This window comes from Haliotis asinina, chromosome 4 (assembly GCF_037392515.1).
Source record: "Haliotis asinina isolate JCU_RB_2024 chromosome 4, JCU_Hal_asi_v2, whole genome shotgun sequence".
In the NCBI taxonomy this organism is placed as follows: Eukaryota; Metazoa; Mollusca; class Gastropoda; order Lepetellida; family Haliotidae; genus Haliotis; species Haliotis asinina.
Genome location: NC_090283.1, coordinates 10,422,065 through 10,565,467, shown reverse-complemented (window position 1 = coordinate 10,565,467; position 143,403 = coordinate 10,422,065). Strand labels below are relative to the sequence as shown.

The 143,403-nt window shown below is 40.1% G+C and overlaps 6 protein-coding genes and 1 pseudogene across 7 annotated transcripts; 3 read left to right on the top strand and 4 right to left on the bottom strand.

The window, feature by feature from the left end:
• Positions 1-787: 787 nt before the first annotated feature.
• On the bottom strand, positions 788-3,293 carry LOC137280762 (uncharacterized; annotated as a pseudogene).
• Positions 3,294-13,233: 9,940 nt separating this feature from the next.
• On the top strand, positions 13,234-36,052 carry LOC137281272 (cullin-3-A-like). 2 transcript variants are annotated; one of them, XM_067812431.1, is made up of 21 exons: positions 13,254-13,342; positions 13,434-13,521; positions 14,599-14,796; positions 18,037-18,150; positions 19,042-19,202; positions 19,377-19,491; positions 19,722-19,853; positions 20,037-20,084; positions 20,951-20,999; positions 21,791-21,939; positions 23,740-23,916; positions 25,194-25,364; positions 25,937-26,044; positions 27,039-27,163; positions 27,291-27,510; positions 27,974-28,091; positions 28,820-28,888; positions 29,076-29,152; positions 30,869-30,937; positions 31,175-31,281; positions 32,099-36,052. In XM_067812431.1, exons 2-21 carry the CDS (start codon positions 13,456-13,458, stop codon positions 32,121-32,123), a joined length of 2,298 nt encoding a protein of 765 aa, XP_067668532.1. In that variant the 5' UTR covers positions 13,254-13,342; positions 13,434-13,455; the 3' UTR covers positions 32,124-36,052. The 2 variants fall into 2 exon arrangements, with proteins under 2 accessions (XP_067668531.1, XP_067668532.1); XM_067812430.1 differs by having other exon boundaries at positions 13,234-13,521; positions 29,076-29,151; positions 30,868-30,937.
• A 5,017-nt stretch (positions 36,053-41,069) lies between these two features.
• LOC137280761 (uncharacterized protein SPEM3-like) lies at positions 41,070-41,480 on the bottom strand. The gene has a single exon (XM_067811976.1). The coding sequence runs from the start codon at positions 41,478-41,480 to the stop codon at positions 41,070-41,072; it is 411 nt and encodes a 136-aa protein (XP_067668077.1).
• Positions 41,481-47,510: 6,030 nt separating this feature from the next.
• LOC137281257 (protein phosphatase 1L-like) lies at positions 47,511-50,937 on the bottom strand. Its single transcript, XM_067812404.1, has 4 exons — positions 50,456-50,937; positions 49,474-49,642; positions 48,551-48,681; positions 47,511-47,943 (listed from the first exon to the last, which is right to left on the bottom strand). Exons 1-4 carry the CDS (start codon positions 50,828-50,830, stop codon positions 47,557-47,559), a joined length of 1,062 nt encoding a protein of 353 aa, XP_067668505.1. The 5' UTR covers positions 50,831-50,937; the 3' UTR covers positions 47,511-47,556.
• A 614-nt stretch (positions 50,938-51,551) lies between these two features.
• LOC137282255 (inactive ubiquitin carboxyl-terminal hydrolase MINDY-4B-like) lies at positions 51,552-84,579 on the top strand. Its single transcript, XM_067813986.1, has 14 exons — positions 51,552-51,945; positions 63,223-63,358; positions 67,860-67,950; positions 68,137-68,240; positions 69,989-70,108; positions 71,166-71,260; positions 71,834-71,999; positions 72,919-72,984; positions 73,512-73,582; positions 75,138-75,297; positions 76,719-76,805; positions 78,500-78,680; positions 79,262-79,355; positions 80,546-84,579. Exons 2-14 carry the CDS (start codon positions 63,263-63,265, stop codon positions 80,592-80,594), a joined length of 1,380 nt encoding a protein of 459 aa, XP_067670087.1. The 5' UTR covers positions 51,552-51,945; positions 63,223-63,262; the 3' UTR covers positions 80,595-84,579.
• Positions 84,580-96,556: 11,977 nt separating this feature from the next.
• LOC137280760 (tropomyosin-like) lies at positions 96,557-122,892 on the top strand. Its single transcript, XM_067811975.1, has 16 exons — positions 96,557-96,608; positions 96,897-96,998; positions 100,840-100,912; positions 101,664-101,694; positions 102,732-102,836; positions 103,387-103,491; positions 104,907-105,014; positions 105,148-105,192; positions 105,840-105,896; positions 106,134-106,243; positions 106,565-106,646; positions 107,877-108,035; positions 119,994-120,071; positions 120,288-120,368; positions 121,529-121,657; positions 122,776-122,892. The coding sequence occupies exons 1-16, from the start codon at positions 96,557-96,559 to the stop codon at positions 122,890-122,892; spliced, it is 1,434 nt and encodes a 477-aa protein (XP_067668076.1).
• Positions 122,893-129,046: 6,154 nt separating this feature from the next.
• Positions 129,047-132,678, bottom strand: LOC137282251 (uncharacterized). Its single transcript, XM_067813982.1, has one exon. The coding sequence runs from the start codon at positions 132,486-132,488 to the stop codon at positions 131,250-131,252; it is 1,239 nt and encodes a 412-aa protein (XP_067670083.1). The 5' UTR covers positions 132,489-132,678; the 3' UTR covers positions 129,047-131,249.
• Positions 132,679-143,403: the final 10,725 nt, after the last annotated feature.

Here is a 143,403-nt window from a genome sequence, read left to right as displayed (position 1 = left end):
TTGATTGCAGCCTCGAAGTATCACAATTATAATCATGATCGAAAATACATAAATCTCCACACGTTTGTGGCAATAATATATATGAAATACAAACGCATTACATATGGCGAAATGAAGGCTTTGTGAAAGAGTTATCTCCCCTGAATTTACGAAGGTCACATATCCCTATTGAAAATTTGCCCGATTTTCATGAATATTATTAAGAAATAATCTCAATCCTCCAGTCAGTTACTTATCACATTCAACAACATAAGTGTTAATATGTCACTTGGAAACTGCTTAAGAATTTTTGTCGATGTCTTTGTACGTAATTAGGACTTTGAAATTAAGTCTGTAGCTTTTTCATAACTTTCCAATGCACTCATAGTCACTACCGCTTGTCACATAACATCATGCAAAACGCTTTCTAATGCAGACAATCATAGACACAAAGAGAAAATGATTCTCTGATAAAGTGTGAAGGGTAATATGTTTTGTTGGTGCAAATGTTTTTACAAAAAACTACGTAATTTGCCATGTGAAAATAATGTTTTGGTACCGGTGTTGAGTGAAAGAATTACCCCATGATAAACCATCCATGCTTTGGAACATATAAAACAATGACTCCACATTTTACAAAAAATATGTTTGATGACAATCGATGTCAACACAAAACAAAATTCTCAGCCTCCATGTAATGCATTTGAAAAAACTTTGGCGTGAATTACTTTTACGTTATGATAATATGACCTTTTAACATAACATTCACCATAAGAGTTTTTGAAGAAGTCTGGTTCTGTCAATATTATCATAAGAGTCGCTTTTTGTACGCTTGTTTCGTTCTCTGCTGATTATCTAGCTGAACAAGTCTATTCTGCTTTTCCATCACCTGTTGCCATGACCATAATCCTTTATGATTTGTTCCTGTGAAGAAGTGCTTTGTGACAGCGTCATTGAACTTTTCCAAGCCCTGCAGGGTAAACTTGATAATATTGCCATGAAGTTTTACCAGTTCGGATACATGGTATCTAAGACTGTGAATATACGGTGTTATATCTCGACACTGGTATACTTCGACAAAGTCCTGACACCATTTCTGAGCCTTGTCAGCAATCTCATCCGGCGAAGGTGATTCGCTTCTCAACATTTTGTCAAGGTCCTTAAACCCGTCCCAAACACTCTGTATTTGAGATGCACGATCAGTATCATATAACAATAAATGCGCTCGGAACTTGTCAAGGAATGTAAGTTTCTCTGGACCTTGTAAGTCTCTGAATTCAAGTCGTTTTGAGTCTCTGTTAACGGTAAGTTCAAATGGAATCCCGCACTGCTGCAAAGCATGCTCTAACCGGGCAATATGCTTCAACTGTTTTGTCTAGGTAATTAAAGGTGCTATGCTGTGCAATATTGTCAAGCGTTCTAAGTTCTGCAATCAAGAGATTAAAAAGCTTATCTGTGACTCTAAGGAAAAGGTGCAAATGATCTATTACTACATAAGATGGTGGAATGCACGGGAACAAAGATGGGTTAGTTACTGAGTAACTTTTTTGCTTTTCCTTGCGTCCATTACTTGTAGAAGTTGCATACTCAAGTCGTGCTCGACACGTTTCATCATGCAAAGACCAGTATTGTTTCAAGTCCACCATATCCTTCTTGTTGCATCTACAATACACACAAAACATGCATAGCTGCAATCGACGAGATTCCCAGAGCTGTCAATAGAAACGTATAATCTCCTCCCAGAAATATTTCAGTTTGGATGATACGCCCCTCAACATCTAATGTACTGTCATGCAGTTCGTGTATTTCTGCTATAAGATCGACCAACGTAGCTTTCATTTTGCTGTAGTTTTCCTTTATCCTAGAAATGCTCAACGGATAAGTAATACGGTTTGAAAACCCCTCGCTCACAAAATTGAAAGCAAAATTAAAAACAGTTGTACGCTTTCCTTCTCTTGTTCCATCCCCTGAAACTTTGATTTTCGCCGTGTTTTCGGGCAACAGTGTTGGGTATTTGGACAAATTCTGAGCTAAGACACGCTTTAATGTTTCTCTAAGTGACTGCTGCACACCCTTCCCGTCAGGAGTGACCGGGATATTGTAAGCGGAGTTCATCTTAGAAATCACATCTGTGACAGTGTAACTGCGGGGCAGGGCTGGGAAGAGCATCGACAACTCATGGTACGCCCTCTGAGATATTTTGAAGGAGTCCAAGATGTATATTAATGTTTTTATTACATCAATTTCACTCTCTGTCATGCTACTGGAATCCCCAGTTTGATCTTGTTCGAGGGAAGAATTACTTCTTTCTTCCGTTTCTTTCTACAGTAACAGCTACAATCCTGCATCCCTGAACCTTTAAATCACTGATTCCTGATTTTATGACATCTTCGTCACATTTCCGCTTCTTTCTGTTGTACGAATTAGAACAGTCTTTTAGAGCTTTCCTCTTTTTTGTTGAATGATACTTATCAATAACTCATTGACAGTGTTCTAGTTTCTTCTCGCTGGTTTCCAATTTCTTTTTAACGATCAATTCATCTTTGTCCCTTTTCTTAACATAATCAACAAAGTTCTCCTCAACAGTCTTTAACTGATTTTCCTTTTCTGCGATAGCAGACTTCAGGTCTTCAACATTCTGTAAAGACTGGTGTTTTTCTATCATAACAAACCAGGAATACTCTGATGATGACGATTTTTCCTTATACCTCTGAAACTGAGACCCAGAAAGTCCACCTTTCCTTAATCTAAACAATTCATTCCGTAAACTGTTTAAATCTTTGTCAGAGGCTCTGAAGATCAAACCAGGCTTGTCTTCAAGGACTATTTTGAACTCTTTATCAGTATCTATGGTCAAAGACACTGACCAAAATTTCTCTGTAAGAAGAATTTGAAACAGTGCTAACTTAGATATAACCACCATTCTGAGATTTGTGTCCCAAGAGAAAACAGTGTAAACAACTTTCATATAAAACGGAGGAAACACACTTTTCTAACAAAAACTACCAAGGTATGTCATCTATGAATAAAATCTCCTCCTCAGGACGGAGCCAATAATGTTATCTCAAGACCAACTTCTAGCCTAAATATGAACACAGCATGAAACACATGATTTAACCTGACCTGTATCTAAGATCCTTCACAAACAAAAACTACCAAAGTATGTCATCTATGAATAAACTCTCCTCAAGAGAGAACTAATAATGTTATCTCAAGACAGTAGCCAATTTAACCTCTCGCCTAAATATGAACATAGCATGAAACGCATGCTTAAAACTGACCTGTATCTCTGATACTTCATCTATGAATAACATCTCCTCTCAAGACAGATCCATTAATGTTATCTCAAGACAGGTGCCAAACTCAGTAAGACAGGTGCCAAACTCAATATGAACAGCATGAAACGCATGCTTAAAACAGACACATGTCACAGATACCGGTACAAACAACTGCAGAACTGTCTCTAGTTTAAAAGACATCATCATTCAGCAGATTCTGGAAGATGCCTATCTTCCCGGCATCTTTTACAAATGTAAACACCAGGACTTGTGGTTTGGTTATGAAATTTGGTTCCACGTGATCTGGAAACAATATGTAATCCTTTATGGGTTTTGGTGTTTTCTTGTGAAACCGCACAGTTTGCGACTTAATGTTGTCACCGGCATCGTTAAGAATCCGATAGTCCCAGCCTACGCCTAGTATGCGATCAAAGTCTGATCTACGCCTGATTGTGTACAGTTTTTGACTTTGTTATTTTGTGGGTTTCACCGTTGCCAGCCAACACCTCGAATTCAGCTTCATCTATTTGAAGCCTGATTGATATTTTGGATACTTCTCACTGTCGGCAAGAGCTGCTCCTTAAGCTGTACTTTCAAGCTTGTAAGAAAGCTGCTTTCCAGAGGATACATACGACTTTGAATCGTTTTACCTTATCAAACTTCCTCGGCCACCCGACATATTGTACCTTACAGGAATAGGAGGTAACAGGAGTGACATGTACCGGGTAAAATCCCTTCTCCCAGTAGTGAGTCTCCGACGAACATATTGAGTAGCGCGGGATTGGGAAACTGGCAAGATCACTGAAACTGTATGAAGTTAAATGATTTGAAGTCCTGTCATAAACGAAAGGATATTTTGGTTTAAATTCATTACACAGGTTATGACTGAATAACAGTATTGTAGAGTTACCTTCTAGAATCCAGCCAATATAAACAGCATTTCACCCAAGTAGGCGCCCCTCTAACAGATTGAAGTTCGTAGATCTGGGGCGTACAATGTTACAAAATGCCGAAAGGGTACAAATGTCAGCTTACACCGGTTTGCAAAGCGGTATCGTTACCTACATATTGAACGTCCAAACTTTTCTTTCCGATAGCCCAAATTTATAAATTATATTATGGCATCGTACACTGTGGACCAAAGGTATCAAAATCTGAAATGAAAATATTCTGACTCTGTATTGAACAGAAGAGTTTTTATTTTCACACATTTCAGCCTGATGCCTTCCAGCCATGTGCTTCGAAAAATTCATACTTAGATTTCTGGCTTGTTTAGGCCCAGATCGACAAACTATAAAACCTATGATTATTTGTAATTTCGGTAATACGTTGTAGGGAGAAAAAATCACTCCACACACTCACTAGTAAGAACTCACTTCCTCGCCGTTTGGGCGGGTAATTCGTCTACGTGCCGTAGTACGCCGTCAACGTCACAAGAAAGCGAAGGAGACCAATGGACATAACTCTAAATGCTTGTGCCTTAAAATTCTGTAAAATGTCGCCATATGAAGGATAAAATACCCACCAAATATACGGTACTCGGATGGCAGTGAGCAGCATCGACATCACTTATACAACAGGTCTATCTATATAACACACCAGTGGGTGGTAAGAGTGCCGCTCGTACCCCCACCCCAGTCAAAAGCAAAAATTACAAACTGACATGCACACCTCACCCTAAATATACATTCAATAAGCTGGGACAGGTATTAAAAAATCAATGGACTTAATTCAGTGTTGGAATATTACATCGGGGAAGGTGGAAATATTCTATGTAAAAAGACGGGTAGTCGTTCCATATAAAGGGGTGTTGTGAATACTATGGGAGATTTTGATGCAAGAATTGGCACAAGAATGGATCATGTTTCTGAGGATTTCTACAAGGAAACAGGCGACATAGGATATACAGCTGATATGCAGAACTGCAGGCTATCGGCAGAGAAGAAAAGAAACTCCTTTGGTATTCAATTTTCTGACCTCTCTTGTGCAACTGGGCTATGTATCGCAAACGGGCGTATCCATAGTAACTCAACAAACAAATTTACCTTTCAAAATGAAAATGGAATGTCTTCCATTGACTACTCGCTTTTTGAAGATGGGAGAGAAATCAATATTTCGGATTTCAGATTGATGGATTTTAACACGTTTAGTAACCATGGCCCTTTATTGGTGACTCTGAAACATCAAGACGAGTTTCATAAAACGAACAAGGAAGAATATGTCACAGTTTATAAGTGGAAAGAGGAACATGCAGACTCTTTTACAGCTGATTTAGTTAAGCAAATGGAAATACTCAATCACCGAGGCTGTAAACACATGTGCCGGGAACAATATATATTGTTGCATGTATGTAGTAGCGGACGAGGTTCCAGTTGGAGAAATAGCACAGAACAGCTACTGGAGGGTGAGCTGACAGCAAACACTTTATTAAGCAAACCCAGTTATATACAAATAATATTACCACACATGAGATAAATTGATTGTACCAGCCATATCACATAATATCTTTGAATTATGCCTGAATAATATAGAAAGGGAATCTTCACTACAGTTAAACTGAAAAGATTATTTTCCTCAGAATAAACTGTATGCCTACAAGGCTGACACATTACAACCAAATTTCAAGATCTACAGCCAATATATACAATATGTACAGCTAACCTACCACTGTGTGGGAATGAGCGGGCAGTTCATAAAGTTGCCAGTGTCCAATCAGGATATCCTACAAATGTTACACAACTATGAACCATGAGGAAATATGGCAATAAATCTATAGGACATAAGTTCATAGATTAAAAGAGAAACTATGACCTTAAAAGCCGTTCTAATATCTGCACATTTAAATATACTTATACACTAATTATGAACTTCAATAACACACCATAAATTGCAAGTTAATTTGTTGGTTCAGCAGAGAGATATATCTTATCAATGCATTAACTTAACTTACTTTTTATACAACTATATACCAGCATATCTATATATACATAAATATGAGGACAAAACACAAACTGACTTTATATACGTAAACAGAGGTGAAGTCCTCAGCCACTCGGTCCACAAAAAGCCAAACTGAGCAATGTATTGGCCCTCTGACTTGTAAAACTATCCTCTGACCACTGCTTGATCAAAGAAAGTTTAACTGTGGGCAACATGACTTACATAATGGAGAGATAGGGAAAAAGGCAGATAACATCTAACGAACGTGAGAAACCCAGTTAATTGTACCATGTTCGTCATGTAATTTATGCATTTCATAACAACGGAAAGGCAGACAATGCAGTGCGCTTGACATTAGATTGAAACTGGCTGTTGAGGATTTAATAGTTATGTAAGTGCTGGGTTGAACCTATTGTAAACTATTCTAACTCTGCTGCTTGTGTTATCTAGCTTGTACATGTAGCTGATGAAAGAGAAACAAAATAGATTAAAACATGTTTCTTAAACATGTATACAGAAGTAATAAAATCATCTCGGCCACATGTAGATGAAACTGTTGAGAAGGTGACATCCATACTCTCTCAGGTATCCAAGAAGTAATGGTGTTCCGTGTCAAAAACAAGCGTACAGGATTCGCTAGTGTTGCGGACCACGACCACGTGTGTTTCGACTCTGAATGTATGGCAAAGAAAAAACAATACCATTAGATAGTTTTAACGAAAACATGACCGAATGTAACAGAAATAAATTAAGTGAACTAAAACAAAAGTACAAGAAAGTTATCCAAAGGAAAAGAAGGCAATATCGAAGAAATACATAGCGAGTTAGGACAATTCAGTAGCACAGACACAGAAGAAGAATCAGTGCGCATTGCAATGGAAAATAAAGAAACTCTAAACCCACGTGAATTAGACAGAGAAATAAGTCAGGAAGAAGTCCAACAAGCTATTCAAAATCATAAAGTCTGGTAAATCAGTAGGACTAAATGACATTCTAAATGAAATGTTCAAGTGTGCGATGTGATTGTAGACCAAATAACCAATTCAAGATAATATTCAGTAGCTGGACTTTTCCAAGATGTTGTACTCAAGCCGTGATAATCTCGATCCACAAGAAAGGACCTACAGATGATGTCAGCAACTGTAGAAGAGTTACACTGAACAGATGCTTCTCCGAATTGTTCACGTCCGTCCCGGAGCCATGAAAGGTCATTCTGCTGTGGATGCGATCTTCGTCTTACATGCTATAATACAAAGAAATAATGAATAAGAAAGAGACATTGTTTTGTTCATTTGTCTATTTATCCAAAGCCTTTAACAGTGTTTACTGAGTAAATTATTTAAACACGGAATACAAGGCAAAATGTGGGCTATAATTAAATTCATGTGTTCTGGAGTAAACGCATGTGTAAAAGTAAACTCAACCTTTTCCGAATTTTTCTGTATCGGAGCAGGAATAAAACAAGGAGACGTTATGTCACCCTTTCTGTTCTCATATTTCATAGAGAATCTAGAACAGGAACTACAGAACTGTGATAATGATGGAATAATATTAGACTGCATCAGTGTATTCCTGATTCTCTTGCAGACGGTATGATACTTTTGTCTCCGACACCAAAAAGATTACAGAACCCATCAACTTCACTGCACGAATAGTGCGACACATGGGGGCTGTCTAGGATAAGGGCGGCCCTTCAGACAAACCTGTTACACTCGACGTCCAGTGTTCGCCTGCATAGTCAGTAGGTGATCTTAGTTTTACGTCGCCTTTGAAAATATTCCAGCAATATCACGACATGGACACCAGAAATAGGCTTTATGCATATTATATGTGGGAAATCGAATACGAGTCTGTTCGGGACGAGCGAACGTTTCAACCATATGTCTACCCCACCACCTCGGGTTGTTCTGATAACCGTACCGTCAAGGAATGCGTGCCTAAACACTGTCTGCTACTGTCTGATCATTCAGCTCCTCGTCTATTATTTAGATCACGACCAAGGAAAGAAATTAGGTTATAGGTTTACTTACTTACTCGGGGCAGTTATGAGGAGATCGTCAATAACAGTTCTTGAGTAAATATGGTTTAGCGCCGCTTTCAGCAATATCACAGGGTGGGACACCAGAAATGGGAATTGCTCGTTGTGAGTGAGTATTGTGTTACGCCGCTGTAAGCAACATTCCAGCAACATCATGGCGTTAGACACCAGTTATGGTTTTCACATGCACGTTGTATACCTATATCGTGAATCGACCGCAGGTCATAAGTGTGACGAGTGGACGCTTTAACCACAGGGCTACCCACCGCTCATTGCACACATTGTGATTATTCGAGCGAATGCTTTAAAAATGTGTGCTATGCCTCCCTATTGCCCTGCCAAACGCGTGTCCCCCTAGGAAGGTACATAGGTCCCATTTCATTCAACGTATGTTTATATCTACCATTGTGTTAATAGTACAATATTTGTTCGTTTAAATTTATGAAATATCGCCAAAATCTGAGGAAATGGTGTAAATACAACTGGGGTTCATGCAAGAAGCAAGAGCATAGTAGTTAAGTCCCCATGGTCCCTGGTGATCTATCTTCAATTGCTGGCCATCGGTAGCCTGCTTCTATTTTGTATTGTTTTCTGTAGTAATATCATCACGTTAATTCCATATTTTAAGCCATATGGCCCTTAGTACAACTGTATTGAAAGGTGCACGATCATAGTCACATGACCAAAATTGTACTAAGAAGATCTTAAAATTACTATTTTGAGCAGATATCTAGATGTTAGACTTAATACAATTACATCAGGTGTGTTTAATATTTGTTGCAATGTTAATCTAGCCCTGCAATATTTTTGGTGGACAAGAAGTATTCATTACGGAGCAGAGCATATCTATCACAGATAAAGAAGATGTGGTATTCGTTTACCACAACATTCAAATCCACAGTGCAAACAAACTGATTCTATGTCGGAGTTGTCCTTGACTTTCATTTTACATTGCTGGGAAACCCTGAAATCGTGAAGAGATATGCGATATTTACAAATCGGTCTAAGTTTCTGTAACGTGAAACATTCATTCTTAATAGCTTAATCCAATATTTTATAACTTTTATCTGTGTTGTTATGAATATACAGTATCGTCCGGTTTCTCCAAGAATAGCTTTGTTTGCTGCATATTTACCCACTCCTAGGAATCTTCTGAAGAAGCTGGTTTGTGTTTTTTCTATAATCTCGTGGTATTTTATCCCCCAAATCAATGAGGAATACTCTGGGCGAGTCCCAGCTTGAGATTCTGTAATTAGTTCAGTCGTAAGTGGCGACTAACGGGATCGGGTGGTCAGACTAGCTGACTTGGTTGACACATGTCATCGGTTCCCCATTGCGCAGATCGATGCTCATGTTGTTGATCACTGGATTGTCTGGTCCAGACTCGATTATTTACAGACCGTCGCCATATAGCTGGAATATTGCTAAGTGCGACGTAAAACTAAACTCACTCACTCACTCTTAAACGTTTTTCTTTAACTGGTGTAAAAATCTTACCAAAACAGTACACGAAAGTTATGCCTCTGTAGTCGTTTGGGTTATTTCTTGGCCCTGATTAAAATAACATGATTATCATACTGGTGTTCCAGCTATCGGGAAATACGCCACTACCCAGAACTTTATTGAACAACAAGACTAGAACAGGGACGAAATATGAGCTACTCAGCTTTAGTGATGCAGGAGGTATGCCACCAACACCAGGGGCTTTACCTATTCTCTTTACCTATGATTACACATTCATCCTGATGGGAGATGATCACAAAATTTACAGGTATGGTTATCAGCAAAACTATACACTTCATTATGGAAACAGTTGTTTGGGTTGTTTTTAGGATTCAATAGATCGGAAAAGTAGGAAAACCATATTGGTGTGATGTTACTCGTTCCTTTATCTGATGACAATCGGAGTTTCACTGTTCTCCAGAAAAGTCTACAATCACCTTGAGAGGAGGCATTTGAGATCTCATCTGCAAGTACTCTCCCAAGCGTGCAGCAACGTTTAAAGTTTGCTTTAGCTTGGTAAATAATATGTTACGTCATTTTCCCAATGACACTTTCTAAGTTTAGTGAGATATTTATAGTTCTCTGACGTCAGCATATTGCACTCATCATCACACCATGGTGGTTGGTTATTACTTTATATTTTTACAATTGTTTGCATTATAGCCTATATTAGACAGAATAGTTGGAAAATATTCAGCTCATATTCGCAGTTATAGATATTATTACAACATACAGGTTTTAACCAGATTTGTGATATTCTTGTATTTTTACTGTATTTCGGTAATATTTTTAATGTGGTTTAATTTATAGATTGTTCTCGTCTCGATATGGCTGAAATACAGCCGATGTGACGTTAAATATTAATCCACTCGCTCACTTTTAAGCGCGTTACAACATATATACATTTCTATTAAAATGCCTCGGTTTGTACTCTCAAGCTCATGGACGGATCCAGGAAGTTTGAAACGGTGGGGTGGGGTGTGGGCCGTGGGTCAGGGGTTGGAAGCCTCTGGACCCTCTTTGGCCCCGCCTACGCCGAAATAAAATCTTCAGTGTGGTCATAAGTCATGTTCAAAAGGTGAAAATACGCACGCACACAGAGGATCCGCCCATGCATGAATCTGTCCTAAAGGGGCGGTAGGGTGGTCGTGCGGTTTCCCCAATGTGGAATGTCCATTTCTGGTGTCCCCCGCCTTGACATTGCGGAATATTGCTAAAAGGGGCCTAAACCAACTCCTCGGCGTTTGAGACCCGTGAAGGTCCCGGGGTAAAATAGGCCTTCAGCAACCCATGCTTGCCAGAAAAGGCGACTATGCTTGTCGTAAGAGGCGACTAACGGGATCGGGTGGTCTCTGACTTGGCTGACACATGTCATCGGTTCCCAGTTGCTCATGCTCTTGGTCACTGGCTTGTCTGGTCCAGACTCGATTATTTACAGACCACCGGAATATTGCTGAGTGCGGCGTAAGACTAAACTCACTCATTCACTCAGCGATGGAACATAGAATGATGTCACAAGGCCAGAGACTGGCCTAACTGGCGAACGAAAGAATCTTGTAAAACATGTCAAATTTAGTCGCCTCTTACGAGCAAACGTTTAGATCTCACCAAGAATATCGGATGGAGGCCGTTAGGGTTGTGTTCGTAGTCACAATCACCAAAGGACAGAAGTGCCAAAACTGAAAAAGTCCAAGGGGCCAAAGGAAAGTTATAAGGACCACAGATTTAAGTCACAATGGCCATAGAATATGATCAAATAAGTACATACAAACCAGTGTGTATTTTATGTGTTATATCTTATAATGTATCAGTGGGTTGTAACATTTAATATGTAGTGTGTCGCCAGTGACTCTGATAACCTCTTGTAATCATTAAATACACAGTTGTATGGTTGACTATATGCTTAAAATAAACAGGGCGGTGGGGTAGCCTAGTGGTTGAAGCGTTCGCTCGTCACGCTGAAGACCTGAGCTTGATTCCCCACATTTGTGAAGCCCATTCCTAGTGTCCCCCGCCGTGATATTGCTGGAATATTGCTATAAGGGGCGTAAAACCAAACTCATTCACTCACTTACAATAAACAGTTGTCCTTAATAAACAAAGGGAAATGTTTAGGATTAGAACTACTGAAACAACACGTAACGAATATCATCTAAACTTACTATTTTCGGAAATTTTACCCTTTGTGGAGAGATCTATGGCCATTTTGACGTTTCCGGTTTGGGCCGTTTTGTCCTACTGACCTGTTCCTTGTCTTTAGACATAGTAGTGATCACATGTGATACTTATGATCACACTAAAGGGTTCGAACCCCCTCCTTTCAAAATTCCTGGATCTGCCAGGTATTCTGCCCATGCTGTACATATGAAGAAAGAAAAAAAACCATAAAAAGATGAGCAAGATTACGTCATCGGAACAGGACCGAAGGCAGGAGACAAGTGTGCAGCGATTTGTCCATTTGGGATGAAAAAGGTTCTAATCTGGCTTATGGTGGTCTGATTAATTAAAACAATAGAAGATTGAAGTGAAAGCCTTAAGGACGAAACAATCCAGTTGAGTTTACTACAAGCTTGAGATTTTCCCAAAAGTCTGAAATGGTTTGGTCTCCAGGGCAAGTGCTTTCTTCAACCACGTACTATATATAGCTCTTGGGTACATTGGGTTTAAATTTACTGGCCCTGGGTACCGATTCCTCCAGTCATATTTTCAGCCTATCTGACCGTTTAGTCTGATCGTACAAAAAGAACACATGAACCAAAACAAGTTAAAACAGTTGCCACACATTTGTATGAAAAATGTGTATGGGAAATATATTTACATTAAAAACCTGTGTGTGGTCAGTATTAACATTTGAAAACTGTAGTATACTGAACTGAGTTGATGTATTTCAGGCTTTCTGATATCGTGCTAAATAATTGACTGCTTAGAAACAAACTGAGACAGAAAAAGGAGAGGCGACGGTTTTATTTACTAAGATCTAAAAATAAAACAGGCTATTTCGGGCGCTGTCTTAGTTCGGTATAAAACATACAGTATTTCTTAAACAGCACAGTTGAGAATTCACATGTGCCCTGTCAGCGAGAGTCCATCTTTCTCTTGTGATAAAATGTATTGATAGAAGAAACTATTTACATCGATAAATGTGTGTTTGGTTCAATGAATTATTTACACGAGTACAAAAGCTGAAACGTCCATTCTCAATGATCGATTTCCCTATAGGAAGTGACGTCAACGAGGATATTATGGGATAGAATGTCTCACTGCACTAGCTTCATGATGAACTTGTCGTGACCTGAGTGTAACAATACTCAGATGTCAACGCGATACGAAATTCGTTTTTGTGACGCATATCATAAATTGTGTTTGATTTAGCATACCAAGTGATTGGTTGCTACCAGTGTGTCATTCGACAAGGATTGGCACAAAAGAGAAATGTTTACGTGAGGCCATTCTAGGAAACTATTTTCCTGTGCGCACGTTTTTTCATTATTTGTGATCAGACTGTGGAAACAGATTTCATGGCTGACAATGTGAACTCGACGATTCTAAGAGATGAAAATGTGGCACCATAGCTCGGCCCAAGGATATTTGTGCTTAAATATTTGTAAATAGAAAACACTGTAGCTTTATTTATAAATCTACCTAGCATTGGACGGGGAGGATTTTAATTGTCTGATATTTGATCTAATTTCAAGAAGCTGAATCACTGGAGCCAAAATGTCGAGTGGTATGGTCAGATCTCAAGCCAGGAAAGATACCAAAATGCGTATCAGGGCTTTTCCTGTAAGTATTGATTTCTTGTTTATTCTCATATTTTAACGACCTTATTTTACATGGCAGTGGGCCTCGATTATGACATCATACTTGTTTCTTTTCGTCGAAATGCAATGGCGGAAATGACAACTAAAATTCAGTTTCAGTGCAGTCACGCATAAAATTGTAAACATTGCACGTGTATGTCTGTGGAAAGCACTCACATTCCCTTGAATACTACAAGTGATATGTCACTTATCGTGAGCGTTTCTCAGAAACTCCACTCCATCATTTTCTCGATGTTCAATAATTTGTGCGGAGCATCAGTGTGAGTGTCACATAAATGATATGCCAAATATATAATTCTCATCAGACTCAGTTCATATACATATGTTCCAACATTTATTATGATTGGGTTTTTTAAAAGATAGTGACAAGTGTAAGGGTTATATCTGTGCATTGCCCTCTGGAATATTTGTTTACATTTACCATCCATAGCAGTGATGACATTGGTCTCGTGCTGCAATGTTTACATTCCATTTTTGTTGTGATCAGCTTTCACCTAAAAGCGTTAGTGAGCAAAATCATGTTATTTCATTCTGAATTTGTTGCACCATCAGATTTTGATAGATTGACCATAGATCCATGGCCTTTACTGATTTTCCCATGCTGAAGTAAACACAGGAATAATGTCAGGCTCATTCATTGCACTGTCCTCAACAATTATTCTTTTAGCTAAAATGCAAAATACTAATTGTTTTCCTGGCATGTAATCTCTCCTTCTTGATTTCTGCACTGATACTCTTTGAAACTAATTTCACTGAGTTAAACATTTTCTGTTACTCCAATTATCTAATTATCTAATTTAGCAAAATGGCTCTTTTTAGCTGGTAGTCATAATGGTTGTATAGAAGTTAATTTTGTAATATCCTAAATGCTTCTCTGTCTTCCGTCCACAATATTTTTTACTCTAACCAATATGGTAACCAATCATCAGCTGATGATCATGTGTATCAGAATCAGATGCATTCTATACCTTTTTAAGAATTAAATACACTGTGAGATAGAATACAGTTTAATGGCAAATATTTTTTGTTTTGTTTGCAGATGACCATGGATGAGAAGTATGTAAACAACATATGGGCTTTATTGAAAAATGCCATCCAGGAAATTCAGAAGAAGAATAATAGTGGCTTAAGCTTTGAAGAGCTGTACCGTAATGCCTACACCATGGTTCTACACAAACATGGTGAAAAACTTTATACAGGCTTACGTGAGGTTGTCACTGACCATCTTGTAAACAAGGTAACCAATCACAAGTACATCCTTGATATCTCAGGGTACACGTTCTGATGAATCTCCACTATGCCCTGGACGCATCTGTAGGTAGGCCCGAAAATTTTGTTACCTCCCTCTGCTGGCTCTGCTTTCTCACAGTAGCCTTTCAGCTTAGTCACCATTATAGCCCAGCTTGCTAGTGTCAGCGAAGATAGCGGTCGCAGCTGCAAGCGTTTGTTCGCAGTGTGACTCAGATTTTGCTGAAATCATACAAATTGACTGATCTGAAACTGTATATATGCAACACCTCCATCTACCTCTTTCAGAGAACCTCCGCATGGTTTGTCTAGGTGAGAAAATTTAAAAAGCAAAAGTGATTTGTGATTGGTATGCTGAACTTCCCAGCATAGACACCTGATTGGATAAAAAGCTAGCCAAGGGAGGTAATAAACCGTAGGTACATCCAGAGTATAGTGGAAACGTATCGGAAGGTATACCCAGGAGATATCGAGGATGCCACATTTATTAATCTTTGAGAAACATGTCCTCATTCTGCAGGTATGATTTCAGTTTTCAGTATTATTGCTGTTATTATTCAGTTTTAATTGTGAAGAAATTTTATCCAATAACTCCAATGGCATTTTTTCAATACATCTGCATATTGGCAAATAAACTGTACTGCAGTATATTCCTATTCAGGTGCCTTTATTGCAATATATTAGGAGCTTAAGTGTTTGTCAGTGATTAACACAAGTCATAAAAGCAGATCCAATTTTATGCATATTAACTTCCTAAAATATATGCTATGGCTCAGGTAACAGCACGCACACACACATACTCACACACATGTAACCATACCTTTTGTCCTGAAAGTTTATTAAATGACCATAGAAACTCAGTGGAAATGAAGTGTGCACCCCTTCGAGATAATGACAAAATTGCTGATATAATTTTATTCATTACACCAGTTCTCATGACAGATGCATCCATATATATAGAGTGAAAAGCCTATTGCGGAATACCATTCAGCCCTAAATTGTATTAGTGTTTGTACATCATTATCTTTCTGATGAAATACAGGCATCGTCGTCGCTAAACTACTTTAAGGAATGAAGCTCAAATGTTCTATGTCTCGCTTGGTGTACCAAAGACATGTAGTGGTGTTGTGAGCTTATCCAACAGATGAAAAACATTGGCAGCATATGAACAGAAACAAATTCCCTAAAATATTTTCAGCAGAATTCTACTGGAAATGTCTCCTTGTTGGTTTGAAAATGCTTAATAGACTAAATGAAAGGGAGCAGAAATATGATGAATATTACACACAGATTAGGAAATGAGTGGGCTTTGTTTTAAATTCCAGATTGGAATATTTGTTTTTGTCCCCCATCACAATGCGAAACGGGGGACTATATATTCAGCAGAGTCTATCCATACGTCCCGTTTCCTGTTAACGTGATATCTCATGAACTGTTGTACAAAATGTCTTCAAGTTTGGTGACAGCCTACATTTTGGGATTATGCAGACAGCAGTCAGTTTTGTTGGCCTTGACCTTATTTTCAAGGTTGCCGCGACTCTTTGACCACTCTTCAAACTCTTGTCAACGCGATACCTCATGAACTGTTCTACTGAATGTCTTTAAATTTGATGACAGCTTACACTTGGGGATTTTGCAAACACCAGTTGACCTTGACCTTATTTTCAAGGTCACAATGAGTCTTTGACCACTTTTCAAACTCTTCTTAATGCGATATCTCATGAACTGTTGTACCCAGTGTCTCCAAATTTGGTGACAAGTCTACATTGGGGGATTACACAGACACTAGTCGATTTTACGTGACCTTGACCTTATTTTCAATATGATCAGAACACTTTGTCCACTTTCCAAACTTATGTTAAACAATATTCCATAAAACATTGCAACCAGTGTCCTCAATCTTGTCGACAGCCTACATTGGGTGACAGACACCAGTCATTTCACGCATCTTGTGTGTGAACAAAAAGTAAAGAGAAGTGAATATGTTTATTCTTTAGCGGTGAGGGACATTGCCATGTTAGTGGCAAACACTTGTTGAATCATTATTTTCACAGCAACAGAAGAGATGTTGATGCCTAAATCCAGTAAATAAAATCATGAAATCCCGAGTACCTAACAGTTAGTGAACAGAATAACCTTTTTAATAAGAGCTATTTGGACAAAGTAATCGTAACCCCTTGCTTTGCTGTTTTAAACCCAGTGTGAAAAGGTGAGAATTAATTGATGTCAGCTTCTGTATTACTGTTAACATGGTGTTTAGACGTATGAACTTACTCCTTCATCAGGTCAGTGTAAACAACTTCAACATAATACAATGACTTGAGCAGGGGACCCACTGGCTCGAAGCAATTGTAGCTTAGTTGTAAGCTGATGATATTAATTACATAACTCTTTTATATATTGTGTCCGTAATCCTGGGGATTTAGATCAAGTTGCTCAGCTGATCATTACTGATCCATTGAAATGATTGAAATATTTGTTCATGACTTGGAGGCACTGTCTGGCAGCTTGTAAAGTATCAGGTTAATTTGAGAATACAGTTCAGGGCTCCAGATGAATTTTCAACATAGGAGTACATACTCCTTATTCATTCATTATAGAAGTACTTGAAAGAAAATATGTAGAGTAATGAATGGAATTTAGTAGAGTGTCAGTAATCTTGTGTTTCTGAATTCATTTCATATTTGTACCCACAACATTACTGTGTTTGTGTAAACAGGTCTGTAAACAATAAGACAGTATGTTTTTCAGGTAAGAATGCCTGTAAATGATTCTAAAACCGTACATCGTTGCTGTGATGTTTATCTGCTATGTTTTCTAAGTTATTTCCAACCATATAGTGCATATTTTTTTATCTGTACATGTGCCAATATGCCTTTATCTGGAGCTCTGCAGGTCCATTTTTCTCTGACATCACACTGTCACTTGTTACATGATCAGGAGTACATTTGGATTGTTTGTATTCCATATGCTGAAAGATTTGAGAGGGAGGGATAGCACCGCAACTCATCAGGTGATCAAAAACATAATTTGGGTTTTTAGTATTTTGTGTGGTTGCCCACTCATTTTATTCACTTCATTTCTAATCATATGGTGGATTAGTACGAAAAGGAAATGTGTTGTCAAAGAGGATGAAATACTCAGGAACCTCTCGATCTCATCCAGTGGGATTTCTCACCCCAATCTCTTTGAAATTGTTACTGATGCACAATTTCAATGGTACTTTCAGGTGCGGGAGGATGTTCTCGAGGCCCTCAACAACAACTTCCTGCAGACCCTCAATATAGCATGGAACGATCATCAGACATCCATGGTGATGATCCGTGACATCCTCATGTACATGGTAAGAGCAGTGGACACCTAAATTATTTTTATTTATTTTTAATTATTTTAAGTTTTTTTTGTTATTATAATAGGATATTTACGTAGCACATATCCATGTTACTAGTACATGTTCATGACACTGGTATTTTTCCCTCTAAGTCATTGGTTGTCAGTCTCAGGGGCATGTCGTATTATCATTCTCAACTCCTGTTGCTCATATTTGGGTTGATTGGGACACATAGTCACATTACTTTGACCAAGTTTGGTGCATGTGGTTGTACCGCAACTTACTTCTTGGTCTTGTGCCAACAGATTCATGTTTTGGTGCATATGCATATGGTTGTGTACTGTACATTAGGGGTTGTGACAACACTGTAAGAGTCTGCGCACAAATTGTCATCAATGTTTTTACACCTGGTCACATGTGGGCTCGATCCTAACACCTTAAGCTTGCTGCATCACTGGCAGGCCATGCCCCATTATTAATCATTTACGTTTTGGCTACATTTTGACAATCCATGAATCCTTGCATGATTCCACTTCTGCAAGCTGGAATTTAATTCTGCAGTCCCCTTGAGACAGCACACTCTATCATTAGCTCCACACAGTTTTAGAAGAAAGATCTAATCTTGATGAATGCAGTCACAACTGAGGAACCACTGTGATACCATATGAGACTAGACTCAACTTTACATAACCAGCACTGTTATCAGTGTTCAGTTACAAAGAGTTTTGGGGTCATGGGGCCTCATGTAAATATACATGTATTTGGATATATACACCTTCATATTCCTGGACTTTACCTCCAGTGCTTTGGCAATTACACAATTTGACATTTCAACGTGATATTTATAAGTAATAAGTCCATTTCTTGATTTGACAGATTGTTTATCTGCCGTGTTTGTTCCAGGACCGAGTATATGTTCAACAAAACAATGTTGACAACGTCTACAACCTAGGACTGATTATATTCCGGGATCAGGTTGTCCGGCATCCCATCATCCGGGATCATTTGAAGGCGACCTTGCTGGAGATGGTGGCTCGGGAACGGAAAGGGGAGGTTGTAGACAGGTACGTACGTGGCTTATTGACTGAAGTGATTCTTTCTCAGAAAGGACATCAAATCGCTGAGATAAATAAGAAGCTGATTGTGACATTGTGGGGGAAATCATTCTGCAAAACTGATCTTCACAGAACATCCTCCAAGTTTTTACATCATGATCTATTCTTGTGTTTTGTTCCCAGAGGGGCTGTGAAGAACGCTTGTCAGATGTTGATGGTTCTAGGTATCGACTCGCGCAACGTGTACGAGGAAGACTTTGAAAGACCTTTCCTAGAACAGTCAGCGGAGTTCTACAGGGTGAGGATGATTTCTTCTGACTTGTCTTAACACTAACATATACTGCAATCCTGGGTCCATTCGGGGTGCTCCATACTTATTGATAGAGGAACGAGTGAGGTAAAATTTACAATTTAATGTCACATCAGTGTTATTTAACCCAACTATATATGTCATGTTCCTGGAACATGCACTTGTATCTAAAAGTGAATTGGTGTGTTGTCAATTGTGTTGTGTTGCTCTGGTTTCAGTTGGAGAGTCAGAAGTTTCTGGCAGAGAACAGTGCATCTGTGTACATTAAGAAAGTGGAGGCCCGCATTAATGAGGAAGCAGAAAGGGCCACACACTATCTAGACAAGTCCACTGAGGAACCAATAGTCAAGGTACTTAATAATTTCTGTGGAGGGATCTTTCAGACAGTGTGTTCTTTACAGGAAGTTGTTCTGTGAAAAGCACAGAATGTCTGTAAGTGTTGTGTAAAGGATATTGTGACATTATTAGGACAAGGATCACATTTATGACCCATCATATGCCATTAACCCTGTGGAACTTTATTTTCATTGCAGGTTTTAGAAGAGGAACTAATTAGCAAGCATATGAAAACAATTGTTGAGGTAAGATATTGATTGTAATTTGGGATTTGTAATGCTGATATTGAATTCTGTTGAGTTACTGACATTGTGTTTTGTTTGTTTATCTCTGCCTTTGACCTCCAGCTGAAAGTCTATTGTATGATTACACGATGCCATTTAGAAAGTGGTCAAATGCAACATATGTCATATTTGGGATTTCACTTTCTCAGTAAAGTACAAATTCTAGTACTTTTTTTGGTTGCGTCCCATCTGGGATTCAAAGCCACACCCTCAGAGTCAGGCACCTAATTGCCAGCACACAAAGTCAGCCGCCTAACCTGCTCAACCACCGCGACTTCCACAGAATGAAAGTCGGACAACTGGTAGTCTAGACTGCGTACCTTGTGCACCCCTCTGATAAGTGTGACTTCGTACGGCTCCCACGGCCGAAAGCTATGATTATATGATGCCATTTAGAAAGAAGTCAATGATGAGTGGGTTAGGCGGCTGACTTTCGAATCCCAGATGGGACTCAACCATAAAAATACTAGAATTTGTACTTTACTGAAAAAGTGAAATCCCAAATATGACATATGTTGAAAGTCTATTGTAGATGGACAAATATTGGGCAAGTGTTCTTTGATCAAATTAGCTCACCTGGTCATGTAGAATAAAAATGTTAATATCATAATACAGTGGTAGGTGTCTAAACCGGCACTCATTGGGACTGAAGAAGTAATCCTGTTTAGACAATGTGCCGAATTGTAGAGCTGATGAGAAATGTATGAGCCACGAATGGGACTGAGATTTTATGCCAGTGTTGACAACTTGCCGGATTGGACAGATGCCGGTTTCGACAGCTTCTACTGTATAATAAGTATCTTTTGGGTTTTTTTTCACTTTTTCAGATGGAAAACTCTGGTGTTGTACATATGCTAGAGAATAACAAAACAGATGGTGAGTGAACAAGTGTTCGTAGCAAGCTATCTCTACTATAGTTCATTGGCGGTTAAAGAATGATGTGCTATAATGCTTTGTGGATTGGACTCCAGATTAGTACCTGGAAAGTTTGGTTGATGATTTCAACCAGGGAGGGAAATTTGGAGAGAAATATTATCTTTTGCACAAACTGGGATTGTTTAAACAAATATTTAGCTTGATAAAGGTGCAAGAATCTACATTGAAAAAGAACCATCATATATTGCAATGTATAGTGAAAATATGCATAAAAAACAAACAATGTATAACTTCTGATGCGGTAAAATCAGTACTCAGTACCACACAATTCAATGCTATAGGTAATAAATGTTAGTAAGTTGATTATGTACACACTTTAGACATTCTTTAGAATTCAGACTTAGAGGCATATACCCGAAAAAAATATGTATTAGCTGAAAATCAATGATCTTTGTAAGTTGTTTGACCCCCAAATTTGATGCTGCCTCAAAAAAAGATATGGAGAGTGAACCTGCCCCACAAATATAAATGTCAAGGGTGGACCCTGAACAAACAAAAGGTTTTCACCTGTAAAGTTGTATGCTTAATTTTTTATTGTTCCTATTGCTTTACTTAGCTAAGATTCCCTGGAACCTCTGCCTCTAGTCAGCATCGCATATATGGGGCCCCGTGGTGGTGAAATTGTTCAGAAATGGATATATTATGAGCAGTGTGTGCAGCTCTTTTAGTATTTAGGGAAAAATGGACACAGACATTTTGGAGATTTTTAACACATTGGTTTGTGCTTTCAGACTTGGCATGTATGTACAAGTTGTTTATACGGGTACCAAGTGGGTTGAAGACAATGTGTGAATGCATCAGCAAGTATCTACGAGAGCAAGGTCGTGCCCTGGTAGTGGAAGAGGGAGAAGAGGGCAAAAATGCCATTACATACATACAGGTGAGTGGGGAAAGTCGCTGGCTACCGACTCTCATTGCATACATACAGGTGAGTGGGGAAAGTCACTGTATACATTCAGGAAGCTGGGTAGCGACTCTCATTACATGCATACAGGTGAGTGGGGAAGTCACTGTATACATTCAGGAAGCTGGGTAACCACTCTCATTACATACATACAGGTGAGTGGGGAAGTCACTGCATAGATTCAGGAAGCTGGGTAGCAACTCTCATTACATACATACAGGTGAGTGGGGAAGTCACTGTATACATTCAGGAAGCTGGGTAGCGACTCTCATTACATGCATACAGGTGAGTGGGGAAGTCACTGTATACATTCAGGAAGCTGGGTAACCACTCTCATTACATACATACAGGTGAGTGGGGAAGTCACTGCATAGATTCAGGAAGCTGGGTAGCAACTCTCATTACATACATACAGGTGAGTGGGGAAGTCACTGTATACATTCAGGAAGCTGGGTAGCGACTCTCATTATATACATACAGGTGAGTGGGGAAGTCACTGTATATATTCAGAAAGCTGGGTAGCGACAGTTACAGGTGAGAGTTATTGCCTGCATGTTGGTGGTGAATGTTTTTGCGCAGACATGTAGTAGGAGAGTGTGGGTTCATAAATACAGGTGACGTCATATAGTTGAAGGTAGGCAGAGTGTGTCACTTGATCTGTTTATTTAGTGATCCAAAGGGGTGATAGATCAGAATGTCACCCTATATTTACCAACAGTAATAACAAACATTTTGGTTAGAGTAGGGGTGCTCTGCTGTTTCTTGGACCAGCCAAACCAATCAGGCTCTTTTATTTTGGCGTAACTCTTCAAATTGATCGTTCTGTGCACTAAGTACTTGTAAGCTTCTGTTAAACAATGCGCCCTGTCATCAGTTTGTGCAACAGTACCTTGATTGATAGTGTGTACTCTCACAGCATGGATCATTGTTTTCTCAGGCAACACTTTTCACAGTGGGTATAAAATGTTTGTCCGTGCGTTTGCCTTTTCTGGAGCAGAACCGTTCAGTAATTCTTCAAACTTGGCATATAGTGAGATGTGGTGAACTGGAGCTGTTTGGCAGTTCTGAATTCTTTATCATGAAATTGTTTTCGCGTTTCCATGGCAACAATTTTGATTTCAACAGAAATTGATGTTGGTGCTCTTTTCCAAACCAGAACATTAAAACCAGTGCACTGTTTCCTTAACAAACATCTTACATAGATAGATCTGGTAATGAATTGGCGCCTTTTGATAGTTTTGAATGTGTAATTTAAAGTGTGTGTTTTGTTTCCATGGCAGCAAGTTTGACTTCGATTTAAATTGGTGTCGGTGTATTTTTCTGCAGAAGAACTTCAAACTATTTGATATTTCTTCACCAAGCTTGGCAGGTAGTTAGGTCTGGTGATGAACTGGTGCCTTTTGTATTTCTTTGCATTGCCATTGCAATAAGTTTGACTGTGACTGAAATTGTTGTTGGTGCTCATCGCCAATATAGTCACTGACTTAGTTGACACGCATCATTGTATCGCAGTTATGTAGATCAATGCTCATGCTGTTAAGCACTGGATTATCTGGTTCACATTCTATTAGATACAGACAGCTGAAATATTGACTTGAGTGTCATAAAACTAACGTCACTGGTATATAAACGCCAACACATTTGAAATATGACACATTCATGAGAGTAATTTGCCATTGCGGGGGATATTGATGACTTTGTTTTCTTGTTTTCATTATTACCATATGTACACATGTCAGTAGTCAGACACTGAGTGTGCTGTTCTCTCACTCACAGAGTTTACTGGATCTGAAGGATCGGTTTGATCACTTCCTTCACGAATCATTCAGCGACGATAAACTGTTCAAGCAGATGATATCCAGTGACTTCGAGTACTTCATCAACCTGAACTCCAAATCCCCAGAGTACCTGTCACTCTTCATCGATGACAAGCTCAAAAAGGGTGTCAAAGGGGTAAGATCAGCAGTGTGAAATAGCTCACCATAATGGGACCTTAATCGACAACAGTGTTTTCTTGGTTATGTCTGGCAATAATGTTTTTCATACTTCCTCACAGAATACAAACACTTGAAGCTCCTGGTTACAGTTGATCTTCAGTAACCAATGAACGTAAGAGACGACTAACAGGATCGAGTGGTCAGATTCGCTGACTAGGTTGACATGTCATTGGTCTCTAATTGCACAGATCAATGCTCATGTTGTTGATTACTGGATTGTCTGATCCAAATTCAATTATTTACAGACCACCGCCCTATAGTTCGGATATTGCTGAGATTGGCGTAAAAATGAACTCACTCATTCACTCACAAAATAAAAATTAAGATTATGAATTATAGTAAAGAATGTTAGAAAAACGTGTAAGAATATGCATTCAGAGCACTGTCAAGTCAAGCTGACGCCCACTATTGTTGCTGAAATATTGTTTGAAACAGGTTAAAACTTCCTGTCAGTCCTTTACTACTGCTGGACACATATTAGATGATCTTGCGCACTAAACGCATTTGTGACGAGATAGGCGGTACAATGAATTGGGCGAGTACACTTGGCTGCTACTGGTAGCTTGACGATTATGCATGTGCAATACATGCTAACCGTGACATGAAATCAACACTGCATATTCCTTCGAATGATAAGACTGCAATTTCAGGCATAAGATTCTGATATTCCACGCTAACCTTTAGTTAAGACGAAGACAAATAGATGATTGGGGCATAGACAAGCATTTTAGATAATCAACAATTTTGTTAAAAAAAGACCAGGAAAAAGTCATTTGCTTCGTGAAATGGATCGGTGGTCCTAAACATATTTGCAGAGTATATTGTGTTGATTCAATTCGTTTGGGATTGTACCTGTTCCCAAATCGAGCATGCTATAACAATTCATGCGTGAAACGCTCGGGGAAAATGAACTTCTCGATATTTATCAGACAACCTGTCTGCCTCTTGTTTTAAGTGGATCGTTCTGTGGGGCGTTCCCAAGTATGCAAATTGGGGTCATTTGTCAGGTCGTGGATCATCTTATATGTGTTTACCAGTAGTGGTATCACGCTTGAGTACCCATTCCCCTGAAAACTGAGTTTGTCCAGTACAGTTCAGTTACATATTTGATGGGTTATAATTGATTCAAGTGTACTGTATAAATGCATAGTCTCCTGTGACAATTATAGTTGCCATTATTGTTCGATCAAACTGTTTTCCTCTAGTATTAATTTTTCACTTGTGTGTACACAGATGACAGAACAGGAAATTGAAAATGTCCTGGACAAGAGCATGGTGCTGTTCCGTTACCTCCAGGAGAAGGATGTGTTTGAACGATACTACAAGCAGCATCTGGCACGGCGGTTGCTTCTTAACAAGAGCGTGTCCGATGACTCCGAGAAAAACATGATCTCCAAGCTCAAGGTAGGCACTACTGATGATGCAGCTGTGATCTTTATTGCAACAACCTTCTTAATTTGTACGCTTTGTAACTATTCAAGCTCAAATGAAACAAGAATGTTTACAATGTAATGGTTCAATTGGTTGGAATGACTGGTTCAGTTGTACCCCTCAAATGCTCCTTGTCGATTGGAACTACTACCATTTTTGGATTTTTCTTTGGAATCACAATTTAGTCGTCTAAGAGTGGCTTTTGAAGAAGATGCAACAATCATTGCTTTTTCCAGATGTACAGTGTGGATCATTTTTGAAATATGTTAGATAGGATGCAGTGACGATTTTTCTTTTACCTTGTATACTGTGGCAGTTTTCTTTGTCATTGACACTAAGATGGATTAAAGTGTTCTTGGGATTTATGAATGTTAGCACATAAATTCGACGTAAAATGGCATTTTGATGGCCAGTCAAAGGGACTGAACATTCAGTAAGGGACAAGAATTTTCGCTTCTGAAATCATTATGTTTGTGGCTATACGGACTAGCAGTCTGAAAATGTCTTGTGAATGTCATGCTAATCTGGTGTCTTCTCTTCCTCAGACGGAATGTGGGTGCCAGTTTACATCCAAGCTAGAAGGGATGTTCAAGGACATGACAGTTTCTAACACCATCAATGAAGAGTTCAAGGGTTTCGTCACACAGGCACAGGTCAGACATCTTGTGTTGGAACATTTGCATTGTATCACAGTAGTGATTATTTTGTGGGGAGTCTGGTGGGAATAAGCAACAAATTGTCTTGCTTGTGAGGAGCAATCTAAGCAACAAATTGTCTTGCTTGTGAGGAGCAATCTAAGCAACAAATTGTCTTGCTTGTTGAGGAGCAATCTAAGCGACAAATTACAACCATGATAAGTTTTGCAAACAACTTATCATGGTTGTGAGAATTGAACAGGGTTGTCAGGGTTGATGACTTGATCGATTTTGGGGCATTGTTCACTTGCATGGATCATTCACAGTGTCAGGCTTTGGACATCTGGTCCAGATTGGATTATTTACAGGATACTGTGAAGTACTGCCGAACAGCAGACAAAACAAACTCAAATTCTAGTGGCAACAGGTGATCTGTTCATCATCTATCTGCACTTGAATAGAAATTAGGGGTTTACTGAGTCCAATTCAGAGGACCAGATATTTAGCTTAAACCCATAGCTAACACACTGAACACGGTTGAGGTATATTTTGGTTTTTTAAAGGCAATGTTTACTTCAGTCAGCGAGTGAGTGAGTGAGTGAGTTTAGTTTTACGCCGCACTCAGCAATATTCCAGCTATATGGCGGCGGTCTGTAAATAATCGAGTCTGGACCAGACAATCCAGTGATCAACAACATGAGCATCGATCTGCATAACTGGGAACCGATGACACGTGTCAACCAAATCAGCGAGCCTGACCACCCGATCCCGTTAGTCGCCTCTTACGACAAGCATAGTCACCTTTTATGGCAAGCACGGGTTGCTGAAGGCCTATTCTAACCCGGGACCTTCACGGGTCATTTAGTTCAGTAGGGAAAACTAATTGTATTCACCAGTGTGAATTACAATGTTTGTTTGGAAGCTGTGCATTGCAGAGTTATGCATCTCACATGTATCTCTCATGACGACAGTATCTGAGCAAGCAGTGTGAAGATTTTGTTGCTATCTACAGGTGAACTTATGCGGAGTGGACCTGACTGTGCGAGTGTTGACAGCTGGCTTCTGGCCCACACAATCTGCCACACCCAGCTGCAACATCCCCCATGCTCCAAGGACAGCGTTCGAGGCATTCAGAAGGTAAAGCAACCCCCAGCTGCCTGCACTCCATGTGTTGAGACATTAGTTATCAACTGACTTACAAATTCAGCTGGTTGAGTATGATGGTAAATATGCAGAAGTTGACCACTGTAGCCATTTGTTTCAGGTTTTATTTAGCAAAACACAGTGGCCGTAAGCTCACACTACAACCACACCTGGGATCAGCAGACTTACATGCAACATTTTATGGCCCCAAAAAGGAGGAACAGTCAGAGATGAGTGCCGCCAGCTCCGCCAAAGGGCCCCGGAAGCACATCCTGCAGGTGTCCACGTACCAGATGTGTATACTCATGCTGTTCAATAATAGGGATAAGTGGACGTATGAGGTACAGTTAGATAACATTGTGCATGCTTTTCCATTTGTAACGCTTCAGACAGTGGCACCTTTTAACCATTTGTATGAGATAGTGGCAACCATATTGTGATACATGAGACAGTTTTACTGCAAAAATGCAGATTGCTGTCCTAATCAGTATTCAGATAGTCTGAGTAACTAAAGCCTGAAGCTTGTCATGCCGAAGACCCCGGTTGGATTCCCCACATGGGTACAACAATGTCACTCACTTACTCCACAGACACCAGTATAGAGGTGGGTGGGGGTTCATATCTACTGAAACCGTGTGGTACAAGCATGTGCAAGTTTTGTTCCTTGGTAGGCGTGAAGTATGTTTTACATATAGCCAGTAAAGAGAGCCTGTTTATATAAGTTTCCAACAGCTAATGATATGACTTAGATGTCTTGATCAGAATATCATAACAAAATACTGGATCTCAGCATTTTATTTCCAGGAAGTAAAGAATGAGACAGATATCCCTGAACGAGAGTTGACAAGAGCGCTACAGTCACTAGCTGTAGGTAAAATAGCTCAGCGAGTTCTACACAAGGAACCCAAGACTAAAGATATAGGTGAGTGCCTGGCACCAGGAGCAAACATTGTCTGAGCCAGGGGTGCAAGATATACCATCATTTAGGTGCTGGAATTCAGAGCTGTGTAACCAAGGCCTGCTTGAAATATTCTATTGTTGGTTGGAATCAGGTTTTGATTTTGGTTCCAAGTTTGTTACCACCGTACCTGTTCTTGAGGGTTTTAGTGGCATTGTAGATATGTGACATGCATTATTTCAAGCTTTGCACCAACATTTGGCTGACACATGGTAATATATGAGACTCAGTACTTCACCCTTGCAGTAAGTCATGTTGTGTTGAGGACTTTTAGTCTGAAACTTGAGAAAGATTGTAATCAACCAGTAATTAATCAAAAATATTTCATGTGCTGCATTGAAAACATCAGAGGGCAGTATTTTTCATATCAAACCTGTCTGCTCACATTTTTCATTTTAGTAACCCATTTTAGTAACTGGGTTTAGATTAAACTACTAGCCTGCATAGATCTTCATTTGTCTTGGGAGACCTTCAGTAATCCAATATCTAGTAGTTGAATATTGCTGAGTGCTGTGTAAAACTAAGTTCACTCTCTCACAGTAGTCATGGGACTAACAGACTTATGGCGAGAGTTTATCCCAGACATGGAATAACTTGTCATAAAAGATGATGGCATCATTGAATGTCATCACACTTTGTTGTCACCATCTGTATCTAACAGATGCTACCATCTCCTGGATGTTTTGTTTCAGAACCTAACCACTTGTTCACAGTCAATGATCAGTTCTCGTCCAAACTATTCAGAGTAAAGATACAGATGGGTAAGTAGAACAGAAAGCATTTAATCAGACCACACAGTTGACAAACAAAACCCAAGGTATATCAAGCCTATTTCAAGTACCCAAAGAAATGTACATGATTGGGTTAAATCAGGAACACGTCTGCTCGGTCTCTGCAAGCGTGGCTGTATTATCATTGTGTTTATCATAGGATTCCTCTCTGTTTCAGTTGCAGCCAACAAGGGAGAGGCTGAACCAGAGAGGAAGGAGACAAGAAACAAAGTGGATGAAGATAGGAAACATGAATATCCTTTGCTATTCTCTGTACTTTACTGTGGTAGCTGGTTAAGCACTCTTTACCCTGTAGGGAGTCAGTGTTAGTATTCATCCCTACGGTAGGTTTGACTTAACAGCGGACTGATGAATTGCAGTCTAACTTGAAAACTAATAAACATATGATACTTAATGAAATGCGACCCATGAAGGTCCCAGGGTAGAATAGGCCTCCAGCAACCCATGCTTACCATAAAAGGCAACTATGCTTGTTGTAAGAGGCAACTAACGGGATCGGGTGGTCAGGCTCCCTGACTTGGTTGACACATGTCATCAGATCCCAATTTGCGCAGATCGATGCTCATGTTGTTGATCACTGGATTGTCTGGTCCAGACTCGAATGATTTACAGACTGCCACCATATAGCTGGAATGTTGCTGAGTGTGGCGTAAAAATAAACTCACTCACTCATTACTGAAATGCTGATCATATTTAAAACATCAGACCAACCCAGTGAGGTTTTTGCAGAATTTATATCCTATAAATATAAAACTTGTTTAACAAACTATCGTTACAATATAGACACAGTTCTTTATATGGTACGATGGTGGATTGCAGAGAATGGGACAGCCATGTGTTTGGAAGTATGTGCACACGTGCTGAAATTTATTCATTAACCTGCGCTGTGCCTTCTCCATACTTTCTTGCGTCCCTTAGTAGTTTTCGAGTTCGACTGCAATTCATCAGTCCACTTTTGAGTCAAACAGACTGTAGTCGCCTCTACCAGTTGTAAGCAGGAATCAATCAGATGCTCAAGTTCTGTGACTGACCGTGTACTATTGGACTGGTGCTCATAATATTGGTCACAGGATTATTTTCTCCAGACTTGATTATTTACAGGCTATTATCTAGGACATGGAATATTATTGGCAGCAGTATTAAGCAACCAGCGCACACACAGTAATTTGGTGGGGGCCATGATTTTTGCAGTTTCAAATACATGATACTTTTCAGAACAGTTAGAGCTGATGAGACGGTATCCCACTTGAGCAACGTTGTTTGTGATTTCAGTTACAGCTGCTGGTGGACTGTTTCAGAATGCCTGGGTCTGACCCCTGTAACCCATGCTTGTCATAATTGGCAAAATCAATACATCCTCATCAGTAAATCTCCTTTAGTCTAAAATTTCGTTCAGAAATGACCCGTGAGGGTCCAGGTTACAGTTTTGGCCTTCAGTAACCCATGCTTGTAAGAGGTTTAATGGGATTAAGTGGTCAGACTTGATAATCTTGTTGACACATGTCATCTGTTCCCAATGGCACACATCAATGCTCATGCTCTTGATCACTGGATTACCTGGTTCAGACTCGATTATTTACTAACCACCACCTTATAGCTGGAATATAACTGAGTGGAGCATAAAATTCTACTCACACACACATTCAGTAGTATAAAGACACCATATCTGAGAGCTTACATGTTTGATTAATTCTAACAGGTTCCCAGCTCACTTTGGAGCTGTAGCTTTTGTGAAATGTGTTTTAGGGAAAGTTTATGGATAGCTTACCCACCACCAGTACAAGTGCATGAAAGAGTGCTCCAGCTAATCTTTCAGAATTCAAATTCTGAATTTAATATTTGACATATGAGAGTGTGTGTAAGATTTTGTTGTCAATTTATTTTTCCATGTGTTTGATCTTGTTTCCTTTGCAAGAGAATACTTTGAGTTTTTCCTTAACCATTCCTACAATAGAAGCTGCTATAGTTCGTATAATGAAAGCAAGGAAGAAGCTGCAGCACAATGTTTTAGTAGCAGAGGTGAGTAGATCATTGCTCCACGTCACTCCTCCCAATTGCGATCTGTGGTGCTATATTCTCTTGTGTGCTTTCTGCACTTACATTGTACAAGCAGTGATGCTTCTGCATATGTTTTTGTTTTCAAAAGAATTCATGACATTGATTGAATTTGTTAATGTTTGTATTGAAGGACTTTTATGTCCTTTAAAGAATGTGAAGTAGACTGACATGAGATCTTGTCCGGTCTTATTATTCCAGTGTACGGAAATGCTGAAGCCTCGGTTCCTGCCAAGTCCGGTGATTATAAAGAAAAGGATAGAGGGCTTGATAGAGAGAGAGTACCTGGCCCGATCTACAGAAGACAGGTGAGGAAAGAACACATCAGTCTCTACTAAACAAATGGCTTCGCGACCAAAACTGTGCCCAGAGTTTTACTGACATGTTTAGTCATACCTTATCGTCTAAGATAAGCAGAACCATAACTGCATGTGTGGCTGGAATCACAGACATAATTTTATTCTGCATGGCTATTTTTTTTTGTTTTTTTTGTTTTTTTTGTTTTTTTTTGTTTTTTGTTTTTTGTGTGTGTGGGTGTGTGTGTGTGGATGTGGATGTGGGTGCGTGCGTGCATGCAATAGTAGTGTAAAATTCATCATTTCATTCCTTGACCAGTCTTCATATGTAGATGCTTTTCAATTCATTTCTTGAACAGATTTTCGTCAGTTGTTCTGCTCAGATCACTTTGTGCCGGCTTTGGGCTCTTAGCCGCATGACTAAGATGTTGCAACACTGCACATTATGTTGTACTGTGATGCTTTGAGCCAGGAAACTGCCTTCCAATCCTGGCAGTTGCAGACAAATAAATATCTGGCAGCAAACCTTAGATTAGATTGATCCACTGAAGCTGTGTCAAACTGACTGTCCAGATACAGTGTGTGAAGTCCATTACTGAAATCTCCCTTCATGATACTGCAAGGATATGGCGCAAAGCGGCATGGAAAGATTATGGGACCAGGGTGTATCTTGGCTTTGCTTTCATTTCAACATACTCCTGTTGCAAGATAAGCAAGACACCTTTACCTTGAGACCTGATTTCCTTGATAACTCTTATTACTCGTTACAATTTGTCATGAGGTTTTCTTCTATTATTTGTATACATGTTGTCCTTTCTTTTTATTGCAGAAAAGTGTACACATATGTAGCCTGAGAAAATACATTTCCTTGGACTCTGTCACAGTTTGAAGAAGGATATGTCCCAGATTAAACCTTATGTGAAGATATATGTACATATTTATACGATAAAGACAAAAAAATGGTTTTGTTTTTTTTTCTAAGACTTGGATATTAACTCTGTGAAGACCTTTGGGTGCAGAAGCCATATTTATCCCATCTGTATGTACCCAAGGGACTGTGGAAGAAGAGGAGTTGTGTCTTTGCTCATGAATATTCATAACTAGCTGTTGAATATTCATACAGAGCTTGTGAATATTCATCTCAGTTGGACGATTCCTGTGTTGTTGCTTGTTTATTGGATTATCAATCACAGCGGAAACGTTGTGGCCTTTACCGATGGTTGGAAAGAACTGGAAAACTTGGAACTGTTTGTTTGGATGTGATGGTGGCTGTCAGCAGACGATGGCAACATGGATGAGGAAGATCATAGAAGGGAATAATTTATGTGCTACTTGTTTTCAGATCAGACTTCAGCTGCCTGCTTAAAGTAGTCCAACCCTGATCTATGCACCAATCTTTTGAACACAGAATTTAACCAACTTGTTGGCAGACATTCAGTCAGTAGTTGATCTGTTCAAAACAGGTGCATGTGTGAATGTATAATGTCTGTACTATATTTCCAGTTTCTGAATATAGCTGTTGGTGTGACAACCACTTTTACATCAAATACGTTTTGCTTCAGCCATTAAAGTGTTGACTTCAAAACGAGATGTGATACATCTCTGTTTAAGTAATAATGTTTAGACATTTTCAAATCAAGGTTTTTGTGGTGATTTGCAAAGGGAGATAAATCCGCTTTTCAATATGAAGACACTCACCCCTGAATGTATAGTGAACATGGATCTGTGTATTTTGTGTGTTGACTGTGGTTCTGAATGTTAGAGAATGGTGTTGGGTAGTTGGACAAGCACTGACTAGTCTGATGATAATACATTGTGTCTGTGGAGACTTCTCCAGCCATGCTACACCTTCAGTCTTACATCAGGTACTTACTGTTCGTGAAAATTGGCAGATCTGTTGCAACAAAAATGAATCCTAGTTGCACGTTAATTTGAAGTTGCAGAAATTGAATGTGTTTTATGTACAGATACATATTAATTATTAATCCACAAGTAATGTTCAAATGTATTTTTACATTAAAGTCTGTGATTCAGGAAAAGAATTTCAGATATTAAGTTAATTCTTGTATGAAGCCTCTGTGGCTGACTTATGTTTGTTAACTCTGTTCTCTCAATCTTTGTACATTTGTGGGAAGTATCCCGTGTGAATCCTTACTTCATGTAAAGCCTATGGAATGTCGTGTATTGACCCAGCATTGCACTATTGTTTTGTCAAAGTTTACCTAGATTCCCAGTTAAGTTTGTAGCCAGATGCTTCAGCAGAACTAGTCATTGGCCTTTCTAAACATTCAAGCAAGAAGCAAACTTGATTTCTTATATTTTTATTAATAATTTAAACCATGTAGAGCAACCAAGTCAAGAAATTACCAAACAGAAAGTATTTTTCAAGAAAGATGTAGAAGTAGGCCTCTTGTTCAGCATTTATTGTAAATATACTTGCAAGCTTCATCCAATGTCATGATGTCTTCATGTGATATAAATTAATATAATTGACAGATTGACCAAGTGTCTTGACGCTTTACAATTATGTTTACAAGAATAAATGGCTTACTAACATGTCTCAGTACCAGACTTTTTTAAGCATCCCAAAATAAGTAAAAATTTAAGTCTTTTGAAAAGTGAAAAGTAATGGTCATTTTTTATCCTATCTTCCCAAACATGTTCAACATGTTTGAAAGGACAACTTACATATTTTCACTTTCAGTATAAGTAGGTTTTTAAAAATGTTAAATGTTTAAAATATTAAAAAGTAATTGCTGTGAAATACTTTGAATTATGATGAATCACAGGAGAGCCTCAAAATGATTTTTAAAGGGGGAGGGGGATAAAATGAAAGAATCTTTATACATATTTTTTGTTGCCCCCCTTCAACATCCCACAAGTAGAAGTCTGGTCTAAAATCATGTTGATAGGAAATGTGGCATTAGTTTTAGTCAGCTGTTGTAGCTGAAGCTGGGACTGGGGGTCAAGGAGAACTCTCTGCTTGTTATGTTGGTGGAATGGTATGGCAGGTAGCACAACCTAAAACGTCACATGGGGTGTACTATCAGTGTGATGATTGGAAGGAAACTATTACATGGCTTTGTCAGTGGAGCAGTATGGTGGGGTGGATATTACCTGCCTACATGGCTGTGTATTGTCATTGGAGCAATACATTTGCCTGCCTACATGTCTGTGTACTGTCAATGGGGCAGTATTGCTACCTGCCTACATGGCTGTGTACTGTCAGGGGGGAAGTATAGCTGCCTGCCTACATGGCTGTGTACTGTCAGTGGAGCAGTATAGCTGCCTGCCTACCTGGCTGTGTACTGTCAGTGGGGCAGTATAGCTGCCTGCCTACATCATGGCTGTGTACTGTCAGTGGAGCAGCATAGCTGCCTGCCTACATGGCTGTGTACTGTCAGTGGAGCAGTATAGCTGCCTGCCTACATGGCTGTGTACTGTCACTGGAGCCCTGCATGGCTGTGTACTGTCAGTGGAGCAGTACAGCTGCCTGCCTACATGGCTGTGTATTGTCAATGGGGCAGTACAGCTGCCTGCCTACATGGCTGTGTACTGTCAGTGGAGCAGTATAGCTGCCTGCCTACATGGCTGTGTACTGTCAGTGGAGCAGTAGAGCTGCCTGCCTGCATGGCTGTGTATTGTCAATGGGGCAGTACAGCTGCCTGCCTACATGGCTGTGTATTGTCAATGGAGCAGTACAGCTGCCTGCCTGCATGGCTGTGTATTGTCAATGGGGCAGTAGAGCTGCCTGCCTACATGGCTGTGTATTGTCAATGGGGTAGTACAGCTGCCTGCCTACATGGCTGTGTACTGTCAGTGGAGCAGTACAGCTGCCTGCCTACATGGCTGTGTATTGTCAGTGGAGCAGTATAGCTGCCTGCCTACATGGCTGTGTACTGTCAGTGGAGCAGTACAGCTGCCTGCCTACATGGCTGTGTATTGTCAGTGGAGCAGTATAGCTGCCTGCCTACATGGCTGTGTACTGTCAGTGGAGCAGTACAGCTGCCTGCCTGCATGGCTGTGTATTGTCAGTGGAGCAGTACAGCTGCCTGCCTGCATGGCTGTGTATTGTCAATGGGGCAGTACAGCTGCCTGCCTACATGGCTGTGTACTGTCAGTGGAGCAGTACAGCAACCTGCCTGCATGGCTGTGTATTGTCAGTGGAGCAGTACAGTTGCATGCCTACATGGCTGTGTACTGTCAGTGGGGCAGTACAGCTGCGTGCCTACATGGCTGTATACTGTCAATGGGGCAATACAGCCGCTTGCCTACATGGCTGTGTACTGTCAGTAGGTCATTATACAGTTGCTTGGAAATTGTTGGTGATGCAGTGAGCCAGCAACCTGCTTGCTAGTGTTTTGTACAGAATACAGAACAAACCTTATGGTTGGTTATCCATACCGTATGTTCTGCATTGTACTTCCCAACTTCTAAAATGCCACTCAATGAATGCTGTTGTTTTGTAGGATCAATATAATGTGGCTGTGTACTTTCAGCAGGGCAATATGTCTGTATCAACCCACGTGGCTGTATCAACATCATATGGCTGTATTGGGGTGATTTGCTAACCTGCCTGCATTCTATATACTTACAGTGTCTACATCTCATGGCTGTACACTGTGTGATGGCTTGCTTATATCGTCACATCAGGGCAATGCACAACAACTCAAAATGTAAATATTCCGTGTCATGTCAGGCCATACCTGACTCATTATGTCAGAACATTTGATGATAGACCTGGGCTCATGACCAAATGAAAATAAAATTTAAAAACACCTTATGGAAGAGTTTTTTGTTCTTCACACATGAAACAAGATCTATTATGTTGAAGTATTAAGTGTATACTAAGCTGTTCTGGTGAATGAATGTCGGTCAACAATGCTACTCCATTACATCAAAGCAACAGGTAAATAGTGTAAACAGACACACCAGTGGTTGACAGAATGAGTAAGTTATTCATAACTTGGATTCAGTGGCAATTTTTTTAAGTTTCACTGGGTCTGCCTCCTAGAGTTGTTTGTAGATGACTAGCTGCCCAGATATTGGAGGGTTGGTTATTCAGGTGAATTATTTGTAGATGACTAGTTGCCCAGGTAGTGGAGGGTTGGTCATTCAGGTGAGTTGCTGCTTTTAGCAATTTTCCAGCAGGGGACACCACAAATGGGCATCATACATTGTACCCATGTGGAGAATCAAACCTGGGTCTTCATTCTGATGAGCGAATGCTTTAATCATTAAGCTACCCCACCACCCCTGGTCATTCAAGACCCAGCCAAACCATATCAAGAAATGTTAAAAGATGGTGCCTTTTGTGACTCTGCCTTACCTTCCTCATAAAGGAACAAGAACTATAAAGATCAGTGTCCATATTTCACTGGTATACCTCTCACTAATACTAGCAGCCACACATACAAGCACATACCGCTTGATGTACAAATGCAATGATCTTGGGCACAATGTTAAACCAGTTTCACCTCACTTTTGTTCCCCTATGACAGTCGTAGTTTCTTGGAACAGCACAGTTCCTAGCCTCCATTTTGTGACAAGTAAATAGAACTGGCTCTGATTTCTTGAAACAAACTACTTTTTACTCAAACTTCAAACTGAGTGTGACAACTTGAAACAGCTGAATTTTTAACTCCACTGTATACCTGAAATCAGAAAGCCAAAACAATTCAAGTACTCTTATCAACAAAACTGAAGTTATCTACTGTTTGAGTTAACTATTGATGTCAGTTTACTACTGGAATGCAATTTGCTCCATTTGCTCCAATTTGATTAAAAATTTTAGCTTAAGCCAAACCTCAGACTTAAGTTTGTTTTGAGAAATCAGGGCCTGAGGGATGTTTCACAAAGCTCTTGTAAGCCTAAGATTTTGCAACTTTACTCGTAGCATCCATAGCTCCCGTGTTCAGTATAGGAGGTAAAATGGCTTAAGTTTGTGTTGAGAAATTGGGGCCTAAGCCCTGTTTCACAAAGCTTCTCATAAGCCTGAGATCTAAGTCCTCGTAGCATCCACAGCTCCTGTGTTACAGTATAGGAGGTACAATGGCTACAAGGAAAATCATGAGATCTCAGTCTTACGAGAGTTTGTGAAATGGGGCCCTGATCCCAGCTTGGTGTGAAGGTTTGTGACGTGTTGAATCTGGGGACATAAGTACTTGGTTTAGGACCTTATATCATCCTTCAGTCACTGTTGGACATATCATATGAAATGGCAAATGTTTAAAGCCGACAATTTATAAATTACCCTCAATATATGCTGCAAAATAAACTGATATGGATAAACTTATACATTAATACACTGCACTCCGGAGGTAATTTGATTGCAGGTGATCTGTAACTGAAAGGAGCCTTTCCTTTAGTTGTAAGCAATAGGAAATACATTCTTTCATTGTTGTTAATTCTCAGTAGAGTGTTTGTTACAACAAAATCAGTTATACTTACACTCAGTAACATTCCAGCAGTTCAATAGTAAAATGTCACTTTTTGATTAGACATGTTAAATTCCATCACTTTACAGATATGTGAAAAGTCTGAATTAAAAGACATCTCTGTACTCCAAGTAACCTAGAATAGGTCCTACTCACTGAAGCTGCCCATGGCATTCTCAGTGACTTCCCTGATAAACGAGGGGAATGATTTCTCATAATATCAATCAAATAATTTTTATCCAGTGGTGCCAAACTTCTTCAGAGGTCTGTATCATACAAACAAGAAACAATTCATGTAAGAAACAAATTTATTTCCAATGGCATGATTTCAGTTCTATTGCACCAACCCTTCAAACTAAATGTCACGCTAACGACCACAGTTATCCACTCCCTTAAGGATTCGGCTTGAAATGTAAGTTCATTTAAATTACAATCACATAAAAACATCATCCTAAATTACTTTTCCTTTCCACATTTCAATGACCTGACCATGAGGTTTGTTTGTTGAACAGGTACTTGAACAGGTATCTCAATACTGAAGTACCAGTGGATACAGTAACGATCTATGAACTTATTTCAAATACATGATAAACATTTACCTGAAGAATTTCCTGCATCTGCTTTTTCAATTTTTGTCTGCCATGATGCTGACACATATACATACATCATAATACAGACAGCTAGTTTTCTCACAACAAGTGCTTTAGTTGTACATCCGTGCCTAAAGAAGGTGTTTGGAATAAAACCTTCATTGTGACCATTAATCAAATGTATAGGGATAGATATCACATGGGGTTCTGCAGATTGACAGCAAGCTGAGCTGTCTGGGAATCTTAAAATGGCTTCACATTATGATAAATGGCTACTGGTGGTTAGTAAAATTTGGAATCTGAAATCAGCGTTATCTTTAATGGCTTTGCCAGTAAAACTCAAATGGGAAAATAAGATATTAAGTTAAATTAACTATCCCATCAGTGTGAATGTTGATCATCCATCCAAAGGTTAACACGATGACAGGTGAATCTGCTTTCGCTTCAGTATTTCATTTCAAGTTTTGCAAGCATCAAATTTTGGTGCGTCATTAGATCTGGTCATATACACAAATGTTACAAGATTATTTGTCATGAAGCTGAAAATACAACCAGCTCTTCCCCAATGCTCAGAATATTCTGGATATTCAGAATATTCAAAATATACCCACTATAGTCCCTAAACAATAACAGTTAAGTTTTAATTAATACAGTCATGATGCTTTACTCTTCTTACAACACGATACAGTACAACTATACAGGACAGTTCAGTATGCAATATGTACGTTACATTTAATCGTCTTGCTATAAGACAAAACCAACATGCTCTAACACACACCACCCGTGAAGGTCCCGGGGTAGAATAGGCCTTCAGCAACCCATGCTTGCCATAAAAGGCGACTAACGGGATCGGGTGGTCAGGCATGCTGACTTGGTTGACTCATGTCATCGGTTCCCAATTGCGCAGATTGATGCTCATGTTGTTGATCATTGGATTGTCTGGTCCAGACTATTATTTACAGACCGCCGCCATATAGCTGGAATATTGCTAAGTGTGGCGTAAAACTAAACTCACTCACTCACTCTAACACACCACACACATACAAATACAACTTACGTTACACTCTGAGTGTTTGTCTGTCCCTGAACCTGATTATACTTACTTCTATTTATCAATTACTGCACAAACCCCACATGAAGCAGTCTAGATGGTTATCTGAATATCTCATCTCTCTCATGTTCCCAAGTTTTTAGGGTAATATGACATCCTGTCATCTGTCGCAATAATGCTCTTCACAATACCTTTAAATCACAGGGTAATCTGCGTCTCCAACTAACAAAAGTTTCCCACACATTTTTACATCACTGTAATAGTAAAAACAACAAATCTGCTGTTGTGCTTGGGTTAATCATATTGTTAACTAGCAAAGTTCAGAGCGGATTGCAATTGAAACTGTTCATCGTACATACCCTTGTATCATGGGTTTTCATAGGCTTAAAAAAATTCCAGGTTTTCTTGAAGTTGAATATTCACATGAACAGCGGAACATCAAAATAATTTCTATAACACAATTTTTATCATAAACACTTATGACGTTTGTCTAGTTTTAAGTATTTCTAGGGTAGTATGACAAATATGTATTGCAGATGCCCATTTCTACCCCATGTTACCACTAGAGCAATATGTGCATGAGGTGGATTTAAAACCACTGTAGGTAGCTAAAACCGCTGAAGGTAGTCAGGGATGAAAGCCTGAAGCGATCCAGTTCACAAACATTTACCCCTTTGGGGAAATATAGAAGCATGGACAATGTACTGACAAAGATCAAACCGGGATTTGATCTCACAATCAGAAGTTTCTTGCATGCCCAAGGCACACAACTCAGCACAATGAGTGTGGTGCCATTAACAAGTTGTTAACAAGTAAGCTATGGGTGGGCGAGTGATTTGGGGCTTACGCAGGTTTTGATAATATTTCAGCAATATCACGGTGAGGAACACCAGAAATGAGCTTCACACTGAACTTGTTCCATATGGGGAACTGAACTTTTCGGCGTGACAAGCTAACGTCATAACCACTTGTCTACCCCTCTGAGCTATGAAGTGTACGGACATAAGACTACACTGATCTGTAACAATCTGTTTCCAGTGAGCATGTCTACAGCACCTACAATAGAGTTTGGTATGAATTCTTGAATCACTAGGTCATGATCTTAAAGCAATAACCAGTCACATAAAATAATGCTAAAGCAACTTAATATATATTGCTATGTACAAACTGATAACAACAATGAAGGCAAAAAAGTTTCAAACAAAGGCAATATTACGTAACAACAATTTACGAAAAACAAACAGACAAGATAAGAAAACATGTCAGTGTTCAACATGGAGGTGGCCACACAACAGTCTTCTGATGGCCACATTCAAGAAATTGGACTTGTACACTCCTCATAAGATGGAGTGAGGCACTTGAAGTGATGAGAACAGTGCCAGCTTTGTTCATTTTGAAGGAGGCATCTAAACAACAACTAGTGTGCACTGCTCATCTTGGAAATAAATACATCAGTGCACAACACATGCTGGGCAAAACCACTATTCTAATAGCAAAAGCTCCTAGATCTGACTCAAGATCTTGATCATTTCTGGACAAAGATCTATAAATCCATGACTGTTCAAGAGACTAAAATCTCTCAACATCAAGATCATTCGATGGTCAAAGACCTCTCTGAGGACCATGATCATTAGAGGAGCCAAGATCTCTCTGTAAGCCATGATCATTAGAGGAGCCAAGATCTCTCTGTAGGCCATGCTCATCACAGGGACCAAGATCTCTCTAAAGACCATGATCATCCCAGGGACCAAGATCTCTCTGAAGACCATGATCATCCCAGGGACCAAGATCTCTCTGAAGACCATGATCATCACAGGGACCAAGATCTCTCTGAAGACCAAGATCATTAGAGGAGCCAAGATCTCTCTGTAGGCCATGATCATCCCAGGGACCAAGATCTCTCTGAAGACCATGATCATCACAGGGACCAAGATCTCTCTGAAGACCAAGATCATTAGAGGAGCCAAGATCTCTCTGTAGGCCATGATCATTAGAGGAGCCAAGATCTCTCTGTAGGCCATGATCATCCCAGGGACCAAGATCTCTCTGAAGACCATGATCATCCCTGGGACCAAGATCTCTCTGGACAATGACCACTCTGGGGACCCAAATTTCTCTGAAGACTATGATCATTCCACTGAGCAAGATCTGACTGAAGATTTTGATTGTTCAAGGGACCAAGACCTCTGAGGATAATGATCATCGTAAGGACCAAGACCTCTGAGGATAATGATCATCGTAAGGACCAAGACCTCTGAGGATAATGATCATCGTAAGGACCAAGACCTCTGAGGATAATGATCATCGTAAGGACCAAGATATCTCTGAGAACTATGATCATTAGCAGGGCCATGATCTTCTAGGATCCAATATTTTACTTAAAACCATGATCATTCAAGGAAACCTGCTTTCTCAAGAACATGATCATTTCAGGACCAGAATCTCAATGAAGACCATTTTTGTTGCAAGGGACCAAGATCTCTCTCAAAACCACAATCATTGCAGGGACCAAGATCTGACCGAAGACCATGATCGTTCAAGGGACCTTGCTCTTTCTGAAAACCACAATCATTTCAGGGACCAAGATCTCCCTGAAGACCATGATTGTTTGAAAGTACCAAGATCTTTCTAATGACGTGAAGTAGTGGTTCATACACCAATATTACACTACACTCAGGCCATGGGCAGGTCAAAAGACTAGTTTGGTCAAGTGGTTGCTCAAAACACAGAACAAAAATACAATAGTACATAAAATCACACAAAAATGTATATTTTTTAAAAATGTTTCTGAACCTATACACGGTTTCAATAATCTACCCATTCTGCAAAGCTCACTCTCAGGTGGACCCCAAAATCCACCAAGCCTTCAGCTCAATTCCGACTAGTTGGATACGTAAAATGACAAGATTTGGGTGTAAATCAGGTTGTCCTCTTTGAATCTTGCATGACTTGGACTGAAGGACTAGTGACTGTTTCAAACTGAGACCTGTAAGGTTATTTGACAAATCAAGATACAGTATATGGGATTATCTGGGATAGGAAAAACAGCACTTCATGTGACTTAACTGCACAGTGATTTATGCCACTCTTTATCTTTGAAATGTTTTCATAATATAATAATATTAAAGCATATGCACACAGCACAATTATTTACATTGTTTCTTTTGCATAATACAACATTTTCACAAAGCTCCAAATGTACAGTATATTACAAGAGAGTGGGTGTGTACATGAGATATCTCGTCTATCGTAGTAGCATTAACAATATATATATTCTGTGATTGCTAAACCACTCTGCCCGACAGTCAACACAGATCAAGGTTATTACATCCCTATGGCTTACAATCAACTAATAAAACCTAATCAAGAATAACCCACCCTTGACCACTGGCTTCATCATCTCTTATCACAACAAGCCCCAAGTCAACACGCTATACATCAACCCCCTCTGTTGTATGAACTCACATCACTGCCATGTACATATTTCTCCATGTGCTTATGTTTAGCATGTTCTGCTTGATAATGGTGTTAGAATCTACACCAAAACATCACATCCATTGCAAGAAAGAAATTGTCTATCAATAAAAGTCTTCATCCTCATCATCCCAACTTCTAAAATACCACTTAAAGAAGTTATAACCTTCCAGTTTGCTGCTACCATGGCTACTGCCTCTAACAACAGACGAGCTACCTCTTGTCTACACTTGTTGTTTGCAGTTCCTGAGATACAGTGTGGTGTCTACTAGATCAACACACCAACCAGTGCATCACACACACACAAACACACACGCTAACACCAGTGTATCACATACACACCACACCACACAATGGAATACACAACATGCTGGCTTCAAGTCAAGGATTCTCTTGGATCGGTCTTCAGATCACAGATTGTTTCCTATCGTTGATATTTTTAAAATTACTTCCATTTTTCGTAAGGCAACTCAATCCAATATAACCAAGGGTATTTTCCCTAATAAATTCTCATTTCATTAGTTATACATTTTTTCTCATGTACACAATAACATGACTTCCATACAAAAGATACTGCTTTCATGAAACTTGTTCTTGCATACAGAAAAATTTCGTCAAAGACATTTGTCTGATCCTGCAAATTAAAAAAAAATACAAAAGATTTTACAAAATCTGAATTAAAAAAAGTTTCAACATTTGTCAACCCTGCCATGGTCAGTTAGCTAAAAGTAACCAAATTAAGTACAAGTCAAACTAAATTTCACAAAAAAAAAAAGCACATCATATGTGGACACTTAAAACAGCACCACTGTAAGGAGGTCACTGAAACAACAATGGCATCAATCCATTCTTCAACAAAGCCATGTTTGTTCTTGGCAGTTTCAGCTGTGACAAAATCCGTAACAATATCATTCACAACTGAACCTCTGTAAGCAAATGGAATGGATCTTTAGGAAAAATGACAAAATGTTAAATCTGAAACTGGAAGCGTAATTCACGATTCATCTCAGACGAGTTGTCTATGTTATGGTGCTTTGTGGTGGTATTACAAAGTAGGGTAATTGGTTTTGTTCTTAAATACATCTAGTTTTAGTAAAACCAGATCTAAATGTTCACTACTGCTACAAAACAATCAGTGGACATCCCATTTTACTGAAATGACAACCAGAAAGTCAACATTATCCAGTCAGAAAGCTTTATGGCAAACGCCTAAGAAAACATTTTGATGAAAGGTCTTGATTCAAAAGTTGGAAAGTCAGAAATGGGAAAATCAGAAACATCTCAATGATAGTTAAGACGGTACATCAGTACAGATTATGGTCCGATCCTTCTGTTTCAGAGCAACTGAAGAGGCCATAACTGTCCTACAGAACGTATTAAACTTTCCAAGGATGCAAAATACATTTGAATTTTCACATTTGCCATCCCATGTACAACACACTGACAGGTCATCTGTGCAGGACTTGACGTACTGTGATGTCCTCAGATGATGGAGCAGTAGAGAGATCTGATCATAAACAAACAAGGATTTACCAACCATAATTATACTCAAAGCTGTGTGATATATTACCAGTTTTCAGTATGAGGAATACTTTCATTATATCAAAAGAATCCATTCTCTCAATAGGGAAAAAACTGCAAAATATTAACACAACATCTTTCTTAAAAAATTGTTAAACTGTCCTGTCATTACAAGGAGCCAGGGATAATTTGGTCAATTCCTGTCTTCTACATCTTCAAACAAGAATCTTCTCAACATGAACACTGTCCCTTCCATAATGGAGTTTTCACCTTACAAATCACTCCCTTAAAGGGGCACTGATGCGGAGCAATTTCCGTGGACTGGTGTAAACTTTTGTTATTGTTTTTTTCCCGTGAGTACCCGGATGATATCCCAGAATTCGTGACTGGTTCGTGACCTCTGCTGCGCAGTCCGTAAGTGCAATTGATAGTTTAATTATAGACAGATCAACTGAGGTGAAGTCATTTTTACTTCATTCCAAATGTATTATGAAAACAAATGAAACACTTTGGAGGTTAATCATCTGCCCGTGGCAGAAATGGTAAAAAACTATTAGGACGGAAAACGTCTCTATATTTTGTCTCATAACCCTAGTTAGTTTATGGTCATACTAGTATGATTCTGAAAATTAATAAAAGAACACACGATCTGCTTATACTCATAGTAAATTTCTAACATAAACAGCAACATTTATACATTGTATAGAATGCCAATGTGGATCCTATTTCACACACATACGCGATCTAGTGTGTTTTTTCTGTCATACAGATTCTGCTGAATGCTACAACAAATAAATTAAAACAAAATGCAAAAAAATGAATGTAAAACAGACTAATTTTATAGCAACGATGTCAGGCTACTACCTTGTTCAGGAATGTATCCATCAATATCCACGTAAAAGAAATCGTATTCCATTCATCTGCAGCTGGTAAGTAATCCTGCTCTGTGTCGCGTGTCTTACAACTGTCTCATTTGCGAGAAAGTAACACATCGTTTCACGTCTTTCGTTGGTGAAAACCAGATAAACCTCTGATTGGTCTCCCAAGATAGCACACCTGGCAACTAATTGTATGATGTCCACTATTCTAAGTAATTTAGTTAACCAATAATGAGCAATCAATCAATCAACGTAAGGGTGGTTAATTCTTTGAAGGGAGGATGTTGTTTTTGCACTTACACTTTACGACAGGGTGTAGTCATCCACACACACTGCCTTTTGACAAATCCGCTAGAAGATAAAAGTAATTAATCAATCAGTGAGTTATCGGTTAATCCTTTGATCGATGTTTGTTTTTGTAACTTAGTTGATAAGCCCTCTTGCATCACTTACATGCACATATTACATAACATACAATACATTTGCCATTACAGACCTTAATTTATAATGTTGAGTATTTACTCCAGACAGGAGAAATGCCAAATGGGAACCTTTGTTGAGTAACCGAAGTTGTGTTACTACTAATTATACCTGTTATAAATTCATGAATTGACCATCAAGAGAATGATGACAAATAACACGTGTAGGTTTACACCATCAAACGCGAGTTACAGCAAGGAAGATGTAATCTCTGTGTCGCATGCAGCCTGAAAACACTTATGGGCCGAAACTGTTTTGAGGATACCAACGAATTTCGTTACATAAGGAATACACACGGGCATTTGCTGTGTACTTGGGTAAATAGGTGAAATAAGGGTTTTTTACGTAAGAAAATTTTCAGATTTCTCTATCATAGGCAAAGTCATCGTTTTTTGTTTACGAATTCAAATAAATCAACTGTGTGTTTTTATTATCATAAATAATAAACCATTGTAGCTACCATAGCTACCAAAAGTTTCGTAAGATATTTGCTATCACAGCTGAACCAACACTCAGAATTACCTAAATATAAAGCCTTGCAATCTTCCGTACTGAAACAAATGGCTACATGCCTGTAGACATCATATTTTCCATGTAACATGATTAAATATCAGGTTAAAAACACTGAAATAGGATCAAATTGGATCAGTAACTATACCATCCAAGCATCCGAAAAGAACTACACTGCTGGGATATTTGGTTACGATCAGACAAGGAATACCATGGATATTTTTAAAGAAATGGCATATGATGGGCATCCGGCCTCCCGACTGTTTAGGTGAAGAAATTCTGCTAATATGGACAGGAGCCCAGTTCCTTTGTCCGTCACGGTCGAAGGAGCGGGCGCTGACCAATTTGCGGTTTGATTTCGTAATTAGACCGTTGGCGAGAAACATTATTCGCTCCGCATCAGTGCCCCTTTAAGGTGTGTCCTCACAGGGCGACTTGTAAAATGGCATATGAGTAATTATGATGTACTGAAAATGAAGATTGTATCAACTCTAGTTTGGGAGAAATTTTTAAGCGCATGATTCTCATGTATTCCTCAGCTGGCATCATGGATTTAACAAGTGAAGAGAGGACATTAGTGGTAAAATCCATGCATCTATTGCAGTCAACAGAAACAAGCATAGAAAATGTAAACCAATGTGGACTTGCAACTGGATTCCCTGGTGAACAGTTCAGTTTCTTCCGTCACACCTCTGACAAGATGGCAACAAGAGGAGACATCACTCTGGCTGGACACAGGTTTAAGTGATTCGATTGACCAACAGAACACGACTCTTAAGTACAAATTTGGATAGGTTCTGTGCAGTGTGCTATTACCTGGCTGACGCTCGTGTTTGGATATTACACCTGTGTTCGATGTTAGTTGTCACTAAAAGCTGCATTGTGAGAACACACCTTGAACTGCTTAAGGACAAAATGTCAAACTATTTAACTGCACAATAATTATTCAAGACACCATCCCCCAAATGGTCACTCACAGAACAAGTGTCAAGCCTTGTCCTAATGCTCACTCACAGAACAAGTGTCAAGCCTTGTCCTAATGCTCACTCACAGAACAAGTGTCAAGCTTTGTACATACAAGGTGTATTTTTTCTAGGCCTATGAATATAAACAACAGAAAAAAAGGCCATTTTGTAATGATGCCAAGTCCTGTGTTTGGCAACAGGTAGAACTGTGTGAGATCTTGGGGAATGGATCGTTAAGAAATTGACACAATTTGAGCTGCATGTTTGAGATAAGGCCGTAAAAGAATGAATGAACCACCCACATAATCTTGGGAAAAATGTGATAACACAACCACTTAAGAGAATCCTTCATTGAATATAAAAGGTCTGGACTACTCCCCACTACCGATCAGACTTGTAATATGCCACTTTCCCCGTTGTGAAGTTTACCACCATCACTGTGATATTATCTACTGACCCTCGGTAATACGCTTGCAACACCAGACTCTTGGCACCATAATGAGGCTCTGAAAGCCTCTCTTTCACATAGTCCACAGCTTCCTCATTGCTGAAACAATCCCACAATCCATCTGTGGCCAAAATAAGGAACTTGGGTTGAATTTCATCCATGTCAAATTTCAAGACATCTGGCTCAGCTATCACAAAATTTTTCTCCTTCAGCGGGTAGTCCCCTAGAGCCCTTGATGTGGCTAGCACACCAGCCACCCTCCAAACTCCATTAAAACTGATGAAGCCCCCTGCCTGGCGAATCCTCTTCCTTTCTTTCAGCTGGAAAAGCATAAAGTAAGTGAGCAAGTTTGGTTTTATGATGCATTTAGCAATACATCAGCAATATCATGGCAGGGACGCCAGAAATGGGCTTCACACATTTTAATGTGGGGTATCGAACCCAGATCTTCAACGAGACAAGGCAAAGCCTTAACCACGAGGCTACTCTATCACCCTACAAAAACATACAACAGTCAGTGATTGATGACAGAATGATGCAGGTGACCTATGTCTTCCAGGCTGCCACACTTCAAGAGATGCATCATGTTTCTAGAGAACTTTATTCACCATGTTCCAAGGAAATAGCTAGTGTCAATGACATTTTTTAAAAATGAAAAAGCAACTTATGACACTTTTTAAATTTCTAACGTCAACATGTATATACTTAAAGATGTAGACTACTCTTTCAAAACATACTGTATTTTTAATGCTGTATTACCAACAAATGTATACACACCTGTCTAGTTCTAGTTTCATGAAAGCATGAATGATGCAATGCATTGTCTGAATCACACAGTGAATGGAGTACTTATTGTGAACAATCCAAGTTTACTTTAATTCTTACCGCAACAACAATAACAATACCAAACTGTGATTGTTCACATACCAGCTGTGGCTTATGGTCAAAGGAGAGTGGAACTGCCTTGCCGTCCTGGTCACAGAGAACACCGCGGGAGTCGCCAACATTGGCAACAGTCAACTGCCTGTCCTTCAACAATGCCACCAGCGCTGTGGTGCCTGCACATAGAGCAATCACTCTAGAGTCATTTCACTCCATTGTTTCTCTGCTTATTTCACTTGATGATACTGGTTTCTCAGTGAAATTTTCAAACAATGTACAAGTGGGGGAGTACGGATTTATGTGATTTATGCCACTTTTTAGCAATATTCCTGTTTCCAGCAATACAGCAGTGGGGGACACCACAATTGGGTTTCACATGTTGTACCCATCTGGGGAACTGAACCTGAGTCTTAATCGTGATGCGCAGAAGCTTCAACCATTAGGTTACCTCACCACCCCTGCTCATTCAAGACCCAGTGAGTGAGAGTAAGAGAGTTTTGTTCCCTGCTGTCTTTAGCAATATTTCAGTAATATCACGACAGGAAACACCAGAAATGGGCTTCAGACATTCTAACCATGTGGGGAATCGAACCCTTGCTTTCAGCATGTTGAGCAAACACTTGAGTCACTAGGCTAACTCTACCACCCCAAAACAGCATGAACTAAGACTAGAAAACTGTTGGAAGACTGAAAATGAGGAAGTACATTTAATTATGTATCTCTGAATACATCATGACTCATTTTAAGTCAGAGAATTCTGACAATTCTGACCGGAACTGAAGATAGAATTAACTAGCTGAGAAAATGTTGATACCTGATTTTAAACACTGTTTATGACATCAGTAATATTTCTAAAAATATGAAGACCTAACTGTCAAAACCATGTGTGGTACAGTATAAGACATGTTAGGCCTGTTCTAGATTTTCATCGAAGTCTAAGATACTAGAAGTTGGACAGAAACAGTCACCTGAGATTTCCATGTTTGACTTGGCTAGACTGAGCAACTGTTTATCCACGGTAAGGAACTCTTCAGTCAACATCTGAGTGAAGTTCTCTGGTTCCTCACCAAGTGAAATCTTCAGCAGCCGTATCATTATGCTCTTAAATAATGTTTTCTCCACAAAATCTGCTGCAAACTGAAAGAAATGATCTCACAATTAAGATAATGGACTACAATACACTACTCTTCATACGTTGTTGGTAGACTTTTGGTATTTTGTGTGTCTTTCTGCATTAAGAATATTATGCTACCATGTTCTACATTTGTACGCACTGGACCCACACTGTGTGTTGTGTATATCTTTTCTGAGTGCAGGGTAAGGTCACAATGTGTACTATCTTTTAATCTGTTTGGATATCATCTTTTATTAATCTGTTTTCATATCATCAACTTGCTAAATGTACAGCTGTACATAGTTTGAAAATGTCTGCCATCTCATTTTATATTCTTGTCAGAAATAATTAGTTTATCTTCTTGTCAGAAATAATTAGTAAGTTTGTTTACTAATCAATGCTTTAAAGTCAAAATAATGCTAACTTGTTGACTGGCTGAAGGTTCATAGTGGTGGGACAAAACATGTGTCAGATTGGATTAATTTCGATTATTACACCAAGCTAAAGGAAGATGTGTGCCTAATGCTAATATTCATATGTGTCTGTGCCCTGTGGATCGTAAAGGGGTGTTGTCAAAAGACTTGTAACCCTCAAAAGCACTGGAGTGTGAACCAGGCAGCAGTATAGTATGCCAGTTAGAGCACAGCAGATGATCCTCTGGTGCACTCCTGCCACCTATCCTCACCCAGTGAACCCTAAACAGCAAAGGCTTGCAAGATGTGAAGCCTCAGATAGTCGCTGTCAAGGCCAGTAAAAACACACTAAGCTGGCTCGAAAAGGGAACTCTTGCCAACAAATTCTGATTACATCGTAAATAGGAAACAAATGATCAATACCTCTCCACCGTGGCCATCAAAAATGCCATATATTGACGTTCTTGTGTGTTCCAAGTCAATCACAATATTAAAACGGTCTTCCATGTGTGGACGGCGGCCCTGAATAGCGAAAACTGCAACATTTTCTTTTTTAGACTCCCATGAAGCTTTAGTCTTTTCCTGTGACACCTCTTTATCACTATGCTCGGGAACATGGTCGTAGTTCCCACTTAGTTTCAACTGAAGCTTCACACGGGCTCTTTGGAACAACCGCCAGAGAGGTTGGACGTGAAGGAAAGAGTTGTACAGAAGTAGTAACAATATGCACAATATGAACGCTTCCGGGCTAAAAATATAGACTCTCGCAAATCTACTTGCGGCAGCTACCAGTGTCATGGTAACAGGATCACTGGTAACTGCGGCAGAATATCACAAATATACAGAAAATACTTTTCCGGACACCTGTCATCTGGCTGCCATTATTGTTGTTGCCTGCTGGGAATGTTGGCCAGCCACTTCCGGTTCAAAAACGTCCCAGTATTGGCTTACAACATATTACTTCACATCACGACAACAGAACGTTAAACAGAAAGTATTCACTTACACTGTCTAAAACACTTTGGAATGGAGTAGAGTCACTATTCAGTGAATAATTTTAGATTTCCATTCGTTAAAGCAGAGACCATGTATATATGGTCTCTGGTTAAAGTAAGGCTACATGATCTTTCAATGGTTCAATAGTGACAGAAAACGGCAACTAGACAATGCCATGGACTAGAATGTGATATAATATTTTCAAACCTACCAAACAAATGTCAGTAGATAAACTTTCCGGAAAACACTAAACTAATAATAAAGCTTTATTTTATCATTTCTTATCTTGTCATTATCAGTCTGTTGATTTTGTGCTAGATATCTACAAAAACTTACGTGCTTGTCCCTACAGATACGTTATTAAAGATTTAGCTATCTGATATATATCCTTCCTAGATAAGGACTATAGCTTTTGCAGGAATATTGCCAATTGCCACTGTTCTTGTTCTAAGGAAAGGTGGTTCAACTGACAAGCTTAGCATCAGGTAAAGATGGAATACGTTTCAAAGAAAATACTAGCAATATTAAACCCGGAAATAAGTCTGAAAGCAGACGACGTGGTAAACTTGCAAAATGAGACTAAACTTTTACTTGCTGTGGAATGTGGCATTTATTTTATTCCTTTTTATTGCTTTCCTTTATTTCATATTTTCTTCCTTGCAAAAGTAGACACGTTTTGTTGGTGTACTGTGATGGTTTACCACATCATTTCATGTTAGTGTCGCCAAAGTACTCTGCGCACCTTCTTGTCAAAACAGCGTGACGATCTATATTTAGATCGTGCGGCGTCATAAAACCATAGTGATAAAAATGTCGGCCAACTGATGAAGACATTCAAGTGGAATAGAGAACAGACGCGACTGTCAATGGATATATTGCCAAGACACAATTGACTGCCCTTATATGAACATTAGCAGGTAACCAACTATTCATTTAGATAGTTGTTTAACTTCCTTGGGACAATTTAAATTTCAGTATATTTTGAGGACCTATATCAGACATCACTCTCCAAACATGCAATATGTACTAATTGTTAATGGCAGTAAGTGACTATTCCTTGCTTGGAACATTTTTCCAGGCAGTTCCATGCGCAAAATACCTCTGGAATGTATCTTGAGTATGATAGTACAGTACGTGACAATCCTTTGATCAATCTTAGAATACAGCACCACAACTTCTCGTGAGGACATTAATTAGGGTAAGGTTAACCTAACCCAAACCCTAACCCTAATCACCCACAATTTCGTAGAAGAGTATGATGGCATGTTTTTAAAGTTTGTGGTGCTGTATTTTAAGGGTATGCGTAATCCTTTTGACAATGATTTTGCATTATGTCCAACAAGAACATAATGAGAATGGCTTTTACTCACATACAAACACATGTAACAACAGTGATCAGAACTGAAAAATAATCTACATTTCAAAACTAATAAGTATAAAGTCTTTGCACAGTATGATACTTCTTTCATAAAACTGCAGTGTCATTGTGCCTCAGCCATGACTTTGCAATGTCATTACCAAAGAACAGTTTGTGTTTCCTGTCTAGATGTATTTAAATCACCCCTAAGAGTGATCCCTCTGTACATTAAGTGATGGGTTATATTTAATGTAATTTCTTCCTTCTCATTTTCAGGCTAATGTGTTAAAAACATTGGAAACCCCCAACCTTTCAGTTGACATCATCTTCAGTAGATGTTAATTTAAAGACTTTTATCAACAACTAGCTTGACAATAGCAAATTTTGACAACTGTTACAGGGATTGAGAAAGGCAGGGGCCATGGACCATTTCAAATTGCACATTAGAATGAAAGATGGCCCATTAAAATTTGGAAGTTTACTATTGATACAAAGGCAGTGGCCTATTATAAATTCAGAAAATGGCTAATAATTCTGAAAATGGCCCATTGTCAACATTCTCTTTCCCAATCCAGTGCTGTTAACACAGTTATTTGGAGCTCAATAGCAGGCATTGTTATTTCTTTCCATTAAGTTAGGCTGGAGATACAGGAACAGAGTTTGTCTGTGTACATTCATCCCTTTCTCAAGTTCTGTCAAAAACTTATAATTAAAGAAGTTGAATTTGGCACACTTAGATAAGGACCAGTTTTATGGATGAGCAACTTCTGGTTCATAAAGTTTGTCCTTATCTGATTCAGCACCTTCTAAACATGCCACTTAAGGACGTTTTGCACTCTTATGTTATGATCCCAAATAATTGTGATGTTGATGTCTTAGCAATCTGTTGATCATTGAATTTTCTGGTCCATACTTGATTATTGTTACAAATAGCTTAAATATTGCTGAGTACAGCATTGAAATACACACAAACAAAACAAACTTGTGTGTTAATATTTTTAAGAGTTGTGGCCTTGGTGCTTACTTTGTCAACATACTGCTAATTATACTGGACAAAATAAGTTAAGGATAATGGCTTTTTTGTTTTTGTGATTGATATTTTATCGGTCTATCAGTGAGGATATCGATCATTAATCAAAATTTCAAAATTTGCATATATCGCTATTTTTGTCCAGTATATTCGTACTACAAATTAGGACAAGTTTGCACTGTCTGTAATTGTTTTCTTTTAACTTGCTGAAGTAAGAGCCATAAATGAAACTCAAGACATAATTATATAAACTGATTTCAAACATTGGTACCATCAATTCTTTATCCCAGAATGCTGGTCTTTAGTATGTATGAATTTCACATTTATTCATAAGTATCAAATGATGTAAGGTGGCCCTCAGTGTCTCATCATAAGGCTTAAGATGCTTTTTACATTAATTAACATTAAACTCCATGTGCCCTTAATTTCTATAGGGACAATGGGTTTGCTTATCATGCCAAAAACCCAGGTTCAATTCCCCACATGGTTTCAATGTGTGAAGTCCACTTTTGGTGTCCCCTGCCTTGATATAGCTGGGATATTGCTAACAGCAACATGAAAACAACTCACTCTCTCACTTAGTTTCTATAGACTATTATGTAATAAACACAGTTATAATGTGTCTCACTATAGGGGATTGTGATTATGCTGTCTACTGTTATGGTAAACTCATAGATATTCTATTTAAATTTTCTGATGTTTTCCGAAAATGGATGAAAAGAAAACTGAGTCAGTGCCTAACTGTGACAAGTTAAGGATTAGTGTTTACATTCTCAGTGTAATATCTCCCCTCTGCAGTTTAAGAAGTCTCCTCGCTAATTCTGATTTGAAAATTTAAAAATTCATACAGAAGGAAACTTTGTCCTAAATATACAACTTTCTCTTGGGTCTGATAATATTTCCATGCTGTCATAAAATTCGAAAAATAATATTTCATTGTAAAACTTTACATATTCATAGTAGCATCATGTGTTTGAAATGTATGAAGGGTTGCTCAGAAAATAACCCACTTTTTGGAATTAAAAATTGTATGAACTCTCATTAAGAAGAGTCATTTTGATTGATTGGATGAGTTCAAATCATTTAGTTAAAAAAACTGGTGGTAGGTTATTGATATAGGAGACTATGACACCAGTATGTATGATAACAAAATGGATGAATGATAATATACTAGTCTGTGAAGGAGGCTTTAATTCAATGGTAATGGCTACTGATATATGGCCATAGTGCAATAAATTAATCTGCCTGAACCATAATTTCTTTTTATTGATTGTAACAACAAGCTTTCACTATGCTGGAGTGTTTTTTTAATAGTCTTTATAGTGCTTCAGTTAGGCATTTACCAAGCTTCTGAAATCAGAGCCAACTTGACACGAAACATTTTGGCAGTGTCCTAAGCTTATTTGTGTAAATTCATTAATCTGTTGAAATTGTTTATTGGTCAGTGGGGCAGTGGGGTAGAGTTCACAGGGGTTCAATACCCCACATGGGCACAATGTGTGAAGCACATTTCTAGTGTCCAATGCCGTGATATTGCTGGAATATTGCTAAAAGCGGTGTAAATCCAAACTCACTCAATTACTCACACTCTTATTGGTTAGATATGAAATGTATCAGCCAGGGACTCCATATCATAATTGTACAGAAGAACCTGTTTATTGACTAATTGTATTTTATTTATGTGAATGAGTACAATGTCTCCTGGTTTAGTCTGTATACATGCAACTATTATCTCTTCCCTGTGTTTCATGGGTGTCCTCCCAGATCACCTAATTTCTCCTCACAACTTACCAAAGTAAAATTACATGATGTGGGTATGTCATGCATGGATACGTATGAGAATTAGGTAATGTGGATAGTTCAACAGCCCATTTTGGGTATGTTCATGATGTAGCAGGGCGCGGAGTCATCCCACAGATCACATCCTTACCTTGTCAGTGTAGCAGGGCGTGGAGTCATCCCACAGATCACATCCTTTTACCTTGTCAGTGTAGCAGGGCGTGGAGTCATCCCACAGATCACATCCTTTTACCATGTCAGTGTAGCAGGGCGTGGAGTCATCCCACAGATCACATCCTTACCTTGTCAGTGTAGCAGGGCGCGGAGTCATCCCACAGATCACATCCTTACCTTGTCTGTGTAGCAGGGCGTGGAGTCATCCCACAGATCACATCCTTTTACCTTGTCAGTGTAGCAGGGCGTGGAGTCATCCCACAGATCACATCCTTTTACCATGTCAGTGTAGCAGGGCGTGGAGTCATCCCACAGATTACATCCTTACCTTGTCAGTGTAGCAGGGCGTGGAGTCATCCCACAGATCACATCCTTACCTTGTCAGTGTAGCAGGGCGTGGAGTCATCCCACAGATCACATCCTTTTACCTCGTCAGTGTAGCAGGGTGTGGAGTTATCCCACAGATCACATCCTTACCTTGTCAGTGTAGCAGGGCGTGGAGTCATCCCACAGATCACATCCTTACCTTGTCAGTGTAGCAGGGCGTGGAGTCATCCCACAGATCACATCCTTACCTTGTCAGTGTAGCAGGGCGTGGAGTCATCCCACAGATCACATCCTTACCTTGTCAGTGTAGCAGGGCGTGGAGTCATCCCACAGATCACATCCTTACCTTGTCAGTGTAGCAGGGCGTGGAGTCATCCCACAGATCACATCCTTACCTTGTCAGTGTGGCAGGGCATGGAGTCATCCCACAGATCACATCCTTTTACCTCGTCAGTGTAGCAGGGTGTGGAGTCATCCCACAGATCACATCCTTACCTTGTCAGTGTAGCAGGGCGTGGAGTCATCCCACAGATCACATCCTTACCTTGTCTGTGTAGCAGGGCGTGGAGTCATCCCACAGATCACATCCTTACCTTGTCAGTGTAGCAGGGCGTGGAGTCATCCCACAGATCACATCCTTTTACCTCGTCAGTGTAGCAGGGCGTGGAGTCATCCCACAAATCACATCCTTTAACCTTGTCAGTGTAGCAGGGCGTGGAGTCATCCCACAGATCACATCCTTACCTTGTCAGTGTAGCAGGGCGTGGAGTCATCCCACAGATCACATCCTTACCTTGTCAGTGTAGCAGGGCGTGGAGTCATCCCACAGATTACATCCTTACCTTGTCAGTGTAGCAGGGCATGGAGTCATCCCACAGATCACATCCTTACCTTGTCAGTGTAGCAGGGCGTGGAGTCATCCCACAGATCACATCCTTACCTTGTCAGTGTAGCAGGGCGTGGAGTCATCCCACAGATCTCATCCTTACCTTGTCAGTGTAGCAGGGCGTGGAGTCATACCACAGATCACATCCTTTTACCTTGTCAGTGTAGCAGGGCGTGGAGTCATCCCACGGATTACATCCTTACCTTGTCAGTGTAGCAGGGCGTGGAGTCATCCCACAGATCACATCCTTTTACCATGTCAGTGTAGCAGGGCGTGGAGTCATCCCACAGATCACATCCTTTAACCTTGTCAGTGTAGCAGGGCGTGGAGTCATCCCACAGATCACATCCTTACCTTGTCAGTGTAGCAGGGCGTGGAGTCATCCCACAGATCACATCCTTACCTTGTCAGTGTAGCAGGGCGTGGAGTCATCCCACAGATCACATCCTTTTACCTTGTCAGTGTAGCAGGGCGTGGAGTCATCCCACAGATCACATCCTTACCTTGTCAGTGTAGCAGGGCGTGGAGTCATCCCACAGATAACATCCAGATTAACAGATTAACATCTTTGGTCATGTGGACAAGGCATCCGACTTCAGATCAGAAGGTCTGTGGTTCATATCGCAGCACAGGACTCAGAAATTTTGGTAGCTCACAGTTCAGCTCAGTGTAATCCAAAACCAACAGTAATCATGGTGGTGTCATTTGTTGAACAAAGTCAGGTGTCAAGTGCTTATTGTTAGTGAATGATGATCTATGCTGTGATATTGCAGATCATGGCAGCCATTAACTGAGAGTGTGATCTAAGATTACAAACTATGTCCCTTTGTCAAGAAATTTGGAAAGATGATTTTTTATGTAATAATTATAAATTGGTAAAGTTCTCATGTTCTATAATTAAGTTTTAGTATGTCCCTTTGTCAAGAAATTTGGAAAGATGATTTTTTATGTAATAATTATAAATTGGTAAAGTTCTCATGTTCTATAATTAAGTTTTAGTATTGTATTCAACGTGAAGACTCTTCTTCTTTATTGGTCCTGTTAACAAAAGGTATTAATCAATACTAAACAGTGATAGATATTTAAAAACAATATTCATAAGCATTTTTTATCTTTATTTATGATTTTGGAGATTTTTCTGATTCATGCTACAGATGGAGCCAAGTGCAGGTCCAACAGTTTTAAGTGAGTGTGGACCAGACAAACCAATCGTTGATCATAAGTCTGAACCAGATGGTGGGTGTATTGTGTCCACTGGCCTGTAGATATCACTCAAAGTGCATCTATCCATGGCCTTTTGCACTTCATAAGTCGCATACTGTGCACATTTTTTTTTAAATTGCTTGGAATCTATTCTGTTTCAGTTACTCCAATAGTCACAATATTACATACATACTTTCATGGATGCATGCAGACAGACAGACACATACATTCATACATTGTTTTGTTTTCCCTTGCTGTCCACAAGGCGCACTGAGTTGTTATGGCTTTCCCATCTTTATGAGGACATTATTGTTAGTTTTGCTGACACTGATTTTCAAGTCAGATTGTTTGCAAGGACAAAATAATCAAAAACTTTACCAGAACGTCAGAGGGGTGGAAGGTGATGAGTTTGAGAAACTTCCATCATGTATGCATTGTTTCAACCAACTAGCAGTGAATGGTGACATGAATTCTAACATGGGGAATGTAGTCATGGAAATGCCCTTGGGACCAAGTTGTACCAATGAACATTTATTTCCAAAGTCTTATATATCCAGGCTAATTATATTCCTATTACTTACAAGAACCTAATGCCCATTGTTAATCCTGCTTTCTGCATTAAATATTAGCATAAAATTAAATACGAGTGAAAAAGAGAGGTCTCATGGCCTTAGCTATGGTTGGGACCCTTAAAGGTCCCTGAGTAGAAAAGGTCTTCAGCAACCCATGCTTGCTATAAAAGGTGACTCAGGTTGTTGTAAGAGGCGACTAACGGAATTGGGTGGTTGGGCTCACTGTCTTGGTTGGTACATGTCATCGGTTCCCAATCACACAGATCGATGTTTATGCTGTTGATCACTGAATTGTCTGGTTCAGATTCGATTACTCTGCAGACTGCCGCCATATAGCTGGAATATTGCTGAGTGTGGCATAAAACTCAATTCACTCGCTCGCTCGCTCACTCACTCTCACTCACTCACTCACCCACCCACTCACTCACCCACCTACTCTCCCACCCACTCTCCCACCCACTCACTCACTCACTCACTCACTCACTCACTCACTCACTCACTCACTCACTCACTCACTCACTCACTATCATTGGCCAAGGTGCTCATGGGCACCAACATCACTACAAGCAATATATGAATATCCGACACATTGTGATTCTATCTTTGACCTAGGTGTGGTTGGCCAAGGTGCTTAGTAAGGAGGCACCAACTTCACTACTACCAATATGTGAAGATCTCCCTCATTGTGGTTCTACGTGTAGCCTACAAAGGGTGGTGTAAGGGCAGTAACTTAACTACTGTCACTACATACAGATCTGGCACATATTGGTTTTAACCTTAGCCTAGTTTGGGATGGGCAAGGTGCCCTGAGACACCAACACAACGTCTTCCAGTTACTTTATTATATACAGATCCGGCACATATTTGTTTTACCCTTAGCCTAGTTTGGGTTGGGCAAGGTGCCCTGAGGCACCAACACAACGTCTTCCAGTTACTTTATTATATACAGATCCGGCACATATTTGTTTTACCCTTAGCCTAGTTTGGGTTGGGCAAGGTGCCCTGAGGCACCAACACAACGTCTTCCAGTTACTTCATTATATACAGATCCGGCACATATTGGTTTTACCCTTAGCCTAGTTTGGGTTGGGCAAGGTGCCCTGAGGCACCAACACAACGTCTTCCAGTTACTTTATTATATACAGATCCGGCACATATTGGTTTTACCCTTAGCCTAGTTTGGGATGGGCAAGGTGCCCTGAGGCACCAACACAACGTCTTCCAGTTACTTCATTATATACAGATCCGGCACATATTGGTTTTACCCTTAGCCTAGTTTGGGATGGGCAAGGTGCCCTGAGGCACCAACACAACGTCTTCCATTTACTTTATTATATACAGATCCGGCACATATTGGTTTTACCCTTAGCCTAGTTTGGGATGGGCAAGGTGCCCTGAGGCAGAAACACAACGTCTTCCAGTTACTTCATTATATACAGATCCGGCACATATTTGTTTTACCCTTAGCCTAGTTTGGGTTGGACAAGGTGCCCTGAGGCACCAACACAACGTCTTCCAGTTACTTTATTATATACAGATCTGGCACATATTGGTTTTACCCTTAGCCTAGTTTGGGATGGGCAAGGTGCCCTGAGGCAGAAACACAACGTCTTCCAGTTACTTCATTATATACAGATCCGGCACATATTTGTTTTACCCTTAGCCTAGTTTGGGATGGGCAAGGTGCCCTGAGGCAGAAACACAACGTCTTCCAGTTACTTCATTATATACAGATCCGGCACATATTGGTTTTACCCTTAGCCTAGTTTGGGTTGGACAAGGTGCCCTGAGGCACCAACACAACGTCTTCCAGTTACTTTATTATATACAGATCCGGCACATATTGGTTTTACCCTTAGCCTAGTTTGGGATGGGCAAGGTGCCCTGAGGCACCAACACAACGTCTTCCAGTTACTTCATTATATACAGATCTGGCACATATTGGTTTTACCCTTAGCCTAGTTTGGGATGGGCAAGGTGCCCTGAGGCAGAAACACAACGTCTTCCAGTTACTTCATTATATACAGATCCGGCACATATTGGTTTTACCCTTAGCCTAGTTTGGGATGGGCAAGGTGCCCTGAGGCACCAACACAACGTCTTCCAGTTACTTCATTATATACAGATCCGGCACATATTGGTTTTACCCTTAGCCTAGTTTGGGTTGGGCAAGGTGCCCTGAGGCACCAACACAACGTCTTCCAGTTACTTCATTATATACAGATCCGGCACATATTGGTTTTACCCTTAGCCTAGTTTGGGTTGGGCAAGGTGCCCTGAGGCAGAAACACAACGTCTTCCAGTTACTTCATTATATACAGATCCGGCACATATTGGTTTTACCCTTAGCCTAGTTTGGGTTGGGCAAGGTGCCCTGAGGCACCAACACAACGTCTTCCATTTACTTTATTCTATACAGATCTGGCACATAGTGGTTCTAACCTTGACCTAGCTAGGGCTGGGCAGGTACATAGAGCACCAACACAACAAATTCTACCACTAGATATAGATCAGGGGTTCCTTTCATGAAGCACCGTTATTTCCCATTCTTTAACTTTGCATTAAGGTTACCATAGCCACTAATAATCACCTTACTTCTTTGTGAAAGGAAGCCCATGTTGTGGCTAGTATATATCTATCAAACTTGTATATATCACTCTGTTCCCTTTTCCGACCACAACAGTTTATTGCTCCCTCATAGGAATATGTAAATCATGATTGTCAGAGAAATGTGTCACTAACGCATGCAGCTTGCGTGTTGTCAGAAAAAATGTTAACAGCCTTACCACAAGTAATGCAGTAAATATAAGAAAATAAAACTAAGGTTTATTGATTGTTTTATGATAGCCGAGAGGAAAGCAGTCCTTGATGTGATCGGATGGATTGTTTGACCCTTAATAAGGATATTACCAGAATACCCAACAGTTGAGGGTATTGGCTGAATATTTTAATATGGTTCTGAGTATTTACCCTGGTCTTGTCAGTTCCTCTCTACCATTGAAAAACTGATTGTTAGTGTGATAATGTTTATCGATTTATTGGTCATAGCAGGTGGGGAGATCATTAAATCATATGGTATCTTTACTGTAGGAGAGGTTACAATCAGATCTGGTTTATATGATAGGACTGGGGTAGGTCAACTTTCCCATTGATTTCTGAAGAGGTGAGCACTTGTGTTGTCAGTTTGGAGGTATAAGCCTGTAAGTAGATTGTGGAGAACAGTTTTAGGAAGATTGTGCCTTAATAGGTACAGTTAGATGCTGGCTGGTCGCTGAACAGAGAACACATAGCTTGTAGGTAAGAGTCAGTCAGTGAGTGAGTGAGTTTAGTTTTACACCGCACTCAGCAATATTCCAGCTAAATTTCGACAGTCTGTAAATAATCGAGTGTGGACCAGACAATCCAGTGATCAACAACATGAACACGTATCTGCGCAGTTGGGAACCGATGACATGTGTCAAGTGAGTTTTCTAAGAAGTAAACGCGTTTTTACACTCTGACAACTTTGAAGATATATTTCATGGTCTAGTAGTTCCAAAGATTAGAACAATAGTTCCAGACTTGTTTGTGTTCGATTGTGAGAAAATGTGATCTATTGCTTGGTCATTTGGTTACTGTGACCGATCTTCGATTATTTCAAATATTTGGAGCACCACTTCTTGCTAGTAATACGAAGGCCCTGCAAACTATTGAAATAGTGTATTGTAGTGCATGTTGATATTATTATTTCAGAGCCTCGAATGAATCAGTGGTCATATGGACACAGATAACTACTAATAATGAGAGTGAGTGAGTGAGTGAGTGAGTTGAGATTTATGCCATACTCAGCAATATTCCAACTATATGGTGGCGGTCTGTAAATAATCGAGTTTGGACCAGACAATCCAGTGTTCAACAGCATGAGTATCATTCTGCATGATTGGGGACCGAGGACCGTGTCAACCAAGTCAGTGAACCTTACCACCCGATTCCGTTACTCGCCTCTTACAACAACCATAGTCGCCTTTTACAGCAAGCATGGATTACTGAAGGCCTATTCTACCCTACACCTTCAGGGGTCCACTCCTAATGCAGGATAGGTATTTATGTGCACCTCACTGGATGCTGTATTTGGGGTTTCTGGTATTTTTGTTGAGTGGGAGAAGTCCCATTGGCTGTCTGGGCTGCATGTAGAGGGCGTTGGCCCTGAGCTGATGATGAGCCTTACCAGCCTGACTGTGGCATGATCACCTGAACTCTCATTGCTGCACCTTCATCTTTAATCTCTAAAACGTGATAATGCTAATTTTTGCTCGTAGAATCCAACACAATGCTGCTCTCTGGTGTTACATTAGTACCCTGATGGAACTGTACTTACAAAGCCGCTACTAAGCGCTAAGTGCGTACATTCGCTTCTCAGGTACCCATTTAACACAGCTGGGTGGACTGAGTGCAGTGTGGATGAAGTGCCTTCCCCAGGGACACAACACAGTATGAGACACAGGTCACAAATGTTTGGTGTTTGCACCGGGATTCGAACCTTGGTCTTCGGCATGAGAGGCCAGCATGCTAACCACTACACCACCATGCTTCACATTAAGGTTATGTGCAGTGGTAAAACAGCAGTACTGTCCAAAGCAGTGATAACTCCAACTCAGTCAATAAGCATAGTGTCAATCAAGTGCATTTGCAGAGAAGCTTGCTCGCTGCAACCAGGATAGTGATAATTAGCTTATTTGTTCACTGTTTCTGTAAACATGGCAGTTACCTTCAAGTTACTTTTGGTCAATACATTTGAAGCATACAATTTCTCAATGAAATTATTCTGTTATATATTTTATGGTTTCAATATTTTGTAAAAATAATGTGAAGATGTTATTGTTTCAGAAGCTGTATCAGATGATGCTGATGTAGAACTGGGACAACGATGGCAGAGACTCAGCCACCTCAGACGGACAACGAGAAGCTGTCCAAATTACTCCGCTTCTTGGAGCAGGACAGTATCGTGTTTGGAGACAACAGGGTAAGTTGTCGAAATTCATGCCATCAAGAAAAGTTAATGGGGTACTGGTGCCCCTGCCTTGTTTCATGACTTAGATATTGGTGATGGAGGCAGAGTCTATCTGTCCAGGGTAGATCCTGATGAAGGAGACAGAGTGTCTGTCCCAGGTAGATCCTGATGAAGGAGACAGAGTATCTGTCCCGGGTAGATCCTGATGAAGGAGACAGAGTGTCTGTCCCGGAAATAGAGCCTTTCTGTTCCGGGTAGATCCTGGTGAAGGAGACAGAGCGTCTGTCCCGGGTAGAACCTGGTGATGGTGACAGAGTCTGTCTGTTCAGGGTAGATCCTGGTGATGGAGGCAGTGTCTGTCTGTTCAGATCCCAGTGACAGAAGCAGAATCTATCTGTCCAGGGTAGTTCCTGGTTAAGGAGACAGAATCTGTCTGTCCAGGGTAGATCGCGGTGATGGAGGCAGAATCTCTCTGTCCAGGGTAGATCCCAGTGAAGGAGACAGAGCCAGTCTGTCCAGAGAACATCCTGGTGAAGGAAACAGTCTGCATGTCCAGGGTAGATCCTGGTGAATAACTGATACAGAGTAGTGCTATGTACCAAAGAAATCAGAGCTATACACTGCTGTGTTACAGACTTGGTTAATGTAAAGATGTAGGTTCACATGTCCTTGAAATATCCAGATGTGTTGTGTTTGTAATGTACGGCACTCTTCATTTCAGGAAGTTTCTGCTTCTGTTCTGGGTAAACAATATATCTGATGTTTTGTTTCAGACAGACTTAAGATGGTGTTGATGTGCTGTGAGAAACGTAAATAACTGCATGTGTCTTGTAGTGGTCCATGTTTACTGTTTCAGCACTATGAAATGTGTACTCTATATTATGTCAGCCAGGGGAGAGACAATACTTATGTTTTCATTAGTCTCAATAATGATTTGTTGCAGTGTTGCCACCTGATAGTTAAAGCGTAAAAGTCTTGAAATAGTAATTAACAAAAATGTTAAATTTTACTTCCTGAGGTTTACTAGCCATATTAGGATGCTTGTTTAAATGTTTGGAACCCATAGCAAGGATTTGGCTTATGTACACAACATACCATTTTGATGATATTGACACTTTTCTCCATATTTTTAGGTTCTGAAGTTTTCTGAAGATTGTGACATACAAATAATTGAATCTAAACAGACAATACTGTAACTGACAACACATATATCAGATTTAAGCAACATTAATACGATGGCATGCTTCAGACAAGTCAGTAAGCTTGAAAACCCTATCCTATTAGCTGTCACTACAGATAGCTGTTGGGACAGTTCTGACCAGAATCTGTACATACATGGGATTCGATGAAATGTTTTGAGATGGATTATTTGGTTATGAGGAAGCCAGTACAGTGGAAAAGTATTACGCCTTTGTCATGATTATGGCCTGAAGGTGCATGCTCCAATCGTTTTCTTGTGAGTGACCGTCAGTACCCTGCTTGACATATTGGAGTTTTGTGCACATTCAATCATGGCTGACATTGTACAGCACACAGAGTTTTTAAACCAAAGCACCTTCTTGTCACTGTTCGTGCACACACATACCCACACAGCATTGCACTCACAGGAAGTCTTTGACTTCAACTGTAACTGTGTTGTCTTTCCTGATGAATCATGCATGCATGCATTCTGATATTTGTTAAAGGTCACATGCAACGTAAAACACAACTTTGCAGATTCTGGTACCTTTCGGTATGCACTTGCCGAAACAAATCATAAAAAATGCCAATTCAACCTATAAAGTTGAAAAAACGCGATGAAAAAAAAGCCCGCGAAATCGGAGTTCAAACGATTCACTAAATTCCCCCCAGCGCTGGGGGGAAAACTGGTTTCAACTGCTGTGCTGCGCTGCATCCATAACGCATGCGCAGTGAATAGGTTCGTGGAGCATGAAACAGTATGCATGCCCAGCGTCTGAGGTCGTGAGCAGTAGTCTAATCTTGGTTGCGTACGTAAAACAACTTGTTGAATTTGGTAAGCAGTCTCTGTCACAGAGAAAGCTCAATGTCTGGTTTATTGACACCTGTATGTCTGTCTGCCTGCCTGCTAAAGACAACATGCAATACACAGCTTCAATCATTGACCACGTGCAATTTGAAATTAACACCTATCAGACTATACGACATAAAGAAAATAAGTTGATTTATGACTCGTGCACCCGAGTCCCGTGTCTGCCACATTATGTAATTAGGCACATGTGATACACATGACGTTTTTATGTCTGTGGGTTGCAAACAAACTACATTCATTTTTTTCGGATGACTGGATCTGACGGAAACTGGTGCAAACTCTTGTCAGTTTCAAGTCCTGCTTTGTACTTGGACGAATGACAGTTTCCAGTAGTTCACCATCTCTACTGAGATGATTTTTTATTGGATCGAGCGCAAAGTCAGAGAACATGTGTTTTCCAAACCCAACATCTCTATATACATTCTTCATGGATAACGACTTCTTTTCGTGTATATGATTTTGTTTGACAACAGTATATGAATCCATACTGAAACGACGCATCAAGTATACAAAAAGAAGTTGTTATCCATAAAGAATCTTACTTTCTTGTGACTGGCTATACTTCTAAAATGCCCATCAAACAGATCATCTTTCTGTACACACAATGAACCCTCAGCATATCAGCAAATAAACCAGCCAATCGGAAGCCGTCGTTACACTTGAATGCATATCCACCCGCTATGACTGGGTTCGGTCTCCCGAGGGCTTCGTTTCGGGGGAATTAAGCCCAAGTACAAAATATTGCACTTTTGAACCGCGATTGTATGCTTATAATTGTGTGTATTTGTCTTTTTAAAAGCAGCAATGTATATTATATGTCATGAATAAGTGATAAATGTGTTTTAATTATGTTTGATTTTTTGGTTGCATGTGACCTTTAAAAACACAAATTGTCAAAAATGGATGTCACTTGATAGATTAGACAAGACAATGATGTTTGCCTACAGATATTAGTCTTCATAATGCTGTATAGCTACAGAGTCTCACATCTCCATGTACACATGGGGTGAGTTGTGGAGAAAATAAACAGGTATTTGGGTGGGTATGCAGCTCACAGATGTAGACTTAGCAACTAAGTCTTCTTATAACTCTGTAGGGATCATAGGTCGATCAGTCATCTAAGCACCGAGTTTCATTTTGCAGACTTACATCCCTTTGATGTATTAGGATCCAGTCCCAGATTCATCATTCGTCAGGCCCGTAAAATACCACCAAAATAAAAAAGTGTACCTTTGGCATTTCCTGTCACATTCAGAAAAACACATGGAGGTCATGTTGAGAGACTGGTATTTGTTGTGATGTCAACCTTTGTTTGGCTCAAACATAAAATAATTAATGAAATGCTGATCACAGTGAAAATATCATACAAACTCTATGAGATTTTTGCAGAATTTTTGTCTTAAAAATGATGAAGTTGTTTAACAATCTATCACTGAATTATTGTCACAGTTCACAATTTGTTATGAGGGAGGAGTGCAGAGAAAGTGACAGCCAGGTGTTTGAAAAAGGATGGAGACAGCACAGCACAGGGTAATGAATGAAAAACAAACAGTGAACTGCATCAAAATTCTAGTGATATTTTGTTAAACAACTTTTCAGTTTTTAGGACAAAAATTCGACAAAAACCTCACAGAGTTGGTAGGATGATTTGACTATGATCAGCATTTCATCAAGTATTTTATGTTTATATGTTTATTCGTTTTCGAGTTAGATTGCAATGCATCAGTCTGCTTTTACGCCAAATGGACTATACCTCACAAAACTCAAATGGTAGTCAAGTGGTTAAGTGTTCGCTTGTCACACTGAAGACTTGGGTTCAATTCCCTAAATGGGTCTGATGTGTGAAGCCCATTTCTGGTGTCCACACTTTGATATTGCTGTAATATTGGTAAAAGCAGTGTAAAATTCAACTCACTCACTTATAAAACTCAAACATAACATCTGTCACAGGTACCTAATATGAACAGTTCTAGTTAATATCACATTTTTTTTACAAAACTTTGATGACATTAGGTAATAGTTTTAGGCTATAAGAACCACTCAGTTGTATTTGAAAACAGGTCGAAAAAACTGTCTTTGTCCACTGTGAAAATGTTTTGAAGTCACTCACTCACTCACTCAATGAGTTGCCATGTCTTGATATCAGCCACTCTTCATCACTCACTCATTCACTCACTACCTTACACTCTGTCGGCATTCACAGTCAGTACTCACTATGATTGTCCATTTCTCCTAAATATTAAAAAAGTAAGTTTTCTGTTTAATTTATGTCCATTTTCTAAGAGTGATTTTTGCAATTCCAGATTGGTGAAATTACATCTAAATATTTCCTGTAAGCTATGAAAAATGTTTTACCTGCAGGACAGTTCAGTGTTTCTAAATACCTGACATCACAGCATACTCATTTCACTTTTGTTATGGCAATGTTTCTTTGATCTTCTGCTTTCTATGATTTTTTTCCAGAAGAAATTAGATTCAACTGAGAAGCCTCAACTTAGTCAGAGAGTGAAGACATTCTACGTGGACACATGGCGGAGGGAGTCACCAAACACAGGTATAGGGGTTGGCATATGTCATAGTGGGGAGGAGAGTTAAGACATTATGCTGTAACAAAATATGTAAAATTGGTCACAAATTTTGTTCCTTAAAAAAAGAAAGAAAACATATATTTACAGGAAAAAGGGAGTTTCATACGAAAAATGCACTTGGTCCATGTGTCGGGTTTTCTTTTTCCCTGCAGACAGCCAGAGGTCCTTGTTGATGCCAGAAGGAGCGGCGGGGAGACTTGGAGCTGCAGCTCGCAACGTCATCGGCGGGACACCCATCTGCCTGCAGACAGCCATTGTAAGTCACTGTGATATTGAGGGACACACCCATCTACCTGCAGACAGCCATTGTTAGTCACTGATATTGAGGGACACACCCAACTGCCTGCAGACAGCTATTTTAAGTCATTGTTACGTCAAGGGACACACTTTCCACTCTGCAGACAGCCTTTGGGACATTGAGGAACATGCCCTTTTCTCTGCAGGTCATCAGAGAGTCACCCATCACCCTGCAGACAGCTATTGCATTTTTGGGGGACATTAATACTCTTTTGGTTATTTTCATAATCATTCCAAAGCCTTCAGATACTCTGTGTATTTTGCATAAAATGCGCAAGATGCATTTATTTGGCTTTGAGATGTATCACTATATCATATCAACAATCCCATGTTTTTGCCTAGGTGGTAATCTACAGAAACCCATGGCAAACTGAAATTAAGAAAGTTTTCACTGTACATATTCTTGCATTATTCCAGGTTTTCACATCTGTGTTCTAGAAACTTTCTGTATTTTTGCGAATTATCACAAAAACAGCAGAAGATCGGAATAACTTATTATAGGCTTCTTTATCGTAGAGACATGCCTTCAGCTGAGTATTTACCAGTATGATGTTTGCTGTCATGCAACACACAGTGTTATAATTGTAAACACTGCCATCCAAAAACATATATTATCTAAAACACATAATAAAACGATCTTCCTCATTTTCTATGTATTTGATTACATTTTTCCCATTTTCATTCATTAGAACTGTACATCAGTGAAAAGGTGTGTGAAGTGTATTTTCAATTTCTCATGTTGATGTAGCAGTGTTATATATATTCATAAAACTCATAAGTTCAATCATAATTCATCATGATCATGATCATTATCAAATCAAACATCATATTTCATAAACATCATTATCTGTTCCATGTTGTCTCAGTCTTTGCCGTTGAATGCCGCCTCTATAACATCTTCACCTTTTCCTTCTGTTTCCTGGAGCCCTGTCAACAGGGATTTCCCTTAATTTCCTCTCTATTCTTAGCCAGGTAACCCATTCTTTGGGATTTTCCCTTTTCTATTTATAGGTCACATCAAAGACTTCCTTTGATGTGCTACCTACTTCCTTATTGGCTATTGTGTCCTCTGACCTCTTACTTCCTTTGGCCACCTGTTTTCCACCTCACTCCACTTGCTGTTGTTGAGCTGGAAACATATTTCCCTTCCTCAGGTTGGCTCAACAACAGCCTCATCCAGCACTGCAATAAATCATATTATCATCATCATCATCATTGTCTGTCTTCTTGAGTCACAGCCCAGAGCCGAACCATACAAGCACGGCTACATTGACATGTGCAGGACCATTAGTAAAAAGTAGTACTATAACACTGTGTCCTGGCAAACAAGGACAAGTTGAGCACCAATCTGACAACTGACCCGTATTAGCATGTATGAGTGCCACCCACTGGTGCATGCCTGTTACGAAGAGTCCCCAGGTTGTCTGATTATTATCAACTTGCTACACTGACCATGTGAGAGTCTTATGAGCAAGGTGTGAGCATGTGTGGAATCCATTTCATCGTCATGCACTGCATGTGCACTAGACTCCATCTGCTCCACCTTTCACAATCCATTGCTTAATGCATCACATTCTTCTGGTAAATCCATCCTCTGCGATGGTCCATTTTACCCATGTTTGCCAGTAAGTACCCAGTACACTGCACTAATGCAGGCATGGCAGACATGGATTCTGGCACCATTACATTAAAGTTCTTTTTCTGCAGGATCTGCGCACTATCGTGTATGGGTCTTGTCACCACTCCTTCAGTCGGGAGTGGCAGAAGTCTAGTCTGGCCTTCCAGCATCTGGAAGGTCGCTTTCCGTACGGCATCAATGCTCATAGGGTAGGTACATGGTAGAACTTGACCCAACACATTGTCACAGTATCAGCACTCATAGGGTAGGTACATGGTAGAACTTGACCCAACACATTGTCACAGTATCAGCACTCATAGGGTAGGTACATGGTAGAACTCGACCCAACACATTGTCACAGTATCAGCACTCATAGGGTAGGTACATGGTAGAACTTGACCCAACACATTGTCACAGTATCAGCACTCATAGGGTAGGTACATGGTAGAACTCGACCCAACACATTGTCACAGTATCAGCACTCATAGGGTAGGTACATGGTAGAACTCTGCTCAGCACATCGTCACAGTATCAGCACTCATAGGGTAGGTACATAGTAGAACTTGACCCAACATATCGTCACAGTATCAGCACTCATAGGGTAGGTACATGGTAGAACTCTACTCAGCACATCGTCACAGTATCAGCACTCATAGGGTAGGTACATGGTAGAACTCTACTCAGCACATCGTCACAGTATCAGCACTCATAGGGTAGGTACATGGTAGAACTATGCTCAGCACATCGTCACAGTATCAGCACTCATAGGGTAGGTACATGGTAGAACTCTACTCAGCACATCGTCACAGTATCAGCACTCATAGGGTAGGTACATAGTAGAACTTGACCCAACACATCGTCACAGTATCAGCACTCATAGGGTAGGTACATGGTAGAACTTTACTCAACACATCGTCACAGTATCAGCACTCATAGGGTAGGTACATGGTAGAACTCTGCTCAACACATCGTCACAGTATCAGCACTCATTTTAATGGGGAAATGTAAGTAATGGTGTTCTATATATTACAGATTTACATTAAATAGCCTGACATCAGTTTTGATGTTTTATTGCCACCTCACAAGTTTTCTATACTACTCTCTGTAAAATTGTGATTGAATATTCAGAAAGTTGACAAAAGCGCAGTATTCCATACATTTCCAGGTACTTGATTCCGATTTGGGTAAGTACATGTGGGTACTAAATTCATTTTTTCCTACTAGTCCCAGCCCTAGCTTGTGATGTGCTTCTGTCTGGTGCTTCAGTGTGGATCTCGAGGCCTCACCCTGTGTGTCCAGGCATTCCTCCTCAAGCACCTGCTGTTCAACAAGGAGTACCAGTCCAGCATCTTCATGTCCACGTAAGATACATCAGTGGTCTTGGATAAATACTTAACCATGGAGATATGATAGTCATAGCACAATAATACTATTGTAAGTCCTGTTCTTTACCACGTTATATCCGATCTTCATAACCCTTAAGCATGTACAACTTCGTCTACCAACGTGGCTGCATTTTGTATTATGGGCCTAGGGCCTAGAACTACAGAAATAAATCTGACTGTCTGTCTGTCCATAGACTTGTGATAGTCATTGAGCAAAGACTGTCATAAATTCTGTGTTTTACCACAAACTTGTGAGAGTCATTGAGCAATGATTATTGTAACTTCTGTACTCACTCAGGTACAATAGTTATAGCACAGACAATCGTAACTCCTTTGCTGGATCACTGACTTGCGGTAATTAAGAGACTCTATTGACTCCTGTACTTCACCAGACTTAAGATACTCATAGAGTGAACACTGTCGTAGCTCTTATAGTTTACCATTCCCATACGATACTCCTAGAGCAATAGCTATCAGAACTTCTATTCACTACCTTACAACAAGAGTGATAGTGCCATTAACTTTGATACTGGTACATGCCTCTTCCAGTGCCCTGCAACCCAACAGCTTCGAGCGGCGCCGTGCCCTGATTGGAGGGATGTGCGAGATGCTCTGGCAGGCCGGTGAACGACGGCGCTGCTGTGTTTGTCTGCTGCAGGAACACAACTGCTTCGGTCCAGACTACAGATACAGGGTGGACAACATAACAGAGCGGGTGAGGATATTGTAATATTATAGTTCAGTTAGATGCCTTCTCAATCTGCAATAAGGTGCCTATACTGTGCCCATTGTAAATATTCAATGTGTGATTTGTGTTTAATGCTTTCAGAAGAGATACAACATATGCCCCACCTTAAACTTGCCAGGAAAAGTTATAGATAGTGTATTTCAGTATTTTCATACTGATGTTGGCATTTTTGTGTAATTTTATGAATTTGAAGTTACAGTACCATGATTGCTGTGTTTTAAAACAAAAACAGTTTGATATTTCCAAGGTTCCATGTGTAGGGCTGTGAAGGGAAACATGTAGGCTTTCCTGTTACATTTACTGATGGAGTCAAAAAAGCTAACAAGCTCAACATTATTATCCCTCATCTGAAGTTCACAAATTATTTTTCAATTCATATTGTATGTGTTGTTATTGTGGTGTCCTGTGAGCAGGTTATGATTTATTCTCCCTCGCAAAGATTTATACCTCGCTTGGGTGGTGTACTGTGACCAATGCACCAGGCATACAGTGTAGTTTGTTCATGGTCATGTGAACCAATCAGGAATGGACATTCTTACATGAGGTAGAATAATAATGTATGTATCATGTCATAACCAATGCATTATGATAAGTATCATGGCCTCCCATATGTATCGCTTTTGGGGGATGGGGGAGCCTGGTGCTTAAAGTGTTCAATCAGCACGCTGAAGACCATGGTTTGATTACCCACATTGGAACAATGCATGAAGCCAATTCTTGGTGTCTCCTGTCATGATATTTCTTGAATTGGCATAAAACCAAACTCTTTCACTCACTCACTCACTCACTCACTCGTCTTCAAATGTTACCCTCTTCAGTCTATCAGAAAACACTTCATCCTTGACTTGGTATAATATGAATGAAGTATATGACAATTCTGTTTCAGCTTCATCTTTTTGAATTCAAGAAACTAGAAGATTTACAGATATTTATCAGACGGCATTCAGAGCAGGTAACTACTCACACAGCAAGGAGAGTGTTGAAAGATGGTACTTGCAGTTTCCCTCCCTCGCTGCTGGTATTAGTGGGATTAGACAAGGACTGTTAGGCTTAGAGTCAGTATACTGTCAATGTGTCTGAGGCATACTTGGCCTTCTCAGAGGGTTCACACTATAAACAAATGACTTTTACAACCGTTGATCTCCCAGTTGATGTCTGTGGCCTGAGAACTCAAATGTGAATTTTTTTATTACCTTACATATCATTACCTCACATTTTCAGAGTCAAAGCAAGAAATAAAGAGGTCACAAGCTGTGTACATACTAGATATGACCTGTGTATTTCTGTCTTGCTCACTTGATACATTTTGTGGCAAAATCAAGCCAAGTAGGGACTAATTTGTCAATTTCTATTGGGTGTACATGATGTTTACATATTTTAAAGCTATTAACTGAGATACATTGTCAGTTGCCAACTTGTTCTTTGTACCTGCATGAGTATTCTGATAAGGTTAACCTGAGTTGCCTCCCCCTCATTCAGTTCCAGGGTGACAATAGTTGTGGCTGTATTCTGTTCCTGTACAGTCTTGTCCTCTCCAGGACTGTGCACAGGTCAGTACCTACCCTTTTATTTCATACACATATAATACAAGGGTGCAATAAGGATGACGCGGTCAAAGTCTGCATTGCACCCCAGATTCTGTATTGCACCTCAGATTCTCCATTGAATCCCAGATTCTGTATTGTACCCCAGATTCCATATTGCACCAGATTCTGCATTAAATCCCAGATTTCGTATTAATCCCCTGCCACTACTCTCTGATTTGTTTTATTAAGTATATATTTAATGCAAGATAAGTGGGTATATAATAAATATTCTTCTAACTCGTTTCTTTGTTCCCGTGACACCTTCTTGTTCAATACATGACATCTGAATGCTTTAGTAGGACATTCTGTATATGTGTCATGTGAGATGCATAAAATATGCATAAATATAAGTGTTGGTGGATTTAACATTATTTTCATCAGGTGAATTAGTGAGTGTGGTTTTCTGGCAAATACGATAATTAGGCAATATCACAGGGGCCTGTAAATAACCAAGTGTACACAAAGAAAACAGTGGATGATAGCATGAGCAAGAATATATGTCACTGGGATATAATGACATGCACCAACCAGGGAAGAATCTGTGTAGTCAGCTACTGGTGACAGACATGGTATACTGAGACATATTATTTTGTACGAAATCCTCAAAATCCATGGTGAGTTAATTCTGTACAGCCCTCTCCAGAACTCTGCAGGGTTCAGTGTCTGCCTTGTGTGTCATGTTAGAGTTGCATACATAAAAATGCCCATGTCAGCAATAACTTGGCGTGATACCTGTGATACAACAAACTATGATCCTAGGAAAACCAGGTTCTGTGGATTGTTGGTATAGTCAGCTTCTTTATTGCTATGAGTGTAACACTGTTATAAAGCAAGTGATGTTAGTAGCTACACCAAAACATCAGACTCATTTTGATAAAGATGTTGTACTAGCCTTAGAATTTGGCTTTCCTTCATTTATATAACTTCTAAAATGCCTCTTAAAGAAGTAGACCGTCATCTAGCTAAAGATGGTTAGTAATATGCCATCATCTGTGTTTTTACTGGTGATCTGTTGTGATGATGGCTGGATGTGTTTGTTGTGTTGTGATGATGGCAGGATGTGTTTGTTGTGTTGTGATGATGGCAGGATGTGTTTGTTGTGTTTTGATGATGGCAGGATGTGTTTGTTGTGTTGTGATGATGGCAGGCTGTGTTTGTTGTGTTGTGATGATGGCAGGATGTGTTTGTTGCGTTTTGATGATGGCTGGATGTGTTTGTTGTGTTGTGATGATGGCAGGATGTGTTGTGTTGTGATGATGGCAGGCTGTGTTTGTTGTGTTGTGATGATGGCAGGATGTGTTTGTTGTGTTGTGATGATGGCTGGATGTGTTTGTTGTGTTGTGATGATGGCAGGATGTGTTGTGTTGTGATGATGGCAGGATGTGTTTGTTGCGTTTTGATGATGGCAGGATGTTTTTGTTGTGTTGTGATGATTGCAGGATGTTTTTGTTGTGTTGTGATGATTGCAGATGTTTTTGTTGTGTTGTGATGATGGTAGGAAGTTTTTGTTGTGTTGCAGAGTTCAGGAAGACATGGACGTGACCGAAGACAACAAGTTCAAGCTGCTGACTGACATGGAGGAGTGTACTCCATGTCTCATCAACCTACTACTGACAGGCCGTGCTGTGAAGCATCTACACAACGGAGACATCCTCTATGACAGCAGAGGGTCTCTACTGGTGGGTACCTCTGGCTCAACAAAGATAGTGATGGTTGTTTCATGAACATTTGTAGCAAGCAGCTCAAGATGGATTGTGGTGATTTATGTTCAGCATTTGCTGCAAATCACCACAATGGAGACATCCTCTACGACAACAGAGGGTCTGTGCTGGTGGCCACCTCCGACTCTGTCTCTGAGAGATTGTTATTGTATTAGCATTCTTAGCAAGCAGCTCAAAATGGATTGTGGTGATTTATGTTTTGTGCATGTTTTTGCTGCAATCACCACAATGGAGACATCCTCTACGACAACAGAGGGTCTGTGCTGGTGGCCACCTCCGACTCTGTCACTGAGAGGTTGACAGTGCTAGTGTTGTTGTATGAGCAGTGATAGCAAGAAGCTCAAAATGGATTGTGGTGATTTATTTTTTGTTACAAATACAAGGAATACCTGGAGCTTTGTGTTCAGGTCTTTGGGAGAGAAAACCTGGCTGAATGGTATTCTTGAATGCATATCAGGGATTTCACCTGATGCCCATATTTTATGCTGTTGTGATGTTTTGTGATGAAGAGAGTAGAATAGTATTGTAGACAAGGCATTAGACAAGGTGTCTTTATAATCTGTAAGCCAATCAACACAGCTGGTAGAAAATATGAAGTCTGAGCAATACTTACATAGGTGGTGTGGCTCCAAATGAGTGATTCCGAGGATCCCTACATTTTATGAAATAACAATATTTTAAAGCTCATAATTAAAACCTCTCAGCAAACAACACCAATTTGAATACAAGGTGCTACAACCCAGTTAGAATATAAAACATTTTACATCTATTAGAAAGGGAATGAAATGGTATGTGTATATGAGCTCTTTTCAGAGGTTTCTTTATGCAATACCTTGGTCAGACGAACAGAAAGATGTCATGTTTGTATAATATTTGTAAAAGATTTATAAGTGTATGAGACACTTTGATTCTGATTGGTCACTTTTTACAATTTTTCAGTGATGTTGCTCTCCTTTCACCAGGAATACAGTTTTTAACTTGCAGCTCTTCGTCTAGTCTCTCTTTTTGTGGTGTACATATGGAAAATGACATCATTCAATGCCCAGCCCAATAAATCAGACATGAAATATTAACATGAGGTGATTTTGTAACTGTATGACACTGAGACTTGAAAGGATATTGTGGTGACTCACTGGTTTGAATTATGAAAAGGTTACTGCAAAATAGTTGTCGTGTCATATACTAATTATTGAAATCATGAATGTATTTATTGGTACATAACATTGTACCTGGGCAGCTACATAATTAGCCATTTAACATATCTCTCAAAATCATTCAGAAAAGCCTCTTTAAGAGTATGTTTCGAGTTACATGTATCCAAGATGCAGGTTTGTTTTAATAACTTCCTGAAGAGTATTCCAGTTTCCATGTTTCTCCAGAGTCGACCTGTCCGGGGCAACAAGCAACGCAGCGAGGTGGGCTTTCTGTTCTGGGACAAGGGGGAGCGGGAGGATGAGAGGACCGAGGTACAGGAGCACTTTGTTGTTCTATGCACACTGTTCAACCTTGGGTCTCTCCCACCCTGTTGGGAAGTGAGCCAACCCTAACGGTTCAAGCATTCACTCAGAGTAATAAAGCTGAAAGTCTAATGTTGATTCCTCACTTGGTAGCTTAGTATTTACAGTGTTCCCAGAAATTATTGAGAAAATCTTTGTTTTTTTCTAATGATGCTAAGATTGGAAAAAGGGCTTTCACTATGCACTAAGCATACTAAATAAGGGAGACAACTCTTGAAGGCTTAGAAGGCAGCTCATTACGTCAAGAGTTATCTCCCTTGTCTGAGCAGACAGCTTCCTGTGTTGACATGCCAGAATTTACAGCAAGAGAGAAAAGAAAGCTCATTCTAGATGATTTTGAAAGGGGTGAGGCTGATGCTAAAGTGTTAGCTTGTAGACATGGTATTCCTCTGTCTATAGTATACAGAGCTTTGAAGAATATTCAAACAGGAACCGGGATAGAGCACAAAGCAGGGGCAGGTCGGCCTAGGAAATTCAGTGTTGTGGATCGCCGAAGACTTGAGCAGATTGTGAGTAGGGGCAAATTGAAAAGTGTTGAGAACATCAGAAATGAAATGATTAGCAGAGGAAGTCCTCAGGTATGCAATGAAACAGTTAGGCAGAAATTACACAGACTTAACTGGGTGAAAAAACGTGGAATTCCCTCGCCGTTGATGAAAGATGCACAAAAGGAAAAACGTTTAAACTGGTGTCGGGCTCATGAAAATCAAGATTGGGATAATGTTTTCTTTTTGGATGAAAGTTCTGTTTGGCTTTTCCCTAATTGTGTGAAAATGTGGACCAAAGATACTGTCAAATCTATCTACCAGCGACCAAAACATAGCCCGAAGTTTCACATGTGGGGTGGCATATCGGCTTGCAGAGTGACGCCATTGTGTGTTTTCACGGGAAACTTGACAAAAGAAAGATACGTTGACATTCTAAATGGTCACCTTCTTCCGACAGCACAAACATTGTATGAAGATGACTGGATTTTCCAGCATGATAATGACCCAAAACACACTGCGTGCTACACAAAACAGTGGTTGTCGGGCGAAAATGTTCAAGTTTTAGACTGGCCCAGTTACAGCCCAGACCTAAACCCAATTGAGAATGTGTGGGGAGTCATGAAGGACAGAATAAACCTAAAGGGACTGAGAAATATTGAAGATATGACGGCCGAGGTGGTCCAGTATTGGGATACCCTGTCACACGATTACCTACAAACTTTGATGGGTAGTGTGCCTAGGCGTATTCAGGCATGCATTGCTGAGCAAGGAGGTCTAACAAAGTACTAAAACAAGACTGAGACTGTAAAAGGATGATGTTTTAACATGTTTATGTAAGTAAAACGCCAGAAGTTAATAAACGTAATGAGTTACATGACGCAACATGATTATCAATAATTTCTGGGAATACTATATATTGTATTGTTACAGTGCAAGGGTTTGGTGGGTTGGTTGGTTTAACACCACACTCAGCGATATCCAAGCTATATGGCAGCAGGCTGTAAATAATCATTGATGGACTGGACGATCCAGTGATCATCAGCATTTGCATTCGATCCCAACCCCCCAACCCCGCTTTTCATAATTTATTGGGAAGTGACCAGAAATATGTAATTGGTCACTCCCTAACCATGTTTTGTACTTTTGTACTACTAGGTTGGCAGTATGCTGAAGACCCCCAAGTACCCGGTGTGGCTGACAAAGATCAATGGTCACTTCGGCCTGCTGTTCAGCACCAACGTTGACCTGGTTAGTGATTGGAGAGCTGAACACCTCTTTGCCCTTCATTACTACACAGGACTCATCACCCAGGAAAAACCAGTGCAGCTCACCATTGGTGAGTTTGTCTTGGATACAGACAGTAGGAGATTTTCTAAATGCTTGAGTTACAGCACTTTCCCACTTACTGCAACATTTTCAATGAAAAGTAGAATATTAATAACGGATGTCTGTGACATGTTTTAAGTAACACTCATCATCAGTACTTGTAGACAAGCTCTTCTTGTTTGTTCGGAGACTAGGGCATCACAATTCACACTGTTTTTGTTACCTATGTGGATCTGAACACCTGAATTTCACATTTGTCATGAGTTATGAGAGGCCATTTTGCACATTCATCAGTTTTAAAAAATTTTCCAACACAGTAACTTATACACATGTTGGGTCTTTCATTAGCGAAATTCCAGCGATGTTCTCTTCTTAGTTAGCACTTCATTGTTTATCAACTCACATGTTAGGTTTCAGTCTGTTATCTTCAAAATTCCTGAACTCTTTTGAATCATGAAAGATGATGATGAAGATGGCACATTTGAAGGTGAGCTACAGGATCTCTAGTCTTGATTCTGATATTGACTGATACCTCACATGTTTCCAGTAGAAAAACACATATGAATGTATTGCTTGATGTTTCTACCCTAGATACCCGATACAATCGTATACGACCTAAGACTTCACTGTTGAGACGGGACCAGGAAGACAAGATCCCAGCACTAGAGCAGTGCATCATGACCAAGTAAGATGGCCTGGCTGTGATACAAACAGCTATTATTCCATTGTATAATGTCCTTAGTAAAATTTGTTGTGGGTCATGCCTAAGGGGGAAACATTATATGTCCTTATTAACTCATGCTTATCATCACGACTGTCGTCATCATGGCTCTGTTGGTGACAGTGTATGCCCTTAGTCACCTAGGATTGTCATCATCATGGATCTGTTGGTGACAATGTATGTCCTTAGTCACCTAGGATTGTCATCATCATGGATCTGTTGGTGACAATGTACGTCCTTAGTCACCCAGGATTGTCATCATCATGGCTCTGTTGGTGACAATGTACATCTTTAGTCACCTAGGATTGTCATCATCATGGCTCTGTTGGTGACAATGTACATCCTTAGTCACCTAGGATTGTCATCATCATGGCTCTGTTGGTGACAATATAGACCTTTAGTAACCCAGGATTGTTGGCATCTTGGTTCTGTTGGTGACAATATAGATCCCTGGCAACCCAGGATTGTTGTCACCATTATTTGACAAAACCTTATTCAGGAGTTTCAGTAACCTCTGACTTTCCCCAACAACTTGACAGACAACACTGAACATGTCACTCTGTCAACCATAGCCAGAGACCCATCAAGCCACAGACCCAATCATGTTGCAGGTGATCATTACTGGGATTAGGTACTCTGGTTTGGAGACTTTGATTGGTGTACACAACTGGGTTGTTGAGTTCACTCAGTTATTTACAGACAACCATCATGTATTGAATATTACTGAGTGTGGCCTCAAATAGCAAGATATCTTTTCAGTGTCAAAATCGTAGAGAATTGTTATTTACTGAAATATATGTGTAGATCATATTTTTTAAGAACTCAAGTGAGTGAGTTTCATTTTACATCATACTCAGTATTATTCCAGGTATGTGGCAGTGATCTTTAAGTAATCGAGACTGGACCAGACAGTCCAGTGAACATTGGTTGCTGAAGACCTATTCTGTCCCGGATCTTTGGGGTTTTTTAAGAACTCAAAACATATGTTTATAATGCATATATTATATTTTATGCTCTTAAACTGGAAGATACATACAATTGCGTGGTTTTTTTGCCTAATCTGCAAGTTAGTATAACTAACCTTTCAAGAATGATGTCCTATAGAACTGTTTTGTAACCTCTGTAATTTTGTCTGACTTGGATCTTTGTTTCAGGTGGTATGGTGCTAATGTTCTTTGGAATGGTACAGTTCCTTTCTACTGATGGTGCTGAGACCACTAAATCTGTGTGGAATCCTACAACTGTATGTTTGTGACACCAGCAGAAATAGAGTGACATACTGGAAAAAGTGGCAGAATTTAATGATGCTTTCCTGGACTTGAAGCATTGGACCATATAGGCATAAAAACTCTGAACAGATGCAGATAATTTGACAGGGAGTGCGCTTCAAAATGCTTAGATCACAAGTTATATTTTGAATTCAAGCCAAGAAATCTGGAAATATATTCCTAATGCAGCATATGTCCAGTTTTCTTCAGATGACCAGATCTGTTTTTATATACAGGGAAACATCACCCCTGAGGTCAGCTTAAGACTTTATGAAGTCCTTAATGACAAGTAGTGAGTCACATGGACTCCAAACATTATACAGGAACGTGAAGTTATCATAAGATATACCATTAACAAAAATTATAGGATACTCCATCTTGCAAGCATAGCATTAGCCAATGCCAATACATCTGAGAAAAAAGTGATATATATCCATACAGATGAAACCTTTCCAAAGGACGGGAATAAATTGTCACATTTTCTCTTAATTTCTCTTCATGATGTGCTTCCTCCTTGGCTTCAACAAGTCCATTTTATCTTGTAAATCAAATATTCTCTGATTTTTTTAATGGTACATTTGTTTTGGCTGTTAAAATGCATAGGTTATCATTTTCAAAAGCCATTTCAGCGCTCCACTGATCATAAACTTGTGAAAGCCCAGCAGATGTGATCTCCTTAGCACTACGTCTGCTTTACAGAATTGGAGCCCTACAGTTTATAAACACTGGCATACAGAGAAGGGTGTTTGACATAAGTCACTACTCTGAAACCTGAGTCTAGGAGAATTTCGTTCAGACTACCATGCTCAGTTAATTTTAGTCCACATGACAACACTGAGTACTGCAGAAAATGTTGCTAAGAGGCAAGTGCGCAACAGTAGTCTCAAAACCTTTGGTACAGACAGTGACTCTTGGTTTCTAGGTTTCATAAAATATCACTTCAAATCGACAATTCAGAATCTTCCCATATTCCTGTTTAATTCTGTTGACAGACAAGGTATTCGACGTTATAAGTAGATTCTCTGTGAAGATTGACTGCAATACAATCAAATCCGACTTAAATAAAGACTGTCAGTGTCACATATGAATACAAGTTCATGCATCTACCATGACAATTACACTTTCATAGTTAGAAACGGAATATCTAGTAAAAGGAAATGTAACTTATATTACTGGACATGTATAAAATGATAATTTACCGTTTATATGCTGGAGTGTCGAAACGAAGGTCCAAAACATGGCGAATCGAAAAACGTGTGCAAACAAACCCGAATTATCTCCCTTTGAGAGCAACAAGTATGCAGAGTGCACACCGCTAAGGAAAAATTTGGTAGAAATAGACAAGAACAAATTCAAAATACCTACAGTGACAATGAATGAATATTCTAGCAGGGCTTCACATCCACATGCTATACCGGAGCAATGATCAAATGACGCACGAGGACATGCTCTTACCCATCTAACAAAAAACATAATGTAGATTGTTTGGGACCCAGATTCCAGACCTGGCCCCCAGCATCCAACATCCATGATGGAACTGTAAATCATGGTGGAGTGAAGTTAGTCAAGCATCACTGGCACATTTGCCAAAATACGTTATTCCAATCTCTTCCATTCCACTCAATTACATGACAGTAACACAGTTTTCCATTATATTTGTCTTTGGAGAATATATTGATTGTATTATATGGATTTTTTTAAAATCTTAGTTTATGTTATCAGTTTCCATGGCAGTTCTAAACTATGGCAACCCGTGAAGGTCCCGGGGTAGAATAGGCCTTCAGCAACCCATGCTTGCCATAAAAGGTGACTTTGCTTGTTGTAAGAGGCGACTAACAGGATCGGGTGGTCAGACTCGCTGACTTGGTTCATACATGTCATCGGTTCCCAATTGCGCAGATCGATGCTCATGTTGTTAATCACTGGATTGTCTGGTCCAGACTCGATTATTTACAGACCGCCGCCATATAGCTGTAATATTCCTGAGTGAATAAGTAAAACTAAACTCACTCACTCACTCACTCTAATCTATGGCTACCAATCAGTCCTGAACATGTTTAACAGGCACCATTGAACACCAACAAGCTTGATAGTCAGTACAATTTGGGCTGTGATGAAACTCACCATTTTATCCTAAACCCGGTATTTCAGTTGAAATTTTAGTTTACAAATTAACTGTTACAGATTTTAATGCTCTCTATTTCACCAGGGTCTTTCATGTGATCACCATTCACTGAAACCACATTTTGTGTACCTTAGTGAAGGTTACCCATTGTTATTCTTGTTTTGAGTGCTTTTTGAAATGTGCTAATTGTTTTTGAGTTGTGCTTCAATCAGTTGTGTTTTTTGTTGGCGTAAATATATTGTTATGCACTGGTAAAATCACTTGAACCTCTTGGTTCCAAAAATAGAATCAGCAGGTCCAGAATTTACTGTCCAATGGTTAAATATAATTCCTCAGTAATTTGGCATACCTAGTTGGTTGTTTTTGTAATATTTGAGTGAGAGACTATTTTCACGCCAAGTTTGAAATATGTTGTTGAAAATAGTCAACAGGGATGAGAAATTTCCGCGGATCCGCGGAAATCCGTGTTTTTTTACATCTCCAGGGTCATTTTTCTGAAACGTCTAAATATATATACAGTGTTAATATTGATTTTAGAAGCCATATTTAGTGTGTAAAATGCCAAAATCCCAGGAGCCCCCCTGGGCCCCCGACCAGGCTCCGCCCTGGACCTGGCTAGACCCCCGACTAGTTTTCAGCTGTAAATGAAAATTTCCATTCTCATCCCTGAGTCAAAGAAAGCAATAGTACTTTGAATATTTATTTGTGAATTTTGGTATTTAAAAACATATAATGTCATGACCAAGATGGCTGTATATGCCGTGAAAAGACATGATATAATGTCATGTCAAGACAGTCAGAATGTTGGGCAAATATTCCAACATCCTGTTGTAATGAAATTAATGTTTTGTGTTCTGACTTGCATGAAATGTTTTTGTGATATATGCTATTGCCGAATTTGTTTTTTGAGATATGGCAGTAGTAATATACATCACTGAAAATTGTTTTCTCTAATTCCCTCATATTTTTTTAATGGTGAATTTGTAAATCATGGAACTAAAAAAGAACAAGCCCCAAATGTGCCATAGTTACATTATTGTCAGTTGTCAAATTGAACTGACAGAATGGCGAGTGACTCCCTGGTTCCAGATCAAATACAAAACAGTGGCATGACATCATCATAATACCTTGATGTTTTTGTGTGCATGTATATATAGTGGTTTAGAAATTATTGCTTTAATACTATCACTGTGTTACATTTTATGGATTATGTGATAAGCTGATAATTACAGTATGAAATATTAAAGACTGTAACTGATTCTACTTGAGTCTTTGTATTACTCTCTTTAGAGGTTACCATGGTATCATTCCATTTATATTTAATTCCTGAATATTTCAAACTTTAAAACTATAATGATAAACTGGATGGTTCCAATCATGAATAGGTGTGATGATGTATATAACTGACTGTATCTTAAGGATGCTTTAGAAAACACAATGTATCTCTTTCAAAATGGAAAAGGCATGTTGGATTTTTTGTTTAATTCAATATTTTTCTTTCAAGAAATGTGAATTGAAAAAGCGTATTAAAGTAACAACTAGCACAAGAGTCTATATGTGTAAGTTACACAGTAACACTGTTCTTCGAACAGCATCAGTTACCAAGCATTTATTTCCACTGGTTACAAGTAGCCCATGCACTATGTCCATGAAACGGTCATTCTACCAGTTAATTTTTGTGATATTATAAAATTTGCATTGTTTAATTGCTGACTTACATGCATTTTGTAATATGGTGTTTTATCACATATTTTATACTGTTGTTAAGAATATACCAAATAAATAATTAGTAACTTGTTTCTTGTTTTCATGTATGTGCTTGATGTGATGTACTGAAAATGTCTTTAGCTATTACAAAGACAGTCAGTTACAACATACAACTTTTGCACACGGCCTAGAGTTTAGAAGCTGTCTTAGCACTAAGATAGTCATAACTAACATACATTAACGTCAACATATAACTAACTTAGAGCTGAGATAGTCGTAACTGCCATGCATTAACATTAAGATATGACCAACTTAGCGCTAAGATAGTCACAACTTCCATACATTAACATTAAGATATGACTAACTTAGCGTTGAGATAGTCACAACTGCCATACATTAACATTAAGATATGACCAACTTAGCGCTAAGATAGTCACAACTGCCATACATTAACATTAAGATATGACCAACTTAGCGCTAAGATAGTCACAACGTCCATACATTAACATTAAGATATGACTAACTTAGCGCTAAGATAGCCACAACTGCCATACATTAACATTAAGATATGACTAACTTAGCGCTAAGATAGTCACAACGTCCATACATTAACATTAAGATATGACTAACTTAGCGCTAAGATAGTCACAACTGCCATACATTAACATTAAGATATGACTAACTTAGCGTTGAGATAGTCACAACTGCCATATATTAACATTAAGATATGACCAACTTAGCTCTAAGATAGTCACAACTTCCATACATTAACATTAGGATATGACTAACTTTGTGCTAAGATAGTCACAACTGCCATACATTAACATTAAGATATGACTAACTTAGCGTTGAGATAGTCACAACTGCCACACATTAGCATTAAGATATGACTAACTTAGCGTTGAGATAGTCACAACTGCCATACATTAACATTAAGATATGACCAACTTAGCGTTGAGATAGTCACAACTGCCATACATTAACATTAAGATATGACCAACTTAGCTCTAAGATAGTCACAACTTCCATACATTAACATTAAGATATGACTAACTTAGCGTTGAGATAGTCACAACTGCCATACATTAACATTAAGATATGACTAACTTAGCGTTGAGATAGTCACAACGTCCATACATTAACATTAAGATATGACCAACTTAGCTCTAAGATAGTCACAACTTCCATACATTAACATTAAGATATGACTAACTTAGCGTTGAGATAGTCACAACTGCCATACATTAACATTAAGATATGACTAACTTAGCGTTGAGATAGTCACAACTGCCACACATTAACATTAAGATATGACTAACTTAGCGTTGAGATAGTCACAACTGCCATACATTAACATTAAGATATGACCAACTTAGCGCTAAGATAGTCACAACTGCCATACATTAACATTAAGATATGACCAACTTAGCGCTAAGATAGTCACAACTTCCATACATTAACATTAAGATATGACTAACTTAGCGTTGAGATAGTCACAACTGCCATACATTAACATTAAGATATGACTAACTTAGCGTTGAGATAGTCACAACGTCCATACATTAACATTAAGATATGACCAACTTAGCTCTAAGATAGTCACAACTTCCATACATTAACATTAAGATATGACTAACTTTGTGCTAAGATAGTCACAACTTCCATACATTAACATTAAGATATGACTAACTTAGAGCTGAGATAGTCACAACGTCCATACATTAACATTAAGATATGATCAACTTAGCGCTAAGATAGTCACGACTTCCATACATTAACATTAAGATATGACTAACTTAGCGTTGAGATAGTCACAACTGCCATGCATTAACATTAAGATATGACCAACTTAGCGCTAAGATAGTCACAACTTCCATACATTAACATTAAGATATGACCAACTTAGCGCTGAGATAGTCACAACTGCCATACATTAACATTAACATATGACTAACTTAGCACTAAGAGAGCTTTGAAAACCTAGGCCCTGGATATTATTTTTGAGCGTCATAGCTACAACTGGACTTCAGTGAGTGAGTGATGTGACGAGCCAACTCTTTAACCACTGGGCTACTCTACTGCCCTTTGTGACCATGTACTAGAGTGAGTGTGGTTTTAACTGCTTTAGCAATATTCCAGCAATATCAGAGGAGCACACACTGCACATATTTTAGAACCGGATCCCTAAGGTACTTGAAGGTGAACAGATGAAGATGATGATTTGTCATGACAGAGACTATAGACAGCAAGACTACCCGGACTCAGCTCAGTAACCCACAAGCGTACACCATATGAATTGAATGTTTTGACTGCAGGTTTAGTCAAGGGTCTGATGCTGGTCACTGCCTCCCCTTTTGAGTTGGATAATCGTGAGTGTGACAGGAAAATTGTCTCACAAACAGCAACCTAAATTCGTCAGTTCATTCTGGTTAATAATGTTAGTTGGTTTGTCCTTTAACAAAGTGCTTACCTGCATTGCAGGTATATGTCTGTAAATATCTGAGTCTGGACCAGACTATCCAGTGATCAACAATGAGCATCGATTTACCCAGTGTACAGACAGTGAGGTGAACTGGTATGCTGATTCAGCATCGATGGTTTGGTGAGGAAAGCGTTATGGTATGGTGTGGCATCACAGCTCATGGTCGGACACAACTGATTATTGTCAGTGACAATCTGACAGGTCTGGAATACAGGGATGAGATGCGCAGCAATTCATTCAAGGACAGGGACGAGGGTTCTGGCTTCAACATGATAATGCATCTCCACGTGTTGCTCATGTGTCAGATTTCCTGACACAGCAGAACATTCCGGTACACCACTGGCCAGCTGTTTCTTGGGACCGGTCCCCTGTCACGCACACTTGGGATGAAGCGGAAGGACGTTTACGTCAAGACCAGAATCAGTCATTGACGTTAGCTGAACTGGTTGGCTCAGACATGGAACAATGTTACCCATGTTTTCTTCAATCGTTTAGTGTCGTCCGTACGTCGTCGTTGCCAAACATGCATTAGCGCCAATAGTGGACACTCGAAGTACTGAATTTGTGAACCACATCTCTTCCAGTGAGTGTCACGATTCTTAGTATCAAATTATACAGATTTCAACATTATCCTGTCAACAGTTAAAGTATAGCAATGAAGCCAACGGCGGTAATATCCACCTCTCAGCAACAGTAATTCAACTGGCAGCTAGAGCTAGGCAGGGCATGGTCATATAACACTCACTGCTGGGACTTGGGATGTGATGTGAGATGAGAACAAACGACCAGCGCCACTCATACAAACAAGAAGAATACTTCTTAGAAAATTTAGTCTGAGATTTTGAGTTTTGAGTTTTTGAGAAAGGAGGGGTGCACTCTTCATTTCACCCGTGTTCAAGAGAGTTCAAAGGGTCATTTGATGGACTTTCTTCACAAAGTGGGGATGGGGATAGGGGGACACGCATGTGCGCACACGCGCACTTTGTCCTCAGTAAACGTGATTATCGCTCGATATCGTGTCCCACATTTGTTGCAGAAGGTTCCGAACAATGCTGAGCTACTGGTTTCAAATCACTGCAAGGCACAACGTGATCTTGACCGACTTTTCAAGTGCTGCGAATCACCAACCATTTATTATATATACATATCTATTCGTCAAGCAAGTGTGGAAATTCCGAAACATTATTTTCGTTGTTGTTGTTGAAATGGGTGCCCTAATTAAATAATCATTGTGAGTGAGTTAGCTTAGTTTTACGCAATATTCCAGGAATATGCCCATGTGGAGAATCGAACCTGGAACTTAGACGTGACGAGCGGACGCTTTAGCCAATGGGCTACCCCATCGCCCCTAAAGACACGCCGAAGACCCGTGTTCGATTCCCCACATGGGTACAATGTGTGAAGCCCATTTTCTGGTGTTCCATGCCGTGATATTTCTGGAATATTGCTAAAACTTGCGTAAAACTAAACTCACTCACTCACTCGCCCCTAAAAATAATGGCATATCGGGGACTAGCTTTAATTTTCAACTTACATTTACTTACATGGCCATTACATCTCTTGCAGTATGATTAAGTGGCCATTTCATCACTAACGACAAAAGTTTTAACACTTAGAATTACTGAGACATGCATTCGGTGCTGTTTTAACCAACAAACCTAATTTAACTCTGAAGATTAACCAGTGACTCGACAAACAGAATCAGATTAGTCCATATCTTATTGTCTTAAAATGATTTATTCCAAGTATAACATGTTTAATTCTTTAACTCGCAACCATATCGAATTGCCGGGGCGCAGTTTAAAATGTCAACCGGAGAAACTTTTAGCGGGTGGCAAGTTATGACGTCATAAACATGCCTGTCACGTGACTTCTCATTTGTAGTTGCTATGTCGGCACCAGTGGTGGTGGCACTATGTAGTGTCATCTGAACGAGCCTTCCAGCTTTGTAGTTCAAGACAGCATCGCGGTGTTTCACTCAACATTATTAGAGGTGAAAGGCTGAAGTAATAATTTTAACACGCCATGTCGGGCGCCAAGAGGAAGGGGCTGCCCCCGATTCAGAAGGGACCAACAATGATGGCCCCGGCACCGCAGATTGTTGAAACCCTAGATGTGGAAACGAAGAATTTGACCACGTTTGAAGAACAGGCATTGGTCATTGATACCAATTTGCTAGTGGGCCCAGTGTATGATAATTCGAAGCAGCGCGCCAAAGCTCTGAGGGAACAGCTTGGCGATATCAACACCCGCCTTCAAACGGTACGGAATGTGCCACGCCCCAAACGGGTTGCGATGATTTGATCCACATGGAATAAGTTCATTTTGAACAAAATTTGCCTCTTTAAATGCACAGTGGGTAAATGTGTCTTGTAAAACCTGTTCTGTGTGTATAGTTCTTGAGGATAAATATGGAACAAATGAACAATTTCGCTTCAGGAGTAGGTATTCAAACATATGGTTTTTTAAAACTGTTTGACATATTGTGGTTAACTGTTTGAGACATATTCCAGAATGGAAAAATGGAGATGTGGCAATTCCCACTATCAGCACCTTCAAATGCCATTCCTACATTGGAGTCATTTAGTTGTTGCCAGGGTTTGATATTCAGCTAATACATTATGTTTACATGCATGGTCCTTTTTTTTTTGTTAAACACAAGAGTGGATTGTATTACCATACAAAAGATGATTAGGCAATTATGTGATAGAGTTTGAGAGTGTGTGTTCGAATCCAAATGGGACTCAACCCATCATAAGTGCTAGAATCTGTTCATTACTGAGGAACTGTACTCCCAAATATAATATTGTGCTAAAGTTTTGTTCTTGACATCTACTTATTTTTAAGAAAATGTTAACATTTCACGGGGGAGAAGCTGTTTTACTTTTAGTACTTTCACTTGTGATTGTCTTTTGGTGTGTTTTCTTTCATTTCCTCAGCTATGGTCTGTTGTAGTTGTTCTGTTTTTCCCTTGCAGACTCTCACCACATTTGATACCTTGAAGCCACCTGACCATGATGTGAGTACTCATCCAACAAACTCCACAAAAAAATTCGTTGAATTATATTTTGGGCAGTATTTAACGCCACACTAAACAATATTGCAGCTCTATTGCACCAGTCCGTCTGGAGCAGACAATCCAGTGATTAAAACCATGAGCATCATGTGACAGATCCAAATGTTCTACCCGGGTATACAAGCCCCACATACCCATCCCTACATTAAAATTCCTACCTTTATAATACACTTAATGTTAATTTTTGACATCATGTTGGCAATGGCAATATAATCATCAGCTTAGAAGTAAAATTTAGAGTTTTGAAGTAAAATTTTGAGTTTTCAATATCTTCAATTGTGTAGGTGACAGTAAATTATGTCAATATCTTCAAAGACAATGCAACCGTTTAATCATAAAAGAATAACATATTACATTGCTTGATCTATTAGTCACGTGATTGTCGGGTTCGTGTTAATATGGGAACCCGGGTCTAACTCATTACACACCCATCTTGGGTATTCGGGTAACTTGTCCCAGCCCTTGGATCTACGCAATTCGGATACAATGACATTGGTCAACCAAGTCAGCATGCCTGAACAGCCAGTGCCATTAGTTGCCTCTTATGACAAACATTTATTGCTGAAGTCTAATCCAGATCTTCACGGGTTGAATTATTGGCCTTAAGTTGAGAGTTCCATATATATATTGCAGTGATTACAGATCATTGTTGTATATAAGAACTGAAAAGGCATGTCATTTACATGTATTTATTAATTTACATGGAACAGGGCCAAGTTTTCTCATGCATGCCTTTATTGAAAGAAGTGACTCTCTCCTTATGTTGGTCATATTTACAGATATAACCTTCCCCCAAGACCAGGAATCCTTCTTTTCATAACTGCCTGTTAAGATGTAGTAACAAAAAAACTTTGTATTTTATTGTAAAATGTCCATTTTAACATTTCATGTTTTGGAGAGACCTTCCATTGATTCCTCCAGACCCAACACACCCAATAGTACATTCCAGTAACTTAATTATAAATAAGGACATTTTATCCACAAACCACTCTGTTCACGAGTAGCTGGAGATGTTTAACAATTGAGCCATCTTGTGTGTAGTAATGTGATGTGGCCTTCTCTTTGCTTCCAGGCAGATATGCTGGGGGATCTGGCCAAACATGCAGACGGCATGGCAAGTGGGCAGGTGAGTGCCTTGTTTTTGTGAAATGATGTTTCTTAGGGACCACTCATAATTTATGGTTGGGGTGAGGGAATAATGATTTTTATGGAGAAGCATGTGCAATCTGAGCAGTGACCCCTACAAATGATGAATGTAAAGTCAGTGGACAATTCCTTTACCTGCATGTCATGTTTAAAATTGATGGACAAGTCACCTAGATGCTGGACTTATCCAGTCAAGGTTCTCTACAGGAGACATTAGCTCAATCACCTTGTTGATTGCATATGGCCTCTAACTGTCCTGCCTGATCACCCTGGATATAATGCCATATTTTGTCTTGGACCAGGGTATACTGTAGGTTGGACACACGCTACTCGCCTGCCTGCCAGAAGTGACATGACCAGTTCCTTGCCATTTTTGTTTTGTAGAGAGTTGTTGAAAAAAATTGTTGAGTTTGAAATGCAATACTCAGTTCATGCAGTGGACCTTGCTTTTTGTTTCCATAATGTGAAAACTATGGAATTTTTGGTAATGACAACAATTAAGGATAGGCGGAAGTACATCTTTGGCTTGACATTCTCATCCTCAGTTGTTGTTTCATTTTGTGGCCTTCTCCAGACAGATACACAGGGTCACCAGCAGAGACCATTCTGACGTGAAATGTAGGAATGATGACCTGAATATGTAGGCCATTTTGATATCCAAAACAGGCATTGAAAAATTTGAAAATTCCTTATTTTATTTTAGTGATAAATAGTCCTTTGTCAAATTAATCTTGAAAGACCTGCAAAGTGAACATACACTCATCAAAAACACAGAAGGATTAAACACAAATCATCTTTGGGGGTAAAAAATTGAATAGGATTGGGGTCAAACCTGATTAAAACCATGAGAATGATATTCACAAAGTTAGCAGATAGTAGGGCTGCAGTGAATCAAGCATGAGGTGAATATGATATATATTGTGAATGTTTGGTAATGAGTACAAATGTTTGTTCACAAATACAGCTACAAATCAGAAGTTGATGCATTTTTCATAATATTCTGTGAAAACAATAAAAATACATTCTACTGTTAACAGTAGTGGTGTTCCGATTAATCAGATTCATCAATGACTTGGCTGGTAGAAAACTGTTATCAAGGAAGCGATCGTAATATCTTTGACTGATCATGATTGGTTTATATGTATGTACATGTCTGTATAATGTATGCCAGTAAGTATTTTCATTGTTTTTAATGTGCATTTTACTCATTTAATACTTATATCACGGCATATGTATCCATCTTGGGTCACATGTTAATAATGGGTCACGTTTGTAATGGCAAGCATGTAAGCACATAACAAGGCACTGTCTTACTGGCTCACACGACTGCATGTGACCAGTAACAGCTAGTGACAAGTGTCAGAATTTTATTCAACTTAAGGAAATAAACAAACAATCATAGATTCAAATCGCTCTTATTGGTTTGCATTACTCTAGAGTAAGGTCAGTAGTCTTCGTTTTTTTAAATCATTTCAACCATCTGTCGACAGATGAAGGCAACCCTGAAACACTTCATCAACAACTACCGCGACATGTCGTCACACATACAGGACTCAAGCAAGGAGAGGGAGGATGTAAGTTGGATGAAAGGCGTGGCTAGTGTCGGAGATGCATTTCAAACTGGAATGTATAACTACTAGGGGAGAAATCAGGCTAATAGAGGCATGACTAACTTAGGGAGGGGCATTGTTAACAGGAAGGGACATGGCCAAAAGGTGGGAGGCACTGCTTACTGGAGGGGTATGGGCTAACAGGGGACTGATAGGGCTGATAGACATGGAGAGGGGCACCGTTAACAGGAAGGGATGTGGCCAAGAGGTACTACTGGAGGCACTGCTTACTGGAGGGTGTGGACTAACAAGGGACTGATGGGGCTGATAGACATGAAGAGGGGCATCGTTAACAGGAAGGGATGTGGCCAAGAGGTACTACTGGAGGCACTGCTTACTGGAGGGGTGTGGACTAACAAGGGACTGATGGGGCTGATAGACATGAAGAGGGGCATTGTTAACAGGAAGGGATGTGGCCAAGAGGTACTACTGGAGGCACTGCTTACTGGAGGGGTGTGGACTAACAAGGGACTGATGGGGCTGATAGACATGTGGATGGGCATCGTTAACAGGAAGGGATGTGGCCAAGAGGTGGGAGGCACTGCTTACTGGAGGGGTAAGGGCTAACAGGGGACAGATGGGGCTGATAGACATGTGGAGGGGCATCGTTAACAGGAAGGGATGTGGCCAAGAGGTGGGAGGCACTGTTTACTGGAGGGGTAAGGGCTAACAGGGGACAGATGGGGCTGATAGACATAGGGAGGGGCATCGTCAACAGGAATGGACATAGCAGATGAGGGGCAAGGTTAATGGGGGAGAGAAGAAAGGTGTGAACACCAGAGTGACTGGATAAGACAAAGAAATACCAGATACAAGGAAAAATACCAGTTTGAAGACATCAGATGGTGAAAACATTGGAGGGTGCTAATGTACCAAACTGATTATGTGAATATGTCCATATGGGTTAGGCTTGGTGGTCAGCTGTTTTTCTTCTGGGCCTCAAATGGCACTCACAGGCAATGGGGTGGTGGGGTAGTCAAGTGGTCCAAGTGTTTGCTCATCATACTGGAGGCATGGGTTTGATTATTGCATAGGTACAATATGTGAAGCCCATTTCTGACTCTGCTTTCTAAATGTAGTTGTGTATCTTCTCAGTCAAATGACTGATTGTTTTCTTTTGTTTATTTCAGATCCTCTACCAACTGTCGGATGTAAGTGAACACAACACTAGATCATCCTGCTGTACAACTGAAAGTAGTTTCCTACAACTTACTCTTACATGATATATTTTATTTGAAAGGTCTAAGGCTTTGTTTTAACATGAGTTTTTATCAGAGTTACCATGGCAACAGCTGTAAATCTTGAAATAAAAAGTGACAAACATGAAGTTTCTGTAAACTTTCATAATCGGTGTATATTCCTTATGAGAAAAGCCAACAATTTTTTTCTGTTTCAGTGGTTCACCATTGATCACATGGTAAGACCCCCTGAATGTATTTTAGTGTATGTTACACTGATCATCGGAGGGACCTTCAGGTAATCTCAGGAGATGCTGTCATGAGATAATGAATCTTCCTCCTGAAGTGAGGTACATCTCCTGACGTGTGGTCCATCTCCCTATGTGTGGTCCATCTCCTGATCTGTGGTTCATCTCCCGACGTGTGGTCCTGCTCCCGATGTCTGGTCCTGTTCCTGGTGTCTAGTCCTTCTCTCAAAGTCAGGTCCTTCTCTCAACATCTGGTCCTTCTCACATTTGATCCTGATCCTAATATCTGGTCATCCTCCTACTGTGTGGTTCCGTTCCCAACATCTTGTCCTCCTGATGACGTTTGGTTCTGCTCAGATGATATAAACTAATAAATATTCTAAAGTTGAAACTCTAATATTTCCAATTCATGTTAGTGTATTTATTTTGAGGATTGACTTCTTTGTATTCTGGGAATGGCCTGGCATTTCATAAAAGTGCAGAAAGTTGTCCTTGATGATACTGAAAAAAAATCTGATGTACACAATTGAAAGTAAAGAAATTTTCTGCTGAGGAAAAAACTGGATACCTCTGCAGCAAATACTTAGACTCATACTTTTGATTAATAGAAATATCATAAACAAAACAATATCCATTGTCTGACAAGAAGAGAGACATGTTTGTTCGAAATCAGCAAGCAAATTTGGCATAAATATGCAAGTTTTCGTTTCAATATTTCCATGAATATTTCTGTGAAGTCAAATGACCCATATGAACATTGTACCCAGGTATGCTATTCCCTACTTACTTCACTAAGGTTCTCTTCACCACATCGGAGCAAGGTGTGATTCATATTCCTTGTGCGCCCATCAGTTTTTGTAAAATTGTGTAGATCAGTGCTAAATCAACTCAGTCAAAAGTTACTGTCACCTGATGACTGCTTGAGTGGGAATAGTATCTCAGTGATTATTCAGTATTATTCGCTATTTGTTTTCAGGATGACCTGTATGGCCCCTCAACACACAAGGAGGTGGAGAAGGAAGCTGAGTAAGTGGACATTTGTATCTGGCCATAATCTGGCATTTGTGAAGTTTGTTGTAACTTGACAAATCTGAAAGAGTGATATATTTACAAAATGACCCTGTGAAAATTTACTAGCCAGTTGGGCCAGTGAGTCAGGTTATTTAGTGAAATTTTACTCCGATGTGAGTGGCGATTTCGGACATTGCTTTGAGCTGTAATGGATGGTTGCTGCCTATCATGGTCAGGTCATTGTTTGTCTGGTCCAGTTTAAAATAATAGACAAAATGAATGGTTATTAACAATTATATGTACACAAGTCATAATGGTTTTACCACATTACAACTTAAAATGTTAAAACATTTTTGTGTTGCTTTAAGTATGGAGTATACGGAAACCTTGGAATTGTCAATCATTGATCTGCACCTGATCAGTCATTGTGGAGTGTTTTTATCCCTGTAGTTACATTAATCAAAGCAGAACCTCTGTTCTTGTTTTAAAGGCAGGGGTACACTTCAGCTCTTGTCAGCTTTGAGAAGTTCAAACGCTTGCAGAACAATATCAAACAAGCCAGCGCCAAAGGTCTGAATGTTGATCACCTGCTACAGTGAGTACTGGACAAACACTCGAGATATATTTATTGACTGGCTTGGCCATTACGAGGCATCTTTGGAACACAGAATATCATACTGCTTGAACTAGCCAGCTACAGTAAACAGGATTGTCCATATACCCACCTAGAATAACTTCAGCCCAGATCCGGGTTAGACTTGATCTTCAGTAACCCATAGTTGTCATGACAGGAGGCTAACGGGATCAGGTGGTCAGGCTTGCTGACTTGGGTGACAATTGTCATCATATCTCAGTTTTGTAGATCAATGCTCATGTTATTGATCACTGGATTGTCTGGTCCATACTTGTTTATTCACAGACCAATGCCATATTGCTGGAATATTGCTGTATGTGGCGTAAAACTAAACTCACTCACTCAATGAATTATGCCAGGTTAGTGTTTGTCTTGCTAGTGCTGTACTGTGTTGATGGTAGGACAGAATCTCTAGTGGTTGTTTATGAAGCTGGTAATTTAACTGGTTCGGTCTCAGCCAATATTCATGTCCTGCTTGACTCAAATGCCTCATCACAGTTTTCAAAAAACAAGTTGAATTTCACAGGAACTGTCATAAAATATTGTCGACCTGTTGAAGATGTAGCTGCAATGCATGAAATAAGTGTTTTTGAGATGATCACTGTTACAGAGAGAAGAGAAGGATGGAGAAGGAAGTAATGGTGGGATTCAAGCACATGAAGAGAGGTGAACCAAATTAAATGTTGCATGCCCAGTTATGTCTCCCGTTGTCTGGTGTAGTTCCATGTTATGGTGGGATTCAGGCACCTTTTGTCCCTTCTGTTGACTGTGTGGCCCAAGTTCCTGTGTTGACTGTGTGGCCCAAGTTTCTGTTTCTCCTGTGTGGTCCAAGTTCCTGTGTTGACTGTGTGGCTCATGTTCCTGTGTTGACTGTGTGGCTCATGTTCCTGTGTTGACTGTGTGACTCATGCTCTTGTGTTGACTGTGTGGCCTGAGTTCCTGTGTGGAATGTGTGGTCTGAGTTCCTGTGTTTATTGTCTTTGTTGTGTTTCCATGTTGACTGGTGGTCTGTTTTGGCAGGGAAGGACAAAGCCCCAACAAGTGGCAGTCAGTCAACATGGCGGCATGCAGCAGATGAGGTAGTGTCCATGTTGAGGAAAGTCCGCACTGAAGGCACTGATGGTATGTCGTAGGTCATGTGTTTAAGGTCATTTGTAATTGGGGTAAGGTCATTTTTATGATTGGGATAAGGTCACATTGCTTAAAGGTCACATGCAATGTAAAACACAACTTTGCAGATTCTGATACCTTTCGGTATGCACTTTCCAAAACAAATCATCAAGAATGCCAATTCAACCTATAGAGTTAGAAAAAATGAGAAAAACCCTGCAAAATCGGAGTTCAAAAGTGGTTTCAACAGCTGTGCTGCGCTGCGCCCATAACACATGCGCAGTGAAATAGGTTCGCGGGGCTTGAAACAGTATGCATGCCCGGAGTATGAGGTCGTGAGCTTTAGTCTAATCTTGGTTGTGTACACAAACAAGTAAATAATCTACCCGTTACATAAAAAACTGGTTGATTGTGGTAAGCAGCCTCTGTCATGTGGAAAGCTCTGTGTCAGGGTGCCTATTCTCGAAAGTGTCCCAGCTAAGACAGATCCTAACTAGTTAAAACATGAGTTAAGACATCCTACTGTTAAGATAAGACCCATTCTTGAAACAATCTTATCCTTGTCCTAAGTTGAGTAACAGATCCTAGCTAGGATAGCGAGCTCTTCAGTAGGTGAGATAGAAAAAAAAAACATTCATTAAGTTCACCTAAATATTATCTCTACTTCATTGCATGAAAAACACAGGGCAGCTATGATCTTGTTTACAAGACAAATGGTGAGACTAGAAATCAAGGTAAAAGGTTAGAAAGTGGAGAAATTCAGTGTTTTTGGTGGACTTACTTGATCTAACAGAAATTGTAATTAAAATTCATACCTTGTATCCAAGTCAAAATAGAGTGAACTTGTACTCAAATAGATCTAAAGTATTTTATCAGATCTATGTGTTGTTAACATATTCAATATTTTCATCACATCAAATTCATTATTAGCTGGGACATAACATTTGTCGTCAGTTTTTGAAAGTCTGCCAAAAAGAGAATTAAGATGTGGAAAAAATTGTTTCATTTGATTTTCTTAATGATTATCATGACTTGAACTTTCATTATGTGTCATCTCACAAAGTGAAAATTTACTTAGGAAACAACCAGAAGCTGGTTCCTCATTGATGTGGCCTTGACATTGACATTTCAGAGGAATGTGATAGAAAAGAGCAATGTTGTGAATAAAAAGGGATAGAATAGGTAAGAATAAAAATACATATTGGTTGTAGATCTAAAGAGTATGTGTATTGCAACAAGTAAGTCTTATTCACAACTGATAAATTGATGATATAAACTCAAACAATATTCTGAACTCATAAAAACTGCATGCTGTTGTAAATTCAGCTGTAATTAAACTTTCACAACGTCAAAAATGGTGAACAAACAAGTACCACACCAATAAGGTAGGACACCAATCCGGATGCTAGGATCAAAGTTAGGATATCTTAGGGCTAGGATCCTTTCGAGAATAGGGGCTCTGGTTTATTGACACCTATATGTCTGCCTGTCTGATAAAGACAATATGCAATACACAGCTTAAATCATTGACCACATGCAATTTGAACTTAACACCTACCACATGCAATTTGAACTTAACACCAAAATAAATTGATTTATGACTCGTGCAGAGTCCTGTCTCTGCCACATTATGAAATTAGGCAGATGTGATACTTGTACACATGACATATCTTTATGTCTGTGGGTTGCAAACGAACTACATCTGTTTTTCTTGGATGACTGAATCTGAACAGGGATAATCTACAACTGGGATAGGTCACTCACTTGCTTTCTTTGCCATTTGTACTAATTAACGCCTGCCTCGTCATGCTCCAATGTACACAGTGACTTGGCTCATTCCCAGCGCTACTTCAGCTGTGTTTAACAGAACTTCTGCCAGTTTATTGTATCAGTCGGAATTTTACACTGAATGAATGAATTATAGCAAGAATTAAGAGCAAGTATTATGTGAATGAATGAAATAAAGAAACACAATAAAAGAAAGAAGTTCATATGTCAATGAATGAAAGAATAAATGATACACTGCGGCCTTCCCTCCCAAAACATGTTACAGTATCGCGAGAACACTAGTGCTAACTCCTGCTGTCTATTTTAAAAGAATCTACTTTGAGACATTTTTGTTCATATTAATAATTAATTCAGATATCTTTTTGCATGTGGGGAATGGAATGGACATTAACAAAATGTTAACTGACACCGCCACACTGCCCTCATAAACAGTAAGTGTTAAACTGTCACAAAGCATCCTAAACACCTCTCCAATTTTGGTGAACAAGTTTTTGGTTTTTGGTCAAAATATGATCAACAAGAAAGAAAGAAGTTATGGAACTATAACCCTCAAGCAACACAAGCATCATTGGCGGATCAGATCAGATCGCGATATGTCATATTTTTCACACACCTCAAATACACCGTAGCATTCTTTTTTAGCAACATATGTCATATTTGGGATTTCACTTCCACGGTAAAGTACAAATTCTAGTACTTTTTGGGTTGAGTCCCATCCGGGATTCAAACCCGCACCCTCAGAGTCAGGCACCTAATTGCCAGCACACAAAGTCGGCCGCCTAACCCGCTCAGCCACCGCGACTTCCACTACTACTACTTTACTGAGGAAGTGAAATCCCAAATATGACATATGTTGCATTTGACCACTTCCTAACTGGCATAGTGTAATCATTCTTGTTTAGATTATGAAACTATCAGTATTACTTGCAAACACATTTCACCTGATAGTATATTCCCCTCATATGAATTAAAGGTGTATGTGAAAGATGTTTTTGAAGAAATAACTTGAAACACTCAAACAACGGCGTGTAGCATTTCAATGGCGGATCAGAACAGATCAGCGATATGTCATATTTTTCACACACCTCAATTACACCCTAACAATTCTTTTTAAGTCATAAAACTATTACTATAGCTTGCAAATAACTTACAGCTAAAGGTATATTTCAATTCTGAAAATTAAATGAATGTGTGAAAGAAGTTTTTATCGGCACAATTTAGTCTAACTTCGCGGTGAATCGAGAATAGAAGCCAGTGATCTATAACATACCGACTTGAAACTTACTGCAAATCTACTGTTCTAACACAGACACTAATACCAATTATTTGATTTAAACTGAAGTGACAATACTGGAATGATTTTCGATTGGATCGAACGCAAATTCAGAAAACATGTATTAATACAAAACCCAACATCTCTATACACATTCTTTACTGATAACAACTTCTTCTAGTGGATATGATTTTGTTTGACAGCGGTATATGAATCCATACTGAAACAATGCATCAAGTACAATAATAGAAGTTGTTATCCATAAAGAATCTTACTTTGTTGTGACATCATCTGTCTGAACACACTATGAGCCCTCAGCGTATCAGCAAATGAACCAGCCAGTTGGAAGCCGTCGTTACACTTGAGTGCACGCCCACCCCGCTATGAATGGGTTCGGTCAGCCGAGGGCTTCGTTTCGAGGAAAGTAAGCCCAAGTACAAAATATTGCACTTTTGAATCGTGATTGTAAGCATATAATTTTATTTGTGTTTTCACAAGCAGCAATGAATATTATATGTCATGAATGAGTGATAATTGCGTTTTAATTATGTTTGATTTTTTGGTTGCATGTGACCTTTAAAGTCATTGAATCAATAATTGGTTAATATTTGGTGAATGATAGAAATCTGTATAATCTACAGTGATGGCAGGCCTTAATTATTATGATGATGTCAAAGCATTAGAAAGATCACATTTAGTGTTCAAAGTTAAAGACAGGATACTGACCGATTAGAAAGAAACCTTTATCCTTGTCACTGGGATGAATCTCATAGCTGGCTTTGCTCCTGACAGAAATGGACGCAGTAAAGAAGAAGTTGGATGGTCTTGTCTTGGAACTGAAACAGAAGACACAGTGTACTGATCAGTACGTCTTGTGCTTATATTTGACTTTTGCATTTTAGGGGACTTTGTAAATCCATTTCACAATGCACTGCCTTATGAATACTGGTCCTGAAGCCATGCTACAGATATTTAATCATGAGCTCAAGTCTCAACCCTGAAGTGTACCCATGAACATTGGTGTCACCATATAGCTTGAATATTGCCGAAAGTGGCGTAAATAGCTTGAATATTGCTAAACTGTGTAAACTAAACTCACTCACTCACTCACTCACTCACTCACTCTGTCTGCGTGGAGCCCTGTTAATCCAGAATGTGCAGGTTCCAGGTTATTGAAGCATATATACGTCGTTGTGTGCCACCATTACACTGACGCCATGGGCACAGGCTTGTCTGAATAACATATGTCGAGATTTCATTCTTATTTGTAAAGCATCTGTGTGGTAGCCTACTGTTAAAGCGGCCATTAGTCATGCTGAAGACCCAGGATCGATTTTCCCATGTGGTGTGAAGCCCATTTCTTGTGCCTTCCACTGTGATATTAGCGGAATATTGCTAAAAGTGGCATAAATACACACACGCTCCCTCACTTACTCTTTTTTGTAGCCAAATGTACTTATTGTGAAATCAGAGTTGACAGGCTTAGAATTATTATGAGCATTGTTGGATGTACAACCCCAAGAATGGATGATATGTGATAATATATGTATATATGATGATATTTGGTATTTGTATTAGGTCTGTAACACCATGGATGTCCCTTTCTTTGTTTCCAGGTTGAGAAAGGAAATCAAAGAACGGAAGAATGTAAGTAAGAGTGTACAATTAGAGTTGTTTACTTGGCATCACCCCTCCAGATCACAACATATCACTGTGTGTAATGTCATAAAAAACTATGCTAGTTTCATTATTGGTTACATATGTTTCTGCTGTAGAGTACTTATGCTACAGTATAATTAGATAGATACTTAGGTAAACAACAGAGTTACCTCCCTTGAAACCCCCTATTTCTAGGTACAACAATCTCCTTACACTGTCCACAGCAAAAATAACTTGGTTTCCGTTCTTGCGGAAACCTGATGGATACTGAGTAATGTAGGTTTCCGCAAGGTTTCAGTTTCAGGAAACGCGCAATGAGAGTTTCCGCATAGTTTCCACAACTGAAACTAACAAGTCTTGGTTTCCGTCATGTTTCCGTCAACTGAAACTGTAGTTGGAAGTTTCCATTTAGTTTCAGTTTACTGAAACCTTTATAGCTGGAGTGAGTAAGTTTCTGGTCTTGCGGAAACCTTGTGGATCTTGGGTAATGTAGTTTTCCGCTTGGTTTCTGTACAAGGAAGATGTCAATGAGAGTTAGTTTAGAAAACTGAAATATGTTGTATTATCTGTTATATTTATTACATATTTATTTGAACAAAAAACAAACTCTGGAAATGTTATGGTTCAACTGTTTCATTTCTTTGAAAAGCTCACATTTTAATGCAACAGGGCAGTTGCAGTAGTACACAATTCGCTGTATTGTTTTAAGAAACCGGGGCACTCAGAGAAGAGTAACAGAATTCTCTCCACACACGCATTGCTCAGGAGGTAGGCACACTGAATGAAGATGAGCTAGCCACTGCACAAGGTGCTTTGTTCCTCTGTAGACGTCTACAGCATCCAAAATGTGTAATGAAGTTTTTGTGTTAGGCTGCTCTGGACAAGAACTGTTCACAGTCATCATTAAATTATCAGACAACTATTACAGGCCAATATGTTAAGAATGGGCTGAACAAAGTCTTAGTTCTACTTTGTTTTCTAGACTAGCTAGCATGATGTTCACATTGTGTTGTTGTTGTTTCCAGATGATGGCCAGATATGCTGATGACAACTCAGACCTCACTGATGAAGTTGCAAGACTCCGATTCAAGATCAGGAAACTAGAGGCCAACCTGGATAATGCTACTAAGGTTGTTTGGTTTTATTGTTCTAAGGGGACATGGGCCAGTAGTGGGCCAGGTATTTGAGCTCAAATGCTACTAAGGTTAGCTTTTCAGGTTGTAAAACCCAGGCCACCCACTCTGGCCTGGAGTGAGTGAGTGAGTATGGTTTCACGCCGCTTTGTCAACGGGGACGACTCAAATGGGCTTCACATATTGTATACCCATACGAGGAATCAAACCCAGATCTTCTGCACGATGAACAAACACAAACAACCAGGCTACCCCACTCCGTGGACATTATGGATGGGGAATGTAGTTGAAAGATGGAGGCTTTATTTTTAAGGGATTAGGCACTTGTAAGAGATAATGACAAATGTGAAGAATTCTTGCTGGAAACAATTTGCATTTGTAACCCCAAGTTCAGTCAGATTTATTAATATTTACCTTCCTCGCTTTATGATTAATTTGTATGTATATTAGTAAAAAATTACATACTGGGTTTTTCCTAAATTGGACAGCATATATGTCTTAGAAACTACTCTCCTTGAGTTAAAAACATTGACATGTTATGTTACAGTTGTTACATAACCAGATCGACCTGAAGAATATCCAACTGCCCAAACAGGAGGAGGAGGGAACGGGGAAGGAGATCACTGTTACTGTGTCCTTCATCTTGAAACAGGTCAGTAGACTTCCATCTTGTACTCCATCTTGAAACAGGTGAGTAGACTCCATCTTGTACTCCATCTTGAAACAGGTCAGTAGACTTCCATCTTGTACTCTATCTTGAAACAGGTGAGTAGACTTCCATCTTGTACTCCATCTTGAAACAGGTCAGTAGACTTCCATCTTGTACTCCATCTTGAAACAGGTCAGTAGACTTCAATCTTGTACTGTATCTTAACACAGGTGAGTAGACTTTCACCTTGTACTTCATCTTGAAACAGGTCAGTAGACTTCCATCTTGTACTCCATCTTGAAACAGGTCAGTAGACTTTCATCTTGTACTCCATCTTGAAACAGGTGAGTAGACTTTCACCTTGTACTTCATCTTGTCTCAGGTGAGTAGGCTTTCACCTTGTACTGTATCTTAACACAGGTGAGTAGGCTTTCACATTGTACTTCATCTTGAAAGAGTTGGATATACTTTCATCTTGTACTTCATCTTAACACAAGTGAGTAGACTTTCTTTCTTGACACAATTGAGTACACTTTCATCTTGACACAGATGAGTAGACATTCATCTTGTACTTCATCTTGACACAGGTGAGTAGACTGTCATCTTGACACAGATGAATAGACTTTCATCATGTACTTCATCTTCACACAATTAATGGTCTCCATGTGTCCTTTATCTTGATGCAGTTGTGTACTAATTGTGACAAGGCCCTGAATTAAGTGTCTGTGTTTGTCACAGACAAATCATGTCAAGATTTAATGTCAACATTTGAATTGAACATAAATTCCTAGTATTCTTATCTTCGGTCTGGCGTTCCTCTTGTAACTTTTAGACTATTAGTCTTGACAGAGATATATTGATATTGATAATTTTTGGGTAGATGAAATGTTTCCTATCTACTAGAACAATGGCTATGACAGTTTTTCATTATCTTCAGTCCATTTGAGGATTAGTGTGGTTAAGTCTGCAAATACTAGTTCATCGTTTTTCCATATTACTTATCTGATTTTGGTGATTCATATCTTCATGTGTACAGTCCTAATAAAAGTTATTATTGTCGTAGTTGGGTTGTGCTCTCTTTCATATATGATAATTTAATCAAAGTTCACTGGTGCAGTCAATATGGCACTCTTAGGCAGCTACATGTGGTTGAGCCAATGACCCTTAAAGCAGGGGTCATTACTCTTGCCATCACCATGACATAATCATGAGCTGAAATTTATGTAGATGGGCCTTGAGGAAGCCTTGATAGATTTTTAGTGCTATTATTTATGATTATCTTGAGGAAAATGTGAAAATTTACACATTAACTATTGTAAATGAAGTGTTGAAGACCTGATTAGGAGTCAAACTGATATGATGTAGTCCTCAGTACTGGATGTCTGAGATGTGCCCTCATATTTCTGTCTCTTAACCAGCTTGGAGAAGTCACGGATGCCGACAACTTGAAGCGTATGGACAGCGATCCTGCCTTCCTGAGGAAACAGATCCGAGAAAACAGGGAGACCATTGAGGCATTCTCCAGGGTAAGGTGTTGTTAAACATGGAGATAACTGAGGCATTCTCCGGGATGAGGTGTTGTTAGACATGGAGATCACTGAGGCATTCTCCAGGGGTAAGGTGTTGTTAAGACATGGAGATCACTGAGGCATTCTCCAGGGTAAGGTGTTGTTAGACATGGAGATCACTGAGGCATTCTCCAGGGTAAGGTGTTGTTAGACATGGAGATCACTGAGGCATTCTCCAGTGTAAGGTGTTGTTAGACATGGTTACCATGGAGATTATTTAGATATTCTGTATACCATCAGTGTTACACAGGGAGACTGTCAATGTTATACAGGTAGACCATCAGTGTTATACAGGGTGACTGTCAATGTTATAGAGGGGGAACACCATTGGTATACAGGGAGACCATCAGTGTTATACAAGGAGACTGTCAATGGTATACAGGGAGACTGTCAGTGTTATACAAGGAGACTGTCAATGGTATACAGGGAGACTGCCAATGCTATTCAGAGGGACCATCAATGGTATACAGGGAGACCATCAATGCTATTCAGAGGGACCATCAATGGTATACAGGGAGACCATCAATGCTATTCAGAGGGACCATCAATGGTATACAGGGAGACCATCAATGCTATTCAGAGGGACCATCAATGATATACAGGGAGACTGTCAATGCTCTAAATAGAGACTGTCAGTGTTGTGCAGGGAGACCATTAATGTTACAGAGTGCGAATGTCATTGTTGTAGAGTGAGACCATTAATGTCATACTTCTAGAGCATCAATGCTATACAATGGCCACCATGTGATGATTGGGATTCTATCCTAAGCTGTTTGTTTCCAGGAGCTGATAAAACTGAATGAGAAGATCGAGAAGATGGAGTTAGCAATGAAGCAGCAAGTATGTCAGGAATCATAATCCATGTGACATCATGTATAAATGTTTGTTTCTCTAAAACATTGACATGTTCAGAACATGACACATAGCGTGCCAAACTCACTCAGACCTGTGATGTAGCTGCTTGTTTTTGTCAGATATGCACAATGTAAAATCTGCAAGGCTTTGATGAACACACGCGATGATGATGCTATCGCTTGTTTTCATCAGATGTTGTGTATTGATGTTGATGCTTGTCAGGACGAGATAATGTCGGACCTTGAGCTGGTGAATGATCAGCTCCGGGAGAAGGTGAGCCAGACTCGCAGTGATGAGAGTATTGCCATCTCTGGACAGGTGTCTAGCTTCAGGTGAGGCATCAGGGGCAGGTGATTGTTAAATAAAAAGTTAAAAATAACCATTGACCAATACCTTGCTCTCTATTGGAGAACCCGTTCCCGCAACTATTTTCCATTACAAGCCATCATGTCTCTGAACAACTTTTTAGTTTGTTAGTCTTTTTGTAAAACCAAATCTGTGAGATTCTGTGAGAGGGGGAGTCTGAAGGCAGTATTCCATCAAAACCATGAGTGACTCCATGAACATGTATGCTTGAGGGAATCCGAATGCTCGAGAGAACTTTACAAGAACATGTCTTCTTTACTCAGCACATATAATTGTTCATGTTTCAGTGTTAGCGAAGAGAAAATGACGCAGAGTTCTCAAGTCTGCAACTGCAAGTGCCACCTGTTGTCAGTTACATCAATACAGAGGGTGAGTCATCTCCCTTGAATATGTAACTTTCAAGGAATTATCCAAAGCAGGGGTTAACATAAATGAAGGGCTATTTACAGGAAGGACTAGTAACATGTCTTTGTGGAATTCCACTTCCACCGTTAGGTAGATGGCAGCTGGGTATTGGTAAAGTACCATTTTGTGGGACTGGTGAAAACAATAGATAATTTTTAACCCTGTTATTGAGGGATGGATGAAATGTTGTGAGGTTTACCATATTTTTACTGTCTGCATGTACAGTACATTTGTAGTTGTACCCATTCAGGCAGCAGCACCGTGCTAAACGACCCTAGATCAGAAGGCTTGTGGTTCAAATCCCAGCTACATTGGCACCCACTGTGGGATTGGGCACAGTCATATTAAAGTTAAGCAACACAGGTCTCAGTCCCCTGCTATGCACCGGGGACGTGCCTTATGTTGACAGTGACTTGCATAACAGGGTGAGGAGTCATCCCATACACGACATTCGTACCTTGTCAGCTTACTGATGAGGTTAACCTCTTTGGTCATGCAGACAAAGCATCCAGCTTTGGACCAGGAGGTCTGTGCTTCAATTCTCAGGGTTTTACCTTGAGTCCTGTATTTGAGGGACCCTTGGATGCATGCTTATAATTTTCAGGGGTCTTAGACAACAAAATGTCAGTGATATAATAACAATATTATTATTAATACTGCTATTGTATTGTGTATCATGATCAGCTCATTATTTGTAATAGTAATGAAATTGTAAATGATACCATAACCCAGCAAGTAGCAAGCTCAGTGATAACTTACCATTACTTGATTGAAATTTTTACAAAAGTATTTGGACTTTTTCTTCATCAGTGCGTCCACAGTCAATTTTTATGCACATAGTACACAGGAAAATCGCATCCTGTTACTCCCTAATTCCCAGCACTGGATTTGGAAATTTATGGAAATTTATGGCCACTACAACACATCAGTGATTCATGACTCATTTATAAACAGTCTTATTTCAATTCTTGACTAAACACACATGAAACACTGGCACACAGTTGTATGTATGCAACCTACAGGTACAGGTACAAAAATCAGCAGTGGCGATACATACACTCCCCATGCATGCTGATTATTCCCCAGATATAAAGGGCCTGTTGTTTTTATCAGAATGATGACATACAACAGGGCAAATCGTCATACAGATGATGATGATGATGATGATGATGATGATGATGATGTTTGATGCAGCCATCATCCCAGGAGATCAGTGAACAAGGTGATGACCAGGAGAAGAACAAGCTGTATAAGAAGCTAGACTTCCTCCGGAAAGCGTTGGCAGATGCGGAGATGAGGCTGAGTCAGGCCTATAAGGAGATGGCCGATCTGAGGCGGAAGAGCCTCGCAAGGGTGAGTTGTTGTTGACGTGACGACTAAATCATTGGTTTGTATTTGTCAAAGTTTTTCAAGAGCACTTTTCTTAAATTTTATTTCATAGCTTTATTCCCAAATATGAATAACCCCAATTTGCTCAAATATATTTACACATACCAACTACGACATTAGAAATGTCTTCAAAAAGGGCACCATTCAAGTGTTCAAATAAGACACTATCAGAGTGTGTCCTAGAATGACACAACAGTACTAGTGTCCAAACATAATACTACAATAATGTGTCCAAAATATGACACTACACCACAGATACACCAAATGTGTAATCTCCATCCTTTTCAACCATATGTCTACAAACTAGACCACTCCCAAAGACACCCAATTAAACATAGAGAGAGCCACCAAAGTGTGACTGCTCTCATTCAAGTCGAACATCGAAGAGCCACAACCACGTGCTAATCTGCACGTGTTTCAGCAGAAAAGTTCAGTTGCAAAATGCGTTCCCGCGAACGTTACTGTGTCCATGAACGGGGGTTGTTTGGGCGAATCCTTCTGTCCAGGTGAGTTGTCATGGTGCAGAGACTAGTACAATATATTACTGTGTATAAGCCGGATTTTGAGTACCAAAAAATGCTGTCTGTAGAAAGGGCTTGTCTTGTCTACGAGACACAATTTCACGAAAGCATTTTTCTGGTCGTCAGTGCCTGGTCAGGACAATCTTACAGGTTAGTGGTACACCTGCTAGGAAGTTCACTTTGTTATAAATGATCAGTGAAATACAAATCAAAGTATACAGTTTTCATTATTTCAAATTATTTTGCCCTTAGTCATTATTAAGTTCCATTCCTAGCTATTTACACACAGTAATAATTAAAAAAAGAGTTGTGTCCTGTCCGCCCGCCATTTGCAAAATGACGTGTCAATCCTATCAGCTGATACTTCACATACAGTGATTGCTTCTTGTTGTTTTGTAATACACAAGTACTGTTAATAGGCGGCCTGATTGCTATTGTTTTGTTGTTTGCACAAGCACTTTCAAGAAGTAAGCAATTATTGGATTAGGGGCATTCATTTGTAACATGTCATATCCCCAAGCTGAGAGACACAATGCCATCCCACTAAATATCCCCTCACCATTTTATATTTTCATTTTTGCGTAATTGGAAAATTATTATTAGAATATTTCTGAAATAATATCTATGGTCGTCTTTACCCCAATATCAGTGGCTTTCCTCTCGGTAACTGGATGCAACAGGGACAAATACCTCCGTTTTTGAAGTTTCGTATGAATAACGTGAGGTAATTCGTTTGATGGTGGATATCGTTTGAAACATCAACCTTGCCAAGAGAATTTTACAATTTGTAAGAAGCAATCTTTTCGGATAATAACTATTTGCCACAGTCTGCTGTAAGGATTTTGAATGGTCAAAATCAAACATGTGACCTAAGGCAACCAATCAGATAACGGCAATGGATACTGTCCTTGTAAACCAGAACTTAAAGATTCAGATGAATGGTTGAAGTAAAATCATGCTATTCTGAAGGTGTTCCACAAGACACCACCACCTATACATACAGTATGGACCTTAGTGCATGTATCGTGCTAGGTTATGACATGTGACAAAAATGTTTCATGCACATTTCTTAGCATTAAACATTGTGTCCAAGCGTCAAGATCGAGACGACGAAAGCCGAGATATCACTTGAATTACGGCACACAATCACTCAAAAAGATGGAAGTAGTAAGTTCTAATGTTCATTTGACAGCTTTTACGAGTACTGTTGTTGATTGTATTCTTCAGCTTATTTTCTTTGATTAATTATCTCCCCGAAACATCGTAACTGCTCTTTAACAACTTGATGATATGGACCTGTTGATGATGCATGTCTATAAGAATTTTTTCCAATAAAATAGGGAAAAATAGTTTATAATACTAATTCTGTCGGGTTTAATGTGTTACTGTGAATGTTGAAATGAAAACACGGATTTTTAGAATAATGGTCAGTATAATCTTTATTAGATATTATTCTCACTTGGCATACTTACGTTTTACATCCATGACTGTAACTGCCAGATGTCTTGTGGTGTGGGTTGACCGCGACCATACTTACATTTATACATCCAAGACTGTAACTGCCAGATGTCTTGTGGTGTGGGTTGACCGCGACCATACTTACATTTATACATCCAAGACTGTAACTGCCAGATGTCTTGTGGTGTGGGTTGACCGCGACCATACTTACATTTTACATCCAAGACTGTAACTGCCAGATGTCTTGTGGTGTGGGTTGACCGCGACCATACTTACATTTATACATCCAAGACTGTAACTGCCACATGTCTTGTGATGTGGGTTGACCGCGACCATACTTACATTTATACATCCAAGACTGTAACTGCCAGATGTCTTGTGGTGTGGGTTGACCGCGACCATACTTACATTTATACATCCAAGACTGTAACTGCCAGATGTCTTGTGATGTGGGTTGACCGTGACCATACTTACATTTATACATCCAAGACTGTAACTGCCAGATGTCTTGTGGTGTGGGTTGACCGCGACCATACTTACATTTATACATCCAAGACTGTAACTGCCAGATGTCTTGTGATGTGGGTTGACCGTGACCATACTTACATTTATACATCCAAGACTGTAACTGCCACATGTCTTGTGATGTGGGTTGACCGCGACCATACTTACATTTATACATCCAAGACTGTAACTGCCAGATGTCTTGTGGTGTGGGTTGACCGCGACCATACTTACATTTGTACATCCAAGACTGTAACTGCCAGATGTCTTGTGGTGTGGGTTGACCGCGACCATACTTACATTTATACATCCAAGACTGTAACTGCCAGATGTCTTGTGGTGTGGGTTGACCGCGACCATACTTACATTTTACATCCAAGACTGTAACTGCCAGTTGTCTTGTGGTGTGGGTTGACTGCGACCATACTTACATTTATACATCCAAGACTGTAACTGCCAGATGTCTTGTGGTGTGGGTTGACTGCGACCATACTTACATTTATACATCCAAGACTGTAACTGCCAGATGTCTTGTGGTGTGGGTTGACTGCGACCATACTTACATTTATACATCCAAGACTGTAACTGCCAGATGTCTTGTGATGTGGGTTGACTGCGACCATACTTACATTTTACATCCAAGACTGTAACTGCCAGATGTCTTGTGGTGTGGGTTGACTGCGACCATACTTACATTTATACATCCAAGACTGTAACTGCCAGATGTCTTGTGGTGTGGGTTGACCGCGACCATACTTACATTTATACATCCAAGACTGTAACTGCCAGATGTCTTGTGGTGTGGGTTGACCGCGACCATACTTACATTTATACATCCAAGACTGTAACTGCCAGATGTCTTGTGATGTGGGTTGACCGCGACCATACTTACATTTATACATCCAAGACTGTAACTGCCACATGTCTTGTGATGTGGGTTGACCGCGACCATACTTACATTTATACATCCAAGACTGTAACTGCCACATGTCTTGTGGTGTGGGTTGACCGCGACCATACTTACATTTATACATCCAAGACTGTAACTGCCAGATGTCTTGTGGTGTGTGTTAACCGCGACCATACTTACATTTATACATCCAAGACTGTAACTGCCAGATGTCTTGTGGTGTGGGTTGACCGCGACCATACTTACATTTATACATCCAAGACTGTAACTGCCAGATGTCTTGTGGTGTGTGTTAACCGCGACCATACTTACATTTATACATCCAAGACTGTAACTGCCACATGTCTTGTGGTGTGGGTTGACCGCGACCATACTTACATTTATACATCCAAGACTGTAACTGCCAGATGTCTTGTGGTGTGTGTTAACCGCGACCATACTTACATTTATACATCCAAGACTGTAACTGCCAGATGTCTTGTGGTGTGGGTTGACCGCGACCATACTTACATTTATACATCCAAGACTGTAACTGCCACATGTCTTGTGGTGTGGGTTGACCGCGACCATACTTACATTTATACATCCAAGACTGTAACTGCCAGATGTCTTGTGGTGTGTGTTAACCGCGACCATACTTACATTTATACATCCAAGAATGTAACTGCCACATGTCTTGTGGTGTGGGTTGACCGCGACCATACTTACATTTATACATCCAAGACTGTAACTGCCAGATGTCTTGTGATGTGGGTTGACCGCGACCATACTTACATTTATACATCCAAGACTGTAACTGCCAGATGTCTTGTGGTGTGGGTTGACCGCGACCATACTTACATTTATACATCCAAGACTGTAACTGCCAGATGTCTTGTGGTGTGGGTTGACCGCGACCATACTTACATTTATACATCCAAGACTGTAACTGCCAGATGTCTTGTGGTGTGGGTTGACCGCGACCATACTTACATTTATACATCCAAGACTGTAACTGCCAGATGTCTTGTGATGTGGGTTGACCGCGACCATACTTACATTTATACATCCAAGACTGTAACTGCCAGATGTCTTGTGGTGTGGGTTGACCGCGACCATACTTACATTCATACATCCAAGACTGTAACTGCCAGATGTCTTGTGGTGTGGGTTGACCGCGACCATACTTACATTTATACATCCAAGACTGTAACTGCCAGATGTCTTGTGGTGTGGGTTGACCGCGACCATACTTACATTTATACATCCAAGACTGTAACTGCCAGATGTCTTGTGGTGTGGGTTGACCGCGACCATACTTACATTTATACATCCAAGACTGTAACTGCCAGATGTCTTGTGGTGTGGGTTGACCGCGACCATACTTACATTTATACATCCAAGACTGTAACTGCCAGATGTCTTGTGATGTGGGTTGACCGCGACCATACTTACATTTATACATCCAAGACTGTAACTGCCAGATGTCTTGTGGTGTGTGTTAACCGCGACCATACTTACATTTATACATCCAAGACTGTAACTGCCAGATGTCTTGTGATGTGGGTTGACCGCGACCATACTTACATTTATACATCCAAGACTGTAACTGCCAGATGTCTTGTGGTGTGGGTTGACCGCGACCATACTTACATTTATACATCCAAGACTGTAACTGCCAGATGTCTTGTGATGTGGGTTGACCGCGACCATACTTACATTTATACATCCAAGACTGTAACTGCCAGATGTCTTGTGGTGTGGGTTGACCGCGACCATACTTACATTTATACATCCAAGACTGTAACTGCCAGATGTCTTGTGATGTGGGTTGACCGCGACCATACTTACATTTATACATCCAAGACTGTAACTGCCAGATGTCTTGTGGTGTGGGTTGACCGCGACCATACTTACATTTATACATCCAAGACTGTAACTGCCAGATGTCTTGTGGTGTGTGTTAACCGCGACCATACTTACATTTGTACATCCAAGACTGTAACTGCCAGATGTCTTGTGGTGTGGGTTGACCGCGACCATACTTACATTTGTACATCCAAGACTGTAACTGCCAGATGTCTTGTGATGTGGGTTGACCGCGACCATACTTACATTTGTACACCCAATACTGTAACTGCCAGATGTCTTGTGGTGTGGGTTGACCGCGACCATACTTACATTTATACATCCAAGACTGTAACTGCCAGATGTCTTGTGGTGTGGGTTGACCGCGACCATACTTACATTTATACATCCAAGACTGTAACTGCCAGATGTCTTGTGGTGTGGGTTGACCGCGACCATACTTACATTTGTACATCCAAGACTGTAACTGCCAGATGTCTTGTGGTGTGGGTTGACCGCGACCATACTTACATTTATACATCCAAGACTGTAACTGCCAGATGTCTTGTGGTGTGGGTTGACCGCGACCATACTTACATTTATACATCCAAGACTGTAACTGCCAGATGTCTTGTGGTGTGGGTTGACCGCGACCATACTTACATTTATACATCCAAGACTGTAACTGCCAGATGTCTTGTGGTGTGGGTTGACCGCGACCATACTTACATTTATACATCCAAGACTGTAACTGCCAGATGTCTTGTGGTGTGGGTTGACCGCGACCATACTTACATTTATACATCCAAGACTGTAACTGCCAGATGTCTTGTGGTGTGGGTTGACCGCGACCATACTTACATTTATACATCCAAGACTGTAACTGCCAGATGTCTTGTGGTGTGGGTTGACCGCGACCATACTTACATTTATACATCCAAGACTGTAACTGCCAGATGTCTTGTGATGTGGGTTGACCGCGACCATACTTACATTTATACATCCAAGACTGTAACTGCCACATGTCTTGTGATGTGGGTTGACCGCGACCATACTTACATTTATACATCCAAGACTGTAACTGCCACATGTCTTGTGGTGTGGGTTGACCGCGACCATACTTACATTTATACATCCAAGACTGTAACTGCCAGATGTCTTGTGGTGTGTGTTAACCGCGACCATACTTACATTTATACATCCAAGACTGTAACTGCCAGATGTCTTGTGGTGTGGGTTGACCGCGACCATACTTACATTTATACATCCAAGACTGTAACTGCCAGATGTCTTGTGGTGTGTGTTAACCGCGACCATACTTACATTTATACATCCAAGACTGTAACTGCCACATGTCTTGTGGTGTGGGTTGACCGCGACCATACTTACATTTATACATCCAAGACTGTAACTGCCAGATGTCTTGTGGTGTGTGTTAACCGCGACCATACTTACATTTATACATCCAAGACTGTAACTGCCAGATGTCTTGTGGTGTGGGTTGACCGCGACCATACTTACATTTATACATCCAAGACTGTAACTGCCACATGTCTTGTGGTGTGGGTTGACCGCGACCATACTTACATTTATACATCCAAGACTGTAACTGCCAGATGTCTTGTGGTGTGTGTTAACCGCGACCATACTTACATTTATACATCCAAGAATGTATCTGCCACATGTCTTGTGGTGTGGGTTGACCGCGACCATACTTACATTTATACATCCAAGACTGTAACTGCCAGATGTCTTCTGATGTGGGTTGACCGCGACCATACTTACATTTATACATCCAAGACTGTAACTGCCAGATGTCTTGTGGTGTGGGTTGACCGCGACCATACTTACATTTATACATCCAAGACTGTAACTGCCAGATGTCTTGTGGTGTGGGTTGACCGCGACCATACTTACATTTATACATCCAAGACTGTAACTGCCAGATGTCTTGTGGTGTGGGTTGACCGCGACCATACTTACATTTATACATCCAAGACTGTAACTGCCAGATGTCTTGTGATGTGGGTTGACCGCGACCATACTTACATTTATACATCCAAGACTGTAACTGCCAGATGTCTTGTGGTGTGGGTTGACCGCGACCATACTTACATTTATACATCCAAGACTGTAACTGCCAGATGTCTTGTGGTGTGGGTTGACCGCGACCATACTTACATTTATACATCCAAGACTGTAACTGCCAGATGTCTTGTGGTGTGGGTTGACCGCGACCATACTTACATTTATACATCCAAGACTGTAACTGCCAGATGTCTTGTGGTGTGGGTTGACCGCGACCATACTTACATTTATACATCCAAGACTGTAACTGCCAGATGTCTTGTGGTGTGGGTTGACCGCGACCATACTTACATTTATACATCCAAGACTGTAACTGCCAGATGTCTTGTGATGTGGGTTGACCGCGACCATACTTACATTTATACATCCAAGACTGTAACTGCCAGATGTCTTGTGGTGTGTGTTAACCGCGACCATACTTACATTTATACATCCAAGACTGTAACTGCCAGATGTCTTGTGATGTGGGTTGACCGCGACCATACTTACATTTATACATCCAAGACTGTAACTGCCAGATGTCTTGTGGTGTGGGTTGACCGCGACCATACTTACATTTATACATCCAAGACTGTAACTGCCAGATGTCTTGTGATGTGGGTTGACCGCGACCATACTTACATTTATACATCCAAGACTGTAACTGCCAGATGTCTTGTGGTGTGGGTTGACCGCGACCATACTTACATTTATACATCCAAGACTGTAACTGCCAGATGTCTTGTGATGTGGGTTGACCGCGACCATACTTACATTTATACATCCAAGACTGTAACTGCCAGATGTCTTGTGGTGTGGGTTGACCGCGACCATACTTACATTTATACATCCAAGACTGTAACTGCCAGATGTCTTGTGGTGTGTGTTAACCGCGACCATACTTACATTTGTACATCCAAGACTGTAACTGCCAGATGTCTTGTGGTGTGGGTTGACCGCGACCATACTTACATTTGTACATCCAAGACTGTAACTGCCAGATGTCTTGTGGTGTGGGTTGACCGCGACCATACTTACATTTGTACACCCAATACTGTAACTGCCAGATGTCTTGTGGTGTGGGTTGACTGCGACCATACTTACATTTCTACATCCAAGACTGTAACTGCCAGATGTCTTGTGGTGTGGGTTGACCGCGACCATACTTACATTTATACATCCAAGACTGTAACTGCCAGATGTCTTGTGGTGTGGGTTGACCGCGACCATACTTACATTTGTACATCCAAGACTGTAACTGCCAGATGTCTTGTGGTGTGGGTTGACCGCGACCATACTTACATTTATACATCCAAGACTGTAACTGCCAGATGTCTTGTGGTGTGGGTTGACCGCGACCATACTTACATTTATACATCCAAGACTGTAACTGCCAGATGTCTTGTGGTGTGGGTTGACCGCGACCATACTTACATTTATACATCCAAGACTGTAACTGCCAGATGTCTTGTGGTGTGGGTTGACCGCGACCATACTTACATTTATACATCCAAGACTGTAACTGCCAGATGTCTTGTGATGTGGGTTGACCGTGACCATACTTACATTTATACATCCAAGACTGTAACTGCCAGATGTCTTGTGGTATGGGTTGACCGCGACCATACTTACATTTGTACATCCAAGACTGTAACTGCCAGATGTCTTGTGGTGTGGGTTGACCGCGACCATACTTACATTTATACATCCAAGACTGTAACTGCCAGATGTCTTGTGATGTGGGTTGACCGCGACCATGCTTACATTTGTACATCCAAGACTGTAACTGCCAGATGTCTTGTGGTGTGGGTTGACCGCGACCATACTTACATTTATACATCCAAGACTGTAACTGCCAGATGTCTTGTGATGTGGGTTGACCGTGACCATACTTACATTTATACATCCAAGACTGTAACTGCCAGATGTCTTGTGATGTGGGTTGACCGTGACCATACTTACATTTATACATCCAAGACTGTAACTGCCAGATGTCTTGTGGTGTGGGTTGACCGTGACCATACTTACATTTATACATCCAAGACTGTAACTGCCAGATGTCTTGTGGTGTGGGTTGACCGCGACCATACTTACATTTGTACATCCAAGACTGTAACTGCCAGATGTCTTGTGGTGTGGGTTGACTGCGACCATACTTACATTTGTACATCCAAGACTGTAACTGCCAGATGTCTTGTGGTGTGGGTTGACCGCGACCATACTTACATTTATACATCCAAGACTGTAACTGCCAGATGTCTTGTGGTGTGGGTTGACCGCGACCATACTTACATTTATACATCCAAGACTGTAACTGCCAGATGTCTTGTGGTGTGGGTTGACCGCGACCATACTTACATTTATACATCCAAGACTGTAACTGCCAGATGTCTTGTGGTGTGGGTTGACCGCTACCATACTTACATTTATACATCCAAGACTGTAACTGCCAGATGTCTTGTGATGTGGGTTGACCGCGACCATACTTACATTTATACATCCAAGACTGTAACTGCCAGATGTCTTGTGGTGTGGGTTGACCGCGACCATACTTACATTTATACATCCATGACTGTAACTGCCAGATGTCTTGTGGTGTGGGTTGACCGCGACCATACTTACATTTATACATCCATGACTGTAACTGCCAGATGTCTTGTGGTGTGGGTTGACCGCGACCATACTTACATTTATACATCCATGACTGTAACTGCCAGATGTCTTGTGGTGTGGGTTGACCGCGACCATACTTACATTTATACATCCAAGACTGTAACTGCCAGATGTCTTGTGATGTGGGTTGACCGTGACCATACTTACATTTATACATCCAAGACTGTAACTGCCAGATGTCTTGTGATGTGGGTTGACCGCGACCATACTTACATTTGTACATCCAAGACTGTAACTGACAGATGTCTTGTGATGTGGGTTGACCGTGACCATACTTACATTTATACATCCAAGACTGTAACTGACAGATGTCTTGTGATGTGGGTTGACCGTGACCATACTTACATTTATACATCCAAGACTGTAACTGACAGATGTCTTGTGGTGTGGGTTGACCGCGACCATACTTACATTTATACATCCATGACTGTAACTGCCAGATGTCTTGTGGTGTGGGTTGACCGCGACCATACTTACATTTATACATCCAAGACTGTAACTGACAGATGTCTTGTGATGTGGGTTGACCGTGACCATACTTACATTTATACATCCAAGACTGTAACTGCCAGATGTCTTGTGATGTGGGTTGACCGTGACCATACTTACATTTATACATCCAAGACTGTAACTGCCAGATGTCTTGTGATGTGGGTTGACCGTGACCATACTTACATTTATACATCCAAGACTGTAACTGCCAGATGTCTTGTGATGTGGGTTGACCGTGACCATACTTACATTTATACATCCAAGACTGTAACTGCCAGATGTCTTGTGGTGTGTGTTAACCGCGACCATACTTACATTTATACATCCAAGACTGTAACTGCCAGATGTCTTGTGGTGTGGGTTGACCGCGACCATACTTACATTTATACATCCAAGACTGTAACTGCCAGATGTCTTGTGGTGTGTGTTAACCGCGACCATACTTACATTTGTACATCCAAGACTGTAACTGCCAGATGTCTTGTGGTGTGGGTTGACCGCGACCATACTTACATTTGTACATCCAAGACTGTAACTGCCAGATGTCTTGTGGTGTGGGTTGACCGCGACCATACTTACATTTGTACACCCAATACTGTAACTGCCAGATGTCTTGTGGTGTGGGTTGACCGTGACCATACTTACATTTATACATCCAAGACTGTAACTGCCAGATGTCTTGTGGTGTGGGTTGACCGCGACCATTCTTACATTTATACATCCAAGACTGTAACTGCCAGATGTCTTGTGGTGTGTGTTAACCGCGACCATACTTACATTTATACATCCAAGACTGTAACTGCCAGATGTCTTGTGGTGTGGGTTGACCGCGACCATACTTACATTTATACATCCAAGACTGTAACTGCCAGATGTCTTGTGGTGTGGGTTGACTGCGACCATACTTACATTTATACATCCAAGACTGTAACTGCCAGATGTCTTGTGGTGTGTGTTAACCGCGACCATACTTACATTTATACATCCAAGACTGTAACTGCCAGATGTCTTGTGGTGTGGGTTGACCGCGACCATACTTACATTTATACATCCAAGACTGTAACTGCCAGATGTCTTGTGGTGTATGTTAACCGCGACCATACTTACATTTGTACATCCAAGACTGTAACTGCCAGATGTCTTGTGGTGTGGGTTGACCGCGACCATACTTACATTTATACACCCAATACTGTAACTGCCAGATGTCTGATACGGTGGAGTCGGCTTATGCACGAAACATACCATTTTGACAGTGATTTTTGGGGTCAAGTTAGGGGGCGGCTTATCTATGGGGTTGGCTTATACATAGTAATATGCGGTAATAAAGAATTGTGATTATGCAGAGACTAGTGATGGTGAGTTGTCATGGTGCAGAGACTAGTAAAGGATGAATTGTCAGGGTCTAGCCGTGCTCAAAATATAAAAAAAATGGTTTAAACTTTATTGAATCCTGTTTTAATTATTCTTCAGGATGACTCAGTGTCTGAAATGCCCAAAGTAGAGTCTGGTGGTGAGTCTTCAGCTGAAGAAGAAGACAAGACATCCAAGGTAGGCTGCAGATACAGTAGCCATGGACGAATTGTTGTTGTGAGTGAGTCTTGTGAGAGTGAGTAGTGAGGGATAGTGAGTATGCATGTTTATAAATGTTTTACGTTTTGCGTTGTTACGCAAGGGAAAGTACGAAATGTAAGGTACCTTAAATCATTATTGTTGTAGTTGTCTGTTGACTGTACTAACTAAAACGCTTCTATCTGTCTCTTTCAGGAGCCAGGTAAAGACAAGAAAAAGGTTGTTAAGGAACCAAAGAGAAAGAAAAACGTTCGTCGGAAATCCATCAAACCAAAGGTATGAACAGGGAACATTTGGTGGCTAGTTTGTCATGTAGCAATTCTGTACCCTCGCAGAGCTGCCTGAGGATGTTTGCACTCCCTAGCTAAAGCAGTCGAGTCACATAAGGAGGCATATAACTTCTTTCTGCACTGACTGTTTGTGGGATCAGGTTTCAGGCTTGCTGACTGGGTTGACATGTTGTCATATCCCATTTGCGCAGAAGGATGTTCAAGTGTTGATCCATGGATTGTTTCATCCAGACTCTATTATTTACAGACTGCCACCATATAGCTTGAATATTGCTGAGTGCAGCGTAAATAGCTTGAATATCGCTGAGTGTAAACTCCACTCCGCTCTGCTCCGCTCCGCTCCGCTCCCCTCACTCACTCACTCACTCACTCACTCACTCACTCACTCACTCACTATTTGATTGTAGATTGTTAATTGTTTTTACTACTGGTCAACCAAGGATGCTCTTCAGCTTCATCACTTTGCTGTAATATAGTACATAATGTTGAAACAAGAAAATCTTCTATCTACGTTGGTATTGGTTCACCACCAGATGAAGTTCATGTTTCCTCAACTGCCTTACTGCTAAGTTGCCGAGGTGGGAAAGTGCCCCAAAGTGAGGATTAGAACAGTGGTTCAGTCTCTAGGTTGCATTATGTCAGAAGAGTTTTATAAGATGGTATTTCAGTTACCTTACATGGTAATCTTCAGCAAGGAGAGACACAAGGACTGTTGGGTACTTGTAGTTATTCCACAAGCTCTGAGTGGGGCATTCATTTTAAACTGGGGCATTGTACCTCAAGATGCTAGCACGATAAAACTATCAATTTTTCCGATTTAACAGAAGTTCTGCAGAGCTGTTGATACTTCTGACATGAAGGATTACTTGAGAAGCTATTAATTGTATTCATGTAACAGAAGTTCCTGCAGAGCTATCAGATGTACCAGACATTCTGCAGAACAGCCAATACTGCTGAAGTACCAAAAGCTCTGCAGAAGTTCTGCGGAAGTTCTGATGCACCAGAAGTTGTACAGAATTGTCAATAGTACTGATATATGAGAAGTTCTGCACAACTGTCATTACTTTTGGTATATTAGGTGTTAAGCAGGATTCTTGTTCAGTTCTGTCCAGGTCATAAGATTATCTTATTTTCTTCATTTAGCAGGTGAAGAAAGACAAGTCCCTGCCTCCAATCAGCCAGCCCATTATACCAGAGCCTGAGGTTCCCCCTCCGCCAGAATTTGATGATAACCGAGATAACGAACTGTGGCAAGTGGGAGATATACAGGGACGGGTGAGTTAGTAATATGAGATACCTGCGGAAAGAAGATAATCAGGATTGGATGAGTAAAAGATAACAGATAATATGGGCATTATATTATTATGACTATTATGATAATATTGGTAGCAAGAGTATATCCAGACATATGGGTATATGAGTATATGGGTGAGTTAATAATAACAGGAAATAATGTTGATGAGAGGATATCCAGGGGTGGGAGAGTTGTGATAACAGATATTGTAAACCAAAAGTCACTGTGTTCTGTAATCTGATTGGTTGAAAAACATGATCAAATGGTATTAGATTCCCGGAAACTGCAAGACTATTCACTGCGCATTGACCTCGCAAACAAATGTTTTGTTGAGTCATCAACAGTGGTGACATCATTCAAATCATATTGTGACGTAAAGTCAGAATGTCGTCACAAATGAGCAACTCCAGACGTTACCATGGGAACCAGCTGAAACGGCCTGCTGATGACTCTTCACTGCTGTACCCGTACTCAATGTAAACGAGTGCAGACAGTAAAACCCTTTGGTTTACTTTTGTGTTTACAATGTCGCTAAACATCATGTGTTGGCCAATTTCCGGGTGTTATTGAGTATTTGAAGCACGGGTGTTATTGAGTATTTGAACATTCCCGTGCTTCAAATACTCAATAACTCCCGGAAATTGGCCAACACATGATGTTTATCTCCTAAATAAAATCTGTTTGTTTTTTAACGCTGCAGTAACCAATATTCCAGTTATATGGTGGGGGTCCGTAAATAATCCAGTGGAAACCAGAACATCCAGTGATCAACATCATGAGCATTGTTTTGTGCAGTTGGGGTATGATGACGTGTCACAACTCATGACACAGCAAGGTTGCATAAGACAAATTTTATCCTGGATCTTCATGGGTTAGACACCCAGTAGGATATTGTAACATGGCTTGCATTCTCTCTTGGAAGCCTGGAAAATTGAGTGCACACTGAGCTATGGAAACACACCCAGTAGGATATTGTAACATGGCTTGCATTCTCTCTTGGAAGCCTGGAAAATTGAGTGCACACTGAGCTATGGAAACAGATAACGTAGCTAAGTTTGCAAGGTTAGGATGCCATAATTGTTATTTTTCTTTCCTGTAGCTGAACATGCTTGTGACGGCCATCATGTCGTATGTGACAGACATCGGAAAGTTGATCATAGGTGAGGAAGAGGTGAGTGGGCAGGAAACTCCTGTTGAACTGACATGGGTAGAATAGGTCTTCAGCAACCCATGCTTGCCATTAAAGGCGACTATTCCTGCTGCAAGAGGCAGTGCAAAGTATGTGATCTGGACTAATGGTGAGACTTCCTGTTTGTAAGGGGAGGCGTTCACTAAACACCAGGGTTTGATTCCCAACATGGATACTGTGTGTGAAGCCCATTTCTGGCGTACCCTGTTGTGATATTGCTGGAATATTGCTAAAAGCAGGGTAAAATCTAACTCACTTATTGTGTGAGGTATTGACTGGGATGTATGCATTTATTTAGCTTCATCACTTAAACATGGGTTCCAATTCCTGATGATCACTGACATTTCTAAACACACATCAAGCAGATGCTATGGATATGTATTTCTTAGTTTCCTTCACTACAGTCGGCTGCAGTGAGGATGGTTGTTAGTGTGCATCCATCAATCCATCCCCAGGATTGCCAATGTGTGCTAAATGCTGAGTTCATGATAAGATGAGGATCAAAATTATCTGAAACAATGCTTCTGGTATGCTGAAGAATTTCAAGGGTGTTCTCAGGAATGTGGAAGTAGTCAGTGTGTGATTTCAAGAGTACAGTCTTGTGATAATATATGCAATCCAATGTTTGGCTTAATCTTAAAATTGTCATTTTCATAGAAACTGCATAGATACAGAGCAGTAGAGAAACAATACACATCTTTATGCCTCGTATGCCTCCTGCATTGATTTGCTGACTGCAGTTTAAATAGTATCTTAAAATACCTCACAATGTAAGAAAATAGGAGCAAAATCACACTTTGTCAAAATACCCTTGAAATTATTCAGATTTGATGTACTCCACAAAATCACAATAAACATAAAATCGCTAAATCCAGTCCCTAGTTGTTAAAACTGCTTTATATTTTAAGATAACCTGGTGAAATACCTTATTATTTAAGAAAATATGATGCTTTCAAAATCGCAGTGTGATAAAATACTCTAAACTAAATGACAGTTTATAAAAATACCACTGTTGTAAAGGATTTTGAAATAAATCCCAGATGTGTAAGGGGCAGTCGATACATCCTGCTTGCGGTTACAGAATGGCAAGAAGGCTGTTGTGCAGCAGTTCCAGTTTGGCCAGAAGCTAGAGGACAAGGCCGTGAAGAATGCCCACAATAAACGTGCTGCTGAGCGCAGGCAGCGTCGAGACCAGGTCATGCTGAATGGACAGAGAGCAGTTGCCATAATCCGGGAGGTGTATGACGTGTTAACAGTTGCTCTTGAACTGCAGGTCGGTTGCCATAATCAGATTGATGCTCATGGTGTTGATCACTGGATTGTCTGGAGTGCACATTGAACAACAAACAAAACAAACACATTGTCTTTAACATAACAAACACATTGTCTTTAACATAACAAACACATTGTCTTTAACATAACAAACACATTGTCTTTAACATAACAAACACGTTGTCTTTAACATAACAAACACATTGTCTTTAACATATGCACATCAACATCCAAATAAGGCAAAGGTCTGTAAATAATCAAATGACGACATGACAGTTTGGTGATTGATATTGTCAGCACTGATTATGGATTGATATGTCCACCCTTGCCAGTGTTTGCAATACTTTATATTGCCAGCTGGATATGAGGGCCTGCTGCCAAATACAGGCTTTAAAATCTACAGGCCCTGAATGAAATCTGCAGGCTTATTTTGTTAAAGTCGGTCATTTAGAAACAACATAGACTATACAGTACACAGTTTCATATTGTTTCTACAAAATAAATTCGAGAAACTTATGGCACAGAGAGAAGGTTTTTTTTTCTGTTAAAGACAGATGTTGACAAAGCACTGAAATACCATGAAGCAAAACTAAGTTATTGAACATGATGGATTTTGGATGATTCACAAATATTAATAAATGTGAAAAAATATGGGAAAGTTTACAGTTGAAAGAAAAAAAATGAATTGACAGATAATTTACTGAAGGCCACAAGAGCCTGCAAATAGTTTAAACTGCCAGCCCGATAACAAATGAGTGTGAGCCTCTGGACATATAATCTGGTTGGCAAATGTAGCTGAACACTTGTCCAAACTCACTCAGAGAGTGGTATTTCATAAACAATTATGTGAGTTGAACAGGAACCTTATCATAACCTGTCTTTACCATTTCACACATTTCAGCACAGCGACTTTGAAGCAATCTACCGTTCTTTCAAACAGCACCAGCAAATCCGTGCAGTCCACCATGCTGCTATGATGGGCCGGCTTCCACAAGGAAACAATGTGATACGGATGGGGAGCAGCGAGAATGCCGTAGAGTACTACCTCAAGTCCTATGGTGGGGGAGGAGGGGTTGGGATCGTTGGAGGTCAGCGTGGTGCCTCTGGTCAACCCTTTGAACTGACTTCCAGCAGAGTCAAAGATCGACCTGCCTCTGGTGCCAGCTCGAAGGCTTCGGTAAGTTTTTCTTTACTTGGATGTGTCTTATGTTTACTGTGGCAGTGACTTTGTTGAATGGTTCTAGCTGAGAGTATCAGATTTAGAGTACAGAGATAGAAACAAGATTTTGTAATTATATATTGCCGGGTACAGTTTCATTCTTTGTTGGTGAAAAGTATATTCTTTCATGATGTGACATTCAGTTGGTCCTCCATCAATCATCGGTGAATATACTTGAGAATATAAGATCAAAATGTTCAGACAGAAAAATGGCATTGAATGCGATGATGGGATGAATTTGGATACCCTGGACTTCATTGAGGTGTGTGTTGGAGGCTGTTTCTGGTCCTGATCCTTATCCATGATGAGATGGGGTAAGCCAGGACCTGATTGATAATGCATTTCAACTGCGATTCAACAGTGCCTTCTCATCGTGTGTACATGTTGGTTTTGAAGAGCAGTCCATACAAGGCGTTTTCTTCCCCCGGTCACATTGAATCCTACCAAGATCGGTTAGCATGACATTGCATCTTGTGCGTGCGTGCGTGCGTGCGTGCGTGCGTGCGTGCGTGCGTGCGTGCGTGCGTGCGTGCGTGCGTGCGTGCGTGCGTGCGTGCGTGCGTGCGTGCGTGCGTGCGTGCGTGCGTGCGTGCGTGCGTGCGTGCGTGCGTGCGTGCGTGCGTGCGAGAGAGAGAGAAGAACTTTTCAATTGGTTTTCCAATATCCAGCGTGCACTTTAAGCTCACGAAATGTGTTGTTGGATAGGAAAATCCTGGCTATCGATATCATGCTGTCCATGTTAACAGTGACTCCTTTCGCAGACTGGTGTAGGTGTTCATGTTCACCCGCACGTAAACGAAGCAGATGTAGCTTTGTTGTTGCTCAGACCACCAGAGTTCGACCCATTTCTCGATTTTGATGATGCAGTCCGGCAGTTTCCAGATGAAGACTTGGATGATCAGCGTCTAGTTCGCCAGCAGGTCTTCCAGGATGACATCCACACTGTCGAATTCAGATGCCACTTTGCATCCCAGATTTGTTTGATATCATGTTGGCTGTTTCACATGCCATCAGAATGACAATCGCTGTGCATTTTTTGTGTCAGCACGTAAGCACGATTGGCATTCCTTTGTTCACGCTTTATATCAGGTAGTGATGCTTGTTTTCCATGAAAATGAGGAGAGAGTCTGGACACTTTGTAACCCGGGTTTTCGTTCGATATCATGTGGGCTGTTTTATGCATCATTGGGATGATGATCGTGATGCATTTTTCGCTGGATCTTGGAGAACCTTGGGAAGAAGTTTGGGTTGTGCGCTGCTGTAATGTTGGAGGTTTAATTCATTGCAAAGGAATTGAATGCCATGTTTTCCTGCCATCGATGAGAAACTTAGAATAGTCTCGATATGGCGGCTCGAGGTAATTTTTGTCACGTTTTAAATCATGGTAATAATCGTTGAATGGTCTGTTTTAAGAGTTGATTGCTCGTATGATTGCTCATGAACGAGGTGACCACCAACCCTCGTCGTTCAACAGAGACTGCACCTCAAAATCCTCAATCAGAATGTCTTCCTTTTTTTGTATTAAACATGAGGGGTTTGATGTATAACAGAGATGTACGGACGGACGTTGATCCTTTCTGAAAGGTGAGGAAACCTCTTGGTGTCAAAGCCAACAATCTGAGCACGATCGATCAAGACCAGAAGTGCTTGTTGGGTTTCCTAATCTTGACGAGAACAACATCATTGTCCCCAGCACGGTTTGACTGGAGTTTGACATCGCTTTGACTTTGAACAATGACAAGCATGAATTTGTGCAGAAACTCGGTCGTGCCTTGGTCAAGAAAACCACCATCGAAATCAGCAGTAATGAGCTTCTGAGCATTGATGACACCGATGTGTTTTACTGCTACTTGGATATCAGGAGAACGGAGAAAGAATGCACTGACAACGCATATCAAGGCATGGAATGCGATTACCTACTTTGCAAATGACAGAAGATAAAAGGTGAAAAGGTTTCCTCAAGTACATGTGCGAAGTGTGCAACAAAGGTGTGAGATGCAAAACCTTCCATGCTGCAGCTGCCAAGCACGACATCCAGGTGAGATGAGGTGTGGCGGGAGCACCCCAGCTGAACACCTATGCTCGCATCAGTACTAGTGGGATTTAATTGACCAGAGAGACAGAAACATGGAATGGGTCACACGCTTGCCGAGAGTGATGGATGCCATCAACCACAAAGTCACCAGACTCACGGGCAAGAGACCTGTCGAAGCCATCCAACTAAAATCCTTTGAATCATCACCATCGGCATGACGTCGCGATAAAATGTGTCAGCATTAGGTACTTGTAAGAGTGGGGCGGATATGAGGGAGACAGCAGAAAATGGGCCACTGATCCTATATGGTCCATGAAAATGTACCGTGTCGACCTGGTCGACATCAAAGATGGTGAATCCCAGTTGTACTACTTGACAAATGAACCACTGAGAGCATTCGTCAGAGTGGAGTCCATGATCGTAGCGCACGACATAGTCCCCTATGTATCATGAGTTCACGCTAACACTGTCTTGTATGCATCTCACCCTGACGCTGATGGTTTCTCTCTTTTCTTAAAGTCCAGCTGAAAAACATTGTCCTCAATTCTAACAACCAAAAAAAACAAACCCTTTCCCCAGACTGACCTCCATACTCGCTTCAAAGTCTGTAGCTCTAAAACCATTCCACCAATTTGACTAAACTTTTGCATGTACATCAGTGAGTAGTATACATAATGTGGGCATGGAATAAGGGACAATCAGGCCCTTAATTTGGGGGAACCTGGTCCTGTGCCCCATTGTGTATACTACTGCTTTTGATAAGTGTATAAGTGTCTGCCCATTTGTTTTCGTATATCTTTTGAATTCTCATGCATAAAGTGGATGATAGAATCAAGTTTAAATGTCTTTTGGTAGACAAAGCCTGTTGGTGATCCATATTTGAATAGACCCCCATCCATATTTAGACGATTCCCCAGCAGGACAATTTCCCACTTTTAGAATACCTCACACTGACTGTTCTCAACTCAGACAATAACCCTGACTTTGTGTTCCTCTCAGAATTATTTGTCTCTGACAAGTTCCATACAGACAATACCTGACTTTACCTGACTGGACTGTATCTTGCTTAGACACTAGATAAAATGGAGCACAGTGGTGTAGAGGTTAACCTGCTGGCCACTCCCTCCCGGGATTCAAATCTTAGTCGAGACACCAAACATTTGTGACCTACGTATCATTCCACATTGTGTTCCAGGATTAGGCATTTCATCCACATTACACTCAATCGACCCAGCTGTTTAAAATGGGTGCTTGAGGAGTGGACATACGGACATATGCGGTCACGCTTAGTGCTTAGTAGCAGGTTTGAAAGTGACATTCTGCCAGAGTAATAAGTTAACGCCAGTGAGCAGCATCGCGTTGGATTCTAGACACAAAAGTTATTGTAATTATTATTTTAATGATTTTGCATGTATCCACTGGTATTCGTACCTGGATTGTGGAAGATAGATAGCAGTTATCGACACAGATACTTGACAAGATAACATTGTCAGACAGACAGTACAGGTCTGTTCTGTAGCAAGTAACTAATAGGATGATATGAGATTGACACAGAATTTGTGTGAGTTTTATGTAAGAAACATGAACAAGGGGCAGTCATTTCGATTTTGTTGTAGTAGTAGTAGTAGCAGCAGTAAAAACACACAGATGTGTTGGACTGTACAAGACCCAGTTTATTTCACAAGCCACAGACAAATCAAGAAATGCACAATAACAGTGTTTTGTGCACTTAGTGTCATAGAAATATGACAGAATATAACTGCTTGTTCAAATATTGTTGAGCTTGGACAGAACGACATATTAGATTTTTTATAAATGCTCTTAGTTACGCATTACACTTCAAAAAGAAGAAAGAAAAACTAAGGTAAAACGTTATGCAAACACTACAACTGGATCAGAAAACGTAAGCTTGGATATCTGCTGATCCTTGTCCTGATATGGTCTAGATGTGGCAAGCTATAATGAAAATAATGACGATGATAGATTTGCATTTTTCCTTTTCCCAAGCTCAATATACACAAAGTACACTATTTTAACCTGATGAATGGATGGGTGTGCCTTTAGTGAATATTCTGTTGTTGTTATCCATGAAAGGTTTTAAGTCTTTATGTATGTTCTGTTACTGGCAACAGTACAGTGTCATGTTAGTAGCTGTAGTACTTAATAGCTGTTATGTTTACAGTTAAAGGACCACCAGCCCATTATACAAGTACAGAGCTTGAAGAAATGCAGTTGTGACATGAACGCTGTATATGGATACATGTACATTAAAGGCATTAATATAACTAAGAAATTATATGACGGATATCCCTTTGATAAAGGCTTCATGTTTCTTAACGGCAAGAAAAATATAGTTTGCCAGATTATTGCATATGTTACAATCAGTGGACAAAATAACAAGACCATTTTCTCACGAGTTGGAAACATGGGAAAATATTGAGGTGTGAGACTGGATCACAGATCAAAGCAAAATAGACCGGCAAGACAGAAGTGAAAGTTTCCTTGACAAACGAAATAATACAAAAAGGGCAAACACGTTCATTTCACAGAATTTCTGTAATTTCTGCCTGCTTCTATGAGAAGTTGTTGATTAGATCAAAAAAAATTTAGAATATTAATTGAAAATGACTTTTCATCAACAAATCTAGTCTTTGAAGGGCATTTAGAAGTGAAATGCATAAGAATGAAGATTTTATGGATATCAACTTCTTTATATGAGAACACATGATGAAGGAGTAAGCATTAACTCCGAAACGTTGTGTTCTCATATAAAGAAGTTGATATCCATAAAATCTTCATTCTTAAATCATATCTAGTTACGATATTGAAAATGATCTTTTACAGCAAAGAACAGTTCAATTTTAGAGCAAGATTGAATATTTTCATGACAGATTTTATTCTCAATGTCTACACATCTTTGCCTAAACTGGTGTAAGAATAAATCAGCCAATCTGACACTGTTGAAGTAGTTACAACTGTAGTGGTGATAGTGACAGTCATCATAGAGACAGTCGTCATAGTGACAGTCGTCACTGACAATTTTTGGTTACTATCTGAACAATTCTATGTTACTATCAGCAGAACTATTACGTGTTAGTGTCGACAGAACAATTCTATGTTACTATCAACAGTATAATTCTATAATACTGTCAACAGAACAGTTCTATGTTTCTGTCAGCAGTATAATTCTATGTAACTGTCAACAGTACAATTCTATGTTACTGTCCACAGAACAATTCTATGTTGTTGTCAACAGTATAATTCTGTGTTACTATCAGCAGAACAATTGTGTTAAAGTTAACAGACCAATTCTATGTAACTGTCAACTGTACAATTCTATGTTACTGTCCACAGAACAATTCTATGTTGTTGTCAACAGTATAATTCTGTGTTACTATCAGCAGAACAATTGTGTTAAAGTTAACAGACCAATTCTATGTAACTGTCAACTGTACAATTCTATGTTATTCTCAACAGAATAATTCTGTGTTACTATCAACAATATAATTCTGTATTACTGTCAACAGAACAATTCTGTGTTACTGTCAACAGAATTATTCTGTGTTACTATCAACAGAATAATTCTGTGTTAATGTCAACAGAACAATTCTACGTTACTATTCTATGTTACTGTCAACAGAACAATTCTATGTTACCATCAATTCTGTTATTGTGTTATTGTGAACAGAACAATTCAATGTTACCATTCGATGTTACCATCAGCAGTACAATTCTATGTTACCATCAACAGTACAATTCTATGTTACTGTCAGCAGTACAATTCTTTGTTACCATCAACAGTACAATTCTATGTTACTGTCAGCAGTACAATTCTATGTTACCATCAGCAGTACAATTCTATGTTACTGTCAGCAGTACAATTTTAGCAACAAGGCAAAACAATAGGCATAAAATGCCAATATTGTCCATGATACGGATGCCGTATGATGCCTCTGTTTTCTGACAGCAGCTGCAGAAGCAGGCAAGTGACTCATACAGCGAGTCCATCCATGTGTGTGGTGTATAGTTACAGTCGTCACATTGCAACGTGCAACAGCACAATGGACACGGGATACTGCAGCGACAAAAACAGTCTTGCCCCGTCAGCTTACACAGGTACTCCTGACTTCTGCAACAACAACATCTCCACCAGCCGTTGCAGCAACCATGCTCACTGCTGACGCTAGGGAAGCAGGTGGTGTAGCGCAGGATGGTGCTGCTAAGACCACTGATCATCATGGTGAGGGAGAAGATGGCTAGGTCATTACTGCAGCTGCAGTTGTAATTGAAGACAAGTAGGGTGACAGCTTGTGGGATCTCCTCCAGGAACACAGCAATGTAGACTTCGGTCAGTGGGTGGAACAGCTTCAGCTTCAACACGCCTCTGTCCTTCAAGATGCTCAAGACGATGTTGGTTATCTGGATTACACTGAATATGCTCCCCAAAATTGTGAAGACAGCTAAAAGTTGCCTGCTTTTCTCACGATACACGCCACAGATGTCCAATTTAGAGAACTTGTAATTGAACATTGGATTTGGCCCACATAAATAGTCATCAAACACAATAACCATCGACCAGTCGGATACAACATCCCATAATATGAACACTATTGCAATAATTCGGAGGACATTGACAGGGGTAGATGCAGGAGGGTTTTCCACACTGGAATGCTCCTTGTTTCCATTGATTATAGAAGCATTGCCAGGCGAACTTTCATCTACTATGGGAGCAAAATACAATTCAGGCATTACAGAATAGGTGTCCATAAAACTGTCTCTTTGTGATACACTGGTGAGGTTGGATAGTCTCGTACCAGGTTCTGACTGTCGGTCCCAGGGGTGTGTTGATCTTCTTAAAATTACTTCAGGTTCTTGTCTTAGGCCAACATTGCTGCCCTCAGGATAATTATAATGCACTTCTGATGGAATCTGCTCGGGTAGATACACATGTGGCCGATCGATGGTAAATTTGGTATTTGTGAAAATACCTCCATGAGATAAGGATGGCTGGTACTCATGCTCAGGACTTGGACCTGTATTCTCCATGCTGTTTCTCTGGTGGTCAAAGTCAAGGCATTTATAGCTTTTTCGTTCCATCTCTTTTTAACAGGAAACGGCCAATAATGTCCTATGAGTCAGAGAACTAGTGTTAGTCCACAACTTCAAATTGTGAAAGTTGCATGTGACCTCCACCTAGAATGAAGATTTCACTACTGAGCCGAGAGAAAAGTCCATTCAGAGGGTTCACCTGCTGTCAACTGCTGTCAGCTTTCTGCAAGATCACGTGAAGATTGATAAACCAGAGAGGTTTTTATCACTAAGGCTTGCATCAAAATTATCACCACCTGAAAAATGACGTCTGACTTGTTTGTGGTATGAAAGCTTAGTTGCTGATTAGAGTACTGAACGCTGGTGGGCGTTTATGAATTGATATCACTTTGATAGGAATTGTAAGATATGCCATAAAGCATTTTTCACCCAAACCAGCTGATTCTAGACTGATCTAATTGTCATCACTGAAAGCCTTTTCCGAATTAGTTGATTTCACCTGTCTCTGTCCATCCAAGTGTGTTGATTTCACATTCCTCTATCCAATCCAAATGTGTCAAATTGATTTTAAGATGTCTGTTGGTCTGTTTTTCAAAGGTGTCATTATAAACAGTTCAAATGATAAGAAAGCCCCCTAGGGTGCACCGCTGGTTATGTGTACCGTTGTCCCAACAACTACCATCTCTTTCTCTCTGCCTTATGTTGGAAAGTTGTACATCTGTAACCTAGAAGGGAAAATAAACATCACAGCATGATTACCTTTGATAAGCTAGAACTATGTAGGTCCAGGTAGGTACGTGCTATATCAGGTATGTTAGATTTCATATTCTCTGCACTTAATCAATGAAGATAGTCTTGTCAATGTTCAATACTTGTCAGTTGATTATATTATTGCTGCCAGCCATTGTCCAATATACCTGTCAACAATTGTTTATAATGTTTCAACCAGTGTCCAATATATCCATCAACAATTGTTTATAATGTTTCAACCAGTGTCCAATATACCCGTCTACAATTGTTCAGAACTTGTCAACCAGTGTCCAGTATACCTGTCAACAATTGTTTAGAATGTGTCAACCAGTGTCCAGTATACCTGTCAACATTTGTTTAGAACGTGTCAACCAGTGTCCAGTATACCTGTCAACAATTGTTTAGAACGTGTCAACCAGTGTCCAGTATACCTGTCAACAATTGTTTAGAACGTGTCAACCAGTGTCCAGTATACCTGTCAACAATTGTTTAGAACGTGTCAACCAGTGTCCAGTATACCTGTCAACAGTTGTTTAGTATGTGTCAACCAGTGTCCAGTATACCTGTCAACAATTGTTTAGAACGTGTCAACCAGTGTCCAAAATACCTTTCAACAATTGTTTGAGAACTTATCAACCACTGTTCAGCATACCCAACAACAAATGTTTACAACTTATCAACCACTGTCCAGACTACCTGTCCACCATTGTCCTGTTTACCTGTCAAGCATTGTTGATTCATTCAGTCAATCAGCTGTCCGCTCAACCATTCAAGAATCTATTCAATCAGCTATTGAGTCAATCAACCATCCACTCACCCATCCACATGTTCAGTGCTATAAATAAGTATGTGCAAAGGACAGACTGTATCACCCATGCTTCGTGTAATCTTATCACATGTGCTGCAAACAAATTCCACAGTCTACACCCATGCCTTGTCTCCTGTTATCAGTCCAACCTACTGTTATCTGTGCTATTGGCCTCCGTACTCTATCTTGAACACTCTTGTCAAACATTCCTGACTTCACTGTCTCCTGTTGGGGGACTCGCCACGCTTGTTTTAAAGGTCCACAGATTGTCTGTGTAGGCTCAAATAATGTTTCACTTGTTGTTTAACGCTGCAATGGTTTTTCTCTCCTAACCCATGAACACAGGATTCTGACTAGCTGAGATCCTGTCTGTTATTTCCATGTACCCACACAGGGTATATTTCACATATAGCCCAGTTGAAATGCCTAACTGTTGGCACAACAGTTATAACAGATCAACTACAATGTTGCATCTGGAATTATGATGTAACAAACTGTGTCTTGGAGACTGATGTTTTCCTCCTGGAATGTGTCTGGGCGAATTTTATGAGTGTTTTCTATGAGGTGTATTTTCCCTCTTTTGTCGATCCACTCGATTTCAAGAATAAGAAAAATAAATAAAAATAAATGTTAGATCGAAAAAGATCAAAGACCTATCTGACTATTTCATACGTCCTCTTAGTCACCCATAAAAATCAATTTATGTTTTTTAAAGCCCATATGTGTGAGCTATAAGTATTTTTTTCTAATGCTTTGACCTCAGAGTTGGTGTATAAATAGGTTTTTGTTACAATAGGACTCTTTTCTGATACTTTTTTACAGGGGACTTTTTTTCCAGAGGACTGTTTTTTTCCTACATTTGTGCAGTTAGTCTGAGAATGGCATTGTTGATGTACCTTCTATGGGAGATCAGAGACTACTCACACCTTGAACCTGAGTAATATAAACTAACAACCGAGCTGTATCAACAAATGTTCTCATTGAGACCAGTGCACAGCTTTTGTTATTTCATTGGACAAAACTGTCTCATAGTCAGACAGTTTAGTGGCCTAAAACAGCTTTTATCCATACTTAATTTATGTTAAGTTTTGAAAATGGTCTTTCAGTTTACTATTCTACAAAAGATGATGGATATTCGGTATGTTGGTTAGCTGTCAGATTTGGTATCTTTTGGTGCTAGAGTCATCCAGGTCCTGTCAGCCAGCGATTTATAAAGGAACATTCATTCACTAATTCACATTCATTGAAAATTTGTTGAAGCGTTGTTTTTGTAGATTAAGAATGATGATAGTGAGTCTGTCTGCCACATTCCCTGCATTTATGCTGTTGTCTTGCTGCTTGTCTGTCTGTCTGTCTGTCTGTCTGTCTGTCTGTCTGTCTGTCTGTCTGTCTGTCTGTCTGTCTGTCACATTCCATGTGTTCAAGCTGTTGTCTTGTGGCTTGTCTGTCTGTCTGTCACATTCCCTGTGTTTATGCTGTTGTCTTGCAGCCTGCCTGCCTGCCTGTCTGTCTGTCTGTCTGTCTGTCACATTCCCTTTGTTTATGCTGTTGTCTTGCGGCTTGTCTGTCGGTCACATTCCCTGTGTTTATGCTGTTGTCTTGTGGCTTGTTTGTCTGTCTGTCACATTCCCTGTGTTTATGCTGTTGTAATGTGGCCTGTCTGACTGTCACATTCCCTGTGTTTAAGCTTGTTGTTCAGTGATGTCATGACAATATAAACAGTATTTCAGTGAAAGCAAAGCTTAGCTTTGAAAGGAAACCCAAAATGACTGAGATTGTTAATCTGATAGTTTCCACATTAGTGTCGAAAGGCCTAGGATGAAAAAGGTGGATGTGCCTCTTCAAATCCTGTACCAACATCATTTGGGAAGCAGAAGTGTTCAACACCCTACACCACTGCTCCAAGTATACCCTGTCTACTGCAATGCTGGCTCTTGCTGATGTGTGCTCCAAGCTATCCTCCTGGCTTTTCAACCTGATATTGATATGTGGGAAAATTCATAAATAACCTGTGTTCAAAATTAAGTAGTGTTGGCAAGGTATCCCAATGTGCTATTTGAATAGGAATCTGCAAGTCCAGGGCCTAAATTTTCGGTTTCCAATTTTGGCATTATGACAAGAATCTTATGATATTCATGCTTAATTTTGGACTATGTCGAATTAGGATTGATATGCAGAACGAAAAAGGTAAAGAAACATGAATATCAGGAATATTTTTAGTAATGAGGACGGCAAATCCAAAAATAAAGTTAAAGATATTCTTGATCCAAATTAGTGTCAGTATATAAAGTGAACGTCATCTGAAAAGTGTACTATGAAATAACCTCATAAACTAGAAATCAATTATGAAAATAATTTATATATTGATTTGTCCAAATTGATACTTCAGGTACATTTCGGATCAGATTGGCAGGTAGTTTGAGCTCTGTACAGCTTATGCCATCAGCCCGCTTGAGTCGGCTGAAACATATTGATCTTAATGGCGCCAATGTATCCAACCATGCAACCACTTATACAGACTTAGCGGATTGTTACTGAATGATGCATTCTGGGAACATATGAAGGCAGCTTGTGGTGCGGCTTTGTAGGAACCCACTCAAGGAAAACAATACCTGATGATGGAAGACATACTATTGTTATTGTTGAATGGGCGGTTGTTTCAAGGCATATTGCACACTGTGCTTCCAACATTGATACGGGTGTGAGGAATTTACTGGTACTTGAAGGATATTGGTTTACATTGTGTTAATAAACAGCCGACTGGATTGAAACGGGTGATTGAGCAGAAATTGTATGGGTATCGGTGTCGGTTGGTGGAGCTGCTGATTGATTCAGTGTCAGAGTCAGTCATGCAGACAGATAGGGCAGTGCTGGACACAGGTGGGTAAAAAACTGTACAGTTAGAGTAATGTGGTCACTTAATGGTAATATGTGTGTATTTCAATCAAAATGTCATAAATTATACTTCTTATATTATAGATTACTGTAAATGAAAAAGTAATGTAATTTTATTTGATCCAATCTTTAACTAGTAACAAGCAACTGCTGTAAGGTTTGCCTTTGAACTGATCTGTGATAGATGTTTTTCCTTGATTTTATTTCATTGCCCAGAATGTGTACTGTTTCCTTATTAGTGACACACCCTATGACTTTCTGATGATCATTTCCTTCCATGTTCGATATAAAGACAGAAAGTTTTATATATGTGAATAGCATTAATCCTAAGCCTGGTTGTGTCACTGTGTTTAAAAGGCAGATAAAAAAATGAAATAATTAAGAATGTGTCACTGTCAGTCTGCTTTGTCATACAGATCCAGACAAATATCCCAAATATATCCCAAGCAAGTGGTGACTATATGGCGGGTGTAGATTACCACAGAGAACTTCTATATACATGTTTTATATGAATTTAGGAACTGTTTGTGGGGTTAAGTATAATATGTTCATTTCAGAGACTAGAAATTAGTCAGGCATCAGTTATAGTCGGACACAAATTAATGTCCAATTGTCTGTCTAACTTTTGGGGCACCATAAGTTTTCCCAGTGTGATCGAGCAGGTGGGCCATGTTGTTGAAGGGACTGTGAGAGGACAAACGGTAACAGGATTACTTCACCTGCTCAGATCAAAGGGTATACATACTTACCTGTATACTTACCTGTATGCTTACATACATGATCAGGCTGTCTGCATAACTCTTGGGGAGATTTACATTCGCAGGTCAGCATTTTATCATTAACCTGAATTTGTTGGATTATATTGAGGTCACATTAGTCCTACTGAGTTCAGCTTTCTGTGGAACTGTCAGTCAGGCTTACTTGATCTGTCACTATGAAAGTGCTGTATCAACTTTCTTGCTGAGTGAGTGAGTGAGTTCAGTTTTAAGATGCACCCAGTTATTTTTGTTGGTGTATATGGTACTCACTCATTTATTTAAGCATGGAGAGGTTGCATTGCAACTTTTGATTCTGCCATTTTAATTAAAGCAATTAAGAAATTCAAACTTAAAAGCATTGGTTTAAATGATTTCGAATTAGGAAAACAGCTTCTTTGTCTAAAGAAGAGGTGCAGTGCCACATTTTGTTTCAATTTAATTTAATTTTTCATATTTTGAACCTGTATGTTCCATAGCTTGAACATGTTTCAGTGGATCGTTTTCAAATTAATTGATCACCTTCCATATGTATAGAATATGCACTGTGATCTTATCTGTCCGAAAACTTTCTGTAAACCTTATCACTGCTTGGGTTACAGTGATCACTTTCTGCAGTAATATGTTTCAATCAGTATGGAGCGCTTGATAACCTTTCCACCTCTGTGTTATCAGTTATCTAAGCATTTTAAATCTGCCCGTCTGTGTGGATAAATTCACTTGGCTTGATCTGTACACTGCATAACTGACAGTGAGCCAGGATCTTCTGGATTGCTTGCTTCACAAACCTTATTTCTAAAAATCATTAGGTCCGGATTGAAAGGATTTTTTAAAGAAACTTTAAGAATATGTTAGGAAGGATGAATCAATAAATCAGGGTGAACAGGAGAAACTACTCTGAGAGTTTGTTAGAGTTGCTTTAATTCTTATGACATTTTGTTCTGAGATTTGTAGAATATGGCACATCATATGTTTTCGTTTTGAGGGGTGTAGTGAGAAGTATTCAGTGCCTAAAAAATTCCATTTTATTGTTAATCTACTTTGGCATGAAACAATAAAAAAAACACTAAAGAACCACTGAAACACTAAGAACCTAAAACCAAACATTCAGGCATTTTCTGAGTCTAGAAGAATATCCCAGAGACGAACATGGTCTCTTCCTAGAATGGTATGATGTCATGTAGAATGCTGCAGTATTACGGCAGGACACTTTAATGCCATAACATCAGACATGAATGCTATGACATCACACTAGAATGCTATGACATCACATGCTATGATATCACACTTGAATACTATGACATCACACTAGAATGCTATGATGCCATGTTACAATGAATGATTTTACCTGCTTACATGATGACTGAACTAACTTGGGCTTGCCTTTACAATATAGCACCACAAACTTTAAAAAACATGTCATGCTACTCTTTTACGCAATTGTAGGTGGTTAGGGTTGGAGTTAGGTTTAGGTTTAGGTTTAGCCTTAAGCTAGGCTAGGTTAGGTTAGATTAACCCTAACGTCCTTATGAGAAGTTGTGCTGTCTTAATCCAAAGGTGCTCCCTAATTGGGTTATGTCAAAGATATGGCATTAAGTTCTGACCCAACTTGTAACAAACAAACACTCACATTTATTTCACAATGTCCTTTAAATCTTCACTTGTTGACATGAAGGGGATACGGTCTAAATACAGTAAGGAAACTTCGGGAATGTACTGAAACATACACTTAAGCCAAACATTTTGTTTGAGAGCTACATGTATTGCATTAGTTTTAATGTTTTAGGTCATGTGTGTTATAAAGTCAATTGCAAGACGATGATATTAATTGTGCTGTGCAAAATCAATGAAATATCAAAAGATGTTTGAATAAATGTAAAAATGAACTATTCAATCAAGTATTTTGATAATTGATTTTTGACTCATTCCACATCCTGAATTAACATAACTGAAATACTTTGTGAAATGATTATTGAAATCATGAATTTATAACCGATAATCAAATAATACAGCACCCATAAAGTATTATGATTGTGTAAAGTCATAACTGGAAGCCATGGAGACTAATGGCGCCCACAGCACACAGAGCCAAGTTGTAGTAGCACAGTAGGCCTGGTGTGAACTGTACAATGAGGGGACCCCAGTGAAATCATCCTGACATGCCATCTGTAAATAAAACTTGGAGAACTTTCTGTGTGATAATATGTTATGTGAAGTTAAATCGAAAGAAAACACTTGAGTGGAAAGCATATTTTTTATAGTTCTTGTTCTGTTTTCAAAACCTTTCATTAGATCATGTTTTTGTCGTCATTGAAGTTTTCATAGGTCCTGTGTCTCAATCTATCAGTTTTGTTAAATGACTTGGTGACTGAGTGGGTTGAGTTCTTTTCTCTGCAATATTTGGGTCTTTGCATGAGAAGGAAACAACAGAAATTGGCTTTGTATTGATATGGGGATCCTAGCCTGACCTCCCTATGGTGATAAAATGCTTTATCTAAAAGGCTGACTCAGTCAATAGGAATTTTTGTCAAAACAAGAAAGTCTAAATGTGCTCGAACTTCAAAAGATTTTAACTTAATCTCTCTTGTTATCAGTTATTTTTAACTGTACGTGATCTCCCCAAGGATGCATTAATATTTTGAGAATGTTTCCAAACGTTTTTATTAACAATACAGCAGATCTCAGTGATTCATTACGCCAAATTTTGTAAAAACTAGTTTAGTTGCAAACTAATGAACTAACATTAGCAGTTTCTATGAGTCCATCATTTACTGCTCTCCGTTAGATTAGGGTGTGATATATCATCTTCATCTACATCAGTTCCCATCAGTGATTATCACCCTGGCGTGTGCAGCCACTCCTCGCTCTGTCCCCACAGAATCAACTTCCTTTCACAGATAGGGCACGCTTGTGTTAATAGTTAATATCCAATCTGCCTCTATCGCATGTTAGATGACATTGACAGCAGGGGGGAAACTTCTCTATACCTGGTGGTAACTATCTCAGTTGATATATTTATGTAAACCTCATTAGCCACTTGCTGGGATCAGGATTTGCCTGATCTGAATCCGTGGACTGAAGGGCTGTGTCCAGCATCTGTCTGATCTGAATCCCTGGACTGAGGGGCTCTGTCCAACATCTGTGTGATTAGAATCCCAGGATTGAGGTGCTCTGTTCTATATCTGTAAGATCAGACTCCTAGGATTGAGGGGCTCTGTCCAACATCTGTCTGATCTGAATCCCTGGATTTAGGGGCTCTGTCCTACATCTGTCTGATCTGAATCCCTGGATTGAGGGGCTCTGTCCAACATCTGTGTGATCTGAATTCCAGGATTTAGGTGCTCTGTCCTACATCTGTCTGAACAGAATCCCAGGATTGAGATGCTCTTTCCTACATCTGTCCAATCTGAATCCCTAGATTTAGGTGCTCTATCTAACATCTGTCCAATCTGAATCCTAGGATTGACTGACACTGTCCTACATCTGTCAGATCTGAATCCCAGGATTGAGGGACTCTGTGCAACATCTGTGCAATCTGAATCCCTGGATTGAGGTGCTCTGTCCAACAACTGTCTGATCTGAATCCCTGGGTTGGAGGGCTCTGTACACCATCTGTCTGATCGGAATCCCAGGATTAAGGTGCCCTGTCTATCATCTGTTCGAGCTGAATCCCAGGATTGAGGGTCTCTGTCCTACATCTATCTGTCCAATCTGAATCCTAGGATTATAGGGCTCAGTCCTACATCTGTCTGTTCTGAATTTCATGATTGAGATACTCTGTCCAACATCTGTCTGATCTGAATCCCAGGATTGAGGGACTCTGTGCTACATCTGTGTCTGATCTGAATCCCAGGATTGAGGGGCTCTGTGCTACATCTGTCTAATCTGAATCCCAGGATTGAGGGGCTCAGTCCTACATCTGTCTGTTCTGAATTTCATGATTGAGATGCTCTGTCCAACATCTGTCTGATCTGAATCCCAGGATTGAGGGGCTCTGTCCAACATCTGTCTGATCTGAATCCCAGGATTGAGGGACTCTGTGCTACATCTGTGTCTGATCTGAATCCCAGGATTGAGGGGCTCAGTGCTACATCTGTCTAATCTGAATCCCAGGATTGAGGGGCTCTGTCCTACGTCTATCTGTCTGATCTGAATCCCAGGATTGAAGGTCTCTTTCCTACATCTGTCTGATCTGAATCCTAGGATTGAGATGCTCTGTCCTACATTTATCTGATCTGAATACCAGGATTGAGATGCTCTATTCTACATCTGTCTGATCTGAATCCCAGGTTTGATCAGTTCTGTCCTACATCTGTCCCATTTGAATCCCAGGATTGAGATGCTCTGTTCTACATCTGTCTGATCTGAACCCCAGGATTGAGGGGCTCTGTTCTACATCTGTCTGATCTGAACCCCAGGATTTATGGTCTGTTTACAGTTGTTTAACAGAAAATCATTGTTTCAAATTACTTTCTTTGTTTTGTATTACAAGGGGCACATTAAATGAAACACCAAGAACAAGTAGGGTTGGTCTAAGATAACACTCATGATGTACCACTCATGCATTTGTTTCACTCTTCAAACTACTGGGTTTACCCCCTTGTAATAACACAAATCAATAGTAGCAATTTGAAACTATGATCGTTTGTTAAACAACGTTTGCAGGAAGTTGAATAATATTCTGAGACTTAAATTTTCATTTGGCAAGGGAAAATTTGGGCGGAAACCACAAGGGCCAGGATATGCTGTATGTTGGTGGAGGATGGTGGGGGGAAACCACAAGGGCATGATAGGCTGTATGTTGGTGGAGGATGTTGGGCGGAAACCACAAGGGCATGATAGGCTGTATGTTGGTGGAGGATGTTGGGCGGAAACCACAAGGGCCATGATAGGCTGTATGTTGGTGGAGGATGTTGGGCGGAAACCACAAGGGCCATGATAGGCTGTATGTTGGTGGAGGATGTTGGGCGGAAACCACAAGGGCCATGATAGGCTGTATGTTGGTGGAGGATGTTGGGCGGAAACCACAAGGGCCATGATATGCTGTATGTTGGTGGAGGATGTTGGGCGGAAACCACAAGGGCCATGATATGCTGTATGTTGGTGGAGGATGTTGGGCGGAAACCACAAGGGCCATGATAGGCTGTATGTTGGTGGAGGATGGTGGGCGGAAACCACAAGGGCCATGATAGGCTGTATGTTGGTGGATGATGGTGGGTGGAAACCACAAGGGCCATGATAGGCTGTATGTTGGTGGAGGATGTTGGGCGGAAACCACAAGGGCCATGATAGGCTGTATGTTGGTGGAGGATGTTGGGCGGAAACCACAAGGGCCATGATAGGCTGTATGTTGGTGGATGATGGTGGGTGGAAACCACAAGGGCCATGATAGGCTGTATGTTGGTGGAGGATGGTGGGCGGAAACCACAAGGGCCATGATAGGCTGTATGTTGGTGGAGGATGTTGGGTGGAAACCACAAGGGCCACGATATGCTGTATGTTGGTGGAGGATGTTGGGCGGAAACCACAAGGGCCATGATAGGCTGTATGTTGGTGGATGATGGTGGGTGGAAACCACAAGGGCCATGATAGGCTGTATGTTGGTGGAGGATGGTGGGTGGAAACCACAAGGGCCATGATAGGCTGTATGTTGGTGGAGGATGTTGGGCGGAAACCACAAGGGCCACGATATGCTGTATGTTGGTGGAGGATGTTGGGCGGAAACCACAAGGGCCATGATAGGCTGTATGTTGGT

Bases quoted from the DNA above. Each gene is read 5' to 3' on its own strand.
- LOC137281257 (XM_067812404.1), bottom strand. From the start codon at position 50,830: ATGACACTGGTAGCTGCCGCAAGTAGATTTGCGAGAGTCTATATTTTT. The intron at 49,643-50,455 runs GTATTGATCATT...CATTTCTTTCAG, and splicing joins TTGATGGCCACGGTGGAGAG to TTTGCAGCAGATTTTGTGGA. The intron at 48,682-49,473 runs GTGACTGTTTCT...CTCTATGTGCAG, and splicing joins GTCAAACATGGAAATCTCAG to GCACCACAGCGCTGGTGGCA.
- LOC137281272 (XM_067812430.1), top strand. From the start codon at position 13,456: ATGTCGAGTGGTATGGTCAGATCTCAAGCCAGGAAAGATACCAAAATG. The intron at 13,522-14,598 runs GTAAGTATTGAT...TTTTGTTTGCAG, and splicing joins TGCGTATCAGGGCTTTTCCT to ATGACCATGGATGAGAAGTA. The intron at 21,000-21,790 runs GTGAGTGAACAA...TTGTGCTTTCAG, and splicing joins AGAGAATAACAAAACAGATG to ACTTGGCATGTATGTACAAG.
- LOC137282255 (XM_067813986.1), top strand. From the start codon at position 63,263: ATGGCAGAGACTCAGCCACCTCAGACGGACAACGAGAAGCTGTCCAAA. The intron at 75,298-76,718 runs GTGGGTACCTCT...ATGTTTCTCCAG, and splicing joins ACAGCAGAGGGTCTCTACTG to AGTCGACCTGTCCGGGGCAA. The intron at 78,681-79,261 runs GTGAGTTTGTCT...TTTCTACCCTAG, and splicing joins ACCAGTGCAGCTCACCATTG to ATACCCGATACAATCGTATA.
- LOC137280761 (XM_067811976.1), bottom strand. From the start codon at position 41,480: ATGATCATAGTCTTCAGAGAAATTTGGGTCCCCAGAGTGGTCATTGTC.
- LOC137280760 (XM_067811975.1), top strand. From the start codon at position 96,557: ATGTTGCATGCCCAGTTATGTCTCCCGTTGTCTGGTGTAGTTCCATGT. The intron at 106,647-107,876 runs GTGAGTCATCTC...TGTTTGATGCAG, and splicing joins CAGTTACATCAATACAGAGG to CCATCATCCCAGGAGATCAG. The intron at 108,036-119,993 runs GTGAGTTGTTGT...ATTATTCTTCAG, and splicing joins GGCGGAAGAGCCTCGCAAGG to GATGACTCAGTGTCTGAAAT.
- LOC137282251 (XM_067813982.1), bottom strand. From the start codon at position 132,488: ATGGAACGAAAAAGCTATAAATGCCTTGACTTTGACCACCAGAGAAAC.